This window comes from Scomber japonicus, chromosome 20 (genome assembly GCF_027409825.1).
Source record: "Scomber japonicus isolate fScoJap1 chromosome 20, fScoJap1.pri, whole genome shotgun sequence".
NCBI classification, from domain to species: Eukaryota; Metazoa; Chordata; class Actinopteri; order Scombriformes; family Scombridae; genus Scomber; species Scomber japonicus.
This window is the reverse complement of record NC_070597.1, coordinates 21,503,846-21,639,747: the sequence shown is the minus strand read 5'-3', so window position 1 is coordinate 21,639,747 and position 135,902 is coordinate 21,503,846. Positions and strand designations below refer to the sequence as shown.

At 38.8% G+C, this 135,902-nt stretch overlaps 2 protein-coding genes across 2 annotated transcripts; both read right to left on the bottom strand.

The window, feature by feature from the left end:
* Nucleotides 1–31,979: 31,979 nt before the first annotated feature.
* Nucleotides 31,980–33,105, bottom strand: LOC128381556 (dexamethasone-induced Ras-related protein 1-like). Its single transcript, XM_053341589.1, has 2 exons — nt 32,754–33,105; nt 31,980–32,509 (listed from the first exon to the last, which is right to left on the bottom strand). The coding sequence occupies exons 1-2, from the start codon at nt 33,022–33,024 to the stop codon at nt 31,980–31,982; spliced, it is 801 nt and encodes a 266-aa protein (XP_053197564.1). The 5' UTR covers nt 33,025–33,105.
* A 10,733-nt stretch (nt 33,106–43,838) lies between these two features.
* pemt (phosphatidylethanolamine N-methyltransferase) lies at nt 43,839–117,530 on the bottom strand. Its single transcript, XM_053341773.1, has 7 exons — nt 117,391–117,530; nt 114,346–114,453; nt 89,704–89,819; nt 76,868–77,013; nt 69,796–69,907; nt 50,029–50,103; nt 43,839–45,238 (listed from the first exon to the last, which is right to left on the bottom strand). The coding sequence occupies exons 1-7, from the start codon at nt 117,499–117,501 to the stop codon at nt 45,184–45,186; spliced, it is 723 nt and encodes a 240-aa protein (XP_053197748.1). The 5' UTR covers nt 117,502–117,530; the 3' UTR covers nt 43,839–45,183.
* Between the last annotated feature and the right edge of the window lie 18,372 nt (nt 117,531–135,902).

Sequence of the window (135,902 nt, the reverse complement as noted above, 5' to 3'; positions counted from 1 at the left end):
TCCCACAGGGTTCTGCTCTAGGTTCTTTTGTTCTCTTTATATACACTGCCTCTTGGACAGATTATTGGCTATTGTAACGGCATCTGTTAACACTTTTATGCAGATGACATTCAGTTATATTGTTCTTTTAGAGATTAGATTAGAGTAACCAATTGGATTCCATTAACATTTGGATGGCTGTCAACTGCCTTCAGATAAATGCAAATAACACAACTCTTGTAATTGCTCTTGAAAACTTTATTCCAAACATCAAGCAGTATATGGGATAATTTAGTGTTTGTGTTACCAGACCCTGTCACAGGATCAGACAGGTGTCACTGCAATACCTCATTTAGTTTGGCTCTTACATTTAAAAAAACTAGCTAGTAAGGGAAATTAGAACACATTTACACAAAGTTAGAAAAGTTTGTGAATCCAGCAAAGAGGACAGTTAAAATATTCAGAACGGAGAACTAACTTGTGTAGTCATGATCACCGCATGTCTAATGCATTGTACTATGGCAAATTAATGTGATGAAGTTGTGAACTTTTTCCTAAGGTTCAGGCTTGAAATCCATTCGTCTACACCTTTGGTCATGGTTTTACCCATCATGTCAGCTGAATGTAGCGGTGTTGTGTTGGAGCTGCAGCACATCTCAGTCTGACCTTTAGCAGCAGCATTTCCAATATTGTTTAGAGTTGTTTTGCAGACTTTTTTGTGCATTCAAAGCATATTGAATACCTCTCTGCAGCTCAACGAGGTAAAAGATGTATTTTTTGGCAATTTTAATGTAAACTGTAAACAGTATGGTGTCTCTTGTATTCCCTGTATTTCTTCTGATGACTGGGCCCATCAGCACATCATCATATCCATTTCTACACAGATAGTGGAGTCAGACCACAAAACAACTGCATCCAGTTGACATTAAAATGCCCTCCATACTGTACATAAGAAAGTCCACAGCTAGTAAGTTTTTCCCACAAAAAGGTCAATTACAAATAATACATTTTTTCTCACTGAAAAATACACAACTTTTAAAATTAAGGCAATTTACTCAAAAGTTAAACTACCAGACACAAGATATATTCTACTTCATTGTTACAGTATGCTTACATTTAACTGACAAGGACCCCTAGTGGCCATTTAAGTTATGATTTTTGTTAATAGCCAAAGGGGTAGTGGCACAATATTGTTATTAGAATTGCAAAGTATGTGGCTCATCACAGGAGACCACTTTTGCATTCACTGTCCTACCAACTGTCAAATTCAATTTCTTTTCACCATGAACAAAATCTTTCCATAAGTTTGTCCAAGTAGTTTTAATTCCTTAAACCTATTCAAAACCCATTTAATCTTTTTTCTAAGTGCTATGACTAACAACTTATGTTGTTGTTTAGGCATTAAGAGTTGCTGAAATTAATTGTATGGCACCTCCAGAAGTAGCATCAGTAAATTCCAATCCAGCATGCTGCCAACCCTCCCACACATCTGCTGTCTTTAGATGAGAAGAGAACACAAAAAAGAAAGCGCATGTAAATTATCATCAAACTGTGTAACATCCTACTGTTTTAATATTCCTTTATTCCATACCTTTGGCTGTATAGCTACTCTTTACTGACTGAGTGCATTTGTTAATTCTGTTTACGCCCCCACAGTCCTCTTAGGTCAGGCTGATTGTACAAGGTTGTCTAGAAACAGGTGAGAGAGTCCATTAACCTATCCGCAAGGTTCGTGGGCTAAAACCAATCACACACTCTCTAACACTCTCACATCTATCTCTCAGATGTCGACCCACACTCATGTGCTGAGGTTGGACATTTACTCCCACCTAATGACTGTCGAGACATGTGCACACACGCTTGAGTTCCTTTGGCTTGATTCATTCCTGTAATTGCTAATGTTGGTACGTACATCTACCGCAATTAGCGTTTCATATTCTATCGTAGGCTGTCTGTGATGAGGCTTGCAGTAAAGTAATCTTCCATAACTGGCTGTTAAGGGGTTGGTGTACCCAAATTACAGAAATCATGTTCTCATGTACAGCTAGCCATATAGATAATTTAGGTTTAATTTTCCTAGAGTTATAGATATATATGGAATCAGTGAACCAGTGATCCTGATCTTTCAACATCTGCTGAACCATGCTGCAGATGTTATGTCACTTGGTGGTGGTGGCATAATCATCTATGGTGCAGTGTGCTGTGGCAGCCAATACTAACCATGCCTTTGCATCAGATCTTGTGCCATGGTCGCATAAACTGGAGCCCGGTGATCAGATCCTTTGTTGTCAAATGCTAAATCAGCAGATGCATTACAATCATAATGTTTATCTCTCCAGCTAGGAGATGATGTATGAGAATCACCATAATGTCACTGTCATGTGCGATACTGTTGCCTCATGACACAGTCATTGCTGACGCAAGGTCCCACCCCAGACAAAATAAAGTCAACAGGAGCCTGAGTCACGTGGATGGCTGTGATGAGAAAGCTATAGTGTTAAGTGTGAAATTTCAGTCACTTCAGCACTATGCTAACAAAGGCAATTTACTCAAGAGTTAGGATGTTCTTTTAATATTGAGGGATATAACCTTATCTACTATGAGAATTGTTGCCATGGCTTCCTGTGTGGTAGGTGTGTGTGAGGGAAATAACAAAAAGAAAAGTTCCTGATACACTTTCAGCATACATCATTCTGCACAGTGAAGCTTGAACATCCAACTGTAGGAATAAGGAGAAAAACATATTTTTGGGTGGATTTTTGAGGGGGGCTGAAGTAAAATACACATAGTACTCTGTATTGTCTGTATTGTGAATATTGCGAGCCAAAAAGATTGTTTATATTCACAATGTTGCTTGTTGTTTTGATGAATATTTTGAGCCAAAACGACACCATTTACTGGAGTTTGTGTATGCTAACGCCAGCTATGGGTTACTACACCATGTTCAAGTGGAAGATTTCTATTGGTTGAAGACCATTAGAAAAGGGCCAGATGTTTCATGAGACGATGGATTGATACCGAAACCAATACCGCATCAGAGTTTGTTTAAAAGTCTAATATCCATGACAATAAAAGCATTTTAAATGTTTTAAAAGAGATTGCTTTGCCATCTTTTTCTTGTACTTATACACTTCATACTCTATCGTGGTTCAAACCTCATAATTCGTACATCTTGCTATATCTATATCTATATTTTGCTTTCATTGTTCTGTTTAAAAACAGATAACGTTACTTCTAAAGCATGTATAATTTTGATAGCAGCAAATGTAGCAATGAAAACATTATCAATAATCTCATTGTCAGCTATCAGGTTTGGTTTTGTCTTCTTGAGCTGCAGTTTTTGCACATTTATCAACTATCACGCAAGAACAAAAGATACTGAGTTAGCTAACAGTCATTTAGTCATTAGAAATAGATAAGATTCAACCCTGTAAAAAGACCATTTACTGGAATTCTGCTGTCAGGAAAGAACACTCATCTGTCATTTAAAACGAGATTCATCTGTAAAGTATTAAGCCTGCTGTCTATAATTGCAGTGACTGTCAAATCCCTGACTTTTGTGGCTTTACCACAAAAGTCAGGGTGGTACCAGTCTTAAGCACAGTGTACAAAGAGTAAAATTGAACAGAATAGAGCAAAGATGTGAGGATCTGCAGAAAAAGGGTTATATTTCTTTGAAATGTCTTTGTGTAACTGGAATTTCATTTCATCTGAACGATTAGGGCTTTCATTCCCATGTCTAGTCTTTATTCTCTCTTTTTCTCAATAAAGAGTGGAATATCTGGTAAAAAAGTAGATAATTTTGTCTGCACACAAAATTGCAAACACCCTCAACATGTGGTGTATGACAAGAGCCAAACATAAATGAGAGAAATCGATGTCACACACATTATAATGGCATCACACACCAATCATACACAGTTTAAGTGGGTGAAAGGCCCATTATTTTCCTTTTTTCACTCCTTTTACTGATACTGTAACTGGGGATGTAGGTTCAATATTAACAATCTGGTTAAAAAAGACCTGGAGTTGATTGACACACTAGAGTATTAATGTCATAGACGTGGAGAAAGAAAGTGCCTCCAAAATCTATTGACCCCTCTAACTATGTTAAGACCGAACATGCAGGTACCATGTTGGCAGTCTTGCTGGTGCAGAGGCCTTTCATGGATCTGCTTCATAAACATGCAAAGAAGAGAGGGAGAGGGAGAGAGACTGGAGGGAAATAACAGAGAGGACCGGAGTCCCTGGTGAGTTCTAAATTCAGTTAGAAGCAGCTGAACTGAACACAATGCTGCCTGTAATTATAATTTAATTTAATTAAGCGATCTCCTCAGCAGAGCACACACAAACACACAAATCTCAGCAAAATGCACATAATAGAATAACAAAATTAATTAGCATATTAAAAAGGACAAAGTATGAATTGCACAATAGCTACCGTAAGTGCTACAATTAAAGTGCATATTATATATTAATAGAGTGGTGGGCACATCAGTCAGCAGTGGAAAGTATAGGGATGGAAGATTCTCAGAGGGGAGGCAAGACAATGAAACAAAGTTTTTGGCACAGGTGTAAATGAGGTGTAAAAAATGAGCAAGCTATTGTCAAATGAGGCGGTTGGATGAGGCATGTTGGGGGTGCACTAGGCATGAAGGGGGGACACTAGGTTTTTCCTAGTCATCGTATTTTGGGTAGAAAATCAACATAATTAACAATTAAGTTTGCTGGGAAGCCACAGTGTTGAGATGCAGGCAAATAAAGCTTATAGCTTTGGAATGAAGAGATACTAGGCCTATGAGAGGTATAGGAGAAAAAAGGGTTTAACTGACCCTTTAAATGGACCAGAAAGAAAAAGGTGGAGGTTTATCTGAGCAGCTCAGAAGTTTACATTTACTGCTGTCCCAGAACACAATCAAAACTCTGATATTCCATTTTGTACATATGATAGACTTATCTTGGACCTTTATCTACTTTAAATAAAAATGTCCTGATGGCTCTGATGGAGCTATGGTGGAGGATTCATCAGGAAAGGCTACTTTATTACCAACAATTCCACTGTATAAACCTGCAATATGTCCATAACAGCTGATCTGTCAAATATGTTGCAGACAATAACATTAATTACCATAAGATCCTCAATGAAGTTACTGCCGCTGCTCAAGCTTAAAGACACCCCTATTATTTCTGCTGCTGTGAGATGCTGCAGGTATTGAATAAAGACAAAACAAATAATCTGGTGCACAGCCGGAACATCATTACTGTACAGACAACCTTTTCCTGCAGCATTACAGATACATTAAGTGATATTATTGGTAAGATTCATGCATTAGTCTAAGACATGATGTACAGACCTGACTGAGTCACATTAATAGCTACAGTATATTTTGATGGGAATAGGTTATGCAATAGATGTGCATTACTAAAGAAACGTAAAAGAATCAAAGTACATTCAAGCTCAACAGAACTATGTGAACACCTCTGCTAGCTGAGGAATTTGTGCTGTCTGCAGTATTTATTATGTAAACTGCTCTGCTTGCTGTAAAAGTAACTTTACCGTCTATACACATACATAAATACATCTATGCTGTATATTATGTGCAGTACTTGTTATTTGCAACACCATATGCTTTCCCCCTTCCTCTAACACTACATGTGAAGTTCTACTCTGTTACACTAAAATATCAGACCTGAAATAAGTTCAAAACATTGGGAGCTCAGGACTGTAGGCCATCAGGACCTACAGTGAACACTGGACACATTTCTCAGCATGTGTTTATCTCATTGCTCAATTGCCTCCTCCTTCTCTCCATTTCTTCTTTCTTTCTTTCTCTTTTGTTTGACACGTCTTCTTGTCTAACCTCCACATGACATGGACACACACACACACATGGATTGCTGAGAAAAAGTCAGAAAGTCCTTGATCTATTCAGATGCTTCCAGCAGAAGCTGCTCTCTTCTACTCAGACCATACTGTCTTTAAGCAGCGTCACTGCTGTTCTGACCCAAGTGTTCTCTCCATTTGCTCTTGGCCCAGAATATATCGAATCAGTTTTCTCGTGGGTGGAGCTATCACCCTGCAAGCTAGTCCTTTGTTACCAAGCTTTGCATTAAGACCTGTCTTAATTGCTTTTGTTGCCACAGCTACAAAATTGACAGAGAATTGCCAGCCAATCATGATGCAGAATATGTGAACACATCTCAAGTTTTACTGCATGATCGGTTTATTGACCTTTTTTGTCTCCAGCATTTTGTAGTAAAACTTAAGCTAAGCTAAAGCTTTGGCACTGTGCTTACAGCTGTTGTGTTCACTGTTGCTGGTTGACATTAAAAAAAACGAGATGTGAAATTAGCTTTTTTCAGTTTTTGGGAGATCTGATATTCTGTCTATTACAAATATTGTGGGAGACCAATTTCCCTGTATCATATATTCGAAGGGGAAGTGAACTATGTCCCCTATTTGGCACTTTATTTGTTACTCCGCAGCAAAGCCAGAAACATTTTGTGAAGGTGGATGGTACCACAAAGACAGCAGTGTTCTGATGTGCAGAGAAGAACTATCTAGACAGCTGCTGCTTAAGTTGTCTCCTCTAAATACTGACTTGAAATGGAGAAAAAGTTACATAATTCAGTAGGGGTTTTACTTTTGTATTTACCTTAGACCTACTTGCAGGAATGTGTTGTCTCTTTGACAGTAATGAGTCTCTTTTGTTGATCATTTTATTGTGATTATGTGTTGGAGAACAAGAAATCACGGAGGGGTTGAAATATTTGAATAGAAACTGAGGATCAACCGCAAACACGTCACTATCTTCATGTGCTTCCTGCTACTCTGAAGCCTCTTCCTTTAAATGTTTAACATTTAAACAAAGTCAGATGTTTTGTATTAATGTCTCACTGGCATGCTGCCTGCAGTCTGCTTTACCAGTCAGTCTTAAAGTGAGACTGTAACTTTTAAAAGAATAAATAACAGAATTAGTGAATTCCTGAACAGTAAAACACACCATTGTTCAATTCAGTACACTCAGGTGTATTCTACAACCTTACATAGTCTGGTATGACCAGTAATGCATCGAGGCTAATATTAACAATAACAAACTTGTATGGTAGTGATGGTAACGGCAGTTCTTTTTACTATACTGAATCTTTAGAATCCGTTCAAATGCGTTCAATCCGTAAAATGATTCGTTCAAAAGATTCGTTCACCGAATCGTTCAGTGCTCTCCAACTCCCTGAATTGATAAACAGCCACATAATCCGTCATTCAGTTCATGATTCAGCCCTGAGGTTCACGTTCACTTACTGAGGGACGGTGCGTTCAAGGACTATATTATACAATCATTCGCGGGAGATGCAACGCTGCTTATACATGCACTAAAAATATTACACAGTGAAAGTGTCCTCTGTGCACAGTAAAATAACATAACATGATGCTACACTGATGTTAGCAACACAGCGCTAATGTTAGCAGTACATGTACTGAACGTGAATCAACTCCTCAGCCTTCAGTGCCCTGAGTCAGTGAGTGACTGACACAGCGCCGCTTTCAGCAGTTCGCGAACGTGATTCGTTCGCGAACGATTCATTGAACGACATGCTGAGGACGTGAATCTCGTTCACGTACTGTGCTGAAAGTGGCGCTGTGTCAGTCACTCACTGACTCAGGGCACTGAGTGACTCTCACTCACTCTTCTGTCTCCTCTCCTCTCATTACTTTATGTGTGCCTAAGTCCATTACGATAATGGGGATGGGGGCGTGTGTGTGTGTGTTTGTTTTCGTTAGCCGTTAGCTTGGAGAAACTGATGCTATTGGCATGAAAGCGTATCCCCGCGAAGGGGAAACAGAATCACTCAGAGTCAGTCAAAGTGTTGTCGTTCACTGAGTGATTTGTTCGCAGTGAACGAGTGAGTGAGTCGCGGCAGTTCCACTCCCGACCGGCAGCCATGCTCGCGGCTGAGCTCAACTGAACTGAACTGAGAAAGGAACGAATCAGTTCATGAAGTGATTCAGTTCACTTCGTTCACTCAAAAGATTCGTTCGTTCGAACAACACATTCGCGAACGACACGTTCGCGAACGACACAACACTATTGTATGGGTTTTACATTGTAAACGCCTGTTTACACTTAATAATCTTGGGTTGTCATGAGAGAAATTTGGTAAAGCCAAATGTCGTCTATCCAAAACAGTGTCCTAGATCTCACTGTGAAATACGTCCACCAACGACCAATGTGGAACCTTGGCAACCAAAGATAGTCTGAAGCAAAATTTTGACAGTGTCAGAAATTTAAGGCCAAATTCTCACAATTTGACTGCTGCTACAACCCATGTCTACAAATAATCAATCAGAATACAACATGAAATGACACAGAATACCTGAAATTCAGATTGTAGAGTCTGATCAAGTGGTTTCTACCATGGCTTTAGGTTGAAGCCAATGTGGATGTACCTTAAAGTGCAATGACAAACTTGTCTCAACTAAGCTTAGCTAGTTAGCAAGCTATCATTTGCAAGCTAGAGGTAACATTTGTGTTGTCTTTCACAGTACCAAATCAGTTTAGACTGATAAATTAAACCACAAAACCTACTGATGGCTTATATGTGACAACAGTATAGTGGTGCTTAGCGCAAAAAACACATGTATAATAGATTTTGTATATTGCCGCGATGTTCACTGTAGTTACGGCCACCATTTCCTGTTTGAAAAGTGTTCCCTCCCCTTCCGTTAGGTAGCTACGATGGCTACCGTTGAGTGCAAGAAGTGTCCTCAACTATTGACTCAACTATTTGAGCGTTTTGAGTGCACCATCCAGGTTCTAATAGTGCTGCATTTTTCCAACCTTCTCAGCGTGAAGACACTTATGCACTCAAAATATTAAGTGTAAATACAGAAGTACACGATAGTAATAGTCTTACATGTGACAGAAAGAGAGAATGAAAGAATGGAAATGATAGTGTCACATATGTGTGTACTGTATTTGTGTACTTTCCTCTGTTCTCACACATTTCTCAGCATGTGTTTTTATCTCATTGCTCAACTGCCTCCTCCTTCTCTCCATTTCTTCTTTCTTCCTTTCTCTTTTGTTTGACACGTCTTCTTGTCTAACCTCCACATGACATGGACACACACACACACATGGATTGCTGAGAAAAAAGTCAGAAAGTCCTTGATCTATTCAGATGCTTCCAGCAGAAGCTGCTCTCTTCTACTCAGACCATACTGTCTTTAAGCAGCGTCACTGCTGTTCTGACCCAAGTGTTCTCTCCATTTGCTCTTGGCCCAGAATATATCAAATCAGTTTTCTCGTGGGTGGAGCTATCACCCTGCAAGCCAGTCCTTTGTTACCAAGCTTTGCATTAAGACCTGTCTTAATTGCTTTTGTTGCCACAGCTGCAAAATTGACAGAGAATTGCCAGCCAATCATGATGCAGAATATGTGAACGCATCTCAAGTTTTACTGCATGATCGCTTTATTGACCTTTTTTGTCTCCAGCATTTTGTAGTAAAATCAATAATATTACTATATACACATGGTTACCTGGGTAACCTGTGCATTATGTATAGCAGGATGTGCACAGAGTCAGTAGTGTGAGTAAAAACTGTGAGGGTGAGAGGGGGCTCATTACATCACTTTGTTTGAGTTTACACAGTGCCTGTGAAAACAAATACTGCGTGTGTAATATTACTGATTATTGTCATATGGTATATAGCTCATGTGTGTGTCACTGTGTGTGTGTGTGTGTGTGTGTGTGTGTTTGTGAGTTATGCAGTTGTGGGAAGTTGAGCAGTTGAACACTGTGGGAAGGTCACAGAAGACAGAGAGGATGTTAGGAGAGAGCATTCTGTGCCTGGATGAGCCAGGTTACGCAGATAAAGACTGTGACCTTTAATCAACAATATCACGCACGCACACACACACACACACACACACACACACACACACACACACACACACACACACACACACACACACACACACACACACACATACATAAGATTACTTACTACTCTGGACGGCATTACTTTGGCCTCCAGCACCTCTGTAAGGAATCTAGGAGTTCTGTTTGATCAGGATTTGTCCTTTAATTCCCACATAAAACAAATTTCAAGGACTGCCTTTTTTTCATCTGTGTAATATTGTAAAAATTAGACATATCCTGTCTCAAAATAATGCTGAAAAATGAGTCCACGCATTTGATACTTCTAGGCTGGATTATTGTAGGCTAATTCATTATTATCAGGCTATTCTAACAAGTCTCTAACGACTCTCCAGCTGGAAAGAGAGATCATATCACTCCCATTTTAATGTCACTGCATTGGCTGGAATTTAAAATCCTTCTCCTCACCTTCAAAGCTCTTAATGGTCAGGCTCCATCATATCTTAAAAAGCTCACAGTACCTTATGAACATACTTGAACACTCCGCTTCCAGCATGGAGGCCTACTTGTGGTTCCTAGTAGTGATCCCTTCAGCTATCAGGCTCCTCTCCTGTGGAACCATCTCTACTTATAAGAGTAAGCTTAAAACTTTCCTTTTTGATAAAGCTTACTGTATAGCTAGGGCCGGCCAGGCTTGTGACTTCCATGATGCACAAAGCTCCTCTCTCCTCCTCCTCCCTCTCTCTCTCTCTATCCATCCATCTATATCCATTAACATTCATGTACCACTAATGCATTCATTAACTTCTTCCCCAGAGTTTTCTGTGCTTTCTTGTCTCACAGGTAATCCGGGGCTGTAGACGCCGGGATGATAGATTTTTTTATCCAAATGTTTTTTTTTTCAAATGTTACTTCTCATGCTTAATTTTCAAATCATTTCATTTTTTCCACTCATTTTCATTCATACAAAATCATCACTCATATAGTACTTATATATACATACACATAAACATACATATACATACATATATACAAAGACACAGCAAGCCCCAGTTAGAGTATGGTCCACTTACAATGAACTAGTATATATATATATATATATATATATATATATATATATACATATAAAATATATATGTATATATTATACATATGAAAAGTCTGTACAGAAACACCCCAGTGTGAACCATCAGGATGATTCAAACCATTTTGTTGCACTCTCATGCTGTAGGTATGATGCCATGAATGACTCGTGTGATGCACATAAACATATACTGTACAGCATTATTCCCATGCCTGCTTAGTCACTGATGAGGAGAATCTGCCGGTTGATGCTGGCTGTGTTACACACACTTTTCTCTTCTCTCTGACGATTTTATCTTTCAGCTTTTATTTGCTCTTGTGCCATGCTGCGTTATCTGCACATGCTGCAGCACATGCTGCAGCACACTACCTAATATCTATGAGTGTGTGACAAAATCAGGACACAAAGGGGCTTTTTCAATTTGTCACTATGACACTGATAATATATTTTTACAGTCAAATGACTGTCATGACTGCCCTTTCATACAACACAACCATCTTTGTTTATAATAAGAAAAAGAAGTGTTCAACAAAGTTATTCACTGTGAAACAGAAAAAATCTTTTGTCCTGAACATAGCTGAAAAGTAGTTAGGCGTGATATTGGCGTTTGTCACAGAAGGAGGTGATGACACGAGATTTGGACAACGCATTTTGTGGAACTGCACCTCAAAGAGAATCATGTGATTTTCTCCCATAAACACACAGTGGTGACCAATGCTGACGTTACATTAAAAAGATTAAAAAACATCACTTTCCGCACGTGTCTTCCCTGTGCAGCAGCTAGACGTGAGTGGAATGATACTCACACACCACAGTAACAGTTAGCTGCTTCCGTATTAACCCATTAACCACTGAACCTGCAGTGTAGTGTGAAAACCTTATCTCTATGTAAACCTTATCTCATTGTCATGTGTTAAAGCCATGAACATGGTGTGAAACATATCACTTCACACCTTGATCATATATAGGAATATGTAAGGCATGTTTGTTGAAGAGAGAGGGAGATTTGGAGAAATGTTCTTTAAGAGGAGGCAGTCAGGATTTCTAAATTGGCCAAGTTCAACCTGAAAGACTTAAATGAGGAATTAGACCACTTTTATATAGTCTACTGCAGGAGACTGTGGGCCCCCCTTAGGCAAAGCTTAACTTGCTTAGTTTGATTCAATTCCTGGATGCCTATGAGATCATGATTATGTTATTTCATTACACACTTAATGGTTGAGCCAAGATAACCTGATATTGCTGTTTTGACCACTTCAGACTGCACCAAATACATAACAAAAATATGTTCCTAGGCATTTATTAATTTCTGGGAAAATGGGAAAAACTGTAAAATTCCCCAAATCCACTTTATCTCTGAACAATCTTTTTAACCAGATCACACACATTTATGCTATTGATAGTAATGTAATAACTAATGCAATATTCATTACTGAGCCTCTCTTGAAACTGTTTGGACCCCCTCTGAGGAGGCCCACCTCCGACTCTGATCGGAGAACCTCTAGTCTAATAAATAGATAGATAGATAGATAGATAGATAGATAGATAGATAGATAGATAGATAGATAGATAGGTAGGTAGATAGATAGATAGATAGATAGATAGATAGATAGATAGATAGATAGATAGATAGATAGATAGATAGATAGATAGATAGATAGATAGATATACTTTATTGATCCCAAGCTGGGAAATTACAGTGCAGCAGCAGCATTACACACAGTGATGATAACAACATATAGTATAAGAATATAATGAACAAACTATAGATACTAAAATAGCAAATGAAATAAAATAAATAAAATGTAATGTACAAAAGTATATACAACTAATTGGCAGTATTGATTTTAGTGCAAAGTAAAAAATGTGTGATGTGTGTAACTGTGTGTAGAAAATAAAGTGCATAGTGACTGTAAGTTATGACCAGAGTTGTTTAGCTGTTATTATACAGTGTGATGGCATGTGGCAGGAAAGAGTTCTTATATCTGTCCCTTCGGCAGCAGAGCTGTAGCAGCCTGTGTGAGAAGGTGCTCCACTCTCCGTCCACTGTGTGATGGAGAGGATGCTGGTCATTGTCCATGATGGATAACAGTTTGTTCAATGTCCTCCTCTCCACCACGGTCTCAAAAGACTCCTGCCTGAGACCCAGTACAGAGCCAGCCTTCTTGATGATCTTATCAAGTCTGTTAGTGTCGCTGGCTCTGATGCTGCTGCCCCAACACACTACAGCAAAGAAAATGGTGCTGGCAACAACAGATTGGTAGAAGATCTCCAACATCTTGCTGCACACATTGAAGGATCTCAGCTTCCTAAGGAAGTAGAGTCGGCTCATCCCCTTCTTGTACACAGCCTCGGTGTTAGATGGATTTCTATTAATCTACTTAAATAGAAAATAATCCATTTTTAATAACAATTGGTCATTTCAGTAATAGATGGGTGTATGAAAAAGGATATTCCACCTTTTTTGTCATGAAGGATTAACATGAAAGAGTTGTCTAAGAATAAGATAAAAGATTAATATTATATTCTTTTTTCATGGTCATTGATATTTCTCTCATGATCAGTTGAGTCTAATGATATTTTGTTTATGGTCATTTTAAAGAAGGGATGAGTATGATATTTTGTATATTTGGTATTAAAAAGTGATTTGTTGCTCACATGATGAATCAGTGAATTGTATTTAAGGGCTCTGGAAGTAGGTCTCAAAAACCCCATTATCAACTGGCCTTTAAAATGAGATAAAATTCATAATAATTGAGACACATCATGCTGTAAACCTGTGGTATTTCTCTCTGTGTTTCCACAGAACACAAACGGCATCACTTGGACTGTAATCCACACACATAATGCAGTATATGACTCATCTGCAGATATGGAGGCACTTGTTTTAACCAGCATTAGACAGTGTATAAAGTGTATAAAACATCTCATTGTTGTGCAGTATGAAAGTTGTTTTGTGATAGCTACACGTGTTATTTAAAGTATATCTAGAGGAATAAGGGTCTAAAGGGTGACGTCGGTTTGTTTTGCTAATAACATCGACATCATGGTGGAAGTCATCACATGCAGGTTTAACTTGCATGCTGACTGAGTGAAGCCCAATGGAAACATGCACTGAAGTAACCTGGAAACTGTCTGCCCTCTCTAGAAACCCGATTTCTTAAATGTCACCTAAACAAATGAATGAGGTCTTCTCCATTGCGGATCGTATCCAAAACAAACTTGATAATAAACTGGCAAAGGAAGACAAAAACTGAAACAAAAATAAGTACGTGTAATTACAGTACTTTCCAGCTGAAGAGGAAGTTATTTTAAACATCAAACACATTTCCAAAGTAAGGAAAATGTGCTCACTACAGGGTCTGTCTTTTCTCTGTGCTGTCATCCCAAATGCATCAACATTACAGCTAAAAATGGACACTGGTGCCTGCATACAAAGTGGGGAGCAGACAGGACCTCAGCGCTATGTGCTCATCATCTAAATTACATTGATTTGTGTAATTCAAACCACGAGCACTAAATCATGGTTGAGCATCTAAGTTCTTCGAAAGAAGTATGTAGGTACAGTATATCATTTCTACGAATTCTGAAGTTATCTTTGTGATGACCATCAAACTAGAGCAAATCAGGCGAGACAGGACCAGAAGGGTTCAGTACACATCAGCAGTTCAGAGCAACCTAAGCCCCTTGACTGCAATCCTCCGTTGATCAGACCTAAAGCTCGAACCCATGTTTTATTAGAGCAAACAGGCAGACTTGACTCAGCTTTGTTTATATTTGCAGACATTTCTTACTCATGAAAATTCTCTGGAAATTATTTGGAGGTCAAATATTATCACAATAAATCCTGACGTCACTGTCTAAGATGTGTTTGATAACATCATCCACCACATGGCCACTTGTTTGAGATGTTTATGACAAGCCCTTAGTTGATGAGCGCTTCCGTGGACCTAAGTCATCTAAGACCAAACATAAACACACCCAAAACAGGCTCTCATGAAAGCAGCAGCCACTCTGACAGCTCATTAAACATGGTTGTATAAAGCAATTGATGCACTGCTGTTTTAAAGCTGCATTAGCCACAATCACTAATGTATTTGAGAAGATTAATGCCAAATTGAGGCATCGGAGGAGCTTAAAAAGTTAGTCTCTAACTATGCAGATAGTTTGACACTATTTGACAAGCTTTTGAGATATCAGCCTCTGAGATTCGACAGATCCAAAAGGCACTAGATTCATTTTTTCGTAGGGTTCCCGAAATATGACTCTATATAAAAAGCCTTCCACATCACAGCATTCATCTTATCAGCAAGTAGATGACCAGACTACCATCAACAAATAAATGATCAATGAAAATAATGAATCAGCACAAAAAAACACACAGACATGCTCAAATGGTTGAGGCCATTTAATAATAATAATCATTTGGAGATGGAGTTTAACGTCATCCGCTAGATGGCTCATGGCTCTAGATTTAAACCAGGGACCCTTAATAAACAATAATTACAGCAATAAGCACAATAATTGCCAGGGGCTAGAGTTAGAGATTTCTTTGCATAGACGAACATTGGTTGAGTGACATCAGTATCAGTGCTGCATTAATGACTGGTGATAAACAGAGGACAATCTCTTCACTAAATATTTGTGATAAATAATATAAAACAAACAAGCATCAGTTACTGGATGTGGGAAGAATTCTATTGAAATGTATTTTTAGCCTGACGTTTCTGACGATATTTTTCCATCTATACAACAGATGCTGGGGGCTGTGTGTGGGGAGAAATATGCAGAACACACTCATGTTTTCTGGAAATGTAAACATGAGGAAATACTGGGATGATGTATGGGCAGCAGGAGTTGAAAGCGATATTAGATTATGAATTACCAAAGACATCAACCTGATGAGGGAAGGTATATTTGGTTCTATTAGCTGTGAATTCCAAGAAGTGAATCATAAAGAGGGCTATTCTGCTCTGAGACACTAATGAGGAGATTTATGACATGGAAAGACTTCATCTGACTTTCCTGACAAATGGGACAGAGCACTTACAAAGACACTGCCAAACCCTCTGTATGACTGATACATGTTAAATTGCATTATGTAATCTACCCAACTTTACTTGTTCGGGTTAAAACAATAAAACTTGAGTCCAAAAGGTATCAGCTCTACAAAGGCTGGGTTATTAATGGACGGTTATTGTGTGCTTCTTTATTGTGAACCACTAATCAGCTTGGAAGAAAGGTTGAGCTCACAGTTACAGTAACATTGTATTGCCAGAACTTAAAGGCACTCTGTGGAGTTTTTGACCACTAGTAGTGCTATAGAGCAATGTTTTATGATTTGGTCTTTGTTTTGTATTAATTGTTCACACACAAAGACCCACATGCATCCTACACTTTTCCTAACGTGCCAATTGTTACATGCTATGTTGTTGATTGAGAGTTGGAAGTGGTATTATGTAATGAAGCACAGCGAAGCTCATAGGTAGTAAACAAGTAGCTAGCAAACACAATTGTACATAAAATAAAAGTGTTTTTTTTAAGGAAGAAAATGTGACCTTGTAGCCTTGTGATACTTTTTTGGTGTTACAAACTCTTGAGTGCACATTATTTTTGGACAAATACTTAGCTGAAAGAAAAAAAATAGTTCCAATGTCCAATGTTTTATTTGAAAACTGTATTTTTATATGTCACTCATCAGTACTGAATGTATACTTTTATACAACCCCATCCGTTATTTCAAAAGACGGAAGTAAGAAAGAGTTTATGTGGAGTAAATCACACAGTTCGCCATGGGAGAGAGTGATTTACTCAGTGTTTGACAAGGTGGACATGCTGTATGTCTCTGGAAATAGTTTTTTTATTAAAAGCAAGTTTTTATTGGAGTTTGAAGAAACAGTTAAAAGCTGGTATTCTTCATCAGATCAGCGCTGATTCATAAATTATCAGGAGGAAAACCAGATGTGTGATCTTTATTTGGAGGAAGTGAAAAGTGAGTCCCATTTTCTTTTCTACTGTGCAGATTCTGATGAAGAGAGGTAGTTTTTCATGAAATGGCTTGACAAAACCCTGAAATATTCCGTACATAGTATATTCATCTTATTGTTAATTTGTTTAAGTTTTCTAATTTTGAATCAAAAACCTGGAAAAGAAGAGAGGATGGATTGTTTAGCTGGAGTTTATTGTAGTTTATTATATGAACTCATGGTGTCTTGTAAGTCAGCTCCAACAGACTTTTAGTGTTCTAAACTTTGTCTTTCCAGCATGAAAAGCAATAAAACAGCACGTTGAAATCAAACATTGATTTCCTCTACACAGAGGCATTGTTTCCTGCAGTTTTATTTTGCAGAAACCAGCGTTCTCATGATTCTTTAATTCGGAAGGTCACCGCACAGAAGAGCTCCTCATCTCTCGTGACGCAAAATGCTCCTGCTCCTTGCAGAGAGATTAGGCCCTTACTATTGATAATTGTTTGTTCTGCACTCGAGAGAGAGGAGAGTGAGGGAGGGGAGTATGTTGACAAGACTGATGTGTGTCAGCGGCACATGCAAGGACCCACAGACAGATTTGATTATATAACAGACGAGTGCTGTGATTTAACGATTGACATAAATACATAATGTGAGACGTTGGACCATTTTGCCATTATCACACATCTGGTGTGTTTCTTTTCACTCACACACTTAACTGTTATTGTGCCAATCCTCGTGTTAAGACAAAGAAATCGAAGATGTTGATGTATTTGTATAAAGTTTGTCTTCTTGGGTGGTTCTTAGGTGAATTACTCTATAAGATTACAGATATGTGTATGACGCCAGTATTTCTACCACCAACCATTAATATCAAGTGTAGGGGATTGTTTCACTAGTATTTGGTGTCTTGCATCAGCTAAAAGATCATATGACGGGCAACAGTTGAACAGGGTTTACAGAAAACAGGTTTGTGATGTGATTGAAAGGGTCAAATCTCAGGCCTGTCTGGGGAAATGTTGCTGTGATAAGTGGGCAGCTGTTAAGAAGTACGTAAGTGCACTTGTAAAAGCAGTGTTATTCAAGACACCGTCATCTGTTTGGATTTGATCTCCATTTATTCTTACAGGGAACTCCATGTAAATAAAACAGTACACTACCTCCTCAGCCACAGGAGAACAGCATAAAAAACAGAAATTAAAAATTCAGTATGGAACATGAACAATAAAACATGCCTCACAGTAACAAATAAAGCAGGACCTCCATGTAATCTAATAATAACCCTTTTACACCAGCACCTGTGGCCATGCTGAGTCAAACCATGTTGCGTTGATTTTAATTTTCATTACCGTTTTTTTTAATGTTCCGAATAGCACCGAGTCATGCCCACCCAAAATGGATAATCTCTAAAGACGGGTCAAAGCATCCCTGACCTGCCTCCAAGCAGGTTGTGGTGACATCAGATGGGATTCTTCATAATTCAGTAATGATTCAGCAAGATTGTAACAACAGCCTGAAAATCTATAATGACAAGTAGCTGACTACCAACAGCTGTTGCACAGTGCAATAAAAATATGTATTAAAGAGGATGCTGCTTTTAAACGTCATGGACTTGAGATGAGTAAGTCATCAGTTAAAAATACCTATAAATGAGTAGCACTGTTGTAATGGAGATGCAAACCCCTGCTGTGATGTTCCGAGTCAATCCAAGCCAACACGTGCGGAAAAGTTTGCTTTAGGTAATTTATTGCTCCATTATTAAGATTTGCAGATATTAGCATTGACTTCTACCATTTTGGCGTTGAGAGCTGGGATTTCTAGTTTCTTCACATGCTGTTCTCCCCAACTCCAGAACTTCCACTGAGTTGGACTATTGTTGCAATATTTCTATAAGTTTAATTTTACTTGATTAGGATGCCTGCCTTGCTAGCACAATATAGCTGAAGTAGCTAATGTTAGTCCAAATGTGCACCACTCAGTGTTCTCAGTAAGCTAGCGTTAGCTTTGGTCTTAGGTAGTGGGGTGTGTTTACAGAGCATGAAAATCAACTCTGCACTTCTTATTTGGAAGGAAGGTGGCGCCGCTCATAAGTAGCAACTCTGGTCTCAAATTGGTTCCTATGTAAACTAATAGATAATGTTACACAACCACGTCTTTGAGTTCTCTGCACCCTTAAGCTAGCAGCATGATGTAACAGAGAGAAGTGGTCTGGCATTGTTATAAAAATGATAGTTGAAGATAAAACAAAGTTACAGTACAAAGCTTTCTAGTGTCTGGCAGCAGCAGAAGTATATCAGTGAGTATATATATCACATAAGATGCTGTTATCTAATTCAAGGACAGTGGCTTTTTAAACTTAATGACAGTCAACAAATGTTGCTGACTGGCAGCAGTCAAGGGGCGGAAGGCAGAAGGAAAACAAAGGTGTGACAGATGGAGGGAGGAGGAGGAAGAGAAACATAACACTCAAATGAAGCTGGTGTCGGCTTGACCTACAGTGAACTGTTACAGCTGCTCACAAGACCCTCCCAGCATCTTGTATTTTTTATTATTATTTTTCACTCTTTTCATAGTCAATATCCACTTCGCTGTATAGATGTAAACATTGGCACATGGGTTGGAGGATATCCTGTCACGCCACGTTAAACCATACACACCTTCAACTATTTACTCAGGGAGGATTACGAAACTATGAGTTACTAATTAACCGTAGATGACACTGGGTCAATAAAGAATAACAAAGACGAAAAAAAATACAGAGAAATTCCAAATATGTGTACATAAGCACTTTATTTAGCTTGAATCCCTGCCAGTGTTTTCTTTAGTTTAAACACCCATCCAAATCTGTGTTTAACATTAGGGAGAAATGTTACTGCTGTTTAAAGATCCCCTAAGACATAGCCTATAAAAATAAATAAAATTAAAATTACTCATCTACTCCTTTGCCAAAATCAAGAAGCCAAGACAATTCAAATATGGTTTACTGCTGCTGAGCCCAAAATATCTCCTAGATAGCAAATAAAAGTGGGCCACTTCAGGCAACGATGTGGCCCTGTTGGTTTCTTCTGCCCCGGACAAAATGGATGTGAGCCTGAAATGGTCCACACATGAAATAGCAAATCAGATGTGGGCCTTTTTTGGTGCTGTGGTGGCATGTGTATTCAGGTTCATCTGTTTTATCATGCTTGACATAAGGCATTACATTATATTGCTTGTTGACCAAATCTGGGAAACAGGAGTGCCAAAAGTGCTGGGTGTGGGTTGGATCTGGGCCACAGCAAATTTGCTATCCATGCTACTTCATTGATTCTCTGTGTGTGTGTGCACTGTAAGTTTCAGGTTTCCAAATCAAACTTATTTTTGTCTTTAAGTTGCAAATTGTACATTGCTGTTAAATTTCTACACTACACTTTTTTACTTTGTACAATATGTATGTATTTTTCTGATTGTTGCTGCTAATACTGCGAACACTAATGATCCAGGTATTCTGCGTATTAGCAGAAATTGACAATATGTGCATTTCTTTCCATTAAAATACTTGGTTACTGACATCTACAACCTTATCTTAAACTTTTATACTCATGAATCATTTAAAAACTATGTACATCAGCTTCCCATTGTGATTAGACACCTATATTTTAAAAGCCCATTAACACCATTTTCTGCTAGTAAGTGGTATACCACTTTTAAAATTGCATAAATGTGCTTTAGTAGGCAAACAACTCCTGAAATCCTGCTTTGACCCAGATAATAAGAACCTATTAGATGCTAAACACAGTGACCTCAGAGGTGTGCAACAGGTGACCTAAGCTCCTATTTTAGGTTGAATGTGATGTTTTTGATCACTCTAGCAGAGAGGTGCTAACTACACTGTTCTATATTACTCCAACATATTAAACGTATGCCATGTTTGTGGGAGGTGTTGGTCACTTATACCTAACGTTATAATCCTGGAAGTTCATTGTGTTTATGTGTTTGCATCTCTGGTGTAAAATAGAGCATGATTATGTGTTCTGTTCTTCTGGAGAAGCAGAGAGAGAACATATAAGTGATGATGGACTCCAAAATCATCAACCTTGTGAAGACTTTAACACTAATTAACCTTACTAAACAATATATAATACTGTACATTTGAATGAAATATTGTGCTGCTATGAACTTCTACTAGCTGTACACAAGCAATACATTTCTTGAAACAATCTGCTGACTAGTTTTCCCCATGTATCCATTCTCCTGCTACATGAAGTCCTGTTTTCTGTCATGAAGTGGCAACTTTCAGCTCTTCTGTTGAAATCAAGCCAGGTGTTGTGCATCTTCAAATTATTAATTTGTCTTTAAGTTCAGCACTGGCACCTTCAACTGCAAGTTAGCAGTTCTCTTGGCCTGGCTTGGTTGTAGGGGCGTGGCACTGGTAATCCATGCTAGATGCCAGATGTACTGTACACTTTTTTGAGGATATAGATGGGTTTTGGGGGTTTCACTTTGAAGTCAATTTATTGAAACCACTACAAACCACTACTGAAGCATATTAAACCCAAAATGATAATATAGTATAGATGTCCTTGCCATATAAGATGACCATGAGGCCAGTTTCCAACCTGAAACAGCAGTAAAATTCTGCCATTTTTCCCAAAATTCCCATTAGAAATCCGACAACAATCTTGCGTGATATAGCACAGTTTTCAGGGCTTATTTAACAAAACACAGCATGGTGAAGAATTGCGTACACTCCCTTTTTTTGGCTGGAATTAAAAGCAGGCCATGTTGATGTCTGTGAGAGTGTAATTTTTCTGTCAAGCAAGCACTATACTTATTTTATTTTCTATTCACACGAGCTGTTTTCACTTCATTAACATCATTTTATCAAAGCAGCACCCGATGAGATGGAGAACACTATATGTCTCACTGTGGAATTAAGCTCTAAAATCAACCAAAATATTTCCAAAAGCAGCCAGCATTGGCAGAGCTTAAGAGTGACTAACCACAGCCACATGTTGGACAGTTGGCACATGCACAACAAACAAGGCAATTAAGTCTCCCAAATCCTTGAGTCATCGCCCACCCGTGATCCATCAAGTCCATCACCAGACCTGGCTGTAAGATGCCTGTTGTATTGTTTCTGTTTGAGTGATGTGCGTCAGTGGATTAGCCTCACACCCAAACTCACATTAGAAGGGTCCTTGATCAAAGCGCTCGGATGTCATCGGTAATTGAATCTTCACTCCTGTGTCTTGTCCTTTCCAATCTAAAGCCTTTGGAGGAGCACATTAGCCTCACACACAAGACACTAATCATCTGCTTCTCATAATAAAAGAGCCTTTTTTTGCATCACTGCTGCTCTGCTTGCTGTTGATCCAAGAACAAACTGTGATGACAGCCCTGCAGGAGCAGCGTGGACTTTCTGCAGGGTTGAATAGATGAGAAACACAAAGATGCATCTGCTTGAAATAACTGCCAGAGTCAAAGAGAAATCTTACAACACCCATAAACAGAATAAGTCATTATTAGCTCGGTACAGAGCCTGGCAGGTGTCAGGACCAGGGTTGTTACTCAAGTAACTATCCAAGGCTAGTTACTTAAAGCAGTTTTTTTCCCCGGCAGCCTATGAATCCATAAAAGTTTGCAGGCTAGATGAAAAGCACACTTGGCTCAAACTGATGACAATATTTCAGTCTGTTATTTAATAAGTTACAACCAAAGTATAATCTGCAACAGGGCTCAAGGCAAGATGAAAAAATAGAAGCCAATAAGTAACAGTGTATCTCTGTACATAAATGTGCATGTTTGTGAGTCATAATAGCCCTACAACATGACCTAACAATAATAATAGAAACAATCTGTTAACACAAAATATTGCTTAAAATCGTTAGACCTATATTAGGCTATTTCATAGTGCAAGGAACTACAGTTTAAACTTTGGCAAACAGCAGCCAGAAGTGCATTTGTCTTAAGTGTCTCAGCAGACCACTGAATGCTGAATCCAATTACGTAGATTAGATTGTTCCACTTCAGTAAGTAGGTGATGGCAAAAATCAGGTTGTAACAAGTCATTTTTGGGGGTAACTGTAATATTATTACTGAAATTTTGTTAGTAACCTGTTACACTACCTGTTACTATAAATAAAATAATAATGTGTTGATAATAAATACTTTACTGTGAATTCCTTTGCAGAAATGAATCATTTAACATAAAAAATTCAGTAATTCAAGCACAAAATGAGCTACCCCCCCCCCCCCCCCCCCCAGAAAATTACAGAATGTCAGCACATCATATCTCACAGTTGGTAGTTTGTAGTAAACATATCACTAACACATCATAATCTGCAAGAAAACATGTTGTTTTTGATCTCATAGTTGAAACAGTTCTAGTATCTTGACTTCCCTGAAAAATTAGTGAGTGCAGCATATCTTCAATGTGTCCAGTCTTCTAAGGCTTAATTTAATTAATTACTCCAATGCATCTTGTTTGTCCCTTGCCTACAGGCTTTAAGACTACAAACTCTAATTCCATCAATTTCTGTCCTGTAGAGAAACTCCAGTGAGTGTTTCCACTGCGTATCTGAATGTCATTTCATTAGATCTGATAAGTGTTGTTGAGCCCATATGAGGATGTTATATAACCAGACACCAAACACAACATCCTTAACTGGTGCTACATGATGTAAAGTATTGTCAAATAAAAGCAGCAGTATGGGTGGCATCAGACTATTAAATTCAGATGACAGACCGTGTCACGAGTCTGGACTCTGACAGATAAACAAACAGTCGTATATAACGGACAAACTGCTGCAGGACGGAACCAAAATTAGATTTGTGAGCATCTCTCACGAGTGTGTTTGGGTGTTTGTGTGCATGTGTTGATGTGTGAGTGTTTTTGTGCCACTGCAAGTCTTCCTGTTTTAAGGTTTTGTGAGGGAGACAGAAATAAAAAGGGAAAACTGTGTCATGTGTCATGTGTGTTAAGGCTCCATAATGTGCTTCTGTTCATGTTTTTGTTTACTAGTCCACCAAACATTTATTGTTATATGCTATATATGGATTGCTTTATTGTCTCAGAAATGCAAATTGTCCAATACCTTGACCAATATGTGATTCCTTGTGAAACAATAGGGGCAAAAATATTACTACAAATCTAAAAAACACACTTGTGTTACTGTTTTACTGTAATTAACATCCTGCGGCTCAGTTACATCCTAACTAGTCGGCTTGATCATGTGCTGCTGTGTCCGAAGGAGGATGTGGGTGGCAGCTACTGGAAGAATAACCAACTAATGAATCAATCAGTAACAAGGTTTGCAATGCACAACACGGCACACACGTATTGACTATAAAGTCACATGCATTGATGTGTAGGCCTGCACCTGGTTAGGATGTGACTGGATACACACATAAATACATAATATGGATGCATGTATTCAGATCATGTGTTTGTACATGACACAACAGGAATGGCAGGATATTGCCCCTGTCTGAAGTTTAACTAGGGTGTGAAGTTAAAATAGCTGATGAAATCACTTCCTTGGGAGGTGCAAGGTTTGAATTGAGCACCAGAGAAATTTTACATGTAAAGTCATAAAACTGTTGATATTGAGCATTTAACCCCAAATCATCAAAAAATGCTGATAACTCAACAGAATTTGACAAAAAAAGGAAAAAGAAATCCAAGCTTAGGAGTTTGTCTGAAACACAAAACCATGATTCCAAGATAGGATGGGCCCAACTTTAACTACTCTTCTGAGGTTTAAAGACAGTCTGACCTAGCATCCATTCTTTTTGGAAAGTAATTTTATGCAGATGGTCTTTTAGCTGGTGCTCTTAGACCCATTTCAGACAAGAAATATAGAACATGCTTTATTTATCTGTTAAAGTTATGTTGTTTTTGTCATCCCGACCCACAGTAGCTGGCAGTTCGATAAATGTTCCATTACAGCTTTGTTCAGACATGATAAGACCTTTACAGTGATATTTGGCAACTGTTGTACCCGAGAACCTGAGCAGTGAGTTAGAAAGTATTCAATGCAGAGAAGATGAGTGTTTTCTGTTCTCTCCCATTCTGCATCAGCAATGGATTGAAGCCTTAATTAATAACTGTCATGGACACAAGACACCTCATCTTTTCGCACTGAGCTTAATCACCTAATACATTTTCTCACCACTTTCATCATTTATTCATGGATTCTGCTGCCGACTGCATAAATGCCTGACAAGTGAGAATCACAATTTGTTAATTTGAGACATTTTGTACATGCATGTGTAAGACTGTCTATGTTTTATGTCTCCCTTTGTTTCATCACAATACTTTTCAATAACAAAAAGCTTTAGAAAGTATGTTGTCTGGATTACATTAAGTGTATGACAAATATTAAAATGTCTAATGAATCACCTTTTTCACTTGCATTCAAACCTATGCAGTTTGCTTTTTTGGATTATGCAGATTAAGTTAAAAACAGCTACACAATCACACTATATTATGGTGAGGTACATAAAAAGGAGAACATAACAGCCATAATGATTTCAATGGATGTTTTTGAATGTGACAAAATGTTTGAATGATGATTTTTATCCATTTCTTTGAGAAATACAGGCCAAATTTGACCTGGAATACTAAATCATTCAATTTCAGACTCAACAATTGTGTTTTTCTGCTCTCATATGTTTAAAAAAAAGGGTTAAATTGGACCTAAGCAGAATGTAAGAGTTAATAAGGAAAATGATTATCCTGTAATTTCTAATTTGTGTATTTACATCATTCTACTGTTGTTTACATCCATCTTATGGCTTTACTTGTACTATGTTGATAGTGATACAGAAATGTTACTATGTCCAAGGTAGAGAGATGGTTGTCATGTCTTTTTGCGTCAAAGTGAGACCAACACAAAATCTGATATATGTATTGAGGTGCAGGTCTAAAAAGGGATTTAGAGAAATCGCCCCTTAAGAATCAATAAAGATTCATTGCACCTAATGTTGTAACTAGCCTCATGCTCAGTAGAAGTATTCAAAAAGTTAAAATAGCTGAAAGACAAAGCAAAACAACATCTTTAAACAATCTAACCCTTTTTGTAAGAGTACGTTGCATTTGTTATGTCACTGTGTAATCGAGGCCAGTACTATCGGGTTGATCTCTGCATGTCTGAGCCATGTCTGAGTCTGCTGTGGTGCTCTGCTGAACCATAAATATATTACGGATTAAGACTTATCCTGCCAGAGACCAGGCTACTCATCATCCCTGTATCAGTAAATCATTTTGTGCAAGAGGTGACAGTTTGATCTATTCGCCCATGTTGTGTAATCGGCATCCACAGGCCAGTCCTGTCAAACTGTCAAAAAGGTCTGAAACTAAATCTGTAGTTATCAGAATGACAAAATAATTCAATTTTTCATTTCTTAGAAAACCTCCGTCGTCATCTTCTCATGGCCAGTTGTTATGCAACATGGCTCATGACAACGAAGGCTCAGAGGTCATTGAATGTTCTGGGGTAGACTTTATGTTATTATGGCCCCACAACAAATTAGGTTTATAGGCTGTAGTTTTCCATTTATCAGCCTGTTATTAGAAGATTTAATTTTAACGAGGAGGTTGCCAATGAGTACAAGGGTTGTTCCCTTGGTTTCCATTTCAGAGAAAGTGCTAGATAGTGGTGTGGCTTGTGACAACAGTAGTGTTTAAGTAATGATATCACAGCAATCCTAGAATGACTGCACCCAAGAGCAGTGCTAGAAAAAAAGTTAAATCAGACCCTTGTTGATATGCTAAAATTAAGATTTTCTTATATAATTAAGCATCTTGGAAAGTAATCATCATTTTCTGTTTCTTTTATGTGGTTAAACCTTTGTGCAGAGCAAGGAACCATTTCCAGGGATAACCCACAAAACTCAATATTGTTTGATGTGGCTCTTTTAACTGCTTGATGAATGTCTCTAATTTATGTGGCTAATTGGCCAAAATGTGATGCCAGGACCAGTTAGTTGCAGCTGTTCCTGGAGTTTAGCAGCAAGAAGAGTTTCAAGGATAAAGAGTATGATAAGAGTGAAACCAACACAGAGTTTATTCTACAGTTCCAACTTTCTAGCATCTTTCAGCTCATTGTCTTGGTTGTATGAACTGTAGGTTTTGATTCACACTTCTTTCATCAACCTTGCAGTGATGAATATCAGTGTTCCTCAGCCTTGAAAAACAGCCAAATCCTCAAAACAATACTACAATTGATTGAAATCCAGGATCCCCGATTTTATTCTGGTAAATTGAGCTACAAAGTGGTGACATAAAGAGTAACTCATTCATTTCGTAGACTTGTCCTATTTGAGCATGTATAAAACAGCTAGTTAGTTATCTCCACATGTCAGCACAATTTTGGAGGTTTCTGGGACACAGAATAGACTTTTACTTCATAAGGGTCTCAGTTTGGGACCAACAAATAATGCAGCTATCAGAGTGATTGACAACACACAATACAATCAAACATATCTATAGCAGGATAAGGCATTAAATCAGACAAATAACAACAGGATCAAATCAAAACACTGGAAAAATGAAGAAATAGAAATGACAACAGATGGGAGTGTCGTGATGAAAAAGCGGAGGAACAGTTTGTCCCACAGATGCAGGACATCAACCAGATTGTTCGTTGGAAAGAGAGCACACTTCCAGTAAGGTAAAGCCACCACTGAACATGGCAGATTGCTGAATGTTCTCAGATATTACTCCCCTCAGATCACCAGGCTGTAATGTGGTATCTCTTCCTTGCTTCCTGCTCTCCCAGAATAACTGTGACGACACTATTGCCTGCATTAGAACACCTCACCTCCCTGGCAACCTTGCTGTAAAGCACTTAAGGTCAGTTACGAAATTGTGTTGCACAGAAAAAAATCCTATGGACTGTCACTGCGTCATTAGTCACCGATAGCAATTACAGCTACATTCTCTTGCTGTGGGTGTCTGTAATGACGGATGTAAAGCTTTTGATCAGATGAAAGGTAGATTGAAATACTTCATGATAGGTCTTGCTTCTATGGTGACATTACATTTCTAGGAATTGGAGGTTGCTGCAGTTCATCAGTGGAAATCAAAGTGTCTTGTATTCACAGAAATGCCATTTGATTCTCTGGTCAACAAAATCATTTAGCTCAGGCCTTGTTAGTTTAAGGTTAGGGCAAGTCTGCATGAAATGTTTATATAATGTACCCGAAAGTGATCTAGGAAAACTTGTGTGTGTCTGTGTGTGTGTGTGTGTGGTCTGTCACAGGATATTTTCAGGGACATATTTCAGACTTAAGGCCAATTCACTGAGGACAAAAGCCATGTCCCCAATTGGTAAAATATTGAAATTTGAGTCAGTAGTTAAGATTAGGATGAGGTTAAGTAGTTCAAGATACAAAAGAACAATTCTAAAATCCCAAAAAGCTTTAACTCTTCTTTGTCTTAAAATACATGATTCCCATCTTTCCACCTTATCCTCGACATTGCTGGAAAGTTACTATGTACATCTATTCAAACATTGCACTTGAAGGACCAGTGTGTAAAGTTTAGTAGCATCTAGCAGTGAGGTTGGAGATTGCAATCTGCCTGGATGTCTGACTTCCATGTGATTGAAACAGTGGATTTAACCAACTTTTAACTCACAGTATGCTCATGTCCCAGGGTTGTGTGTTGTTGCAGAAGTAGAACACAAGCCTTTACTTTGGATCTCCTGGAATGTGTACATTTGCTGAGTTTGTCAGCTCATCTTTCATTTTGCACCGAACACATTCGATTGAAATATTTCAGATAACAGTATTTGACGAGGCATTTCAAAGAAGGATTCCTGCACTAACCCATACGCACACGCTCATTGTTCTGCTGCTGCACTGTTTGTCCATCTGCACACTCTGTACTTATTTACACTGCAACACTGTCCATACTTTCCCTGCATCCATTCTGGTAGAAACAATGCTTTTGCCATATGGGATGCTGATGGTGATATAAAAAAAATTGAAGCTCTGAGTGGTTAACAGTGATTTGCTGTGTGCCAACCTTGTACCCTGTAATCTCGTTAAAATATTTTTGAGTTTGAGTGTTCCCTGCTGTCCTTCAGATTCGTTTAGTTTATTCAATTTGTTCATATCAGGGATCATGTACAAAATACATGAATCTCAAGAAAAGAGAATAGATACTTTGTACTAGATTTAGCTACTGGCTAATTTCCTTTCTATTTGTCTGTGGGTTCCTGGGTAGAACAGAACCAAAAAATCCACAGGGCCAAACCTATCATCTCCAACTACAAATGGAGCCACAGGCTATTGAAATATATACTAATACACACACGCACACACACACACACACACACACACACACACACACACACACACACGTTTGTCGTTATATCCTAGGCACTCATTGATATAATGCATTCCCTAGCCCTTCACCCATCACAATTAAATGCCTAAACTCAACCCTAAACTGAACCTAAACCTTATTCTAACCTAAATTTCAAAACCAAGACTTCACCCTCAATTTATCCGTTGAAGTTTTTGAGGACCGGCAGAAATGTCCTCACAATTCAAAAATGTCCTCACAATGCAGAAATGTCCTCACGATGCAGAAATGTCCCCACAATACTGTTTATAACACAAATTGGTTCTCTCAAAGATATTAAGACATGCGCACACACACACACACACACACATCACTTCTGGGGACATTACATGGATTTACATTAATTTGCTTGAGACTAACCCTAACCATTACCACTACTTCTGTAACCCTAACCACTGACCCAAAATTTAGCTTTTCTGAAATTTAAGATAAATCTTTTGTCCCCCATTGGACAAGCCATCCCCAATTAACTGGTGTTGCGTCTCAAGCTTGTCCCCAAAATTAACTTATGACAGACTTCACACACATACACTCAATATGAATAAATACGAAGCAGAATGTCAAATTAATGCTGACAAGTTACTGGTTACTTTAAATCTATTTTTTTTTAACTTCACAGGAAAATATGGAAATGTTTGCAGGTTTTCAGAGTGACAGGTAGCTTATTCCATTCCTTAATGGCCTTAAAAGAAGACTGTTCAAAGGCAGAATCTCATTTTGGGAGGCTACATTCTCTTGAAGCAGACATTGAGGGTTTACTCATTTACTCAGACAAAACTTCTCAATAGTGGAGGAGCAGCAGCAGGGATCAAAACACAAGTTTCATCAGGAAGAAAGCAAATGTTGCTCCTCGGCTAATGGAGACAACAATGCATATTAATGAACAGCGTAATCAGGTATTTTTATAATGAATGCAGCAAGGAGGAGAGCACATAGTGTTACTGATTAGCAGGGGGCAGTGTTACAGCACACTGTTGTGTGTCCCTGACTTGTCACACACACACACACACACACACACACACACACACACACACACACACACACACACACACATATACACGCTCAGAGAGAGAGAGAGAGAGAGAGAGAGAGAGAGAGGATGATGCAGGTTGTTCTTTTTCTCTCTCTCTCTATCTGTGTGTGTGTGTGTGTGTGTGTGTGTGTGTGTGTGTGTGTGTGTGTGTGTGTGTGCATGTGTGTGTGAACTGACAGGGTAGAGTATACAGGCGTATTGCTGATAGTGAGGAGCTGGCACGTCAGAGTACTGGACACTGTGTTTCTGGTTTATCTCAGGGGAAGATGTTGAACTTATAAAAGCAGATGCAAATAAAGTAGAATTAAAGGATGAGGATAAGAACAAACTGTTTGCTGTGTTTGTTGTTGTACAACCTGTTGTTAAAATGCACAAATGGACACAAGGATGGAAAAGGGCAGATTTGGTTTAAAAGAAGCAAATTCAAACATCCACTGGGAGATGCAACAGACCATATGTTTTTTAAATATATATATATTTAACTGCAGCTGTTAAATGTGTCTATATAACATATGAATATTCACACATTCACAATGTAGTTTTTGCTCAAGTGCAAATGTTACTCCATGCATGTGCATTCATTAAGGTGAAGGATTTGGGTTATTTTGCCCCTGGAGTCATTGTGATGCTAGCAGTTCTTGATTTTTAAGCTTTAGTGATACAGATATGATGGTTTCATATCTGATAAAACACTGGATTGATTTCCATTCCTGTTTAAATAACAATAAAGCTCTGTTTTCTCTGAACTCAATCCAAGTTGGGTGTCTTCTGCCTTTTTTATTTTTTTATTTGAACATTATTGCTGTTTGGATCCAGATGCCACAGACACATCTGCACTACACTGAGAATGTAAATTATGCAGGCTGAGAGTTTGATGAGATTATTGTTATTTACTGTTGCATTAGTCTTACATCAGTGGGACATGTTTCTGGGGTTTAGATACTGAAAATCCTAATATTTATGGAGGAAATTTGAGAGTTGAATATTTTCTAATTAGTTATCTGCAGTGTTAAGTGCAGAGCTGGGCACCAGTGTGTCAGCAGTGTTTTCAGGTGGGGCTTAAATTGACCAAGTTGTATGAAAAGAACAGAGAGGAAATGAGGAACAATGCAAAATAGATTTTTGTTCATGTTTTTTATTATATTTTAAGATTTTGTTTGCAAAAATGGACATTGACAATAAATATACATTTACAATAAAAATAGTTAAGATTGCAAAGGAACATTAAAGTGTACGTAGCCATTATAAAATCTATGACAAGATGTAAACAACATTATTATTCCCGAATAATGCAGCTCCTGAGTTTAAGAGTCTTTTTCTCTCCTCTCTGGAATCTGTAAAAGGCATGACGTCAACAAAAAAACACTTTTACGCACTGATGCGCGAGTCTCACAAGGTATGAAGCCGCGTCACACACTGAGCTCTGATTGACAGAACAAGCAAACATTCTCAAATGTCTCGTGGGCAATGTTTTTTTTTTTGGCGGTTTAAAATGGACTCGCGTGTCCAGTCAGTGTCCTTGGAAACAGTGTTGCGTCGGAGCGCGCAGCGGCGGCCCCGCGTGTCTACACCACCGGTTTCAGTCTGAGCGCGGCCGGCCACGCAGGTCGCCTCTCAAGCTGACGCACCAGGCTCCTTCTTTCAAAGATTCATCTTCACTTTGTACCCTTCACACTCTGCTTAACTGATCACGCATCTCTCTTTGTCTTTACCCTGGCCTCCTCCTACAGCCTTCTCTTTAATGTACATGAGATCGCTGTGCACGCTGGGTCTCCGGGCGCACGGAGTGACCATGCCGTATGCCTCCCCAATGTCCTTCAGCTTCTTGTTTTTCATAGACTTTCTGTGGAGCATGTCGCAGTACTGCACGGACACTTTCCGATGAAGGTCGGGGCTCATTTCGTGAGGTAGTTTGGCCAAGGTAAACAAAGTCTGAAACATCTTATCCACGTTCTCGTTGCGCTTGGCGGAGATTTCGAAGTACGCGCACTTCTCGTCTCCGTCCACCAGCTTCTCGATCTCCTCCTGCTGCACCTCCCGGTAAAACTCTCGGTCACCCTTGTTCCCGCAGATGACTAGAGGCACATCGATGTTCTCTTTGATTTTGTTCTTTAGGCACGACTTGGTCTCGTAAATCTGGTGCTTGAGCCGCTGCACCTCCTGGAAGGAGTCTCTGTTGTCTAGACTGAAGACGAGGATGAACACGTCACCTGGAGGGGGGAAAAAAATAATGCACGGGTTAATTTGGTTTGCTTTTGAGTCATGCAAAATGTTAAACATGCACTCTTAATTATTTCTAACCCTACAGTAGCTTACAAGAGACATTCGTGCACCCTGCAGCCATCTCCTAAATACGCACGGTGCGCACAGTGAGCTGCAGCATTTGTGCACGATCACCTCTGCTTTCTGCCTTCTATCCTGCATTAACTGACAGATTCAGACGTGGATACATACCTGTCAGTATAGATAGTCTCCTCATGGCGGGGAATGGGTGGTTCCCTGATGTATCCAGTATATCTAGCTGGTATACGTCTCCCTTGATGCTGTATAGTTTCCTGTGAAAGTCCTCGATCGTCGGCGTGTACTGCTCGTCGAATCTCCCGTTCAGGAATCGGGACACTATCGCCGTTTTCCCAACTTTGGTGGATCCCAAAATCACCATCCTGTAGCAGTTCTTTGCTGGAATATCAAAGTCGCTCTCGGAGGGAGTCATTTTCTTTATCATGGTTAAAACCCGGTGCGCACACTGCTTCTCTTTCAATATGTGCGAGTGCGTAAAAAGGCGGATGAGTCTTGAGTAGATGAGGGTTCTCTTGATGCTCTGCTGTGCTTCTGTCTGAATTCAGGAGTGGAGTGGAGTATTTAAGCGCGAGGCAGACCCCTCCTCCCCTCAGCGTCACAGCTCAGTGAGTAGGTACGCGGTACTCCATTGAGCGCTGGGAAAAGCGGACCAAACTCCCACTGGTGCGTCAATCTGTCATTTCTTATGAAGACACAACTGGAACACTCGGGAAGCGATTATCAGCAGACCCACAAAAACATTACAATATTAGTTTAGTTACTGTCATAAGACAACTGTTCTTGTTGTTCTTGCTCTGTGGATAACAACAGAACAACTTCCACACCAAGTTAATAATTGACGCTTCTTCCGGCATTTAACCCGGTTTGGTACACTGTGTGTAAAATCAGGGTAAACCTTTGACTTTTCCATAAAATATCAACCCCACAGCGGATATGAGTTCCACTAGACTGGACAAGTATGGAGAAAGACAAAATCTGAGTTGCAAAACTGGATTTATACTCCATCTAATCTATACTGCATCTGACATATTAAAGAGGCCTTTTAAAGTTGGGTCATTTTTAATTTGCAATCACCAGCAACAGTTTTTAGTGGACTCTCCTGCTGTATGACTTCTTTCCATTATATATTGTGCAAAGCACTGCTGTATACAAAATCACACAAATTTATGTATTCATTCATATCCTCATTGACTGCTGCAGCCGCGTCTTCATGTCAATAGGCAGATAGAAAAGAGCCTGCAGACTGCTGCAGCGATGTCTGGCTCTGAGCAGCGTGATGCTGTAGTTACCAAAATGACCAAAAGGGGGCACTCGGGGTACAAAGTTTTACAGTTGAATGAAATGACTTGGTGGAAAAGCTTCATTGTGGAGCTGTGTGTGTGTGTGTGTGTGTGTGTGTGTGTGTGTGTGTGTGTGTGTGTGTGTGTGTGTGTGTGTGTGTGTTTATGTCAGCATATAATAATAATAATAATAATAATAATAATAATAATATGTTTATTTATGTAGCACTTCTCGAAAGAAGACGTCATAAAGCACATCACATACAAACAAACATAAGGAATAAGGGAAATAAGAAGAAGAGTAACAGACTTTAAATGAAGAAACTGAAATAACACTAATTAGATAAAAAATAAAATGGCTTTTTTTTAAAGGTGTCCACATTGTCTTAAATCTAACTGGAGAGTTTCAACGTTTCATAGCCTCAACCTCAAAATCCATTCTCCTTTTGTCTTGAGCCTGAAGTGAGAGACGACTAACAAACCCTGATTCAAGGACCTCAGATTCCTGCTGTTATATGTCTGAACTTTAATGTGTGCCGGTGTCTGAACCTGCAGGGCTCTCAATGTGATTACAAGACTCTTCAACTAAAGTCTGAATTTGATGGAAAGCCAGTGTGAAGACATCAGGATTGGTTACATGACACCTTTTGGGGGACTTGGTATAGAGCTTGGCAGCAGCATTTTGGACTATATAAGCAGTCTTTTGTCTTAAAGAGCTGATTGCAAAAAGACATGACGTTATCATTCATCTAGAATGAATAAAGCTTGAAAAATATTCACTGGATTTTTACAGACTCAATGGAGTGTGTGTGAAGTGGAGGTGAGCAGGTATTTACTGGCTCAGACTGAAGGCGCAGGAGCTCTGTAAACTTCGGAGCTCCTTCATGTGGTTCATTCAGTCAGCTGTGAAGAATGACATAGTTCGTGGCAACCTGCCAATGAAAATATGAGAATTCTGATGCAGTCTGATTAAAAGTAACAGTGTAACATGAAAGTCTAGTTGGATAGACAAGATTGTATTCTGCTATTTGGTGACGTGTTTAATGGTATGAACACCAGCTCCAAATTAAGGAAAAGATCGTCATCACACTCACTCATCTAGTGGAGTGATACAGAGAGAAACGGTACTGTCACAGTCTTGAAACTTTGAACTAAAAAGTTGAGGATTCCTTCTGCAGTTAGAGACACATCAAGGTACTGATTATTGAAAGCAGTCAGACTCTGATCTCAAATAATCTGAGCTGTAATTCCCCTGAATAAACCATGAGCATTAGACCTTATTTAAATCTTACATACAGACTCATAATTAGTCTCTATACCAATTCACATTCATGAATTCCTCTTCAGTTATTAATAAATGTTAGACTGTTTGATTAATCATTCAAAAGACATTCAAAATCACTATTTTATAGTCCAGTAGAACATTTTAAAGAATATGGCGACTGCAACAACATGTTTGAACGCTGATTTTAGATGATTAAAAACAAACAAACACATGTCAAATTTGCATATTTATTTATATTTGCATATATAAAATGTGTATCAGCTGCACAAAAAGAGGAAAAAAAGTGTAAATGGTGTTTTTCCATCTCTCACATGTAGAAACATGGGTCAAATTTTATCCTGAACAGTATGTAAGGGTTAAATTAACAGTTCTTAGAACACAGCATATAATTGAGAGGATGGGTGGTGATGGGAATGTTTGGATGAGTGTATATCCAGACAGCAGCGTTAGTAATAGTAAGAAGTGCTGGGTTACAATGGCAGGACTGTAAACGTGCATGAATCTGACTGGACATTGCCAGTCAGCTAATAGCAGAATGAGCCACTGATGATGAAGTGTGAAGGTAGCAGCTGATACCGATCAACTACTGTAAAGTCTGACACTGTGGGTGTCAGACAGTCTGAAAACCTCTAACCTAAAAGTATGTATCATCCCTTTAATGTATTAATACAATCTCCAATAAATGACTGCAGTTTGATTCATGTGATGTCATGACATATTCTAAGACTTAAGTACATTTACCCAAGTTCTGAATTTTGGTCACATTTTACATACTTGTACTTGAGTATTTCCATTTTAATCTACTTCTGCTTGTACTCCACTATATTTAATTAACAGCTACATATAGATACATAGCTGTAAAGAAAGATAAGATCAATGAAAGAGTACAGTCTAACCTGCTCTGAGATAACTTATGTTGCAATGTGGTGCCATATGAATAAAACTGGGGGGGGGGGGGGGGGGGGTTAGGGTTGGGGGGGGGGGGGGCGGTAAAGTAAACAGTACTTTATTTGCCACACATACAGTTGTACAGTGAGATTCAGTCTCTCCATTGAACCCATCCTAAGTATTAGCAGCAGTGAACAGGTTTACCTTGACCACGGGCACCAACAGGAGAAAGAACCTATCATACATGCCTTTAACAATGGGAGGAAGCTGGTGCACCCAGAGGAAACCCATGCAAGCATGTGGAGAACATGCAAACTCAACACAGACAAAAAAAGATAGCTGTCACTTTTCAGATTTGACTTTAAACTGCAATCATTAACCCTTACATTACGCTTTCAGTGAATAATATTAAATGTAAATAAACTGTATTTTGGACTTTTTGAGTCAAAAACTAAAAATAACCTGTAAAATAGGTCAAATTAGATCCTGAACTCTCTGTAAGGGTTAATAATTATCCAGTAACATAATAATATAACATTGACAGCAGCAATTCTGTACTTTTTACGTTTGATACTCAAAGTCTGTTCTTTTGTCTGTACTCCCGTCCACCTCCAGTCAAAAACATGTTTTTCTCGTCGTTCTTTCAGTCGAGTGTTTGAGTTTCACTGTACAGAATGATGGATGTGCAGAGTTTGGCACCAGCAAGCTGTTTTCACATTCATCTGCTGAAGGAAGAACGTTTCTCAAGCCTCGACCTTACAGGATACAGCTACACATAAATTATAATCATTAACCTGGAATTACAAAAACACCTTTATTTTCATGGCCTTCAGCGTTCTTGCAAAGATTCCTGAACTGCAGAAAAACAGTCCAAAAGTAACATGCTACATGAATCAGTGTGTGTTGTGACTGACTTGTTCAGCTTTACCTGTTAAATTCTCTTCACTCCTTTTCCCACCAAAGAAAAAAACAACTCTACTGCAAGTGTGACTGGCCCCTGAGCCTTTAGACTCTGGGATAATCAGTAAGCGCATTGTCCGATCCAGCAGAGGATCAGGTTAACAAACTACAGAGTGTGCGTCATAGTCGGCGTGGAGGACTAAGCTCAAAGCCTCTGTTAACTTTCCTTCTTTTTTTCCTCCTTTCATTTCCTGCGGCTTCCTCCTTAGATGAACAAGATCTGTGTTGGTTGCTGCAGAAAAATAGCCATACTGACCTTCTTGTATTCTATGACCTTACCAACTATGTGAATATTTATGAGTCATGACCCTCCTTCTTTCAAGAATGGGTATGTGTGTGTTTGTGTCTGGAGGCAGCTGAAGAGCAAGAATAATGTGTTATTGTGCTAATATATACCTCCACCACTGCATTACCTAGTATGACCTCCAACAGAGAGAAAACTGCATGAGCTGTACATGAAATAATGATAACACAGAATATTCATTACAGGATTTCAAAATTAATAGATGCAATATTGAGAGAGGCAGAAAAAAGACAAAATCACTGATGTCTACACTGGAAATCCATTCAGCTGTCACTCTATGGTTCCATCACAGCCACACCAGAAGCAAAAAACACACAAAAGCAGAGTCACCAGTGTGGTTTTGTTTACAGTGCTACGTGAGCAGAGGCAGGAGAGTACTAAGGAAGAGGTGGCGTGCGTGTGAAAAAACAGTAGTGGTGTTTGGCTGGCTGATGGATAACAACAGTGCGAGGAAGGGCTGAAGCACATGGAGTGCAGCGGTGGAAAAGGAAACAGAGAATGGAAAAACAAATCGTGCCGTCAGTGAGCAAATACTGACTTCTAGCAGGCAGATCATAAAAAACAAACAACAAATACAGATCAGGGATTTCATCTTAAAAAATCTGGCATGAAATGTTGCCAATATGCCTTTTATCCAAATGCACATGCACTGCTGATTTAAATGTAGCGAAGGGCAGGTTTGTCACAGTCACAGCTGGACACACAGCATCAAAGCACAGGTCTGATGTGTACAGTATGGAACAGTCGCTGTGTGAGAAGAACCAATCACTCATCCTGGTCTTAAACTGTTTAAGCTCCTTCTATCAGGCAGATGCTTCAGATCAATCTATACACGCAAATACACACTAAAAATAGCTTTAGGCTAAAAAATAGATTTCCTCAGCCTGAGATGCAATACATTCTTCACTATATGCGCAATAACAATAATGCTGAATCAGCAATAATAAGCAATGCTGCTGACTTGAAACACTTAACACTGGGCCTGATATCACTGATTATATTATGAATTGTTTTGTATGATTATTCTGATGTTTAGCTCTATTGCTGTATTTATATTGTCTTTATTTATTTACATTGGATTTTAAATGCACCTCTGTTGTTGTCACAAATTCATTCCGTTGTGTTGTACAATGACAAAAGTGCTTGAACTTGAATTTATTAATTTAATAGTTCTATACTTTTATATGTATACCCAACCAGAGTTCAAATTAGCTTCAAGTAATTATGTCTGTCATTGTTACTATTCTACTTCTAATCTCTCTCTCTCTGTGTGTGTGTGTGTGTGTGTGTGTGTGTGTGTGTGTGTGTGTGTGTGTTGTGACAGAGGGTGGGGAGTATTTTCAGATGTGCAGCTGTGTTAACCTGTTCAAATGTTTTTGTTGCGTGAGTGCTTACCTTGCATTTTTCTAATGTGAAATACTTTTGATGGTTATGTAACCATACAGTAAAGAATACAAAAATATTATTCCTTTTTTTTAGTTCTGCTTGTGTTTTATTGGTCCTGCAGTCCTATGGGGAAAAAGCCTTTAATATTCTAATAACATTCCAAAATGTGTAATATTTTTTGTGTCTGCATCTGTTTTTGAACACATTGAACTCAATTGTGGTTTTATAACTTTGTTTATAAGTTAATTTTCTATATATTTCTGAATATATATCATCTGAATAGTCTGGTCTGAATCTTCACTTCACTTAACCTCTTCTATTTGTGTGTGTATTTGTGTGTGTGTGTATTTGTGTGTGTGTGTGTGTGTGTGTGTGTGTGTGTGTGTGTTTGCATAACTGTGCATGCATCTTGAGGCTAGTAAGGCCTCTAAAAATAATCGGCCCCTGGAGCCCGTCATCCACCGACATCAATGACTGAGCCACAGAATGTGCTTTGTGCTTAATGCTAACATGTTGATGTTTACCATCTTAGTTTACTGTGTCAGCGTGATAACCAACTATTAGACAAATGGCCATTTAACCTGATCATCAGTGATAAAAAAACATCCTAAGGGGATCGTGAATGTCTGAACTACATTGTAATGGAAATCCATCTAATAGCTGATGAGATAATGATTTAAAAAAATAAAACATTTTCATGGCAGTCTGTTCAGTAGTTTTTAACCCTTAAACAGGTAAAAGTGGAAAATGTAACAAGTTATCTCATTTGCACCTAAAGTAAAGCATTTCCACAAATATTTTAATATATTTTGGATTTTATGTGTTGTATCTCCACCAGGATATATTACACAGGATATATTTTGGTGCACCAAAAACATCATAGCTCAAGGAACAGCTTTAGGTCACTAATGCAGATATCTCAGACAGCAGGATGGGTTAAATTTGATATTGGTTGTTTGCTTGTATGTAAAATGCTATGAATATATTTCCTCTACATGCAAATAGCTGAAGAGCTTTTCTCAGTGGTAATTAACTTAAAGAGATTAAAACACAGTTTAGAGAGAAATTTAAATGCAGGTGAGTCTGTGCTGCTAATGATTGTTGCACTTATAAACAGCTGCAAACAAAAAGGGAAAGTTAATTACTATAAACAATAGAGGTGCTGCATCGTTTCAGCGAGCACTCATAGTAATGTGAGATTTCTCATTTTCTCTCCTCCTGTATGCTGCAGCTGGTGCTTTCATTGAATCTATGCAGCACAAACTCCACATAAGAGCAGGGTGGCATGACATCAGACACGTTTTTTCTTCTTTCTTTTCCCACAAGGACAGATGGAAGCCCAGCATCCTTGAGTCGTTTTGCTGTTGAGATAGATACTGGTTCTCTATGATTGTAGGGAAAGTGGGCCAGAGCGTGAGCATGGCAGTTATTTCACTGTGACTTGACCTACTTTTGAGTATGAAACAAACTATGACAATGCAGTTTGTGCCTCAGTTTGACAAGTATGTATTATAAAATACATTTCTCTCATACATCTTGTGCTGAACTTTTGAAGGATTTATGTACTGACAATTAAACTGTCTTCTTCTCAGCAAATTATTTGAAGGGTCGTCTGAGCAAAAATGATTTTGTCATGTTTAAAGTAGTTATAATTATATTCTTTTTTTTTGTATAACATCAGAGGCGTCACTCATTGTGATGAACCCACAGAGTATTATCACCTCTCCCTACAGCTCTCATCAGCTTTACAGAGCTTTGTATCAAGTTTCAGCTCATTGTTTGGTTGTCCACCTGCAATGTTAGTGCTTTGTTTCACTCTCACCGGTCTCATTGCGTCATTTTTGGACACAGCAGGCAGCTGTCTTCAGAAGAAAAACACCTGCTCAGCACCAAATGTCAAAAACAGACACCATTGGTGACTAGCTGGTGAATATAGTGGAGCATTTAGCAGCTAAACAGCCAGATGTTCACTTTTTTCAGCAAGTGGTGGAGATCAAAAACAGAGCTCAAAGAAAGTAAATATTGGACTTTATTTATAGACTCTGAACCTAATTTATAGGTAATTACTATGTATGACAGACAAAGAAAATACAATCAAGACCTTCGTGAATAACATTCAAGATTTTTTACACTTTTAAATACCATCTAAACCCTTTGGTTGAGACTCTGATTAGGTGCTGCCAAGAGGCAATTAGCTAAGCTTAACTTAGCATAAATACCATCAGCAATGGGAAACAGCTAGCCTGACTCTGTTCATAGTAGACAACCCACCATCTAGCACAGTAGACACCAACCCTGCTCCTGGGGAGCTACAGCCCTGCATGCTATAGGTATCTCCCCACTCTAACACAACTTAACAAGGGTCAGTTGCTTGATAACAAGCTAATAATTAGAATCAGGTATGTTGTGGTGTGGTGACCACCGCTCTAGTACCTCTAATCCAATCACACCATGTATCTTTTTGGTTTCATTTGTACAGATGAGAGTTTATGATTCAAAACAACTACATGTACAAGGAGTTTTTAACTGGTTAGGAAACTTGTTAGTTGTCATGATGCCTCAAGATTGATCTCAAAATTGGCTATTTCTATATAGTTATACCAAATCCCTGCACACAGGTCAGATCACAGATGAGATGAAACTATATATGGCACAAAGACTGGAAGAGTCTATCTGTAGCCTTGTAGAATGAGGGAGTGCAGAGATGTTACTATGAGAAGAGGTGGGCGAGGGGAGGACATTTCTCTTTATTTGATCATGTGAAGAGTAAAGTTAGCATCAACTCATTTTGAAAAGGAGAAAGCATGAGAGAGAGAGAGAGAGAGAGAGAGAGAGAGAGAGAGAGAGAGAGAGAGAGAGAGAGAGAGAGAGAGGACAAAGCAATAGGTCAAAGAAATAAAACAATATTTTCCTGACTGTTTCATGGTAGTCCTGTTCTGAACCACAAATAAACACACCTGTACCTCTGGATCGTCAATTTGGTGGTAAATGCAGCCTTACATGTAACCTTGGTATATATGTTACCATTGTTATATTACAATGGTTAATCTTACATAGCAACAAGTAGATAAAATACCTCATCGCTATGCATCCTGCAAACAGCTGTGTTTAAAAATCGAAAAAGAAAAATGGAATTCAAAATAAGTTATGTCATTCTTTCAATTACTCCCAAGACAAATTCCAGATCTTTTGGAAGATCATGGGAATTTCAGTTTTCATTCCTGGAAAACTACTGCAGGGCTTTGTGAACAGGGCACAAAATACAAGCTCCTTGTAGCAACTTCAACAGGGAAGTGTGAAAACAACTTTTTGGATGGGAGCAGTGACTTCTAAGTCTTATTGGCCCAGCAAGCTCGCCAAGAAACAAGTAAAAACCCTGACCAAATGTGGGTGTCAAGAAATATTATACATCACTCCCTCTAAAACCACAAGTTGACATCATCAACTCATCTCCTGGGTCTGACTCCATGGGCAACAAACAAACAGAACAGTGGTACCAATCTTCTCATCTATTTGGCATTTGCCAGAATGCCAAAATCAACAAAGAGAAGCCTATAATGACCTCATCTTGTACCGATGACAAAACTTTACTTCAGATGAAATGGTAAGTAGGTAAAAGGTATTTTTACTATGTAGGTTAATACAGAGGCATGCAGGTTTTGAGTGGAGAGGGTGGTGACATAAGATCCTCAGTTGCTCACATAACTGTAGTAGACCCCAGTAATACCACAGAGCTGTGTGTGTCTGAAATCAATCAGGTAGCCAAAGTGTGTCTCAGGCCGGCTGTGTTGCTCTCGTTTCTGACGCAAATGGTTGCTTGCTGCAGGAAAAAGAAAAAAGGAGTGATAGAGACCACTTGCTGGAATTGCTGCTCTTCTTGCTCACTCAGGCTTCATTTTTCATAATCACTGCAGAGAAAGTCAAGGCTGCTGCTTTCCACAGATGAGACTGAACAAAGGCATTTAAAACCTTTGCAAAAAAAGTGATTCAATGTCTTTAAAACGTTAGAATAATATAGTGTTGGACATTAGTCTAAGATTTACATCCCAGACACTATCTAAGTGTGAAACTCATGATGAAATAATTGCAAAACAAGCAAGAAAATCACTGTAATGCAGAGGAGAAATATTTTTCATTTGCATAATTGCTAAATTTCCTGGATGGTACTTTTCACTTTGGTGAGAATGCTTTTGAGCTGATTGTGTTGGCAGTGACACCGCTGTCTGCCTGTAATTCAGAGAGGAACAAAGCACAAATTGCTTGATAAGGCTGTAATTTTCCTCAATTTATCAAGTCTGTCCTCTCTAAGTTATAGTCACATTTCTTTAAATAAAGCCCAGAAAAAGGATGTGATGTCTGTATGAGAGTGACACTCCATTTAATGAACTGGTAGTGAGACTCTGGAATGGACAAGGTGCAGACACTCCACTAGAATAATGACTTCCATTTTCGCACACAATTTACTGCTAGAGAGTTCATTTGTTCACCATGGAAATAATTGACAAAATTACGATTGGAAGCTCCAGAGCAGCTTCTAAATGCACTTCATGGTAAGGTTGTTTCCATTAGCTGACTGATAAATATTCGTTTATTGCAGTTATATCAATAACTATAAGCAGTAAACAAACAATACAATGTAGCTGATGGGAATGTCATTAGTTTTGCAGGTACTTGATCATACACTAAAGTCAAAATTAAGCTTGATGGTGGCTCCATATGAAAAAGTAAGACACCACCAAAGATGTAACAATTGCTAGGGGATTGAATGTCCTTACTAAATTTGGTGACAATCAGTTTGATAGTTGTCAACCTCATGGTGGTGTTCAAGAAAAAGAAATGCCATCACCATGAATATCTACAAAATTGCATGCCAATCCATCTCATAGTTGAAGAGATAGTGGAGTTGGGATCAATGTGGTGGACTGACCAGCTGACCAGTCAACCAACTATGCCATTGCATCACAACTTCATAAAGAAAGGTTGAACTTCCACTATTTTCCTGACTCATACTAATGCTAGAATAATCATGCAATAATCATCCTGCACCCACATCTGCTTTTAACAGGTGCTGCCTTAAGTGCTGCTATTAGTAGTCTTGATTTCATAAGACAAAGAAAGACCAGTCCTTTAAACTGACTCACTCTTTTATTACATCCAAAACGACAAACAGTACATCACCAGGCAGTGCGTATTGTTCACTGTGGAATGGTTTGCATAGGTACATTATAATGATTACTGGAACACAGTGTACAGTATGTCAGATATTGTAACATTAAAACAGTTCAAACTGATTTTAATTCTTTAGAAATACCAATGGCAGTGTTGAAATCTGTATCTTGAATTTGTGTTGGTTTTGTATAATAAAAAAACAGATTTAGGTCATGACCCTCAACTTATTTTTTAAATGTGCTTTGAAGTACACTTCCAGAAAGATTAAGAAACAATTAAGATCCCAATTCCTTGAGATTTTTTTTTTAACAAAACTTGAACTGACAACTGGTGGCATTGAAAAACTATAAACATCTTGAAATGGAGCTATTTGAACCATCAGTAATAACAAAACCTGGATCAGAATGCTGTAGTATTCATGTTGACAAAGTGATAGAAAGGTACACAAGAACACAAGGAAATTTAAATTGCAATATTAGTAATATCACAGATAATTAACATAACAGGATAGGTCGATCTTAATACAATACTGACGTCCCCATTGAAATGGCTTTTGGTCGCTGTAATTGTTCCTCCTGTCTACACTGGCCACAAGGAGATCCCTTCATACAGCAATTGGGGAGTTCCACAAAGCTAGATGAATCAAATGAGTGTCCTACAAAGTCAGTCTTTCTAGTATAAAAACTGGGAATTTTGGTACCAAGAGCCAATTACCAAGTACCAAAGTACCAACACTGTAAACATTGATGTATCTGGAAAGACTGCTCTTTAGGGGACATGTTTGTGTATTTCTCTCTTTAAAATAGTAATTTTACATTTTTGTTTGCGTATGGACTTAACAAATGACATGTAACATGTTAAATAGTGAGGTATGAGGTGTTGGTAGGTGTATTTTTTAATTAGACAGAGCCAGGTTAGCTCTTTTCCCTGCTTCTAGCATATATGCTAAGCTAAACTAGCTGCCTCCTGGCTCCAGCTTCACACTCAACACTGTTTGCATCTAACTATATGCAAAACATTGAAAAAACATATCAGACTATTCCTTTAAGTGAACATCCTTACAGAATATATGTTGCCATGTGGTCTGGCAATAGAAACAATTGCTTCATTTAGCTCACACAGATGAAGTCACATAAAAACAATAGCTTAACATGAAGATGCATTATGAACGGTGCGGTCACATCCACACTGGGGGTGGATTAATAATCAAGGCTTTTGGGAAGTCACTGTGTTGTTCAGTCTGTCTGTCCTCATGACAGGATGGGAATCCTCAGCCAAACCAGCAGAAGAAGGCGTCTGGGTGGGAGGCGGTTATTCATGTTTGCGGCGCTGACTCCTCTCCTGATAGATCTGTTCAGTGAATGGTCTGTAAATACAGCAGAACAAACATATAATGGGACAATAAATCAGAGATTGGAACACGTACCACTCGGTGCCAGGACCCTGCATTTGTGTGAGTTGAACCGTGAGGTAGCTTGAGTGTGTGTGTATGATAGGAGGATGCTGTGTGTCTCCACATGTTCACTCCGTTGTTGACCATTTACCCTCATATTAACAGCTGTACCATAAAACTGCAGCTCTGTTCCTGGTGTGTAATTGAGGAATTCATTAAATAACTAAGAGATACAGTAAGAGACATTTGACAGAATCACTAAAACAAACCAGGAATTAGAGTTATCAGGGAGGCCTCACATATTGTGTAAATCATTTCAGATGCTCAAGCCTCTTTTAAAAGTCATTGTCACATAGATAGTCAATCAACCTCCAGTACTTTCACTGCATCCCATACTGGGAGGAGTCTGCTGGTAGAGACGCTTTATTGTGCATTATCAGTCATTTAAACTGCTGGTTGTTGCTTATTTTGTGAACCCACACAGCAGAAAGTAGCACAGCAAGATTAATCTGCTTATATTCATGAAATATGTGGTGCTAGAGGCTTGGTTTTGTAGTACTAACATGCGCTAACATGCTGAGCAGCTGGGACATGCCAGCACTGGTCATTCACAATAGCTCTCTCAGCTTGCTAATTGTGCTTCGTCAGTCTGAAACGTGACAGGCAAGTTCACAACGTTTATTCTAACTCATGCTGCATTCACATAGATTGAGGCAGATGGCCGACAGACAACACCTTCTGGACTGCACGGGAAAAACAAACAGTCAGACGGAATGACATGACGGCAAGAATGACGGCATGACCGTATGATCAAATGCAACTTTCTGTTAATATTATGGTGGTGCCAAACGCAGAGACCAAGGTAAAACAAGGGATTTAAGATCTTTGCTTAGAAACAAGGAACATATACAAGTTGGAACACCAGAATCATTAATGATGAACTGAGGAACAACTAAGAGCAACAGACAGATATTTATACAAAACTAAGAGCTAATCATAAAACAGGTTACAGGTGGGTTGAGGTGACCAGAATAAGGAGTGAACATGTTGACTGGTTATCAAGGTGATCAGGAGAATGTGGGAGGCGATACACAGGCCAAGGTTGACCAGGCTAATACGAGACAGGTGGGGAAACCAGGCTGGCCACTGCTACAGAAACACATGAAGAACCTACAGTATAAGCTATCAACTGACAAGAATAAAACCAATGCAAAGCAGACATGACTTAAGAAAACCCAGGACTCACTGAAAAAAAACAACACCAAGCTGAAGCATCACACAAAAAAACACAAAATAGCAAATGCAGTTATCACAATTTGTAACAAAGCACATTCAAAACACACAGACAAACCAATATAGACGTTCTAGAAAAGTGCAGAATGGCAGCTAAGGAAAATAGAGCAAGACTACCACCGAAACATAACAAATATTCTATTGGAAACTTAAAATTAATATTAAACTCCCTCCAAAATGTAAGGTCATTCATTCACTTGCAACATGGATAAAGAAAGGATAATTGCAAGCTCTGATTGTATGAATCCAGGTGTTGCTGCACCAAAATAATTAGTTTCTCTTTATCCAGACCGCCCATGTTTTCTCCTTTTTTGTGAGGGAGCTATCTAACATCTGTTTGTGAATTCTATTGTGCTGTCTACCGTTGTTTTTGTTTTGCCGGCCTCACCTAATTTTACCGTCCCATACTTATCTACTAAAATTATATCTGCTTTGCCATCTACCTGCCTGAATCCATGCAGCAACAGGTTAAACAAAACTGGATGGTGACATACAACTACTAAGCTACCATTGATTCCTCATTTGGACTCTTTGTCAACCAGTCACTTCAAGGTTCAGCACTGTCTGGATGATTAAGCATTATCAACCATCCAAATTTTAATGTCTAAATACTGGGTCATAAAATATGGTCAGGACATCCATGAGGAAAAGTCAGATACTGATGTTTTTACATCTCTGTGACCTCAATACAGAAATGAAAGAGACTGTCTTCTGCATTGGACATTGTTATCTAGATAATTGTTTAAATCATACTGGAATAACCAGACTTTTCTGTGCTCTATATCACATCCCAAATATGATTAAAGCCATGATATCCTCATATAAAGGCACATTAGTGTTATACAATGTGAATGTATATGTAAATTTGGATAGACGCCAGTAGATTACTAGAGACAGGCCCATTTGCAGCCACTATGTTTCATCTGGGGATTTAATATTATTGGAACAGGGGGGGAAAAATCATTATTTGGTTCCAGCTTTCACTGTCACATCTTTGTATCACAGGGGGCTTATGCGCCAAAACAGTTGAGAGGAACCGCCTGAACACCGATTTCTATTCACAACGTGGTTCCTGCATCTATCCCATTGGTGCCTTTATCCATTCTAATCACCATGTGAAGTAATACCAAACTGGGCGCCTTGCTATCCCTGCACAGTTTAACTAAATTAGATCATTCCCAATCTATGCCAGGGTCAGAAGATAAATATAGCATATGAATCTTTTCCCAGTCACAGTGTGTAGTAAAATCTGGCACCTGCCTTTCCTTCAATTCACAGGTTCCGGTAAAATGACACAATCGTTGGTTTGGCACTGCCGGAAATTACCGCGGCAACATGTACACCTGCGTTCTCATTCCCAGTGTGGGTTAATGTGTGACATTTTCAGGTAAGCATGCTTCCGACTCTGTCAGGGCTAACCTTTTCAAGTCTAACATGACTTTTCTTTTCACTCGTTGGGTGAATTGAAGAGATTCTGAAAGACTCAGCAAAACAAACGTGGCAGAATCACTTCCTGAAAATACTGGGTGAGTTATGTAGAAGCAGGGACATACAGTATGGTAAGAAAGGCAGGAAATGGACAGACTGGCTTTTTCAGGTATAATTTGATACTTGGATTAGTTAACAATCACTTTTCATTTAACTGTGTGTACAGTGACTGTGTAAATAAATGTAGGTCGGTCAGTAGGTCAGTTACGACTTCACCAAATTTCCATTTTACATTATTTGTCCTGCTGCTGCAAAGTGTGGTGTGCTCACGTACAACTGTGTGTGTGTGTGTGTGTGCACATTTTAATCATAGGCCGTTATGCGACAGCTTCCCCTCACATGTAATGCAAACGCCAGCTGCACAGTTAATACACGTGCATATAAACAAACGCCTAAGCATTGGCTCTGAAGAACACACACACACACACACACAAACACACACACACATACACACACACACACAAACACACACACACACACACACACACACACACACACACACACACACACACACACACACACACACACACACACACACACAATCAGGCTTGATGACCAAGTGCACATAGCAGCTGCCTCCGTGCTAAGCTCTGGCTAATTTGCGACTGTGTTATGGAGTCGCAGCATGTTTGTGTATTTCTGTGTGTATGTGAGTGTGTGTGTATTTCTGCATACGTGTGTCTGTGCGGACAAATGTTCAGAAGTAGGTCACTCATGACTGTTTTTAGGTATTATTTAGTAATCATCATAGATGAGCAGCAGGAGGAAGAGGATGGTGGCAGTGGACATGAAAGTTAAAGAGTAAAGCAATTGAAGGTCCACATAAGAGCAAGTCTTGGGGAGGAGGTCTTGAAGGGGAACGTTAAAGTAAGCACTATACGAATGTAAAAAAGGTCATATAAACCTTTTGTGGCTCCAGAGGAAGCTTTGTGAAGTGTACAGTAAATTGCTTCAACTGATGTCACTCAAAAATGAAAAGTATCTGTGGGTGTGGAGTGAGATCACCAGAACTCTGCTTGAGGCTAGTGACTTGAGGTTATATTACCCAGATAGCATGCGAATGTGGGCCACTTGAGGCAATGATCCGGCACTGTAGGCATTCTTCTGGCCCGGACAAAACAGACGTGAACCTAAACTGGCCCATGTAGTAAATGCTACATTTGGGCCAAATATCACAAAACGAATATGGCCCATCTTTGGCCGAAATATGGCAAGTATGGCAATGACTAATCCGGATGTGAGCCTAAAGAGGCCCACATATAAGGAAACATACTTGGCCCATCTTTGTTGAAACATATTTGGGCCAGTCTTGGCCGAACTGGTTTATTTGGTGTGTTTTTGGTTGACATCTGGCATTGTGATGGCTTGGTTATGGCCCACTTTTGGCAAACATGAGCGGACCGCCCAAGTGCCATCATTCCATGCTGTATGTGGGCCGGATGAACATGTCAGGTGTGGGCCAGATATGGGCCAAAAGAATTTTGCTATCTGGGTAGCCATGACTAACACAACACACTGAAATCTCCAACGAAATGGTAATGTGAGTGTTTGAATATGTGGAATAATAATATCTCTGGTTCTGCTGTGTCATTTTTTTATCACTTGATCTTTAAATAGGACACTACCCATACTCAATTAGAATATAATTTGGACCTGACCAAATTTAGATTGACTGTTTGCTACTTGGAGCTTAATTTAGCTATGAATACCTCTAATCTTTTTAATCTGGAGTTTCACAGGGAAAGATTTTGGGTCCTCTGCTGTTTTCATATGTGAACGATTTACAGCCTACTTGTGCTGAAAATTGTGGCTAAAATCATAGTTGAAATTGACAGTTAAAGACAATGTTGCATTCACACTATACCTTGTATGCATTCCTGAACTTCTCTAAATGCGACTTGAATAACAAGATTTCACTACATCCTCAGTGTGTATATTTTATTGAGAAATGTGTGTGGGGCCTTAGAAAGAGAAGGACTTACCCCTCGAAATGTATCGCCACCTTGTAAGCCACAGCTACTAAAGCAGTCAGGACAAGACCGACAGGACTGGCACCCCTGGAGACAGAGAGGGAGGGAAAAAATAGAGCGAGACACATGGGTTATTTTCTATAGTATATTGTGTAAACAAGACAACATGTACTGGATATGTGAATCACTTCTTTGAAGTACCAATTTTAGAAACAGGGCAAAGGTTTCTGGCACATCTGCACTTATTTCCGAGGTGCATGGAGAAAGATAACAGTCTGAAGAAAGTCTAAGCTCCAGCAACACTTGTAGTATAGGAGAACTTTATTAACAGCTTATGGCCTTCATCAGTGTCATCATAAATGCATTACAAGCAGTAAATAAATAGGGTAAAAAGTCAAAAAGGTAAAAAAAATATACAAAAAATAACCTATAATATGCAACCAAATATGCATCAGCCAATGGGTAATCCACCAAGGTGGGTTGGGTACATACATAGTCAATCATTGTACCAGACAGGCAGGGATGCAACAGGAGTATCCAATAAGTAACATGGGTGATATCATATTTGGTCCATGAACTTGAAAAATACAGCAAACAATCTAAACTGGGTTGCTGAAGCCTTTTTGACTTTTTATAATGTTTTTCAAATACCCTATAACAATGCTCCTTGTAATGTGTGTTATGATGAACTGGATGAAGGCCACAAGCTGAAGTACCAATTTTAGGCCAGTCAAAACCAGTGGAATTTGGAATAGAATGTGCCTATTTAAAAAAATGTCATGCACACTATCAAAATGTACAAAAAAATGAAATGGGAACTTGATGTGGCACCATTTGGTTTGAAGCAAATAATTAGCCTCCTGAATACTAGAAAAGAATGAAGAGCAGTGATACTGGATTTTCTTTTACACATCTGTCATGGATTTTCTTTTACAAAAAAGTCATAATAAAAGCCAAATATATTCAAAGACAAATAGTTTTAAAAAGACCACTATTTAAACAAAGGCAATCAATTGTTTATCCTTTAGTTCATCTGTGTGTAGACACAAATGAATCACACATGACACACTGACCTACATATTCCTGATCAGAAAGCGGCACAGTGACGCAGACTTATTTCATCTCGTAAAGGAAAACACATGCACAGAGGCACACACAGATGCACATATATATGATTTATGTAATGCAAGTGGATACAATTAAGTAAAAAACCTGCAAGTGCTGGACAAAAAGCCCTCTCACGTGTAGCAGCATAACATAAAGCTCGTTTCCCAATTAATTTTCTTGTCACAGCCACAACAATCAAAGCAGCAGCATAATGTGAGGCAGCTAAACAAGACTTGCTGAATGATGCTTATAAAACGGCCCACATTGACCTAGTTAACCATTCAGTAATAGAGGCACCAAGAAACTGAGAAGAAAGGAAAATGTAAATGCAGGATTAGAAGGTCTGCTTGAAGAAGATGAAAATGCAAAGTTGTTCCGACTGAATTTCTTTAATGACAACAATGTTAAAAAAGCAACATGCAGTTTGAACTTTTCACAAGTGTAGTTAAATTTATGAAAAAATTTAATTGAATGCGATTTTAAAAGTTGTTTTAACAAAATGTTGGATGTATTGCCATGAAATATTGTACAGACAGCCATGGCGGACTTTGCAGCAGCATGTCACTTAACTGGTGAAATATCTCAGTATCTACTCGATGGATTGGTAAAGACTTTGGGATGAATCCTAATGACTGTCCAAGTAGCTCCCTGAGCTACTACCTTACCGTGGTGGAGGGGTTTGAGTGTCCCAATGACCCCAGGAGCTCAGTTGTCGGGGGCTTTATGCCCCTGGTAGGGTCTCCCATGGCAAACAGGTCCGGGGGGAGGGGCCAGACAAAAGGTAGCTCAGAAAACCCCGATGATGAATGCGACTATTGGTTTTTCGTGTCCCTCGCCCGGACGCGGGTCACCGGGGCCCCCCCCTGGAGCCAGGCCTGGGGGCGGGGCTCGGAGGCGAGCGCTTGGTGGCCGGGCCTTCCCCCATGGGGCCCGGCCGGGCATAGCCCGAAGAAGGGACATGGGACCCCTCTCCCACAGACCCACCACCAGTGAGAGGGGCCAAAGGGGTCGGGTGCGCTGTGAGCTGGGCAGCGGCCGAAGGCGGGGACCTTGGCGGTCCGATCCTCGGCTGCAGAAGCTAGCTCTAGGGACGTGGAATGTCACCTCTCTGGTGGGGAAGGAGCCTGAGCTGGTGCGTGAGGTTGAGAAGTTCCGGCTAGATATAGTCGGCCTCACCTCGACGCACAGCAAGGGCTCTGGAACCAGTCTCCTCGAGAGGGGTTGGACTCTCGTCCACTCTGGAGTTGCCACTGGTGTCAGGCGCCGGGCAGGGGTGGCAATACTTATTGCTCCCCGGCTTGGTGCCTGTATGTTGGAGTTTACCCCGGTAGACGAGAGGGTGGCCTCCCTCCGCCTTCGGGTGGGGGGACGGATCCTGACTGTTGTTTGTGCCTACGGTCCAAACAGCAGTTCAGAGTATCCAGCCTTTTTGGACTCCTTGGAGGGGGTGCTGGAAAACACTCCCCCTGGGGATTCCCTCGTTCTGCTGGGGGACTTCAACGCCCATGTTGGTAGCGACAGTGAGACCTGGAAGGGTGTGATTGGGAGGAACGGCCCCCCTGATCTGAACCCGAGCGGTGTTCTGTTGTTGGACTTCTGTGCTCGTCACGGACTGTCCATAACGAACACCATGTTCAAGCATAAGGGTGTCCATATGTGCACTTGGCACCAGGACACCCTAGGCCGCAGTTCGATGATTGACTTTGTAGTCGTGTCGTCGGACTTGCGGCCGCATGTCTTGGACACTCGGGCAAAGAGAGGGGCGGAGCTGTCAACTGATCACCACCTGGTGGTGAGTTGGCTCCGATGGTGGGGGAGGATGCCGGGCAGACCTGGCAGGCCCAAACGCATTGTGAGGGTCTGCTGGGAACGTCTGGCAGAGTCTCCTGTCAGAGAGAGTTTCAACTCCCACCTCCGGGAGAGCTTCGACCATGTGCCGGGGGAGGCGGGGGACATTGAGTCCGAGTGGGCCATGTTCCGTGCCTCCATTGTTAAGGCGGCCGACCGGAGCTGTGGCCGCAAGGTGGTCGGTGCCTGTCGGGGCGGCAATCCCCGAACCCGCTGGTGGACACCGGCGGTGAGGGATGCCGTCAAGCTGAAGAAGGAGTCCTATAGGGCCTTTTTGGCCTGTAGGACTCCGGAGGCAGCAGACGGGTACCGGCAGGCCAAGCGGAATGCAGCTAGGGCGGTCGCTGAGGCAAAAACCCGGACATGGGAGGAGTTCGGTGAGGCCATGGAAAAAGACTTCCAGACGGCTTCGAAGAGATTCTGGACCACCATCCGGCGTCTCAGGAGGGGGAAGCAGTGCACCGTAAACACTGTGTACGGTGGGGACGGTGCGCTGCTGACCTCGACTCGGGACGTTGTGGATCGGTGGAAGGAATACTTCGAAGACCTCCTCAATCCCACCAACACGCCTTCTGGTAAGGAAGCAGGGCCTTGGGGCTCGGGTGTGGGCTCTCCTATCTCTGGGGCTGAGGTCGCCGAGGTGGTTAAAAAGCTCCTCGGTGGCAGGGCCCCGGGGGTGGAGGAGATCCGCCCCGAGTTCCTCAAGGCCCTGGATGCTGTGGGGCTGTCATGGTTGACACGACTCTGCAGCATCGAGTTGGACTTCGCCAGGGCTGCCCTTTGTCACCGATCCTGTTCATAATATTTATGGACAGGATTTCTAGGCGCAGCCAGGGTGTAGAGGGGGTCCGGTTTGGTGACCTCAGGATTGGGTCACTGCTTTTTGCAGATGATGTGGTCCTGTTGGCTTCATCAGACCGTGACCTCCAACTCTCACTGGATCGGTTCGCAGCCGAGTGTGAAGCGGCCGGGATGAGAATCAGCACCTCCAAATCCGAGTCCATGGTCCTCAACCGGAAAAGGGTGGAGTGCACTCTTCGGGTCGGGGATGAGATTCTGCCTCAAGTGGAGGAGTTCAAGTACCTCGGGGTCTTGTTCACGAGTGAGGGAAGGATGGAACGGGAGATCGACAGGCGGATCGGTGCGGCGTCTGCAGTAATGCGGACTCTGCACAGATCCGTCGTGGTGAAGAGAGAGCTGAGCCGAAAGGCGAAGCTCTCAATTTACCAGTCGATCTTCGTTCCTACCCTCACCTATGGTCATGAGCTTTGGGTAGTGACCGAAAGAACAAGATCGCGGGTACAAGCGGCCGAAATGAGCTTCCTCCGTAGGGTGGCTGGGCTCTCCCTTAGAGATAGGGTGAGAAGCTCAGTTATCCGGAGGGAGCTCGGAGTAGACCCGCTGCTCCTCCACGTCGAGAGGAGCCAGATGAGGTGGTTCGGGCATCTAATTAGGATGCCTCCCGGACGCCTCCCTGGTGAGGTGTTCAGGGCACGTCCCACCGGTAGAAGACCTCGGGGAAGACCCAGGACACGCTGGAGAGACTATGTCTCTCGGCTGGCCTGGGAACGCCTCGGGGTCCCCCGGGAAGAGCTGGACGAAGTGGCTGGGGAGAGGGAAGTCTGGGCTTCCCTGCTTAGGCTGCTGCCCCCGCGACCCGACCGGATAAGCGGAAGAAGATGGATGGATGGATGGACTGTCCAAAAATATATATATTTTTGTGCCAGTGACCTCCTGTGGACTTCACATACTTGTGACCATTTTATAAATTTCATAACCTGTGAAACTTCCCATTTATTGTGAGGAGAATTGTGCAAAGTGAATTGACTCATTATTTGACGAGTATTATTTGATTGTGGAATAATGTAATAACTGCAGCATGATATTTATTTACATGATATTATTTACCATATATTTATTTATACCTTCAAGTCATGAAGTAACATACCATATAATAAATAAATAAATTGAATTGAATTACACCCACATATCAAGCTTGCCAGTATCTATGTATTAAATAATGGGAAAAACATTTGGAGCAAAGAGTCTCTTGGCGGTCTCTGGATGGTAGCTCGTGGGTGGCTTTCTCTCAGAAAACTGTCCACTGGCCAGACGATTGTGGTGTGACGCGCTGTACTTAGACAGGGTGTCCAACCTTCATTGGAGCTTAGCCCACAGGGATGTGAGTCAATTACCGCTGAAGGATGGTGGCTTTACTTTCCAAACACATTTGCTGATCTACAACTACATTTTTTATCAGTACAAAGTAAATGGAAGCATGGTATACATATGAAATGATGTTTTGACCTATCACCAGGCCCTGCAGTTGGGTATCAGGTGACATCATTCTCTACTGCTAAATTAACTTATCTTTAAGCTACCTTTAAATCGTACTCCTACCCAAGCAAAGAGAAGATACTTGGCTGCTTAATCCAGCCTTATATCTACATTGTTTCTGCTTAGGCTAAACTGTAATGGCTGGCCAAACTGGCTTGATAGGCAACTTCATCTGATTGACATGGCCTGCTAAATTGTCCAACTACTATCTCTGTATAACTGGTTCCACTAGTCTTACCATTTGCAACAAATTAGCAAGACTACTGGTATGAGAAACATCTGAAATTGTCTTTGTTGGACATCATGTCCATGACCAACCCATTTCAAAAATACACGTCTTCGACCTTTAGCATTGTTCTCTTGGCTTCCAGTAAGTGTTAACACAAGGATATTCTACATTACATAATGTACTTGCCTGATCAATAGCATCGTATGCCTTTTCTCCTCCATGAAGTGTTGTACCAAGGAAAATCCTAGTGGATAACATATTGCATGTAAGTGGGAAATATGCTAAAACAACTACAAGGACTGCAGGCACGATTATGTTGGATATCCACAATGTTATGTCTTGCATATAGTATTTTTAATCACAGCTCCTGTCACAGGAAAGATCACTCTCTGACTATTTTCCAATATTACGCATTAGTTTCACTGCAAGTCTGTGCCTCTTTATGTTAAACCTTTAGTAATCAGGCACACACTGATTTAATTTATGTGCAACCTTAAGTAATCAGCCCATGTATCATCATCATCATAATATTGTGTGCACGTCCCGGTTTCACTTCACAGGGTACATTTGTATTTTGTTGGATTTACATATTATTTGCATGTTTGGCTATAAATGGCAAGATAAATAAATAGGACCTCAGGACAGGTGTTAATTGTTTCTGGTAATCTTCTACTTCTCTTTATTTGTAGATCAATATATATGACTCATAATCTATTGAATATAGACTCAGACCCAGCAGATGCAAGAGGGCCTCAAAGAGACATCCTATGTATTCTCCATTTAATTTTCAGAAGAAAATGAACTTGTTTGTGTTTTACATTGTTTTTTATTTCTTCACTTCACTGCTTTATTGGGTCTTTTACCTGTTATATTTCTCTATATTATTTTGTTTTTATTGTTTTTATTGTTTATTTGTTTTATTGTTTCTGCTTATTTTACTGTAAAGCACTTTGGTAGGCCATTGGCTGTTTTAAATGTGCTATATGACATTGACATTGACATTGGTTCACAGAAGAGGCCAAAGCTCTCTGCACCTGAGGGAACTATTGGTTGAAGAGGACATGGCAGTTGAACTAAGAACAGAGACCAGTGTCAACAGTATTACAGAGAAGATTCAGGCAGGGATAAAGCATAACAGAGGTCTACCATCTACGTTGTCCTCAGTAAGTCCAGTAATGTGGTGGTGGGGTATGAAGGACACTCTGTGCAAGCAACATCCACACCCTCAGAACGTACATGTTCTACTGCTGTGGACACTATTAGCCTGGAGCAAGCTTGTCTATCACCTGAAAAAGCAGACATTTTTCTAAAGAATAATTATAGAGTTATATAATGGTATACTACAGTGAGCCTCATATACTCACTTGAAACTGTTAATTTTGCACTGAAAACTGTTTGCACTGGTTCATTGTGTTGGTTACATTTGTTCTTTTGTACTTTTTAAAAAACTTTTACTTTTCAAATTTCCCATTCATGTATGAAAAAGTTTTTCAAAGTGTAACGCCCATTAGTTACACACACACACACAGTGTAATCCCAATTCTTTTTACAGCTTTACAATGTGTAGAGCTATACAGCCTAGTAGATTTCAGATGTAATTGTTTAGTTACATTGCTTAGCATTCATCTCACACGGACGCTAACAGCGCCTCTTAGTTTCCTTATTTTTTCCTTGTTCTTGGTCCTTTTTCATGCACCGATGCAGACCAGAGCACTACAAGAGAGACGAGCGAGTGAAAACTGCCTTTAAAGTTGTTAAAATTATAATTTTGTTCGAGTTATCAGTTTGGAGGATTTTCATACAAGGAAAAGGGATTTTTCGTGCCAAACCTGACCGTGTGAATATTGATTTTTGTCAAGTGAAAACTCAGTGAGTAAATGCTATGAACGATAAGCGTAGCATGCCAGCGATGCCGCCCACAGCTAATTATTTGCTTATTTTATTGAATATGTCTCCACTGTGTATAGTTATGTTTCTGTGATAGTGTTTAAAAACCAACCGAAGACAGATAAACATGTGTGTTGCGGTTGAAAATGTATTTTATTTTGTATTTCTGTGGGGGAAAATTATATTTGTGTTGATTGTGCTAGCATATGCTATATAGCTAAGGAAGCTGGTTTAAACTAGTTTGAGCTAGTTGTTAGAACACACACAGCTGTGTGCAATTGAGTTTACAGAAGATAATTCATTTCATATTCTTGAGTAAAAACATGATTGAAAGTCATTCATTTCATAATTTGTGTACATTAAACTGTGATGAGTTAAAACCATTAAAATTCATATACATAATTGTGTCGGCTGTTAAAAAGTTATTGTGCAGCTGTATATGATACTTGTCATTGAATAATTAATGTTCATTGATTTAAGATAAAAAAAAGAGAGTTAATACTGTACAGTTAAGATAAATAGATAAAAAGATAAATACATGAAGAAGAGATTAACGAGATGAATAAGATTTCATTTAAATGAGATGTTACTACTACTGCTTTAGGCAGGTTGGTTGGTGTTTTTTTGTATGAGTGGATTCTGATGGTGAGCCAGAGCCTAGACCAGTGGATCGTGGAGCGGGACGCAGGCCTACACGTGTGGAGGGTGTGACGTCAGCAGGAGCTTCACTATGCATTGAAAAGAACATCTCTTCATACAGATAAGAGATAAAACATAAAATCACACTACCCGGGTAGATGAACTATTACACAAACACACTGAAGTAGGACAAACTGTGAATAGTGACTTAATCCAGACTTGACTTCCCTTTTGGACTTTTTTTTGGGACTCTTTTGAATTTTCTTTCCTGTTTTATTTATTATTTTGGGCCCATATTTCATAATTCATATTTGAACTATTTTGTTTGCACTTAAAGGTGGCACTGTTGCCAAATAAAGCTATTATTGTCATTACTCTTTCAAACTGTTGTCCTTCCATCAATCCTCCTTGAGCGTATCTATTTCTTCTGATTGGCCTAAATTGAGAGTACAGGACAGTATCTTTATTATATGTACATTAGACAGTGTTACAAAAGTTATGTGTAATGTAGATTTTCTAGAATATATATGTATTTTTATCGTCAGGAATCAATATTGAAGGCAAGGTATTGGTATTGGTATGGGTATCAACATTTTTTTGAACAATACCCAGCCCTACAACAGAGGGGAGAGAAAATATGTTTTTGTACCCATTGTAATTTCAGTGTAATTGGGGTGAACTGAACCTTTAATAGGTTGGGAGGTGCAGTGCAGTTTGAGTTTTTTGTTAACAACTGTAATAATTATTAGTACAGTATAAAATCCTGCTAACTTCCTTGAAGAACCACAAAGCATGTCAAGACACGTGAAGCCATGAAAGGTACTACCTATCTTTGACCTTCGTGAAGATGAAAAGAAAATGTGACTGCAGCACAGGAACACACCGGGAGCTTTTTGTTCAGAGACTGAATATCGGAGGTCAGTCTGCACTTCCTGTTAAAATTTGTTAAATTCAACTCTTGAAAGAAGTCCTTGCTCTTTGATTCTGACACCAAATCTGACATTTACAATTTATTTTCAAGATACCTGAAACATCTTCAGGGGTTTTGTATTGTATTGGGCCAGGTGTCCATATAGTATATTGAGTTCCCTTTATGCTGTATATTAATGGCAGAAGATAGGAACAAAATTGTTGAGTCTTCGGGTAGCGCTCTTGTGACTGTAGATTTCTGTGCCAGTTCAGTAATAACTGTGATTAACTTGGATTCGATGCTTTTGTCTACTTCTACTTTGACCCATAAAACCGGCCTCTGTGAATCCCGACGATAGGGACACCAATATGACACCATGATGAGTCAGGCCTTACATAGTAATCTCCATTTACCACTGACCCACATTACAAACTGTCATAATTACAAATGACAAACCCAACAGTGATCACAGACTGTTGACTGACATGCTTTTACCAAACTGGAACACAATCCCTATTTATCAGAGTGACACAGCACTCCTCTGATCTAGAATTAAATGCCAAATTTATCTTTGGATTGAATTTATCCTAGCCTTTGTCAGCTACTAATTTACGACACAAATGTTTATTATAGTAGTTAGCCATTTGATGTCCTCTTCATGCTGGAAATACTTTTTGAACTTCACATTTACATGACTTTTTATATGATTATATGACTATTGTATGATCCACAGAGAGAACACCTGTCAGTTTGGTGTGAGCAACTGAATAAATGAATCCTGATATTAGAATATTATTTTTCCGTTCCGTGCATCTGTTGAGCACACATGTCTATAAATCTCAGTCTGCTATCTAAATCTGCGTGGTAATCTGCATCTATGCACATGAATGTGTACTGTTTGTGTGTTTCCATATGCACTAGATGTATGAATCAGGCTGCAGATGCTCATATGCTGGTAGATTGAAAAACTATATAAGAAGAACAATAAGCAAATGTGGATAAAAAAAAAAAGACAAGGTCAGTAGTATGTTCTGATGACAGCCCAAGAACAGGGTTTTGTATTCACACGTAGTTACAGAAAATGTAAAATGAACAGGATGTGACTGATAGATGATGATGTGACCGGTAGACTTGTTGAAAATTGACCACATTTGCATGTACAGAGGATGTCCACTAGAAGTGAAACCTTGGTTATACAGTCTGCTGAAAAATGTAGGTCATATGCTCATTTCTGTGGTGTGACCAGTGATTTGGTAGAGTAAGTTGTTGGATAGTGTTCAAAGCAGAAGTGCTTGCCTGCTGATTCAGGGCATAAAGGTCCCTGCACACACATTTCCTAAAACATCTTTTTCTCAGGTAATGCTCACGGCAGGAAAGCAGCAAAAGACTGACAATTGAAAGGTTTGTCAGCTTAATTTAAGAATTTTCTAATCCTGCGACTGTCTGACACATTTCACTCACAAAAGACCAGGTACATTTACAAGTGTGAGTACACACTGACAAATTCGTTTACACATTCACAAATCTGTGTACACATTTACATATTGAGAAACAACTTCATAGTACTTGCAGCTGTTAGCAATGGACTATAATCCCCAGTGTTATGCATTATGCATTTTTCTGATTATTTCTTATTGACAGCTGGTTATCTAGAAAATCCAATAACTTATGAATTTTTAGTGGGCAGGACTAATAACGATTCTCCATACTGTAGACACCTAGCTACTTTATATACATGAAAACTAGTGACGAAAAACAAGCCTGGGTGAGATTGACGTGTTGTTACCGAAGCTTCTGTGTCAACTGAAAATAACATTAGACGAATATATGACTCACTACTTTAACTGGACATTCAATGTGCTGTTTCAGAGGTAAGAAAATCTCATTCAAAGTCTAGGAAATAGCCTTACATATTTAAAAGACATAAACATTCTAGTATATTCAATATTTACGTTTTCTGTGGTCTTTAATAAGCACTATTTCCTGTAGGCACAACGTCATTGTCATTACCTTCACTGGCTCAGCAGGGGTTTATGGCACAACTTCACCTTCTTCCAAGATGCATGGAGAAGGGAAAATAGTCTAAAGAGGTCAAACCTCATCTAACTTCATCAAAGTCATCATGACACACTTTTTTGTAATGTTTCTATTGATGACTCTGTTGAAGGCCAGATGCTGAAATGTGTTGGTCTACCTATAAAGTTGTTCTACAGTTTATAAGTATTGCTATAGTTTAGTCTCCCTGTTGATCAATGACCAAGCTGTAGAGAGGGTTCAGCAGTACAAATACCTTGGTACAGTGATTGACGACAGGCTGTCCTTTGAACATCAGGTTGATGCCGTGTGCAAAAAAGCCAACCAGCGCATGTACTTTTTTTCGCAAGCTCAGGAACTTGAACATTGATACTAGGTTCATGAGAATGTTTTATTCCTGTTTTACAGAATCTGTTCTTACATTTACTTTAATCTGCTGGTTCGAGTCAAATAACTTGAAAAACCGCAACAGACTTCAGGGCATTGTCAATGTGTGTAGAAAAATCACTGGTACTCCACTGACAGACATCTCCCTTTTGCACAAAACTAAGTCCCTGAAGAAAGCAAATCAAATCTTACCCCTGGCATCACAAATCAAACTGCTCCTATCCAGAAGCAGATGTAGGATGGGCAGATTCAAAAAGTCCTGGGTTCCAGCGGCCATTGGTCTTTTAAATAACGAATGATTCTTAGCCATTTTAAGCCACTTTAAGGTGGATTGCACGCACCGTGGTCACTTTACCTTTTTCTGTTTTTACTACTTATTGTTATTCTCTATTGTACTTTTGTGGATTGCTTATTTCGTCTAGCATCACTAGGTCAGTGAAGGTGAGGCGAGTGGCCAGAGTGTTGATGGTTGCAGTGCCTTTCATGCTGTAATTTATTTATGGATTGCACAAAAACAAAAGTTCAAGAGATAACATAAAGTGAAAACTCTTAATTCCCTCATGGTCCCAAGAAGTTGGTGGACTAATGTTGGTAGATCATCATTGGTGATGTGAAAGAAACAAATTACCATGGCATAAGCACATGTGCTACTGTGCTGGTAGGAGTCTTTCTGTATTTCTTGTGTGCTAATATATCATTGTTGAACTTCCTTGAGCTTGTGAAGGTTTCAACTTGATTCAAATCAGTGCTGTAGTTAATTGATTAATTTATTTTAGAATGTGGATAATAACACCTAGTTCAATTTTTCCTAAACTGCCTTATGGACCTTATAGAGGCTAGTTGAACAGAGGCTAGTCTGAAATGATATCAATGACTTGACTTTGAGTGAATTGTTAAGGTGACATAGTCATTCTACTGCGATCAGATTGTGAGTTTACTGTCATAGTAGTATGATTCAAAAACAACCTCTTTGTGTGGAGAAACTCAAGTGGCTCTATGCCATTCGGCATATCAAACAGAAGCAGATAACACTGACCCATTTTAGTGTCATGCCGGAAAATTTGATCATCACATTTTACTCCTACGAGGCACATGACACTGGCTTTGCCCGTTAAGTGGATGCGTGCCTTGCTTGTGTAGACTACATTATAGCGAAAACATATTTACCCCCATTATTATCCTGAGTTCTCCCACTGAAAGTAGGTTAATAACATATATTCAAACTCATACTCTGCTTAGATCTTGCTTATAAGCACACACATACCTCTTAACTGACAAGCATCAGACAGGTTGCCTGTGCTTTAAGTGCCGAGCAAGCTGTGATTCACTGTTATCTTGAGTTAACAGCGCTCAGATGATACCTGACCTGCTGTCGTTTTAAGAAAAATAGAGAAGCAAATCAAACCCCGGCCCCTAAGATCGAAGAAAAACTTTCTCTTACACAAAGGCATACAAAAGGACATCTTTTCTTTCTTCCAGGGCTTATCATTTCATCAAATCATCCTATCTTACCTCCAGTCCTCAAGAGAGCCTCGCTGCTCTCTCAGTTGCCCTTCAGATTACTCAAAGCACAAACAGATAAGCTGTATTAAAAGAGACAGCATGATGTCTTCATTATTTGTAGTTTCAGTGGTGAGAGAAACACCAGCATGATGGAACCGTGTTGCCTTTGCCTAGTGGGAGTGTTGATCAAGAAAATACATTGGTTCAAGTATGATATTTGACGTATTTTACTATTTCCATTTTCTGCATTTCAAAAGGGAAATATTGAACCTTTCACTCCGTACATTGAGCTGACAGCTAGTTACTAGTCTTTACTTGGATTAGCAGTTTTGTATTTTTATAGATCAAGCTATCCAACAGTGAATGAAGTAAGCTGAGGAGCTGTTTGTCTGGGACTAATGTTCTTGTAATGTATCTAATCAAGAAAGTTGTGAGACAAAACACCCACAAAAGCATTAGCAAGGCAACCGTGAACAAGTAGTGGACTCAAATATGTCATCAGTGGAGTCTCACTCAGTGGAGTGATTGGTTCTCTTGCTCCATCTAAAAGTGTCTTTCATCAGATGCTTAAATTTGACTGTTTTGTGGTGGGAAATTGGCACAGATTTCCCTGAATATCAATCCTAGCCCCCATTCACACGTAACCACATGCAGGAAACTACTTTAAAAATGTTTTTAGAATCTTTTCATAGTTTTCATGAATTGAACATTGTTTAATTGTGTTTTTTGACAGCTACTTGGATAGGCCTACTCTATTTTGGATGTATCAAACACAGAATGGAAATACTTGGCGCTCAGGCAGAGCTACAGCTATGAAGCAAAAAGACCTATTCACAGGCATCAAACAGCGACTATGGTGACACCAACAGCCATCTAGCTCGAGGAAGAATCACCTGCTGAAGGAGTTTATGACTTTACACCGGTGGTTGCAGCACCACAGGGTTTGCAAGTGTTGTAGATCAATATGACTCAGAACACGGTTAACAGCAGGAGTTGAGATTTCAAGATCCCATAACAAGCAGTTGTGTGAAAATGGATGGAAACCCTACCAAGACTGAGTAGATCTGAATACATCTTCCACCAGTAGATTTAAATGGCAGGTAATGGTGCAGAAGAGAATATGAATATCATGTGTCAAAGCTCAACTATAACTATTGTTACTGTTGTGCAATTTACTCAAATAATAGATAATAGTACACAATCTCCATGGTCTAAAGTACCATATACGAGGAGATGACGACTATCGCAGTAGACTTCCGATTTTCTTATGAAAACACGACATATAGATATGTAACAAAAAAGAAATCAGGGCAGCTCAGCTACACTGCGATCAACACGTGCAATCATCTTCCCTGACTGAGAATACATGTATGGTGAAATGAGGTAGATGGATTGCAGGTTAAAGGGACAAGTGGCGGTTACAAGACAGCTTACGTTGTCTTAAGTGGTGCTTAAGACAGAGATATATGTGTGTGGGAAGGAGCCTTAATGTCATTATAAATGTTTCTTGTGTAGAAAAAAACAGCAGGAAACATTTTATTTCAAATTACAAAAAATAATAATAAAAAACCTACAAAACTACCTAAAATGACACACAAAACTAAGTATTTTTTCTATCACTTAAAGAACTGTTAGTTTATTAACATTTCTTTTTTTACAAATGACCAACTATATGAACATAAATATAATGACCCTAACCCTAACCAACTAAACCAACTTCTTATAATTTGCACCAAATTATACTATACTGTCTGTAAAATGTCCTAAAAATGAACGATTGAATACTTGCAAATTACAACTGTAATATAAAGTGTTACTGTTTAAATTAATTGGAAGAACCCACTGCAGATGAACAGTTAATCCACTTCAGTTGTTGTAACAATACAATTCAGAGGTTGTGGATTAATGAGGTTTTAAAGATGCTACTTTGTGCCAGTACATAAGACTTCCTGCAGGTGTTTCTTCCCAGATGAAAGAACTGGTATTTACCCCATTTCTTTATTGGTGGATGATAATATAACACTGGATCTTTACATGCATCATGAGATGTTGTTTTTAAATGAGAAGTTCGTGCAAGCGAAAGTTTAAATAGAACACATCAATGTGCACAGAAAAGTAAAAGTAAACTATGTACACATGCATACACAGTAACACAATCTAACGCAATAAAAAACAACAAGAAAGAAAAGAAGATCAAATGTGCAGGAAAAAATGTTCGGGATAGAACTTGACTGGAGGGGTGTTATATTCTTGTATCTGACATGCACAGCACAAATATGTGCAGCACAGCTCTGAAGACAGAAATACAAATAAATTAATTCCCAAATTCCCCACAAGCAAAACCACTGGTGTTACATAATTGTATCATCTTTCTTTGTTGTTGCAGTAAAACAAACTAAAAACAAAAACTCTAAATCATCCCACAAGATCTCTGCTGTAATCATGACATAGCAAATGTAGCCATGAATACATGCTTTATCCATGAAGCTGTCTTAAGATGTTTTTTTTATTGTTTTATGATTGAACTTTGCCGTTGTTTTTTGGTGCTCCATCATATACACACCATAGTTTAAGCCCCAGCTGAACAGAAACAGGGTAGATGAAGAAGAGGGAAGGGTGGGGGTAGACTGCCCGGAGCAGACTGTGACCTTTTGAAAGTCAGAGCGCCGTTGTTCTCTCGCTCAAAGATACAGCTCCATCCCACAAGCACAACACATGATAATGGTTCATGATGTAACTGAAAGGCAGCATTCACCACACTGTTAATCACTCTGGTTATGTTACGGTAATGGGACAAATGAACTGTAGTGAGAACTGGTGGTGGGGTTTTCTCAAAGTATGAGAAGAAGATTTAAATTTAAACATGGATCCTTACAATTCTCATTCCCAGACTGGACATCATTCATGGCAAGCATTTTCCAACAAAAGCCATTCAGTGTATCTGAATTCAGTTGATTTTTTATATGACGATGAGTCCTCTTTGGGTGCATAGCCACTTAAGGCAACTTTGAAGAAGAATATGTCGTAAATATAACCGTGTCTGTGAGGATTCTCGATCATCCAGGTCATGATTAACCAAGGAGGGTTGAACCAAGGGAAGCTGGACTTGGTTGTAGGTACCTGCAGAGGTTTCTTCTCTCATCTAAGCTGCTGCTTCAGTTCTAATTGACTGGTGGGGAGTACAAGGGGTGTTTAATCTCTGTGGGGTAGTTATTAAGGTCATTGATACCACTTGGTGTGTTAGTGCTCCTGGCTGTTATGAAGACAATTGTTAGAGTCATTGGAGTCTCCTGAGGCCAAGCGTAAATGACAGTTGGTGGATGTCGCATGAGCCCAAATACGTGAATGGTTGCTACAGTATGTCTCCTGGGAGGGGATAAGAAGATAAGTTGTGTTGTAGACCTTGTCCACTGTTGAGAGATGGCTTTTCTATTTTACACTCCTTCTCTCTGTCCTCATCCTGTTAGATCTTAGTGCTGCCTTTGACACTATTGATCATCAAATCCTGTTTCAGAGACTTGAACATTTAATTGGTATTAAAGGAACAGCATTGAAATGGTTTAAATCATATTTATCTGATAGATTTCAGTTTGTAAATGTTAATGATAAATCCTCCATGCAAACACAAGTTAGACATGGTGTTCCTCAAGGTTCAGTGCTTGGACCAATACTATTCTGCTTATATATGCTTCCTTTACGAAACATTATTCGGAAACACTCAATACATTTTCATTGTTATGCAGATGATACTCAATTATATCTATCAATAAAGCCAAATGAAACTAACCAATTATCTAAACTACAAACATGCATTAAGGACATAAAGGCCTGGATGTCTAGTTGTATCTGTGTCTGACAGGTAATCTGGGCCTGTAGACGTCCGGATGACAGATTCCAGTCCCGGACCTTCTAGCTTCATTGTTGATTTTCATTGTGCTTCTCTTCCTATCCTCCCTTTCTCTCATCTCAACCCCAACCGGTCGGGGCAGATGGCCGCCCACTCTGAGTCTGGTTCTGCCTGAGGTTTCTTAATGTTAAAAGGGAGTTTTTTCTTGCCACTGTTGCCAATTGCTTGCTCATGTGGGAATGTTGGGTCTCTTTTCGGTTTAGAACCTGTTCTATGTGTAAAGTGCCTTGAGATAACTTTGTTGTGATTTGGCACTATACACATAAAGATTGATTGATTGATTGATTGATTTAAACTGTTTGTCCTAACTTTCTACAATATGTACATTGTTGTACTTGAAAGACTGTGTCCAGCCATGCCTTTGCTTAGTGGTGGTTTAGTTTCCCCGATATACAAGAATGTTCATTCCTCACTGCATTGGATTGCACACGCATTGATTTTCTTGTGTTTGGGTGTGCAGTCTTTTGGGTGGAACAGTTTCTGTCTTAGCATGTTGCTGGGTTTAAAAAACATTGGGATGGTGGTGTTTGTTGAAAATCCTCCTGAGTTTCAAATATAAGGTTGTAAAGGAACATCATGCAGCAACAATTTAATGGTCATCTCATTTATTTAGCTGCATGAATTCAGTTGGCGTTCATGTATCAGCCTGAGTGCATTTGCTCATGTGTGTCAGCTAATCTCTATCCCAGGTCACAGAGAAAAGGACAGTAAGTGGTCTAATTTGTGGGAACAGCGAGGGGCTTCAGGGAGTAGAAGGGGTGGTATGTGCATGTGTGTGTGTGTGTGTGGAGAGCTTTCTTCCTCTACATGGTTATGTGTAGTTGCAGTCCAGAGGTGTGTGTTCTTTGTCTGTACAAGGAAGATACAAGGAAGTACTCCTAGTCATGGTGAAGAATGTCCTTGATGGGTTTGTAGCTTTTACATTTCTGTGTGAAGTGCATATTAAGAAAGATGACAGCAATCACTAAGATGAGTGTTGGCATAGCAACCAATAAAACAGGAATAAAATTATCAATGACAAGAATGCGACTCTAATAAAAAAGAAAGATAATTTCAAAATGTTTGACATATTTAATGGTGATGTTCTTCAATTTGAAATAAATTTGGTGTTTATGTACGGGGTATACATTTCCAATTAAACAATAAAATGGCTCAACAGGGCAATGTTTTAATGTGCAATTCCGTCAACAGTGTGTACCTCATGTTCTACTGTACCAGCATGCACATATAAATGTACCTGCAATACACAAGCATGAGTGTCACATGACACTCATTTCTGCTGACAACAGAGGGTGGTACTTAAAATGGACAAGGGTTGGCTTTAGGGCCTTTTAAAAGGTCTTTTTAAGTTCAGGATTGAATTTCAAAGCTGAACTTTTACAGGAATAGGTAGACATTTTTATTCACTCTGCAAAATGTTAGATGAGAACATCCAAAAACAGTCTGTAAATACAAAGCCGGTGCTAGCAATCTCTTAGTTTAGCATAGAGGCAGAAAACAGACGGTCTGGCAAAAAAAGTTCCACATACCAGCACCTCTAAAGCTCACTAATTAATATATCCTATCATTTGTACACAAACAGAAGTGTAAATGCGACCAGTTTTGTGCTGCAACTTTTTCTTGGCTGGGAGCACTGACCAAAAAACCACACCATGTTGATTTACACTTTGGTATTGATACAGATTAAAGAGAGAAGATACAACATAAGATAGTGAGCTTTAGAGATCTTATGGGGCAAACTGTGTTACCTGGACAGAGCCAGGCTAACTTTTTCCCACCATATTAAGTCTTTTTGCTCAGCTAAGCTATGCTAATTGGCTGCTGCCATTAACTTAACTTAACTTATCTATATTTAGAAACCAGATATGAGTTGTGTTATCAATAGTATCATCTTACTCTGCATGAAAGGGAATTAATGAATCTCCCAAGATGTCAAACTATACCTTTTAGCCAACAATAAATCTTTAAAACAAGTCCTCTGTAATATCTAATCAATCTGAACATACTAATGAACCACAACAGGCAAGTAAGTAGATCTTGAGTTTAGATTGTTTTGTCAGATTAAAAAAAAAACAAAACCTTGCAAATGTTTCATACGACAGGAAATACATTCAACATGTTTGAAGGATTGACAGAACGCATTCATCTAAAAAACACCCAAAATACTTGGGATATAATTGGGATGTCTGTAATCATTAGTCAGTGTATAAATGTCTTTGTTCTTGTACAAGTTGACTGATTTGAACACTATTATTAGAGCCATCTTATTCGAGCAGACAGTCTGTTAAGGGTTAAACCATAGAACTATTTTCAGACCTTCTATTTGCTATTCTCTAGATCCTTTGAACAACAACGCAGGGACAAAAGGATGACAACTGGACAGCAGAGCAGGTTCAGAAAAGGTTGCCACTGCTTCTCAAGTGAGGAAATAAAAGGATAGAGAGAGAGAGGGAGGTGACAGCAACTGGAGGGAACCAGTTAAGCTACAGAGACAAGAGGCTGTAATGAAATGAGAGCAGAGAGAAAATGGGTCAAAATTAGTCACAACAAAAAGGATTGTGGAGACAGGAAAAAATTAGGAATGGAGTCCACGTAACTGTGTGTGAGAAGAGTGGGGGGCTAATATTTTTTTGTCAGTGGCAGGTTCATCAACCCTGGAGCCCTCACCTAGCAACTACATGCGCCAGGCTCCGAGTGATGTGGTCACGGTTGTCATAGAGATGAGGCACAAGTTTTTACCTCCCAACCTTTTCACGAAGGAGGTGATTTGCAACTTGGAGAATATAACGTTTTCCATTTAGACGTCGCAGCTTATTATCTCAGCCACTTCTGTGTGCCCCACACTTTACTTAGAGCGTCATTTAATGTACATCAGCACTTTGTCGGAAAGGCTGACGCTCCTTTTTCTTTGTTTTCTTTTTGTTTGTTATTTATAAAAGGTAATTTCAGATCTCTACAGAGACAGTCACTTCAAATTATCTCCCCACTTACATGAGTGCCAGGCCGAGGTAGTTGGCAGTGCTGCCCCAGTACATGGGGTTCTCAGTGATGTTGAATGGAAAGCCTGTCACCTTCTCATCCATCAGAATGCCAAAGTAGTCACCTGAAAATCAAACACACACACACACATACACATACACACACATACAGCAGGTTATTACTGTGACAGGTTGCGATGTGAGGATTTTGGCTCGATTCAACACAAACACTGCATTTCATACAAAAATCTGCCATTTTTTTGTTACTGTTTTCTCTGTTCGGTGTTCAGAGGCTGGATCCTATCCTAGCGTACACTTGGCGAGCAGCAGGGAACATCTCTGGATATTCAATGGTTCCAAAAGCGAGTCCTGCCACCTGTCTATCAAAAGTGGATTGGGATTCAGCGCCAGAATTTGTGGGCTGCCTCAAACTGTCGCCATGGTTCCTCTACATCTCTGTGTCAACGACATCGATGCCTAGTTTTAAACTCTGATTGCACATCTCGAATCACAAGCGTTTTGGTCAGCTTGACTCACTGAGATCATCTTCTGACATGCTTCTGACAGAAACAACAGAGGACACTGAGTTCAAACTGGATGTACTGCCAAAGGGGACATGACTTTGGCACCACATGGCCATGTTAATGCTACACTGTCTGGCAGATCCACCATCACCTGGCTGCTACTGATGTCAACAACATGACCACATTGAGATGACCTCATGAGAAAACAGAGGTGAAAGTTTGATCCTGTATTTTTTCCTCACTTTCTGGGTTAAGAAATACATACTTTAATGCTATTGTTCCTACTTTTCATAACAGGAATGAAACTGTTTGGTAAAACTGGACACAGTATTGTCTCAAGCCTCCAGGTGGGCGTTTCCCTTGGCATGTGGCTGACTGATATTTGAGTGCCGGCGTTGCTTGGAGACAAGCTGTCAACTTCAGTGGCGTGTTACTGATTCAAACTCAGTTGCTTTCAAGCATTAGTGAAAACAGCCGCCACATTGAGCTTTCTGAATGTGTCATGCTGTCAAATTTGTAATTGGAAGCTAGGTAGCCTAGCTTGCAGACACATTAGCACACATGATCCAGCACTTTCAGACTGAAGTACCTCAGCAATTATTGGATGGATTACCATGAAACATCGATAGCAGAATGGCTTTGGCATGAGACACAAACAAATGTCATGTCAAATCTTTGATGAAAAACATAGCTGTAAAGTTTATACAGACATCCACCACACATAGAACATACTTTACTCTCACATTTAAACACTGCCAATGGTTCATACACATGGGTTGGGTACAGAAGACATGGTTTGCATAGTTTTAGTTGGCACTGGAAGACACAAACCACACCATGGTCACTTTTGGGGATTACATAGACTTACATTCATTTCTGGAGACTGACCCTAACCCTAACCATCATCACTAGTTACCTAACCCTAACCTTAACCACTGACCCAAAAATCACCCTTTTCCCAATTGGGGACAGGATTTTTGTCTGCAATTGAACAAGCTGTCCCCAGTTAACTGGTACTAAGTCATTGTCCCCAACAGTAGCCTTTGACAGAGTACGCAAGCACAAGCACATGCACACACACACACACACACACACACACACACACACACGCACGCACAGAGTCCTCAAAATCATAAAAGCTTTCATGTAAGCTAAGTTAAATTTACTTTCCTTGACAATTTTGTTTTTATTATGTAAAATGAAACCTAATTTCTTCATTTTGTTTATTACAGCTTTGGTTTACAAAGAATGAATGGAATGAATTTCAATTGGATTTTTTTGATCCTGCAGGATTGTGGTAAAAAAAAAAGTCAAAAAGTGTGTATGTGTGTGCGTGCGTGTGTGTGTGTGCGTGCGTGTGCGTGAGCATGTGTGTGTGTGCTTACTTGTGCAGTGGGGGTCTTAAGCCAATACAACATTGGGGGCTGTTGAACTAGGGCACAGCTCACTGTAACCTGAGCACTTTGCCATGTAATACATTTCCCTGGTATTGTGCGCACACAAAAACACACAAACGCACATAATCTGACCCATTTTGGGACTTAAGTACAACAGGACATGAACATTTATATACTTCTCTTATGCCTCACTCCCTGGTCCACCAACGCACATACACACAGACACACACAATCACACACACACAGAGGCTTCCAGCAGGTAAAACTGACCTGTTAAATTACACATGAGATGTTGCTGGCCCTGTTTTCTGTCAAAGAGAGGCTGTTAATGCCCAAGTTATATAACAATTTTCATGATGATCATTTAAACGCTGCAGGTAAGGTGGCATGACAAAAAGAAAAGATTATATAAACAAATGTGTTTGAATAGAAAAGCAGAACTAACTGGCCCTCTGAACAATTCGCTCACCTCATTTCTGACCTCCAAAGTGAGAGGTTCATTCATATTTGAAAGCAAAAGCATAACAAATTTCTTGCGTCACTGTTGTTTCATTGTGGTTATGAAAATGGACAACGCTGAGGAGTAGTGACAGCATAGTCTGGGGGTTAGAAAAGTGGGTCTGTGATCAGCAGGTTGTGATTGGAGTTTGGATCCTGGGCCAGCTGGCTGACACCTGTGCAAATTTGATTGTGTTTGCATCTTTGTTTCTGCCCCAATGCCATCCGTTTGAATCATCAGGTCACAGTGACTCAAGGGGGCTTAATATAGAGCAAAGGAGACACATTAGATCACAACACACACACCCACTGGCCATATTCTCCAGCATGTGTGTGCCCACGTAAGGAGGAATTAGAAAGGAAGTAAAGTGCAGGTAGATCAGGGTGCGGCATAACAATCACCCCCATATGAACACACACAGGAGAGTAATTTAAAATGAATTCAATAGTGATATAAGTATATCAGTACAATAAATTCTAGATAATTATATTTGAGCCACAGGATGTCTGAGGAACATGTTTATTGATCTCATTCCACATGCCACAGCATGACAATTCATTTAATTCTTTTAGAGCTCATTTATTTAACAGCTGTTTCCTCTCATGTAACATTGATGGTAGGGATGGATGTTGATGGGATTTTATCAATACAAATACTCTTATTGCTACTCCTTATTTGTCCGGTTCTTTATTGAAACTCTTATCGATTAAAAAAACAATTGGAACAGGATTAGACATGATTTGTATTTTAAATATAACAATATTGTTTAATGAGCAGTAACAGTAGTTTTACCTCAGAAAGTCACTTTATAAACAATCATTTCTTGTGTCACACATACTGGCAGTGGATGGCTACTAGGTCAATGTTATATTTCACTTAGATTTCAGTTGTTTCACTGTCTCCATTGTAGCCTCTCTGCTCTAGATATTTCTAATTGAGGGGAATTTAAAGTGAAGATGCTATTTAGATATTTATTTATTTGTTGTCTAATTCGACAATTTAGGAGACCTCAGCATTAAATATGAATAAGTGGCTGTACAGCTACACCACTGATGTTAGCTTCAAGATGAGCTGGGGAAATAGTCCTAAACAATTACAGATAAAAATCATGGTAGCTATTCGGCCCACATGTCACAGATCCATCTACGTGATAAGTGATCAAATTCTATGTGCTGATGAAAGCCATGCCATATTGTTGAAAGCTCTGGAAATAAGCTTGTAAGTGGACCTTGACGTGGGATTATCGTAGTTTGTCAAAACAAACAAAAAGTAGTTTGTTGTCAGCCTGCGCCACCTACAGGAAAGGTAATTAATACCTACAAAGACATGTTACCGATGCAGTGGTTTTTTTTTATTGCTGCTTTAAGCTTTAAATTTGACACCTTTCATCTAAAATAAAATCATTTTAAGACATGAGTATCTATCAAAAATAAATATCATTTAGTTTGTGAGCTGGATTTGGAATATCTTGTGAATTCTTTCTTAAACATCTAATATTTAACATTACGCCATCAGATGACATTTTTCTGGAGACTTTATCTGGGCTAATTATTCGCTATACAAAAACCCAAACGGGTAATTATTTTAATTATACTCGAGTTCAGAACTCAGTCAAGCTACATTACATGGCATGTGAGTAGCATCCCAACTGACCTGGATACATGTCTGAGTTTGCAAACAGGCATGATGTGGTTACAGTCTAGCCATCCTAATAGAACGATAGAGAAGCTGAGAGTGTACATCCTAATGAGCCACCGGATGCTTATAATATTTACTCTGTGCTGCAAAGTCATGTTTCCCTCTTGGGATATCAAACATTTGTATAATCTTTTTGCAATTTGAGAAGTGTACTGGAGAAGAACTCATCTTCAGTTGTTCTCAACAGTGTCTGGTTGCTTTGACACTCTGCTGTACAAAGAAGAACTTGAAGTTTCTGCTTTATTGGTTTTCACCTTGCTGTTAGTCGCAGAGGGACTGATGTAAGCAGAAGCTCACTGCTTTGCTCCATGAACTCCTATCACCTCCTGCTGCTACTGATGCCTCCCCTCTGTCCGCACAGTTGGAGGATTAGTGGAGACTGAGGCCATATGAGTATGGTGGACAGTGATGGTGCAGGAGCTGAGACACAAAGTCTGGATCTTGGATATGACTCACTGAAATGACTAACTTCAAAACTTAACACCAGCGCTTGCCAAAGACAGCAGTGTCGTACTCATGTTCATGTGAACCGTTGCCTGTACTCGGCGGAACGACAAAGGAAAACAAACATGTTTGTCTCAGAAGCAGATGCAAAGTTATTCACGTCTACCATGTGCGAGGATGAGAACGTGTTTGACGGCGTGCATAGAGATGAGCAGGGCTGAATAAAGTGGAGCTCACGTGTTCCTCCTTGTGTGGAAGTGCACTTAAATATGTGCATGGGTGTGCATATCATTTCTCCTCTTTCCCCCAAGTCACACTTGATACCAGACAAAGTAAGTCCTGTAAGGGCAAAGTACTGCTTAAACAGCTTAGATGATAATGTGTCTGGAGATATTATAAGAAATCCCATGAATAAAAGAAAACCAATCATGTACTCATACTACTAAATCATTTGTGTATCCACAGCCTGACATAGCTTATTTCTCTGCTTCTAGTAGTATTAGTTTTTGTGCCACTAGCTGATATGTTTCTTCATTATGATGAACAAGGACACTGTAGAATTTTGAATCAATATCACATACACTATACTATTTCTTACTAATAGCTATCAAATCTGTGGATCAATATTATCTCACTATTTACTCCCATTTGAGTGAAAGACAGTGTGGAATAAAGAGACAAATCTTACAGTGCTGTTTGAAGCTACAGGAAGATTTTCCTGATGATTTTAATTGAAGTACAATTCAAAGAATATCTTAATGTGTAGAGGTGTTGTGAAAGGCCTCAGGGATCCAGGATCATTCAGCAGCCAACCAGTACAAACTTATTCCTTTCTCAACTTTTTTTCTGGCCCACTACTCCTCTGGCACCAAGGCTCTAAGCTAACATTAGCTGCTTAAAGACATAACAGGTCAATTCACTGGTTGCACTCGCTTGACTTTATAAAAATAGTCCATTTTTTAGAGAGCTTGTCGGAATGATCATTTTTATGGCACATACAAGGAACTGACTTTTGCTGGGTTGCACCACCTAATTGCATGATAATAACAAATAAATAAATGTTCAGTATAATAAAAATAGAAAGAATAACCTTCACATGCTGAAAGACCCAGTGAGAGACGGTTGAAAACTTGGAATTAAAAAGGTCCCACATATACAGTAAGTCCAACAGAAATGTTTCTACAGTCAGTGGGTTGAGTATGATTTGAATACATTTATCCCACACCCTGTCACTATTTTTAACTTTTCAATTTACTTCACAAGGTTCCCACCCTCTTAAATTCCACTTACTATTTACTGTATGCTGTTTTTCTTTTCTTTAAAAAAAAAATGCATTATGTAAAGGACCTTGAATTGCCTCATGTATGAATATACAAATAAACTTTCCATGATAAAGTTCATTATTACAGGCAAGAGCGTAGGTTTGGTTATTAAGTGGAGGTGCATATTGAAGTTTTGAAGTTCTTCTGACATTCTTCAACCGAAAAATAAGTGAAGGCTGTCTTGCAGATCTAAAAAAAACTAATATGATGAAACTTATCATCATGTCATCATTAACAACTGCAGTAACAACAACAAAGAAATACTCACTGCTAAACCAGTTCATAACCATGTTCAGCTTCCATGATAGAAACTTTATAATAGCTGATCGATCAGGAAAGACTGATGTTAAATTCAATAATAATAATGATAATAAATAAATAAAAATGTGTAAAGACTACGTAATGTTTTTAATTCATAAAACGTGCAGAGGATGGGGCAGTGCTTTTTTGAGTCATGAGTTTTACCTATGGTCTCTCTCTCAGGTTGCATATGTCCTCAACAACCTCATTAATGCAGGGGAGTCTGAGAGGTGTAACCATGGGCATAAAAGCACACTCTGCACCCAACACTACCACTTATAAAGCTCAAAAATTTATTGCTTTGAGCATATTGCAAAAAGTGAAGGTGACCCAGATGACTGTATCAACATTTTTATCTTCTCTCATCTAGATTTTGGCAGCTGGATCTTCTTACGACTCTCTTCATAGCATAAAATAGTGTGCTTGTTTAGAATCGTCACTCATAAGTATCAACTCAAGAAGAATATGTTTTCAGAGTCACAAAAAAAGTACTCCAGTGATGTATTATTGCACATTTATGTAGTTAGGGGACTTATGGAAGAGAGTTTAAAAAAGGAAACTCGAGGTCAGCTCCAGTGGTGTACTGGTTACGATACATGCCACATAACTGAAAATCCAACAGTGCACCTTTGTTGCATGTCACTCCCACATCTCTCTTTCTTTTCATCTGGCTCAAACTGAAAAAAAAACAGTGGATCCTACAATCCCCAAAATGCAACTCAAGGACATTAAATGTCACGCTCCTAATTTGTCATGCAGGTTTTCGGATTAAAAAATTGTCATCTTGAAGACCGAGCCCAAATTACTCTGGTGATGTCATTGTATAACTGACTAAACTGACCGTGACATATAAAATCAGAGGACTGCCCCTTTCAAATGTATTACTGTGTTTGACACTTACCTAGAAAGGTTCCAGTGAATCCCAGAGCCAGGAAGCTGCTGACCACCAGCACAGTGCCCACTACCAGGAAAACTACACCAATATAGGAGATGTCTGTCCTGTCCATCAATTCCCACCTGTCCTGGGCCTTCATCGCCATGGTTATGCTGTAGGGAAAAGAAATCAAAATGGCCTTTATTTAATAAACGCTAAAAGGCCTTGAGCATGGCTGGGTCAGTAGCGCTAATTAGATTGACCTAATTTCGACCTTCATGTCAGTGGTCACAGCAAGGACTGCGAGCTAAATAAGTGTAAGAAACACAACGCAATAAGACCTGGAGGTAAAAAGGAAATGAGACGACAGCAGCGGGTTAGTGACAAGGACTGAGAGAATATGGATGGTCATGATCAGAGGAAAAACTGGTGATGGACATTGATTTCCAATAAAGAAAAGGTTGCACTGACCTACTTTCATCAGACTAATTCTCCGTGATGCTGACATACTTTTGAAAAGAGTAATGGTCATGCTGTTGTTTTGCAGTACATGAAGTACTGATTCATTAAATCTCTTGTTGTTGAAATCAGACATATTCTCCAAAAACTCTGTGATTGGAACATTTGGAACACTATTGTAAACCACTCTTGGTTAAAAACAGCCATGTCACAAACTAACTAACCATGAAATGAGCCTTTTTGTGAAGAATGGTCACTCAGAACAGAAAACAGGCCTTTAGCTTGTTTGTGCATTGTATTTAGAAATTTAAAATGTTCCTACCTAAAAGGACGTACAGTATCCTGTTATCTTTCTTAGTGTTCCACATTACATTATTCTCTTTCCATCTTTGGTTCTGTGGTGTGGAAAAATGTATGTGTCATTTTTGGCATTTTCATTATCATAGTATTGGCTTTACAAGAACTAGTGGGTGTATAGGTGAAGAGGCCTTCTTCTACCAAAGAGGCATCCCTTTTTCAATAATAATACCCTCCTAATTGCTGTATTGCCCTGATTCTTGTGTTCATTGATATCCAAGTTGGGGGAAAAAACTGAGCCAATCAAAGCTTTGTAGGTGAAATTAAAGCAGTGCAAAAGTGCAAAAATGTGAAAGTAATGACAGACAATTTGCCACGGAAATGGCAAAAGTCATGGAAGACATCAATGCTGGTTTAGGTTTTATCAAGTTGACTTATAGAAATAAGCTCTTCCATATTAAACATATTACTACTAAGTTGAGTCTGCATGTTTTTATGATAATATACTATGTCTCTCTATGTTTCAATACAAAGTCAATGCAAAGATGTGAGTAGACAAAATTTGTCCCTTGCAGCATGAATTGTTGCAAATACCCATCTGCGTGAATTTCTAGTTGATCAACAATGTCGTGCTTATTTTGGAGTTTCAGAAAGAAAGAGTTTCTGGTGAGTTCTGAATTTAATCAAGGGCTCACAGGCAAGGTTGGTCGTCCATTGCTAGCTAACTTATGGCTGATATACACTTAGTATTTTGGCTTTTTGAGGCGAATAAAGAGTCTACAACCATGCTGGTGGCTCTAAGGCTGTACTAAATGTAGATAAAAGCTAATATTAGCATGCTCAAATGCCACAATCTATGCTAACCATCTTAGTTTACCATGCTGTATGCAAACATTTGCTAATTAGCACTAAACAAAAAGTTCAGTTGAAGGTGATGGGAATGTCATCAGTTTTGCAGGTATTTGAACAAAATCTGATCACATGGTTGAGGGAATATAAAAGTTATAATAATTCTGTGAGAAACATGAATGTTGTTACCAAATTGCAATCTATCTAGGGTTGTTGGGATATTTCACTGAAAGACATAAATTCAGTGGGATCACCAAAGAAAGTGGGGTTGATTAACGCTATTCTGTCTATATGTGTACAAAATGATATACACACTTACACAGATTATTTGAAATTCATTAAATAGGTCTTGAGATATTCAGTCTGGACTAAATTGGTGGACCACTGACCAACAGATCCTAGAATTCGGGTTGGGCAGAAACTTCATTCACTACTGATTGGTTTCTGCAAAATAATTATCTCAACCGAGACAGAAACCCCTAACATGAGCATGATGTCAGACTGAGAACAGAAATGAAAGACAGTGGGAAATTGAAGTCCAATTATCAGACTTGCTCTATCCTCAGGCTGGTAGTCTTGCAAGTTATGACGTTTTAGAGATTTAACATTAAATCTTAATGAAAAATCTTAAAAAGGACCAATTATGGGCCACCACAGTGTGCAGATTCAAGTTTGAAGTTTTATTTGGCTCAAAATGTCATCACTATGGGATTAGAAGACTCCTGAGGTATCAGTGTGACATCACTGCATGGAAAAAACACCCTCTCCATGATGTTACTTTAGAGACGCATTTTCATTTTGTTTTAGGCACACCAGGGAAATGCCTCACTCATCAGGTACATTTTTGTTTTGCTGTGGACTTCAGAGCCAAATTACATGTCTTCATTACATTTTTAACTGCAAAACCTGTAACTGGGGGCTAGGTTGAAGTAAAAAACAGGAAGTAAGTCTCAGTCTTCCAAACTATGCCTTGTAGCCCCCAAAAGCAACAAACATTTCAGACACAATCAAGCTTTCCATTTTCTAAGTCTATTGAACTGTCTCTTCTATCCCACAATCTCTTCTAATGCATCAACAGTGTGTGTGTGTGTGTGTGTGACTATAGAGAGAAACTTGAATGCAGTCTGCGCTGGCAGATGATGTGAGGTCATACTGTATGTCATATTCATTTTGTAAATGTTTGGTATAAACGATGGTACCTGGATTTTGTATGAAGATGTTATAATTTACTTTAAACACTTACTGCTTGAGTTCATTCAGCCAGAACAAAACGTAAAATAAAACTACTTAAATTATGGCGGCACCAATTAACTGCTTCGGCCTTGTTCTGAAAGTGGAAACCAATTGCAAGACATCATGCTTTTAAAGCTTACCTTAATACCCCGTGCTCAGGAAAACCTCAACCCATTTTCTTGATTGATGACAAGTCCATGATTCTGCAATTGACTGTTCCTAAGCAACCCCACCTAAATATGAACTCTGACAATCTTAGAGACTTTGTCCACTAATGCCTTACAAAGTACAAAGACACTTTGAAGTAGGACGGCAAATCTAACTAAATGCAAATATATATATATATATATGCTATTTAAATTAGAGAAAACAAGCAAATCCTCATACAAACAGCATAGCAGCATGTCTACAGATAGAAGTTGGACAGTACTGTGTGTACAACTGATTTAATGAAACTGCCAATAAACAGAATATTAACACAACTTTCACACTGTTGATGCACAGGGCTAACATCTTGGACTCTGAGGTTGGGGCTGGTGGGGTTCGTCCGACTTTTTAGTTAGAAATTCCAACTTCAGGGGGTGAAATTTATGACTGGGAACCCGGAAATTCCGACTTCTGAGTACAACTGGAACGCACCAATAATGTCCCCAGTTTGAATGTGACAGGACTTGTGTTGACTCTCTGTCCCTTCTTACATACTAAGCAAAGATGGTGAACCAAGTAAACATTACCTGCTAATTATCAGCATTTTAGCATTTGGGCATCTTAGTATACTAGCATTGGCATTTAGCAAAAAGCATGACTGTGCCTAATTACAGTCTCACAGAGCTGCTAGTATTGATGTAAAGGAAGTACTGCTGGTATACAAATTACTTCAATTAGACCATACAAAGCACTACTTTGAAGAATGAATAGATGAATAGATTTCAGTGTGTGGTCAGTGTTTAATCCCATATGTTGTATTTTATACCAATGCTAATGCTGTAATCTATGTGTCAGTGTCACTACTGTGCTGGCCACAGTAGTGAGAGGGAAACATGTGGTGAGAAGAGAGTATGTAGTCCTTGTTGCTGGGAGACAAGTATAATCACATTTGCTTTATCAAAGTTTATCAAGTTCCCTCTCTTTTATTTTTAATTATTTTCACATGAAAAAATGTCCCCTGAACTACTGGTTGTGAGACTGCAGACTATATATCAGTAGTTTGGTGAGAGGGGCAACATGTTTTGTTTCTAGTTTAAAATGTAGATGAAATGAAAAAGGTTTGGCCCTTTCGTTCACATCCCTGGTCATATTCTTATATCAAATTCCTGCAACACAAAATAAAACGTGCATATGTAGGCTTGAACCAACCAATTTAAACCAATGATACCTTGACAATTAATCTTCCACTTGTAGAGGAACAGAGCTGAGATTCATTACAACACGCCCAATTTTCAACGTTCAAATCAAATTCCTCTCAATGTTATGTCCTGCATGTCTATTCTGTTTCACTCAGAAATTCATCATGATACAGATGTTACATATTGTTGAAATGCTGCTTCATCTGGACTTTAAGGTTGACTCTTTTTGACCTAAAGATACAATGCTGCAAAGCCATTAAAAAACTACCAGTACTTACATGAGGCAAGACTGGTTGAATTCATATTTTTGCAATGCATTTTATCATTAAAACTCATCCAGTACCAGCTTGTATCATAAAGCCAACAGAGCTGTTTGCCCAACACAGTGTTCTGTTTATAGACAGTTCCACTGCTGACACAGGTGTACCACGCCACCAAGTACAGACAGGCTTCTCCTTCCATGGAAATTCAGATTTCTTTCCAGAAGCACTGCTGCTTACAACACTGCCATAACACCAACGCATCGGCAAAACTCCAGCTTCTTCCACTTTGACCAAATATGGATTACTGGCAGTAAATAACATGATGGCAGTGAGAGGTAATCTCCCATCCTTCCTTCCAAACATCCTTTCAGAAGCTAAATTGATTATTTTTATGCTTCTTACATTGACAAAAAATGCAGTTATTGCTCAAAAATATTCCATTAATATGTATGTAGAATATCATGATAGAAAATATCTTAAAATGCAATAAACTGTGTTTGACTATGGTTCGAGGGAATAAAGCTTCATACAAGTAAGTCACTGTGTAAAAGTACTCCACAATTAACTTGATGTAACTTGAGGCTTAAACCCTTCAATATACATGATTACCTATGTAAAAACCCTGAGTGAAACCCAAATTCAATCCAAAAAACATAGTGTCCCACTAATTCTACCTCTAATTTAGACTCCATAGACTGAGGTTGCACAGTCAGAGACAGAAAGTAGAGCGAGCTTTGTAGAGCGATATTGTTTTTGCAGATCATGTTGTTTTGATAGATGTTTCTTTTACATAACAGCCTTTTTGGGCATTGTTTGAGATAAAGAAGTCTTCAAAATGCTTACTGTTCCCTTTGTACAGTGCAGCTTTATGTTGTATAATACTGGTTATTCACCATTTCTGTTTGGCCCCTTTTATGCCCATTTTGCATTTCATGGTTTTGTAAATTATGTCAAGGCAACCATGTCCCGCAGCCTCTAAATGTTACTGGACCAAAGAGTTTAAAAGTGCAGCATTTATAGTGTTGAAAGGGTTCCTTACATCGCACATTATAATGGAACACACACACAGGTGCTGGAAGATGCAGTTTTCTTCTCTTTGTATGTGTCACTGTGTGTGCATTAACACACCTGTGGGTTGTCGCCTGAATGCAAAATAATTCCAGTAGATGAAAATGGGTCCCGAATCAGAACTAGGTTTCACATGCTGTGAGTCTTATGGTGTTCTCCCTTTGTCAAATGAAGCAGGAAGTGTAATATGATGCGGCTTGCTGCTGGGTTGTCTGTTAAGTAAGGTGGCCTGACAAGACGCACTGCTGGGATTTGGATTGGAAAAAAGATGGGAAAGGAGGTCTAGGGGACAAAGGTGTGGGCAGGGGGTTAGTGGGTGCTAGGGACTGGCCGCTGTATTGTATTGTATGTATTGTAACAGCTGAGTTTCTACTGATGGAGCACGCTCTGCATTGTCTAGAAATACAGGAAAACTTGCTTTTGATATATGAAGGTCAGTGAGGGAAGGTTCAGTGTTGGAGTCAGTTCCTCTCACAATGAGCCTTTTCACAGCAGAGCTTAGAAAAGGAGGAAGCAACATCTCAATCTAAAGATCAGGAACTGTAGCTACAATCTCAGTCGTACTGAAAGTATAAAACTCTCTCATTATATCAGTAAGTATATTAAAACGCTGCAACATCTGGCACACAGCTGCCTCATCACATTGCTTTATGGGACATGTATTAGCGTTATTTACTTCATATCTTGAGTAAGTCTTAATTTTCCTGTTCTTGTTCCTCTGTCTTAAAACTTACCTACTAAAACACTAAATGGCACTACTTCTTGATTATAAGACTTAAGCTTTCCATTCATATGCTCTTTCCCTCTTTCAACAATCAAAGAAAATGTGGAAAAGTTTAAAACATACATTATATACATTAACCTCTGCTGCAATGAGATGTAGGCAGACTTCACTGACTTCTGGCAGGATTGCAAGCAAAACATTTCAAGGTGTTTTGGTTTGGAAATGCTCAAGTGCTCAAGGGAAGCGCCCACACTCACACACATGTCTACATACCTTTAATTGTGACATTTCAACCCAGTATACAATAAATGCGGTTTATCTCTTGACCTACATTCCACTCTGACGCAGTCGCTGGAACCACAGTGCACATGTACATTTCTTTTGAAAACAGTCTGACACATAAAGACGAATGAAAAATATCTTTTCTAGAACTGAGTAATTGTAAATGTAAAGTGTATTGTCAAATAACCTTACAAGATTTCTATTGTATATCTCCACCCAGTTACATATTCCAATCACGTGGATCAAAAGAGACCTTCCAAAGAGATCTGACTGAGCATCAAACCCCAATCCTTCAGAAACTTCTGTTTGTGCTCCCCCTTTAAAAAGTGATGATTCTCTATGCAGGCAGCTTTAATCATGACCAACCCTTGCAGGTAGAGGCAGATGCAGAAAATAGCAACATTTAGCAGCTAAGTAATTTCATTTCAGTGGAAGTAAATCTGCAGGAATCTTTTGAACTCTGGTGAACTCCAGAAATTTGCACTGATGACCAAAAATGAAGATCTTGCATTGTGCTAGTTATATTTGCACATCCCATTTTTACTTAGCGGTGCTCATGCTTCAGAAGAGGTTTTGCATAATTACAGTTGAAGTATCAGACAGGAGGTGAGGGTATAAATATATGTGAAGTTATTGTACCAGGCATTAAAAAAAACATTCATAACATGCATAACATTATTTACTGAGTTCTTTAAATGATGCTCTACTCCATCGTAGACTACAAGAATGGAAGCGAGGAGGAATATTTGATAGTCTCCTGTCAAACACTTATTAACATATATTAACATTCCTAAATGTGGGTTTTGGTATCGTCTTTTTTTAGCTTTTATTATTTCCTGAGCATAAAAACAAATGAGCAAATCCCCCCCTCCCCATCTAATTAAGATTCTTGCTAATAGAAAGAGTGCCTATTAAACACAGTGAATTGTTAAAACAATGGACTTGTCAACGCCACATGGAACATTAGAGGTTTATTATTAAGCATAATCAGTGTAGAGCACCACTGCCTTGTGCTTAGCAGATAAATCTACCAGCTTAAAATAAAAAGACTGCAACTCATCAGTACGCAAGTGAATCAGACGATGTATAAGGTGATTTCACACTATTCCACTGGTTTATAGGTTACATTTTGTGTAACAGTGCAATGTGCCCACAAAGGCAGGGGAAAAGAGGACTGCTAGGGAGCAAACGTGCATATAAACAATGCAGATTTCAAATGTACAAAATATTGGTTTGCAAATGTTTATGAGGAGGAATGCCAACACTCACACTCACAGTTAGCACACAATGTTTATTTATTGCATAGAACATTTCTGTACTATACAAACAATGTATAGTGTTGTAAGGGTTCCTAATATTGCACATTATAATGGAACACACACAGTTGCTGGAAGATGCAGTTTTTCTCTCTTTGTATGTGTCATCGTGTCTCATACAGTGTGTAATATTCAAACTAGCATTTAAAAACCAAATCACACAATAGGACATGAAGACACTACCAAATGGGCCAAGCCACTCTCTGCTTACAGTACATACACAAATATAAATAGTACATTTTAGAATCCACTTGATTCTTACAGATTTTTTAACATGTGTATTTATGTACTAAGATTCTCTTCAGTGGTATACAGTATATGAAGAGAACAGGCCAACATTTTAGCAGGCATACCACACAATAACACAAATCTCAGAGAGACAAAGGCCATAATTATGCAATGAGCTGACCGTAAAACAGTCACATCTTCAGTGTTCTTCTGAGAAACATCCAGAATAAACTTACTTGTGGTATAATAATGTATAAAAATGTCCCTGGAGGCCTATCAAAACTTAAGGTCATTATACATGTTGCATTAAAAATGAAGTCAAGACAATGTAATAAATGATGTTATAAAATTGTTATTGAAACCTTCAATGCCTGAAGAGCTTTTCTTAACAAACAAGTAATTATCGAGAAAGTGAATTTTGAAAGCTATAAATCCCATTACCCCCATGGGTATATAGTTATTTTGTGCTGTGAAGCAGTAGAGTTCTTATCAATTGCTCCTTTTTACAATGATAAACCATACCATCTTTAGAAAGGCTGCAAAGCTTTCAGAAATAAATGGACTATGCCTGAACCATATATTGACGACTGCAACTTTTCCCTATTGCTTTAAGTGCAAGGTATTAGGATGTAGATGTCAGCAGTATGACACACCACATCTGTATTTTTCTTTCCATCACTTTATGCAAAGGCCTTTTTCAAGGCAGCTTATCAAACTGCCATTAGGCAGAGAGCGGACTGAACAGTAGGGAGATCATTCATGTCTCATGCTACTCAGCATCTACTCTGCTAAGTTGGCACTGAGCAAAGCAAACACGCAATCAGTCTTACCAATTTGTTACAATGTCCCTATTCAGTTACCTTTCTAATCACCAACTGAAATGACATGGCTCATCCCGATTTGCATCAACATTTCATCAACAACAGATCATTATTACACAGCACGAGACAGAACAGCATTTCACTCTACTGCTGTGTTGGTGGTATTATTCATCTGACCATATAGCACTGCTGACTATCCATTTGAAAATAATTGCAGTCATTAAAGCTGCAGGTTACATGCCCTAGATGAACCAATTTTCAATCATACATAATACGTGGATGATAGTGGATTTTAATGTGTGTGAGCTGCCATTTTTTAACACTTAAAAGAAAATGACGAATGAATATGATAAATAACTCATTGTGGAAAGGCTGCTTGGAAAGGAGTCTGTCAAAACAGCAGCAACAGCAGTACTAGCTTGCTTTGTAAAACTACATTTTGGGGAATTTCTGATCAGTAATAGTTTTACCTTTCAGAGTATATCTCCATAGAAGTTTTGTCATCATCATAGAGTTATAAAACCACTTGCCGCAACCACTCAAATGGCAAGAAAAGACATTTTGAACCCTTTTCCTTCCACTTCCACCTTTTCCCATTTTTTGTCAATCAATAGTATAGCGTGAGCTCTGTCATCTTTTGAGTTTACAGTACAGTACATTTGGGAAAGATATGAACAGTTTTTCATGGTACGTGGTAGTCATAAGGATACATCAGTGCATTCTCAATGAGCGACTGTACCGCTTACTTTTATGTCAGCACAAATGCATGAAGCAGGTTTGAGTAATGCCTAAGGAGTATTCCTGGATGTCTGTCTAGACAGCAGCACTGAATGTCTGTCAGCACAAATGTATGAAGCAGGTATGAGGTATGTCTAAGGAATATTCCTGGATGTCTGTCTAGACAGCAGCACTGAATGTAAAAGGCTTGAGTTTGATAAATATATCACTGCCACAATAAAGAAGAAGTAAGACTAAAAGTCTGTTGAGCAGGTTTAATGCTCATCATGCACCATGTTAGTTTAGTGTTTAGCTGAGGCTGATGGGAATGTTATTTGTTTTGCTGATATTTGGACATAAATGCAGAGAAACAAACTGAAATTTTGACTTGATAGAAAAATAGGGGATCACCAAAGTGGTTACAATTGTGTCTGAGGGGAACGTGAGTTTCTGAACCAAATTTCATACTAATCCATCAAATAGTTGTTGGGATATTTAATTAAAGACCACAATTGTCATCGTGGCACAAGAGAAAACATCACGGAATCAACAAAGGTTACCGAAAACCAAAGTTTGTGGCCATTTGGTAGATTGTGAGATATTTCACAGAATATGTGAAAACATTGACCTACTGAATCAAAATATAGATAATCAAAGATAATCAAAAGCATGAAAATTCATAATCTATGGACTATGAACATCTATACAAATGTTTAATCCATCTAATTGTTGAATCTGGAACAAAGTGGTGTTCCACTGACTGCTCGACAGACAAAAATTAACAATCCCGCTAGCATGGCTAAATATAAAAACACTTTGATTTAAAATGTTATTTAGGCATTTTAGAATTGCACCTGTGTAATGAAGGGGGGACTTGTTAGACACAAATTTAAACAATATGAATAAAACCAGCAATGCAGCAAAAGCAGAGATATCTTTGGTGAATATTTTTCCGTAGTGATGGTCACACATCACTGATGGTCACAAGTGCCTCTTTATTTCTGTTGACAATTACATGTTCCACCATACAAAGCAAAGTGATCATCCAAGCAATTATTTTAATGTCTTTGTCTTGACAGTGTAGCACAGTAGTGTGAGAAATTATTTCAAATATCATTCATGTTATTTCTTTTATGTAAGTGATTTACATTTAAGGCAGTAAAGGACTTGATCACTGTAGCTACTGTTTACCTTATTCACATCTTTCGGTGCTAGCACATCTGAGTGACTGAATTGTTATATACTACAGGAGTTATTTTTAGTTATGTTGAACTGAGTCTTAATAAAACACTATCTTTAGCAGCTCAAGAGAAAACTGGCAAGACAATTTTACAGTTTGTTCCACAACCATTGTTGCCCAGCAACAGACATCCTTTGTAGGGAAAAACTAATCTTGCACCAGCATACTGTACATGTATGGCATTGTTGAAGGTGCTTTGTCACAATTTTGATCCATTGTGGGAGGTGTGGAGGAGTGTATTCCCACTGGATACATTGTGGTGGCAGGTGTGGGGTGGCCTGTGGGCGCAGATGAGAATGGGAGGAAGGACAGAGAGGTGAAAGATAGAAGAGAAAGTGGAACTAAAGGGGCAACAGAGAATGTAAGAGTGAGATGGAAAGAGAAAGGTCTGCATGGTTGAAACTAAAATAATATTCATGTGACGGTTTATGAAAGTTGCTGACCTTGGTGTAGTATTTCGGGGAAAAGAAACTCGGTAGTTCTGAAAGGAAGTTATATAAAGCCACAGATCTACTCCAGAGTAGACACATACACTTATAGCTGCAGATGCTGTGGACAAGTTTTAGTTCTGTTTGTACTTCTTTCTTGAATCTGCTTGGGAGTCGTGTTCCACACAAGCACAGTAGATCAACAAGATGGAGCTATGCCGATGTCCGCACAGAACATATGCATACACCCTCTGACAATGAAGTTTACGACACTAGTGGACCCTTGCGCACCTTTATATATTTTTTCCTATATTTTCGGCTTAAGACAGGTCAATGTCTGACTGGTGGCAGTTACTCAATAAAAAAGGCATTTGCCCTTTTAAGGTTAGAAAATACAAATGAGACAAACAACAATGGGTGGTGCATCCTGACCACTAGAATGCACATGCACAAGTTGAAAAACTGTATGCTTATGTCAAGAAGTGTGACCACACTTCATAAACATATGAAGAAAATAGGAAAAAAGACACTGGATGAAAATGAAGAACTGAGTTTTTGGTGAGTTTAGATATCAGTAACAATCAGAGTTGTCTAATAAAAATACACAGGCACTGGCAATGTATGTATTGCTAGCTAGCTACAGGTAATGTCTGTGCAGTAGAGCAAATAGCCACTGACTGCAGAAGACAGAGGTTGTATTTTTGTGAATGCCCTGAGAGCAAAAACATTTTATGAATTCATTTTGAACTCACCTTGAGGAGATTTTTGAGCTAAATTATGCTAACATGCTCACATCAATGCTAACAACTAGGGATGGGCAATATATACTATATCGATATTGTGATATGAGACTAGGTATTGACATTGGATATTGTTATATACTGTAGTGAGATGGCATAAGTGCTGAGTAGCTGCATTTATGTGATCTTCTGAACTTACCAGGCTATTCTAACTGTTGAATTTATTTGCCTTTACCCACTTAGTCATTATATCCATATGAATTCTTAACAAAAATCTCATTGTGTAAATAGCCACCCCTACAATATTGTCACAATATCGTTATTGAGACATTTGGTGAAAGATATTGTGATATTTGATTTTGCCCATTTCGTCTAGCCCTACTAACAACACAGTTGCAATGTTTACTATGTTTACCATTTTAGCATAATATGCTAACATTTGCTAGCTAGCACTCAACACAAAGTACAGCTGAGGCTAATAGGGATGTCATTGGTTTCACAGGTATGTTGAAGTAAACTAAAGTATTGAAGTACAGATTTCCTGATGATGACACTAGATGAAACGTTTTACAATCACTAAAGTTAATACAATTAACTTCATGGGGATCATTGATATCTTCACCAAATTTCATATCAATCCATCCAATAGTTGTTGAGATATTTCACTAAAAAAAAACTAAACTGTAATGGTGGCCAAAGTGGTGGACCAACCAACATTTCCATTCCCAAAACTACACCACTAGCACCAAAACACACTAAAAGATAGTATAGTTAAATCAGACCACATGTTGTTGCTTATAATAAAAATTGATCCATGCCTCTAAGTAGAATGAAGAGGAAACTGAGTCTGACCTGTGGCTGCGACAGATGTTGAGCAGAATGATGACAAAGCCCAGGAAGTAACAGGCAAGGTAAGGGCTACCGAAGATCCTGGAGAGTCCCCGTGTACGATGCTCCCATCTCGCCACCTGAAGAATGACAAAGCACAGGACATGAGACGATGGCGTCACCCCACTTGGTCCCATCCTCTCAAGTTGTTACAGAGGTTGCAGTGGGGTAATCATTGTAATACATAAAGGGTGAACAGTCCGGAAAACATTCACAGCAGACAAAAGGTTTATCAAATACGAACAGTGGTGACAGGTATGGAAAGATTCAGTTTATAGATGGATTGAAAAACTTGTAATGGGATTTCACAATAGAATTCACAATGTCTAAAGAACCAGTGTACTATTTTTCCACCGTTTACCCTCACCTCCAAATGATAATAGTTGTTTTGGTGATTTGACTAAAATTGCTCTATCTAATATTTTGAAACCTTAGCACAAAAGGTTGTGGATTTCTCATTTATATCACAATGGCGTAAGAGCAGGTGACTCAGGGATTCATTTCTGTATGTATCTTAGTATTTGAAAAGGTCAGGAACAATGTATCTCCAACTTTTCATAGAATCTCAACAGTCATAGCTTTATAATGATCAAAGCACTAAAACCTGTAATCGTATCCATTGTCCCTCACTTCAGCTTTTAGAGGGAATTTAGTATTCAGTTGTAGTGATTGGTGTATGCACTTCTTCACTGATTAGCAACAGGAAGACGAAAAGAAATGGGGCAAGGTGGTTCCTCGATGACTTATCTCCCTCTGGCTATTCTAGTGGATGCAAATACAGACTGGCTGGAGGGAATGGCTCAGTGACAAGTTGACTAACACCATATCTGAAAATTGAATTGAGTGGTTGTTCTTTTCTGAACACACGACACTTGGTTACAATGTGTCCATGTGACTTTAAGCTTACTGATGTTTAACATGTTTATTCTGAGCATAATGCATTCTCTTCCACAATTTGTGAGATTTTTTTTGGTCTGAATTCCTTTCCAAATCAAATCTTAAGGTGCAACATTATAATTCATGTTACACATGACACAACAGTATTTTAACCATGAACACTATGAATTATATAATAAAGAATAATAGGTCAGGCCAGTTCAAAGTAAAGTTGAGGTGTCCATGAAAGTTCTTGACCTAAAAAACATACAAGTGACAGAAAAGCAGGTCTTAACATATATTTTAGCAAAACCATTTTTATTTTTTTATTTTTTTTAATGACAATAGTCCATATGAGTAGGTCCAAATTAAAGTGAAGTTGGTTTGAAGTGGAAAAAAGAGAGAAATATATTGGCAAATATCTGAAAAAGTCTTAAGACAGTCTTTAACATGGGCTCATCAGTTTCCTGTATATTGTCATGTCAAGCTTTATCCTGCAATGTACAATTTCTAAAAAGATCTAGGGATATTTATCCTTGATGGACATCATATTGAGATGATGTGAGGTTTGTAGCCAACTGTGTCAATCTGGACAAAGAAAACAACACATAGTTACTTTTTACTTTTAAATTATAGTGGGAGGAAAAAGCCATATCCAAATAATGCATTCTTCTTTACCTCCCTTATTTCCAATTAGGAGCCATGAAGTCAGTAGGTACATAAAAGCTTTCTTAGCAGCAATTTGTTTTTACTGTTTCCAGACCTTCAAGTTGCACTATGAATATCCCAGAGGAATAAACAGAAAACATCATTATGTAAGTGGTCACAGTTACATTTCCCAAGACTTCAAACTCTGAAATAGAAACTATTCAACTCCTATCAGTTATGCAACACAAAAAGTGACCTGTTTGTCCACATGGTGAACCGTCTTTCAGTGGCATTACTGGCTAAAAGAGTTGTTGATAGACTGACTGATGCACTCTGAATTACTGCGGCTGTGGGCTGAGGAAGTGCGTAGATGACTGTAAAACATAGCAAGAAAGGAAAAAATGTTGCCTAGCAACACCTTTTCTATGTCCAGGAGAGGAAACATATAAAAAGGGAAGGGAAATGAATGAAAGTGAGAGGAAATAAACTTTATGCGTTGAGAATAGAAAGAAACTCAGTTTTGTTTTTTTTAAATGGAGGGCTTTATCGACTCCAGGATAACACTTGCTCAGATGACATTCTTAGATGCCAAAAGGTGAACATGCACAGCCGTATTTCAAGGAATATTCACAGAAATCTTTGACTATTAGACGGTTTAGTTTCTTGTTTTAAGTGCAGTCAGAGGGAGATTATGAGAGTGAGGAATGTGCCTTTTGTTCCAGTTTTCAGTCAGATTTCAAGCAAGGACCTTTGACTAGAGAAATACAAGGCTGGCTGTGGCTGTTTAACGGTTTTGATCATGTTTAAGATGATAGTTTGGTTATTGCATTGTGTGGTTTGTGGTATTTCTTATGGGCAATGGTTTTACCTCCCTTTGGATCTTTAAAATAATTCAGCTAAAGCACTCTGTCTTTTTACACAAGCTGCCAGCAGCCTCTTCCTCGATGTCTCTTTTTTTTCTCTACATTTTCCTAACATTTTAAGCTCTTCTGTGAGTCAGACTTATGGTTACGTTGAAATGTTAATTGCATTACAGTTTGCTTTGTAGGCCACTGGGACACAGAGAGCTGGAGAGAGACAGAACAATAACAGTAATGGCAGGGAATAATGGTAGGAGTTAATCTTGCGGGTAAATTATGTATGAATGCAGTGTTGATAAAAAACACAATACATTTTAATTTTCATGTGTAGCCTTTTAAATGGGGGTCATAATATAACAGAACACATAACACCTCTCTTATTAAGTCAAAGAACAGTGTTTGTTCATTTTCCTACAACTGCTTTCTGAAAGACATTCTTAATGTTGCACTGCGTTGCATTTCTTGAAGCTAGTGTGTGTGATGACTATTTGTCACCTAAAACAGTCACTGAGGGGCTGCAGATGTTACATAGGGTTAGCCTTTAGCCTAGATTGGATGCTCGCTTGCCACATTTCTGCTTCGCTAGGGACCACTTTCAGCATCTCCCTGGGTGATCGATCATGTGGGAAGATGCCAAGGTCTTGTGGCTTGGTGCCAAAAGCAAGATGAGGCAACACTGATTCTTCAACTTTTCTACATCTGATTGTGGTTGCATGGTTATCATCACATCCCTAGCATGCTTCCATTAAATGTCCAGATACAGACAGTCATATTTCAGATTTATTGTACAAGTTGGTTAAAACTCACTGATGCCTTTGAGATAGGCCATGAAGTTTAGAAGTTGCTGGGGATGAGAGTGTGGCTGCAGACAGGGACTGAGGAGCAGACTGTGACACTAATGATATTAGAAGTCCAATGTTTCTTGTATCATGGCTAAATTCTAGTAGGTTCATTGCTAGGTAGTTGGCATCTCAGCAGAAGTTGATCTACTGAAATTGAATCCACTGTTTTTTTCTGTGGTTGCAAATGTGTTGGTGTGTAGTAGGGAAGGGCTTGGTGGGCATCAGATGACATCAAACTCCTACCTTTGAAAAACTTCAGTTTTTGATGTTTAGGATGTACATAATAAGGCGATGGCAAAAAGGATGGAAGGGTGATATGATTGTTTGCTTTAAACTGTTTAAAGCTTAAAATGTGTCCATAAGTATGTACCTCTTTCTGGCAGGGTTCCAAGTAGTGAATTGCCGAATAACCAAAATAATAGAAACTAAAGTTGATGGAAAATCAATTCCAGTGGAAAGATGTGTCAGCCAGGTAATACAAGTAATGTCAAACAAGAGAAACGTCATGTAACCATTTAAGCACCCTCAAAAAACTGCTGCAAAAAAAATAGTGTGTGCTCACTACTCACTTAGGGGATAGAGAGGAAATTGCTTGCAATACAAAATGTATTAGTTCAAGAGACTTATTGTGACCAATGAATACAGCACTGTCCTTGGTTTACAACAAATAGTTGGCTCAGGTGTGGGTCTATGTCAAGGTGAACTCTGAATTGGAGTATTGTGTAATTGCATTTGTGTTTTCCCCAAGGTCCATGTGAGTAGCATTAAAGTAAACCCTAATGAGGACGACACAAGACACTGGATGCCTGATTACAGCATAACCCACCAATAAAGGTGCTGATTATTCAAAGTGAGTTTTTCACTTAATGGGTAATCAAGAAGGTGAATGTGATGCATTTACTGCTTGGATACTAGAGCAAAGATGATATAGCAACAGGTGGCATAGAAAAGCACAGACACATATATGCATACACACATGCTAAGCATTTATGGGAACATCTGATTGATTCTGTGCATGCAGCCATGCCTGATTTAAAAAGCAACTAACCCCAATCTTTGACACTGTAGACGGTGCTGTTAACTTAAAAAGGAAAAACTGTTCTGGAGTTAAACCCATGCAAAGCACCCTCCACCATCCATATTAGCAGGCCATTTATGCCAGTACGCTCTATTCTGAAGCAGCGATGGGACTGCAAGCTCCCCCACAATCATTTATAAACCTCCACTGGGTGATGGAGAACACTAAAAATACTCAGGTGTTCTGCAGACAGACTACTGATGCCGTTATCAAATCATCAATCAAGCCATGGTAATAACAGAAGGCAGAGGAGAGTACAAAGAGTGGCGCCAGCTTGGCAGAACTAGCAGCTCTCTAAGACAAATTCAATCAAGGCTTAGGTAACAGGCTCCTCCTGCGTCCCCATCAGCCCACTTAAATCTGATATGCAGGCACTTGAATAGGTTTGAAGTCAGGACATTAAGAAGACATCTGAGAGGGAAGGACTTCTGACGTCTGATGTTTCTTAGTGGAAAAACACCTAAGCAGCAAGCACATAAATATATCTAATGGCACCCTCCAACTTATCCTCACCTCATCACACGATAAGAATCAATAGTACAACCTTTGTAATATTATAGTGTGAAGACTGTACTTAGGAGTACCTTGGAGATGAGGGCAACTCAAAGCCTCCAGGGATAGATATTCTATCAGCCTGAACAAGCCAGAACAACAGGTGGTGGTTGTATTAATGTACAGCTTTGTTTAATAAAGGACAACTTGCACACAGGCACAAATGCACACACATACACACACACACACACACACACACACACACACACACACACACACACACACACACACACACACACACACACACACACACACACACACACACACACACACACACACACACACACACACACACACACACACACACACACAGCCAAGGATTCATGCATAAATGCGTGGATGTGTGCTGCCCGGGAGTAACGAGGAGGAACAGAACAAGAACATAGACAGATCACATGCACACTCAAGATACCCTGATTAAATCTTTCTCAATTCAGACAACACTGAACACTGATTGAATATTTAGACATTGGGGATTTTTGTGGACATTTTGTCAACTGCAGTTGTACTGGGAGCACATGCTCTTTCAACCAAACAAACTAAGCTTAGCCAAATAATTTAAAATCTGTGGGCAGGTGAGTGATTTTCAAGGCCTGCCAACATTCTGGCTCTGGGGATCGCTCTGGTCCATTGTGGAATATTTTAACAGCTGTTGGATGAATTGCCATGAAATGTTTGTAGATCACCTGACTTTTTTCTCTAGCACTGAGGTTGACATTTGTGTCTCACATTTGTGTTTTGGCTGGATTATCATGGAAGTTTGATACAGATATTACTGGTCCCCAGAGGATGAATCTTTTGGTGACTGACTTATCATCTAGCACCTCCAGGAGGTACGTTTTCACATTTCCAGCAAAATATCTCAAAATATACTTGAGAGATTGGAACAATATTTGGTAAAGGCATCAATGGTGTCAAGACAAAATATCCTAGAGACTTTGGTGATCCTCTGACTTTTCCTTTAGCACCATTATGAGGTTCTCATTAGTGGTTTTGAGTCAAGTCTCCTCACTAATAATGGATTTCTATGAAGTTTGATACAGATATGCATGTTTCTGTCAGGATGAAGTGTAATCATTTCAGTGAATCTTTCACTTTTCATTTACTGGCATAATTGGGTCAATATTTTAAGTTCTCCAACACTTTGGGTTTAAGGTTTGGTTTATTACCAAATACCTGCAAAACTAAAAACATTCCCATCAGTCTCAGCTGTTCTTTGTGTTTAGTACTAATTAGGAATGTTTGCACATAAACTAATAAAGTGATCATGGTAAAATGACCTACTGAACATCAGCATGTTACTGTAGCATTGTTACTGTGAGCAAATTACCAGTCACATTCGGCTTACAGCACTCCTGTGCTAAAGTACCCATGGAGCCACTACTATGGCTGTGGACTTAGTGCTCAAAGGAAGGCAACACTGGCTTGTCCAATTGTCCACCCATCACTTTGAGCACTTGAGAAGTGCTGGTAGCCATGAACTTTGGTATGAAAACTAGTTGTTCCCAGAGGATGATTGCTCTAGAGTCAGTGAACTCCTGACCATTTGTCTAGTTCCACATTCAAAATATGACTTTCAATACAATACTGGTCCATGAAAAGGTAAAATGACTGGCCTCATTTGAAGGGAATCTGCAGTGGATACTTTGTGATGTCTTGACCGTTCTTCTAATGTCAAAATGTTTACTTGTACAAAATAGATATTATCATTTAATCAGCACACTAACAAAAAATCATTGTTACTCCTTAGAAGATGAACCCTTTTCATTTGGGGCACTTTCAGATTTTCATAAGCATTTCTCAGAAAAGATTTAACTTTGCACAAAAGGTTTCTCATTATCTAACAGCTACACTGCCATGCAATGTTCAAGTCATTCACTTGACATGCAGTGTGCCCTTTGACCCCATGCCCTTTCCTCTATCACCACTCTCAGGTCAACTTTTCAGCCACTTACTGTACCTTTGCCTTGCAAAACGGCACATTAACAAAAGCATTAACTATCTTTGAATGATCAAAGGAAAGAATGAATCTGAAGGTTGATTTGATTTTACTGGAGAGGGAAAACACGGTGAGTATGTCATTATGGTCTCCAATAGCAGCAGGTGGTCGAGTGGTTAAGAGCGCATGCCATATATGCAGCGGACCCTGGTTCGAGTCCCGGGTGGCGGACCTTTCTGCATGTCACACCACCCTCTCGCTCCCATAATTTCCTGTCTCTCTACTGTCAAATAAAGGCATCTATGCCAGAAAAAATCTTGTCAAAAAAACCCATCCCTTTCATGTTGATTTAAAGCCTAATGAGATTATGACCTCTGGCTGCACCCACTCCACCTCCAGGCACAGGCAAGAGGTCAAACTGATTATATCACTCTGATTATGTCACGCACAATGATTGAGCTAAAATGCTTACAAGCTGCAAAATTGATTCTTGCAGATGCCATGATAATTGACCTAAATGCTCTCTCTGTATCATTTCTACTGTAGACTTTAAAATGAATCACACAAAATAGAAATATATAAAAGGAAGTCAGTGTTGGTTATTTCAAAGCAGCAAATTCACTGTATATCAACCATAGAAGTAAACATCACAAACTGTGGCTTGGACACAGTTATGTGACTATCAGATGCAGCAACATCCCAGTCACATTGAGACTTTAGCCTCTTGACACTGATCATCTGCCCTTATGTATGACCTGAGCTTTTAGATTTCTGTATTTAAAAGTTCAGGACATACAAACTACAGCCCGACCAATACTTGAGATTTTTGGGGCTAATGCAGATTTTTTTTGCAGTGATCCCTCAAATGTGGTTATCAAACAATTGTAACAAAGATATGTATTGGAGGCATTATATTTGACAGTTCAACAATACAATTTATTGTATAAAATGACATCAGTGCACTGAAACAGTAAATTTCACTGAGAATTTAATGATTATAAATAACTATGAAGAAACACATAGAATCAAAATCATATGTACGTAAAATTGAAAAAAGGATCATATATGCATAAAATGTGGCATATAATTTGGATAATTAAAAAAAGTGGATATAGGACATCATATATCTGTGATAAGCCAATATCAGCCAGTAATATCGGCTGACTGATATGTCAGTCAGACTCTAGGACAACATGTTAGCTGATCTGTGGCACAATCTTTTCAATATTCTGAGGAGTATGAAACTCTTCAACCTGGAGGGACAGAGACTCAGTGCTCACTGCTTAACTAACATGATATTGAGTGATTCACCTTTAAAATCCTGCCAGGACCAGGAGGGCTTATGACCTTTGGGCTGCTGGAGGATTTTTAATTGGAGACATCTCTGATGATTGATGATATTCCTTTTTTATCAGGACAACAGAGGATGTGTTGAGTTTTGGCAACAAACAATATAATCAGCAAATGACCATTAGCAATGATTACGATACTTTTGTTTCAACAAAAAAAAGTAAACTCTAAAATATAAAATATAATCTAAATATAAATACATGATATAATAAAATTACATAATTACAAACCAGAGACATAAATGTGCATCTCTAAGATAACCCTCTTTCAAAAGAAGGCCTTGTTCTTTCTGCAGCTGACGTAATTACTTGAGGCTATTTGATAATTTACAGTAAATCTATTCATTTATTTATTGAAGGCCAATAATCAACCATGGACACTTTTTGTTTTTCTGTTTCCTTTGTATTCTTGTTACTTAATGTTATGTTGAAAAATAATGTAATTATTCAAAGCATGTTCTTTCAGTATGAGCTTTTCTTTTAAAAACTGCTGAAAGCTTGTTACGTGGGGAATATGAAGAAAAATGTGACACCGTAATGGTCCTCTGACACGGAAAGGTTCTGAAAAAACAATGATTTTAACCAGAAATGGATTTCTAAGTGATACCCAATCTGAGGAAAACAACAGCAGTCTCCACATGGTTTCCAAAGCAGCCCACTGGTGTGACTCACTCACACAGACACACACACACACACACACACACACACACACACACACAGCACACACACAAACAAACTGTAGCCTACGCCGCGTGGGTCCGTCTGAGGTCAGATCACCCTTGCAATCAGAGTAATTGAGTTCATTGAATAAAAACATTAAAGCAACAAATTGAATCTTAGTTCTTTACTGAAGTCATGAATATCTATCTGAATATCTATTACCTGACTGAACCAAATACATCTGTACAATAAAGGATTCAATAAATGACTCAGATAAACAGATTCTGTTATCTTCAGTATCACAGTCATTTGAGGTTAACCTGCATCAACTGATTAATCACCCCTAAGCAGAAGGCCTCAAAAATAAACAGCAATAAATATTGATATATTTAGAAAAAAATGTTGATTCTCAGTTGGATTGGGACTTACGAGAACCGCCTCTACAAACTATTTCATCAAGACACAAAGAATCATGTAGACCATCAGAGGCCACAAAGGCTTCGTTCATTTAAAGCAGATTTCACATCGTCAGTGGTTTTATTTTCATATTTGTGGCTTCTCATTTCTGTGGTCAAGACAACGAGAGCGCGCTGAGTCACAGCATGCAAGAGATGGCTGCTTTACGTTAACAGTGGTTGAAACACAGTTTCACCATTAAGTAAAACTATGGTTTATTACAACTTGCTTTGAAAGTCATTGCTGGTTCATGTCTCTTTTGACTCTTATAAAGAGGAAGATGCTGAGAAATGATCCTTAAGAAGAAGATGTCACTCTGTTGCACTGCACTGAGTATCTGGAAAAAACTGAATACTGTATTACATAGGATTTTGCAGGCATTTAAAAAAAAAGTTGTTAGACTGGTACACTCATCCAAACCAGAAACCAGAAACCAGAAACCAAAAAGAATCTTGGTACGACTTTACAATAAGCCTACCCTTATAAAGGCTAAGTGAATGGTTTATAATTGACTTGTTAATTAGGTTGTGAACCCTTTCTAAATCATTAATAAGCTGTTATAACTCATTGGCAAAAACAGAGTAACAGTGACCAGTTGCTTAACAAATAACCCTAACCCATCCCATATGTCTTGTCCATCAGGCAGCATCCTTTCCATTGTTTGTTGAGTGGATTCTCTTTATGTTTCTTAGCATCCAATTATGAGCATTTTATATATGAGTTACAAACAATTTTAATACTAAAAGGGAGCCTTATTGTACAGTGTTTAAAAGACATGACCACTTCCTAATGAATTATTTACATTTGTTGTTTGAGTTTTTTCAACATGTGAATAAAAAGGTGATTCTGTTATATGTCTGTTGCATTTCATGTCAAAACTGAATAAACGGTCAAGTGTATTATACTTTAAATAAGCCTCTGTATTGGGAATCATACATGTTAATTATTCATCAATAGATGGTGATGTGTTTCACACTTTATAAGGCTCCCTTTTAGCAGTTATATCTATAACTCATAAATTAATGCTCATAATGAGATGGCAAGACACATGAAGATAGATGGGGGAAGAATTTGCTGACAAATTGACAAAATCTTGAAAGCCTATTTAACCGAGATGGATAAAAATGCAGTAGTATACCCTACCTTCATGTTACCAAATAGTGACCTTGCATTGATGTATAGGAAATTAGGTTATAACTAATTTACAGCTGTTAATTAATGGTTTATGATGTGTTTACAATCTAATTAATAACTCACTTACAACCATTTATAAATCCTTTATAAAGGGTAGTCTTATTGTAAAGTGGTAGCAGCCCATTTCTTCCTTTCTTAAGTTCAGCAAATTCTCATTATCATGATTTCTGCTGTCTTCTGACCTCTGCTGTCTGACAGACACTTTCAGCTGCATGAAATAACCGGTCGATTTTGGCAGTAGACGTGGACAGCATGAGCTGATGAGTAGTCTGTTCTCATAGATGTAGGTCACTGGGCAGCGCAGACCTGATGACTGAGAAACTCCATATGCATGGATGAGATCGGATGATGTTTAATATGCTGTGCTCTCTCTGCCTCATCGCCACATATGAGCAGGTTGATAATGCATGCACCGGGTGGCATCTATTTGTCCAACTGAGGTTGACCTCAGCTTCTGAGGGCAGAGTCGGTGGAGAGATTTTGTTTGTGCAGCTACTGATGAAAACGTAGGGGGGAAAAAAAGAAAACAAGATCAGATGACTGCAAATGCCCTCGGGGGGAAAAGCGAGCAATTATCTGCCAAATTAAGCAAAACCAAGCCGAAAGGAAAAATCATACTAACTACTAAATAATTATATTAGTTGGAAAAGATTGGGGTGATGATAGTGCTACTAATTGAAATATATCCTAATAAAACACACATGTGTCCTACTTTATGCAATTATGGTCAGTTCTGTTTTAACAGCTTTTTAAAGCTTAAAAGCTGGGGCTCTACTGGAATATCTTTGCATGATTTATAGTTATAAATGCTCCTCATTTATCTTATTCTGACCCTTTCTGCAGTCCCTCAGTTCAGCCTCTGTCTCAAACAGGCTGTTTTAGCTGCTGTCTCATTAATGAGCCCACTCTGTTCTGATTGGCTAACCCGACTCTCCTCTCCTGCATATTGATAGTGGCTCCTTGACACTCCCGGAATCTGGAGCGAGCAACAGCGCTCACTAGAGAGTGACTGCGCGCATGTACAAAAAACAATGGGTTTTCTATTGCTTTTGTGCACAATATCAATGATATAATGTCACTGTGTGGATCATTAACCTTGTTGCAGTGTGCTCCCTGGTTATAGTTATACCTTTTTTTGTGTAGCATACATGTGGATGATATTTTGTTAAAGCTATCAGACATTTAGTTGTTTTGTTTAAATTGTTATTTATAATTCAATATTACTTTAACAACTCAGGGACGTCCAAGCAGCAACATGTTGTTTGAGCACTTTTTTGCATTGTCAATTTGAAAAAATGTTTTTGTTTTTGAATTAAGGGGTGGAAATTTAAAAAAATATTTTTTATCCAATTCATTGATTAATCAAAAAAATAATTGACTGATTAATCGTTTATCAAAAATAATCGTTAGTTGCAGCCCTATTATTTTTCAAGTTTTTCTTCCGGACCCCCCTAGTGTTGCTAGGTCATTGACACACAGCACCGCTGCTACAAACATTTCTAGGGGAAACACTGCAAAAAGCATTATATACTGTACCCCCTTTAATGACACTGTGTGACACAATCCACAAATTCATAAACTGATGATTTTATCGTTGAAGTTTTGTGAGGGGATGCAATAGGCAAGGTTAAAACATTTTTTAATGTTATTTTCTGACACAACCATTGTTGATATAACTACTAGGCTAATGTTTCATACCATGAAGCAAAGAAGCACACTGCATTAAAACACAATATGCCAACACCCCAAAATAGGGCTAGGTATCAGTACTCGATACCTTTAAGGCAGTGGTCACCAACCCTGCTCCTGGAGAGCTATTGCCCTGCATGTTTTAGGTAGCTCCCCACTATAACACACCTGATTCTAATAATTAACTTGTTTTCAAGCATTTGACGAGCTTCAGCTGCTTTACAACAAGTTAATTATTAGAATCAGATGTGTTGGAGACCACTGCTTTAAGGTATTGACCAAAATAAATTGATAGCAAGTAGTATGGAAACATTTCCCATCAAACCTGCAATCGATCCTTTTTGCATCTAGAGCTAGAAAATATTGTATGGACTTGCTCACAGCCAATCAATGCAAGCGTACTTCAATTAATAAATATTAATAATTTGACTTTCAAAATGCATTTGTGTAAAAGTCTAATCATTTAGATGTGGAAGAGTGGTTCTATTCACATGATGGTATTGAGTGAAGTACTAAATTGGTATGGGTATCACTTTAAGGGTACTTAGATTGGATACTCTGCCCTACCCCAAAAAGACCTACAGCTGAGTGAAAACTCTGACATTTTACAGAAATTAATATGATTGCAGATGTGTGCTAAGTGCTAAGGTTCACTCATAAGTTTTTGCCTATAGTAAAAAGTATTGTTATGATGAGTATGAACTATAAAAATAACCCTTGACAGGATTCGTCACTTCTGAGGTCCAAAATTACAACTGTTTCTTGAGAAAGATAGAAGTATATATCACACACACACACACACACACACACACACACACACACACACAGAGCAGCTGTAGCATCCCATTAAAACTCTCGAGTTGTTAATGCACAGTCCTCCACTGACGCACTCTAGCTAATAATCATCCTAAATATAACCGCCATCAAGTTTGTGCTCTAAGACAAAGACTTAATGCTCCCATGCGTGCAACACTTGTGCGTCAGTCTATAAAAATAATCTGAATCAATGTTGATTGTTGAATCTCATTCTGCATCTGACAGCATGTTAACTGAGGGGTTTCATTACCAAAGAATCAGTATAAATCTTCATTCTGTAAATTGGTTAGAATATTGAGTCTCCTCTCGAGAACAAGATGACTCATACACTTATGACAGTAAATTATTGGATGATTTTCTGTAATTTTACACCTGGATTCTAAGACTTGGTGTCAGTTCTTCAATTCTAGGCACAAAAATAAAACAACTTGTGTGGCATCGGCTTCACTTGCCAGCAAATAACAGCTTTCCAAACAAGAGTAGTGTTGTGGAGATAACAAAGCAATGACAAACCTGACACATCCCTCCGTTCACTCCTACTCTTACATGCTCTTTGTAAGTTTTTGCCCTTTTCTTTGCACTCTATATTCATTTTTCTCATTCAACTATTCACCAAGCTTTTCCCCATCCTCCTCTTTGTTGAGTCTTGATGTGTTGTATATCTGCTGCCTTGCCCCAGTAGCTCTATTCATCTTCCTTTCACTTTAAACAAGCTGTATGAGGTTTCTCTTCATCAGCAGCACAGTTTGTATGTATTCCTACTTCTTTTCTCAAAATGTACACTTTGTAAATGAACTGCGATACACTCGAGGTCACACTGACATCACGTTGCACTTCTCCTTTTGTTGCCTTTTATGTTAGTTTTTTTTCTTTTTTCACTTTCCTTTCCAAATTTCTCCTGAAACTCATGATGAAATTAAACACCTGTCGTTTTGCACTTCTTCTCCCCCTCAGTCCCTCCTACTGTCAGGTCTAAGTGCTGATGACTCATTCAGACATTATTGTTCAGTTCGAGGCCAAATCAGGACCTCTCGGGCACCAGATAAGACCCCTGACAGAAGGAACGCACAATGGTAGCCTTACATCGCTGAAGCTATGTCTGCAGACTTTTGTGTGAGCCAAAGCCAGCGTTTAATCTGCTGACTGACCACATAGAGCTTCATGGGTTGATTTGATTTCTCTTAATGCAAACTTGTGGCTTTAGACTCAGCTGTTATTAGGAGTTGAAAGCGGAGTGATCGATTAAAGTTCTGGATGCGCAGTCTTTGTAAAAACAAGAAGCTCTTGATGCAGTGTAAAGCAATCAAGCAGTCGGCCTTAAACTCCTCTTTTCAATCCACAATAATTTATTCAAACTGGACAACCATTTGGAATGTAACAAGTATATGTCTCGTGCAGCATTCTTCCAGCTTTCATGTGACAGTTAAGTTTCCACATCCTGTTATCTATGAGCCTGATGTCCACGTGATGCTGGCTAACATGTCAGCCCAAGCAGGAGAGATAAAACAAGAGAGAACACACTGACCACTTTCCTCCCAGCTCCCCAATGTCAGCGTGACATCTATCTACTGCAGCCTCAGACTCCATATAATCCCATCTACGTGGGACCAGATTTGACTTCGAAATAGTTTAAAATATCTGCCGGGGCAACCTGTTTGCTGTGAAATGAAAGGAGATAATGAAATGGAGACCTGAATGAGGCATCATCCTCACATACTAAACAACAGTGGAAATGTCATCTTTGCAAAGCCGTACATGATGTACAGTTCATCTTCACAACCTCACCTATTACTCACAGGAATACTGTACATGTATGTTGCCCAGGCAACTATTCACATGGGTCTATGTTTAAAGACGCATTTCTTTTTAATGTAAAAATATCTGTTGGACTAACCTTTCCCTTCTGTCTGAGTGCTTTTAATGTACTCTCAATGACAAAGAGATGATCTAATCAGAGTGCAATACTGTAAGTACAGAAGAGCAAAATTACAGTCTTACATAATACATAATACAAGGTTTCCAGTTGAAAATAAGGGTTGCAATATTGATTGACTGATTGATTGACAAAAGGTTAAAGGTACACTATTTGGGTTTTGTTGTTGTTGTTGTTGTAAACAAAGTCATGTGGTATACAAAGTTCCTTATCAAAACACATTGTGTATACTGTATGCTTGAGGCAAAAATATATGTGAGTACATTTATTTCCTCATAGAAATAAACAAAACATTTGCAGAGCCTTTTTTTTTTTTTAGAAAATGCAACACTTGAATTATGGTGTGTTCTTAACTGCATTTTTGCTGCACATTGCTTCTTCTTTCTTGGCGAGCTATTGCCAAATGGTCTAAAACTCCATTGGGTATTTTTAAAGTACAGAAGCAGCCAGGAAGAAATCCAGAAAACATGCTAATAAAATGGTTTACTGGCTCTAATATGGAGCAAAGTTTATGAGATGAAAGTTTACTTTTGGGTTGCTGGCCACCACACATAAAAGTCAGGTTGGAATTATTGATTAACAGCGTGTTAATGAAAATGTTACAGTACTTCCCTTTGTACAAAACAGTTATTCATGAGCTGTTTTAAAAATCATTAAATCTTTTTTTGGCATCATATCAGAACATGTGTAAACTTACATTCTTTTTCATTTTTTTCAGTTTGCATACCACAAAAATAAGCCCACAATATAAAAAACATAAGTTGTATAGTATTTTTACTTTTATGTCTAAATTTTATGGTAATTAACTTCTGAGTTTTCTTCAAAGTTTTTCATATTTTTTTATTTCAGTTACCTTTTTTAAATTCTAAATGTTGTTATGATGACCTTGGAAGGAACAAAATTAGTCCACTTTAGAACAATGTCCAATCAGCTGTCTTACTTGAGAAATGCTTCATTTTCGGACTTCATTTTCGAGCCCACTTGAAAATGAAGCATGGGTGTTATTTTACAAAACAAACACAAAAAAAAAATCTCTACGACTGCAACTGAAGTTCAGAGAGGTTAGGAAGTGGAGATTCACAGTGCAGGATTATGTAACCAGCTGATAAACCATGCTGATAATGACAAGCAATCATTGAGATAAAGACTGAAAATTAAAAAATTAAAATGTGCTCTCTGATAAATGTATCACAAGGTTGTCATGCACAACTCAGAACTGAGTGTGACTCTGTAACTGCTTTATACTGATTTATAAACTGAAGCTTTTTTTTGTTTTTTTATGAGTCAGCCTCCTCATCAGGAAAACCACAAACAGCAGATTGTCATCAATTGTCAATCAATGTCATCATTTGTGAATTTTTTTTATAGTGGTGCCAATAAAATTCCGCTTTTGACACCTCACTTTGACGAATACAAACATATTTGTCTTCAAAATGCGTTTTCTGTCTTACAAACTAAGCCAAAAAACCTCTAAGATGCATCAGGATTTAATGTATTATCCCAAAACATGGAGCAGTACAAGAGCCAAACTAAAATACAGTCTGAAATGAAGAAAATTATGATCACAGAACAAATAAAGAAGATTGGCATGGTCGCAGTGGCATGAAAACTAAATTTCCAGCTGTATCAATTAATTTACATTTAATTACTGCAATCAGAATTTGCAACTGTGTGCTTTGACCATTGGCAGGTCAAACAATCAGTGACAACATCTGATTGTTTGATACTTAGTTTGACTTAAAAGGGTGAAAACGTTTCTTTGATAGAATCATGTTTAACCACACAGATTAGCTGACGTTTATCAGCAATTACAACCTAGAGGGGGCGCTGTTTCACTCGTTTGAAAAAAAAAAAAACCTCAGTGAAAAATGGGTAACATACTCCTGCAACATATTAAAAAGTGTCTACTGTGGGAAAAGGAAAGCTAATACGTCTTTATAATTAAAATGACAGCTATTTTGAATAGTGACAGAGTCATGGTTTGCTTTGGTTTCTGAGAGAAAACAGCACTTGATTTTAGAGGGCCACAATGTCTCAACTATGTTGACAGTCCAAATTGAAGAAAACTGTGTCCGTAGATTTGTTTGCTCGGAGGGTTATCGTGACCATGATTGGGACTGCAATCAGCTTGCCAGCTACAGCTACACCAACCAGCACAGTGAGCAGTGTGTACGTCACCAAGCATCTTATGCTGCAATTCGCAAGGGTTAGGGTTAGGGTTAGGGCCACATTGAGTCACATTTCACCAACACATATTGTGCCTCTTATGATTTGAAAATTGCAGTCGCCCATCTTGCTATTTCAATAAAATATCAATTAATTGCTCAGTCATAGCTTGCAACTGTTGAAAAGGTGAGTGAACGTTTTGAAATAACCACAAGGACTTATAACTCCACTTTGTGATGGATTGAGAAGGAAAAGGAGAGAAACTCGAGGAACATGACAAGAAGAACAGGAGTTCCTAGTAAGTTGGGAGACAGACACTAAGCCATCACAGAAAGAAAAGGGGACACAGAGTTGGTGCAAACTTTGCCAGATACCCACGGCTGATGTCAGTACAGCATTTACTACTTCAAAATTATTACAGACTGCAGAACCACTTGAGCTGTCAACTGCTGATGAACGTAAGGGAAAAGAATAGCTTTCCTGTGCAGCTCTAGCCTTAATCATATTTAGGTTGGTAAAGAGTAGCTTTTGACAAATATAGATTTGATTTCATCTAGGCAAAAAGTTTTTAAAAAGTAGCAATAAAGACTAACAAAATTGTCATGGTATGACTTACAGACTTGAGAGGCAAAAGCAGAGTAAAAGACCAATTACAAAGAACAGCAAGGGGGAGAGAGGCAAAGTATGATGGTCACGTAGGAAAGAAAAGACCTGAGAGATCATTGGAAACTGTAAGAATATGATGGTGAGAGTATCGAGATAGGCTAAAAAAAGAAAACAGCGGGGGCCAGGAGAGAAACACGGTGCAGGAGTGAAATGAGACAAACAGGAATGATGACTGAAGACACCAAATTCGCCATGAGCAGATATTATTTTATGTTCAACCAGGGTAATGTGTTCAAGCAGAAGAGCAGGTGCTGCACGTGAATCCAATTCTGTCTCTATCCAGCACACGTGGCAAGGCATGACCGGTAGTGAGAAATCTTTTTGGCACACAGGAAGTGCAGCTTATTAGGAATTAGGCAAAAGAGATGAGAGAGTCAGAGCACCCAGGGCGAGTTAAAAGTCTGAGCTGCTGCTTGCATCAGCAAAGTCATCAGGATTCATTCTCCTGTCACCATGGTTCATTTGTGGTTGAGATGTTTCTTTAATCAGCAAAAGTATCATCATCGGTATAGTGACAAAAATAATACATCATGACATCATATTTTGAGACACAAAAACACGTGTCTCTTGGCCACCAACAGCCAAACAATGGGTACAGCAACTGACATGTGCTGTGACAACAAACAGTGAGTCAGTATATGACAGCTCAGTCAGACTGACTTCAAAACTCACATTAATTCCTTTCTACTCAAGCCGTCATGCAACTGTGCATCACTTCCACTTTTCATTTCTTTTGTCTGTCATGCAGAAAAATTCCAGGTGTGATTTTATGACGTTTGCTCTTAGCTTGTCCTGTCTTAATCCTAGCCTGTTTTAATGAGACAGGGAGAGCAGCTGGATAATTCAGGGGTCATTTCGGTGTCACCTCTTCTGCTGTGATCAAAGGGAACAGACCTTGTGAAGAAATATTTACACACACCACTGAAGTAATAACCAATTAACATTTTTTGGCTCTGATCCAAATTCAATAGTACAGTGGGTGGTAAAAGTGGGCATCTGCCAATACAAAGTTCAAACCGAAACTACAATTAAGATAGAATGTGTAATTCAATAAGAAACAATTATGCAGAAATGTAAATATAGCAGCTGATATAATCTACCGCAGGGGACGTTTTCTCATTTTAACTGAAGATAATAACAGTCAGTGCTTGTTAAAAATGAGCTTACCTGTTACTCTTTGCTAATGAGAAACTCATGAAGGATATACGATTTGAAACCTAACCAGATCTTAACCACAGCATTGTCAATCCATAAAATATCAAAATCATTCTTTTTTTAACAGTGATTGGTAACAGTTTGGAAAAGCAAAATATTATAGTTTCGGAGTTACTATGGCCGGATGAATTTTGAATCTATACTGTTGCTTAATTATACCAATGTGTTGTACAGTCAGTCTGCCCACGTGACAAAGTGCATCTGTACTTTCCAGAAGCTTTCTATAACTCAACTTCAGTGAGTCACTATGTAGGCCACCTACACACACAAAGACACACTTGTACCACTCACTGTGAAGGTGTTGCTGGGGTCAGGTAAACCTGCAGAGATTCTAACATAGCCAAAAGTACCAAACCAAAGATTGGCAGAACTATACTGTAGGCTGATTGTTCTTGGTGCCTGACAGCAGGATTGGCCCCAATCTACAATAAGGTCAATGTGTCACAGCCTTACTGTGACACACTTACCTCCTGGCCCCACTGATCCAGCAAATCTCCCCCATTTTCTTATTCTGATCTATTTTCTGAGGCTGTAGCAGTCACTGCACTTTAATGATCAAATGAAAATCACTACAGCATCAGAGAATATCACTTAACTGATCTCTGTCCTGAACCCAAATGAATAAAGTCTATTTATGTCAATATTGCTTGTGATACTTTTGCCGACAGGCTTGAATAGATTCACAAAGCTTGAAGAATTTTCAAAAGCATAACTTTAATCAGCAGGCCTTATGTCGGCGTCAGTGTGTGTGTGTAATCACTGTTGTGTGAACAGATAAAAGGTTAAGCAGTGACGGTTTGGGGCTGGTACGTCCTGATCTATGCTCTCACACACACACGCACACGCACACACACACACACACCGAACTACACACTCAAGGAACAGGCCTTGCTGTGTCTCTGTCCCAGTAGGAAGACTGTGTTCAGTACACGCATAGGATACCTCAGTTATAAAGAAGGTGAGGAATCCCTTGCTTTGTTACATAACAGTATATATATTACATGTGTGCTGAAAGTGCTCAGGTAGGATAGTGAGCAACCAGGGAAAATGCTTCTCAAGCCACAGAGTGTTCTACCACTGGAAATACAAATCGGTAAAGGTGAAAAATTGTTATTTAGGGGGGACTCACAAGTTAAGGTGGCTGTGGCTCAGGAGAGCAAGTTGTCCAGTAATTGGAAAATTGGTGGTTCGATTCCTGGCTCCTCCAGTCGACATGTCAATGTGTCCTTGGGCAAGACACTTGCCAAACTGCTCCCAATGATTGTACCAACGGTACATGAATGTGTGAATGAATGGGTGAATGAATGGGTGAATGTGACTTATTGTGTAAAAAGGCTTTGAGTGGTCAAAAGACCAGAAAAACACTATATAAGTACAGTCCATTTACCATTTACCATTTACAAGTGACAGATTAAAAGGTAGAAAGGTCACAGTTCATGCAGCAGAGGCGGAGATATCCTGACTTTTAGTATGGGTCAAGCTTTGGGAAAAATGACACCACAGGGAGGTAATTCCATGTGACACCATGAAAAAGACACAACTAGATCTATTGAAGAGATGATTGAAGAGCCCAAATGCTGACATGTGATCTGTGATCTTGGACCGAATCAAACCAGTCGAGGCAAAGACATCCAGAAGAGTCTCATTATACTGGCATGTGTGATTTTTTTATCATAGACTCTCACATGACAGAGGAATGTGGTGTTTGGGTATGTTACACGTGAAACGTTCCAGTCAGGGTTTTCAATTATGGTTTTGTTCTTGAGAGATCAACGCCCACCACTTCAGTCCCACTCTGCCCACTGAGACTCTGATGAATGTACTAAAACTGCACACATTTTGTACCACAAGTTAATTATCTGGTCACACTACTGGGTCATCTCATACTGCAAAGCGTCTTCAGTTCAGACTCTGCTGGTCACAGCGTCCGCAGCAGCAATCATCTCCTGTTACAAGTACGCAACTAACAGGGCAGCGTGCACCTCACACTGCTACCTGCAAATACTAAAGGGAAAAAAGCCTCCTCCTCCCCAACGATTCTTGGAAAATATGAGAGGAAAGGAGGGGAAGTGTAGTGGGAGAACGTGACTGAAGATTAAGCAGAGCCAGATATGTGGAAATACAACACACTGCTACAGTCAAATAGCTGCACGGACTGCCTTTATCTATCATTTAATGTGTGCAGATATGGACTTTCAAATAAAGTGCTTATGAGAAACAGGAAGAATGTAGTGCTTAAATACTCATGTTTGCAGAAGGACATACAGTACTTTCATTACTACTATAAATGTATAAAAAAGAAGGACTGAAAGTTATCTTGATTAATTAATGACCTGACAATTATTACTCCACTTAATGAAATAATCATTTAAGTCATAAAATATCATAAAACATTAAAAAAGCTGATCACGATATATCAAATTGAAATCTTAAATCTGCACTAAGAGAAAATTTGACATTGACAATGTTTAAAATGTCTATGTGTAATTTGAAAGGTGTGGCTAACAGAGAATTATCAACTAGCGCTGTCGTTTAACTCTATTCTATTCTATTCTCTAGTATTTTAGGGTTTTTTTCACTCCACCTTTGAGTGAAGCCATTCAGAACTATTATGTACACATTTGATTTCCAACCACACAACCTAACAACCAACTGAGATTGACGATAAATCAAACTTGGACCAACATTTAGAATGTGTGTAAAGCTTGTTACGTTGCCCCCAAGTGGTCAAAAAATGAAATATGAGTTTCAAATCCTATGTTTCAAGATAAGATAAGAAGCTAGAATAAATGGTATTTTTTGTGTTTTTGTGTGGTTTTAGTGAATGCAGATAAAGTACTGGTTTCTATGCTTGTTGTTGCCATGACAATATTGAAACCAGTCTAAAGCAAAGTGACCCTTCCTTTCAAGTTGAAACATTTGAGACTTTTTGTGCTCGACAACCTTAACACTAACATGCTAAACCTTCAGCACTATCAAGAGCAAGGTCCAGAACAGCACATGCAGCCCATGAAACAAGGCAACAGCGTGATCTGCTACAAATGATATGCCGCCACATTTCACCAAAATGTAATGACACGAAATGAACAATGTAACCACTGAAGGGGGTATATTTAAAAATCCCATCAGCAGTTGTTTGACTCTTCACGTGTGATAGACTTGCGATCAGAAATATCCTAAATGAATGGGGTACAAGGCTTTCTTTATTTTTAGCTTTCAGCTTATTTTTAGTGTTTTTTTCACCCTTTAAAAGATAGTAGTCCAATGAAATCCATTGAAACACCATCCTCAAGACTGCCGTCTTAAAGGAATACAACATTGATGCTCAAACAGACAAGATAAAAATACCTTATTTTACCCATCTCTCTCTTAGTAAGTTCCATCAGTCCTAATGCTGTTTGCCTGAATAACCACCATTACAGCCACTTACAGCTTATCTTCCAGCACAATGCACAAAAAGGGTAATTTGGCATCATTTGGCCAAGATCACCTAAGCAACATTTACTTTAAAGTAAGTAATTGGCTGCCTCTCTTTAAGGAAGTGGCTACTGTATAATGCACGTGTCCAGCTGGGTTTGTGTGGGAGTGATGGCTATGATGGCCTGAATCAATGGTCAAATGAATCACCATTAAAAAGGTTGGTTAAAAGGCAATTCAAAAATGACACACAGACACCTGGCATAGTAGTGAACTTATTTTCAAAAGCAGCAAGGAGGACAAATTATGCCAATTTTCAAACAGTAATTCCATAATTGTATTAAATCTGGACATCAAGAGATGGTCATAAAACATAATTCACATTATAACTGGGTCAAATGTGACTAATAGAATACCTGTTAATTACAGCAGCAGTGAATGTTGTCCCGCAAAGCTATAATTAAGAAGAAATTTAAAAAATATATACAATCGGTTTTCTATCGCTCATTTGCACTTCATGTCTTCTTTTTATAATGTCACGTGTGGATCATTAACCTTGTTGCAGCTTCTACCTGTTGAGAAGATCTCAGTCAGAAGTATGAGATGAGGAGAGGAGCAGGTTAACCTCAGGTCTCTACATTGAGCCTGAAGTAGGAGGAGCAGCTTTGGAAGCCTAATGATGCCAAAAGTAAAATGAGTCACACTTCCAAATTATAACACAATTTATATGTTGTTCTACTTGTGTATTTATGTGATACAGGATTTGTGCAATTTACTTTTATTTCTGTGCTTTTTATTATCAATATGTTATAGTTTGTGATAATTGGAAATTCAAATAAAAGAAAAGTCACATTTCCTTATTGAAGTTTTCTGAAAAATATAATTAAAATCTTGTCTCAATCTCGTGAACCCAATATTGTGTCTCGTCTCATGAGCTGAATGTATCATCACACCCTAAACCTCTTAACATATAGTCATCATAATTATGTTTTCATTTGATTTTTATTCTTCATTTCTTCCATGCATGACCGTTTTAACATTCTGAGTATGTAAGTGCCCCATAAAGAAAGAGGGTGATGAACGCAGGTAAAGGGGATATTTTTTTTAATATGACCATTTTACCTTAATTGCAGTAGTATATTTAACTCCACGCATTATCAGACTGAAGTGCTGGAATGATTCACTCACTAATGTCCATCACCGAGGAAGATTTTACTTGAAATGTTTGACTTTGCACTGCACAGCGCCGTGCTAATGGAAAATTAAACATCTTCTTTCCATGTCTACATGAAAAAGACTCAACAACTAAAATCAACACACCTTAATGTCAACAATAATTACGGCGTCATATTGAGGGGCAATATCAATGTGTACTCTAATAGATATTAGATACAGGCTGTGTTTACTCCCCAATGATAATGCTAAATAATTCTGATAAAACATCTGTGATTACACTAAAAATGAATGCAGCCATCTTGTCTGTGAAACACAACACACGCAACACAGAAGGGCAGTTTTATCAGGTTCAGGGACACAGTTAAGATAGTTTACTTTGACTTGATAAAGATGGATCAACAGTCAATGACAGCCTATCTTTGGACTGATACACGAGTTTCAAAAACAGCTGGAAACACTTTAAGTTCATTGCCTTAGCCGCTATATTCTGTGAAATTGGTTAACACATGGTCTGGAAGTCTTATATACAAGACAACATTGTCTATTGCGGTTTTAAAAGTTCATGCCTTGTGTATGCTATGCATAAGATTAGCACAGTGAAGTCATCATGAAGTCATCAGCTGCTGGTAAAAGTCACTACTGGTGTGGGAAAAAAAAGACATGACCCTTCACCGACTTCCCAAACATGACTAAACTGTGCTCACCTGGCTGAAAGAAAAGTACAACTGTCTGGGATTTATACATTACTTTTTGATGATTCAGTGTAATTACTTTTTTATGATTGATGCCTTTCATTACTCACACCTACAAACAGTGGGTGGTTTGCTATTGTCTCGACAAGCTCACAGAAATCTGACAATGCATTCAAACTTTGCATTCAAACTTTAAACCATTATGCATTACGCAAACTTGTTTGTTCCCACACAAAACAAAATCAGCAGTTCTGCTTCTGAATAAAAGCAAACAGCTGTCAAAGGACTCACATCTATGCCTAAAGCAAGAGAGCTTGTCAAGACAGGTCCAGCTGTATGAAAATAAAGGTGCGAGATACCAAATGACGACAGTAGCACGTACCACATTCCAGAAGAGAGGGTTGAAAATGATGGCAATGGCAGCGACGCAGAAGCTGAAGTCATGACATTTGATGTGTCGCAGGAGTTCTTCTATCAGGGTCAAGTCCATCTGAAAGTAACAAGAGGCAACTTTGTGAAAGTTGCAAAAAGAAAAAAATATATAATTTAATTAGAAGAGGACAGATAGTTCCAATACCTCCAATACCGTCTTCCATAGCTAGTTACAAAGACTCTAGTTATAAAAAAGTGTTAAATATCCTCAGGTATTGACCCCCATCAGTTGGTCTGAAGATTCCCTTTATAAAATGTGGGTCTTGTTTCTTAAAAGAAGTTTCACTAAATTATTATGTTATTTCCCATGTAGCTTGCAGACACTTTTTAATCAGTGTTTTTTGTTATTTTTTGACCTATATAAAGACGTGTATTGTTTGTTGGTTTTGGTCTATTTGCAGGTGTTCCTGGAGACCAAATTGCTGCAGACCAATTACTGAGAAAAGTAGGTGTTTTTTTTATCTCCAGTAAATTATAGAACACACACAATATTTTCTTTGTGAATAAAGAGAAAAAACGGATGACAGGTAACACCACATCTTTTCAAAGTGAAGCATGGTACAATGCGGACAAATAATCTTAATGACTGATGTGAGAGGGAGCAACAGAGACTGTTTCTCTCTAACACACTGGGCTGCTCTGTGTGGTTCGCCAGCTTATGCCCATTGACGCCAGAGATGAAGAGCAACAAAGTATGTCTTTTAAGCAAATGCAATCAGTTTGCTTTGGGTATCTGTTAACAAACGTAGGCTTAGTTAGACTTTGCACATGTTTAACAGCAGGAGCGAAAACAGGATGATCAAAATGCTGAAACAACTTGCACTAACAGGTGGACAAATGATTTGCTTCAAATAGAAAGACCACACATAATAAGTCATGCTGTTTATTCTGGCATAATGTTGGTGACATTCTCATGTAAACAAACACAGTCATCATCAACGAGGTCAGCAAAAATGATCAAGGTCTTGTACAATGAGTTGATAATATAATTATGTTGAAAGGCCTAATCTTGCTCTGGATTAAGGTACGGATTGACAAAAATCAATTTGGTAGCGATTATCAAACTAAAAAACATGTGAACTATATTAATGCAACAACTAATGATTATTTTCATTATCCATCAATCAATCAACGAATCCTGTTAAAAACTATATGATCTCATGCTGACATCTTCAAATGTCAAATCAATAGTCCAAAATCCAAAGGTATTCAGTCTACCATCATGTACGACACAGAAGAGCAGCAACCAGTGAAAGTTTGGCCTTTTTACTTAACAAAACATTATCAAAATCGTTTCGGATCAATTTTCTGTCAATTGTCAATCGTCAGTCGTCAATCATTGGTATAGGTCTTACCTATACACAGATTAACTGTAAGGTGTAAGTGGCTTTCAGTGACCAGATATGGACAGGGATTCAATTCACCGCACTAGTGAAGAAGGCTTTATGGCTCCACTATACAGAATGATGGGACTGTATGGTGTAATGTCACCAACTTGTACAAAAACTCCATCATCACTTTCAAGATATATGTAAATGTGACATTCAGTGCCACACATCTGACTAGTATCACAACACATATTTAACCACTATATCAACAGCATGTCTACACAACATTTTCTCTGGTACAAATAGCTGAATATGTGTTTCAATTACAGGTCCCATCTGAACTGCTTCTGGGGTTCAGTAAAGGGTTGCTTTTCTTTATCAGTATACAGTGTTACAGGCTGAAACAGAGGACAAGTCTGGGCTACGTTGTTGAATTAATGAATAGTCTGACCTTGAGTAAGCTATGTATCTTGCAAGTAATTGAAGAAGGCAATGTAAGTTTATTTGATCCATGTTCACTGCTGCTGCAGGCTGTGAGAGGTCAAAAACAAACAAACAAAATTATAGATTTTAGAGTTTTACATCCTTCCTTTTTCTTCCCTCAATGCACTTAAGTACATGACTTTAAGAGACATATCTCCAGAGATATGAAAACACACATGGAGATGAATTTGGGTAAAACTGGCTGCTATCAACATACCCACACAGTTTGACATAAAATAAAATATAACAGGCCAAACGTGGAAAATTGACCATATGAATTACAGTATATTAAAGGTGTAGAGTGTAGAATTTAGTAGAATCTAGTGCAACTGACTTGGCATGAATGGAATATAATATTCATGCATAAGGTTTAATTAGTGTATAATCACCTGAGAATAGGAATCTCTGTGTTTTCATTACATTAGAATGAGCCCTTTATATCTACATAGGGAGAGGGTCCTCTTCCATGGAACTCACCATGTTGCACTACTATGTTTCCACAGTAGCCCAGAACAGACAAATCAAACTCCAGCTCTAGAGAGGGCCTTTTGCACTTTTCGAGTTTAGTGACCACATGCATAGAAGTGGGAGAGTATCGAGTTTGTTGCAATCTGCAACCTGATAGTTAAATGCCACTAAATCCTACACATGGGTCATTTAAGTGGGTTAAACTACCTAAAACATGTTTTCAAAAAATAAGATATGGATTATATTAAATAAGAAAAGTCCTTGGCTTGAAAATAGTGAGCACACATGGTGCAATTTTTCAACTTTTCTAACTTTAAATATGTTTGCTAACAACAAATCTGTATGTGCAGGTCACAAAGCCTTCACCACAATAAGAGTTATACAATTACTATTTGTGTAAAAATAAAAATAAAAATAAATAAATAAATGAAATACATTTGTTGCTCAAACCAAAGAGCTGCTCTACATTGCATTATGTTGACGTTGTATTGTGTTGCTGGTGTAAATATGACCTTGCTCTCAATCTGCAGAAAATCATGCTTTTATTTGGAAAAGGCGACTCTGCCGGCTGTCTTCCGGCTGTCAGCTTCACAGCTGCTGAAGAGTAAGCGGTGTAGTCGGTCATACCTTGTAGTCACTTCTGAGCGTTTGTACTCGATACGTGTGAAAGTAAAGAGATGTAGAACAACTTTGCTTCGAACTGTTTTTGGTTTTACCTTCGAATAATCGACGTTGTTGAGCCCTCCGCAGCAGTCCAGCAGCTCAGGACGGTGATTTCCACCAGGATTGTTGTCTTCCCGCTTCGCAGCAGCGTCGCTGTGGCTCATTCACACTGGCTGCGTGAACACTGGCTGACCACCAGCACTCGTGTGTGTGGAAGATAACAAATATTGCACAATATCGAGTGCAAGGGTCTTATTTTTCAGTGAAAAGGGGTGCTGTTGCTCTGGAGAACTATACATGTCCAAATAACCTCTAACCCTGCTCAATGCTTTCTGGGAAATGTAGTTCATATATATATTGGATAGAGCTAAAGTGGTGTCTCACACAGACATAGAACCTCTTCTCAATCAGAAATGAACTAAAATATTTAACTTTTGGGACCTGCTGCGCTGTCAAACAAGATAATCTAGACTAGGATTTATTTTCCATTTTATTTGAAGGAGGGGAAATTAATTGTCTGCCACTAGAGTGACATCTACTGGCTACAAATATTACTGCTTCTCACGGTTGGGGTTATGGAGAGAAGAAAACTCCCATTGCCTTTTCAACTACATCAATTTCAGGGCTGATATGAAACTTCAGGGCATTAAATAAACACATATGATAGAACATTAAAACTACACACCTAATATGTCATATAATGTAAATAAATGTAAACTGTTATCACTCTCAAACTGGTTCTTTTATTACAGTAAGAGATTAGGTTAGATTTTAACTACATATATGTGATTGTGCTGGTCTGATGCTTGGAACATATTTTAATATCACAAGTAAACCTTTATTTTTCATTAGGCCATGATAAAGCTACTGTCATTACTCTATAATAGTCTACTCATATATTTCAATCTCATATAAGAAAACATCCTTCAATAAATAAAGTTGAACTATGAAATTTTAAAACTTTTGTCATTTCTTCCATCTCTTCTCTCCTCTTTCACTGTCCTCCCTTCTCTTTTTTCCCACTTAATTTATTTTATGTTCCTGTCTTCTGTTGCTACTATCCCTTTACCTCTTCTCCACTTCTACTCCATCTCTATTTTGCGGTTTTCATCTGTAATGGGAATTATTATTCATCTTCTCTCATCGGTGTTCGGGACTCAGCGCTGCAGGTTAAGTCTGTATACAGCTGGAGTCTGGGACACCAAAAAACTTTCCTCTCAATTGTATCTCTCCATTCCTTTTCTTCTTTTTCTTTGTTCTACTCTTCTCTCTTGCATTTGCTACCATTTTTTTAACCAGGAAATGGTGCGGCAGAATTCATTGACATGTCTTGGAGATTATGTGGTACATTAGAACACATTGGGCTCTTTACTACTATAGCTGGTGAGCTGGCCACTAAATATAACCAACTGGAAACATGCTACCACTGTATTTTTTCATTTACTGCCTGGCTCAATCAGTGATTGGCTCTCCCTCAAATGTCAAATGTCTGCACTGTGAAGACTTGCTTTTGGTCGACAGCATGAATCCTCACGTGTCAAAGTAAACTTAAGTTGAACTCAGCAGGAGAAATTAGTGAGGATTTGCTTTGCTTCACTTCTGAGTATAACAGTTCAATTGGAATGAATTGATTTCACTGATTAAATGCCAGTGTGACCAAACCTTTATTCTCTCATCTCCTCAAATCTTTTTTTCCCTCTATCATCACATATGTTAATCTTTTCTGCTGCTACTATTATCTCCCCATCTCTTTAATGTTTTTTTTTTCTTTCCAACCACTTTCTCTCCATTTGCCCTCACAGTCCTTCTCTTCTCATCATCCTCTTCCTCCACCCCCAGCTGTTTGTTTGGAGTCGAGCGTTAAAGTAGAAGACACCCCATGTGGAGGAAGAAATGGAGAGAGCGTGTAAAACCTCACCGCTCCCTGATCGAGCATACTGTCCGTTCATCAGCCTGCAAGGTGTCGGAGCCATTAACTTGATCATGTAAAATAAAACGAGCATGACATCCAGCTAGCAGGTGAAGATTACGGCTGTAATTGAGACTCTCTCCATCGGCTGTGCGGTGTCTCTACCTCTCTTTTTCTTCGGGGGGGCCACTGCCTCGCCGTCCCTCTTGTTGACTCTGATATGACTACAATCAACATTAGTTTTTTCTCTGTTTATGTTTAAGTGCTTTTCCATATGGGCAACTTAACAGTGAATGTTGAAGAGGCAGGCTGATCTCACATAATCCCAGTTTCTGCGATTATTCAAACTGGCACCTTCATTGTCACAATCGCTGTTCTAACTACAGCAATTTACAAGTAAACAGGAAGGAAAAATAACTTTTAAAGCACAACAGGAAAATAAATTGAGTTTCATAACCCCATTTCTTTGCATAATCCCATTCATTCTCAGAAAACTGCCTGACTGAGTCACTCAAAGTCCTAAAATTGCTTGGCAGAGAGCATAATGGACCATGTTGTCACGCTGCAGACAATAAAGTACATGCTGCTTTTTCAACCATTGTTATGTTGGAGCTCTTTGCATAGACAGGCTGTTCTTCAAGGCCCATTTCCCTCTTATATTCATCTTTAAATATGTCTTTTAACAGACCTGGTCAAAAAACCTTGAAAAAGAAAAAACAAAGTAAAAGTATTGTGAGTGATAGAAACAGTTATGGAATAGTAGTTATGGAGCTGATGTGCTCATACTATTTTGTCCCTGCAATGAAATGAGCAGCAGCATTTTGGACCAGCTGTAGACGTTGAAGGGAGCTCTAGCTGACTCCTTAATAAAGTGCAGTTGTCGCAGTAGTCAAGCTGAAAGTAGATAAAAGCACGTATAACTTTTTGAAGATCAGCAAAGGGAAAAAAGACCTAATTTTAGAAATGATATTCAACCGGAAAAAATATGACATGACAACATTATTGAGCTGCTTATCAAAGTGGAGGCTGGCATCAAATATTACCCCTAGATTCCTTGCAGCCTGTGTAACATTGATGATATAATTACTATAATTACTGATATAAAAATAACACAGGGGAGCTCGGGGGAAAAAACAGTATTGAAAGCTCATATATCTTTATAGCGGCTAAAATCAATACTTTTATTGACAATGGATCACATGACTGTTTGTGAAAGAGGGGGCATGTAAACTTTCAGCTCATTTGGGTTTTGTTATTGAGACAGTCTGGCTGCAGGGCTCCATTGTGGGGTCACTTCTGGTGAGTTCTCTCAAGTCAGTGGAGCAGGAAAATAGTGTGTGCAAGTGTGTTTAATTCCTTAAATTAAGTATTAATTTTGTCTATTTTGTCTACATAGCATATAACGATGCCAACACGTACCAATTCAATAATTCTACTACTGACAGCATCTTATTTACACATGCACTATTGATTTCTTCTGTCAAAATAAGCCATAAACTCTGTCCACAGCAGAGTGACATCAATCCATAGAAAAACAAAGCTTGGTAATTAAACAATTGAAGCTGAAGCCTCACACACACGCACGCACACATACACATCATATGACTACAATCAGCTTTAATGTTAAACCATGTGGACATTTGATATGACACAAGAAGCTGGTGTGTGACAACTGACCAAAACAAGGTGCTTATCACAAACTTGGCTTCACTGCACTGGCTTCCAGTTTCTTTTCGGTTCCAGTTTAAAGTACTAATCACTTACAAGACTGAACAATCTAGCACCAGTGTATATAATTGAACTCCTCACACCAATGGTCAACAACCCTGTGGTGGTCACCTCATTCTAATGATTAGCTTGTTATCAAGCAGCTGAAGCTTATCAAGGGCTTGGTAATGAGTTGATGATTAGAATCAGGTGTGTTAGTGTCGGGCGATACCTACAACATGCAGGGCAGCAGCACTCCAGGAGCAGGGTTGGTTACCACTGCTTGAAATCTTGTCTGGAATCTAACTTGCATGTAGTGGCATTTTCTCAGAGCTGATATAAGACACTTTAGTGATAATCAGCTGTCTCTAATATTCTTTTCATTGAGAGTTCTATCACTGTGTGTGTGTGTGTGTGTGTGTGTGTGTGTGTGTGTGTGTGTGTGTGTGTGTGTGTGTGTGTGTGTGTGTGTGTGTGTGTGTGTGTGTGTGTGTGTGTGTGTGTGTGTGTGTGTGTGTGTGTGTGTGTGTGTGTGTGTGTGTGTGTGTGTGTGTGTGTGTGTGTGTGTGTGTGTGTGTGTGTGTGTGTGTGTGTGTGTGTGTGTGTGTGTTGCTTTCATTGTTTATCGCCTGCTATTGTTTTTAATGTTGCTTATGTCTTTACCGTTGGAAAGAACTTTGTGCTATTGGCTTGAAAAATGCTTATACTGTAAACCTGAAGAACTTTAGAAGAGATGTAAGCCAATAAATATTTTAACTATGCAAACAATGTGGGCACACATGGAGAGCAGAAATAGTTAAAACCATATCTTCCTCAGAGCTTTGCATACAGCTGTGCAGCCTTTGCTAGTTCCTCTTTCCCCATATTTGCATTGCTCTACTATAATTAGTTAGTTAGTTAGTTTTTTTACACTCTTGTTTTATGTCAGCATATTTCTGTACATGCACTGTGTAACTATCTTAAGAAAGGTGCTATACAAATGTAATAAATGGAAATTTGTATTATCATTATTATTATCTTCAGTGTATCCAGCAACTACACCTCAGCTGAAAATGCATGCCGGTCATCCTGCTGCCCTTTTGCAGTCATGTACAATCCTGAGCTCCACTCTGTCCAATGGAAAAGAGAGAAAGAGCACCTGGAGGAATACGCAACCGGCTTAGCTCGGTCTATTTTCATGCTCTTACCTCTTACGAGAACAGAATTTTAAATGAGAGAAGGATTTGTAGAGAGGCGGGTTCATCCTGAATCTCATCCCTCGTTGCTGTTTGCTTTTATTAGGGATGACGTCAAAACGCCATCACGCACGGTGTTTCGCTCTCTCTTACACACACACTCACACACACACACACACACACACACACACAACACAGACGCATGGGTGGCATGCTCAATGTGTTAATGATCCAAATGTTCTGACATGATAGAAATCCTGAGAGAAATTACATTTTTATACTAATTTGAAGCAACAAATACAGTTTGAGAGAAGCAAATATTTTAATCAATATAACAAAATGTGCATATACTGTAGAACAAATCTGCAGAATGTTCCGTTAGACTCTATCTCATGTGTTTTCATACAATATCCACTTGTGCAATATAATATCCATTTGTAGCATTCAAAGTACATTTTTTTATGATTATGTTTAGGCACTGACAGATCTTGTTTTCTTTCTGTAACCTATCAATTACATATGGTTTCTGTTCAGTTTGCAGGATACACAAACACACCCATTTCCACCTAAAGTCAAACATTCACACGGCTCCCTGTGTGTTTACCTTTCCGTGGATTAGCCAGGAAGACCAATGTGTGCTGTGGACGTACACGCGCGTCAAGGACCATCATAGAGAATAATTACACACACACTATTGAAATATTATTGAAATAAGACAAGGAGTGCTAAACACACACAAGCAAAATGAAAGACAGACACACAGAAGAAGAAAGGTGATCTCTCATGCACACCTTTCTCTGCACTGAAACATTCATGAAGTTGCTGTGCGACCAGGAAAGCTGTCAGCTTGTAAGCTGTGGTTTAAATCAATGCACACAAGCAAAAGAATGCTTTCGTTTCATCTTAGCCCGTGTCTTCTTGTGCTCTCACTCTGTTGTACACTTACATCAAGGTTTCCCAAAATAAATCCACACAGGAGCTTTATGTTAATCTTCTGTTTAGAGTGAACATATTTTATTCACACATTTTATAAATCTCTAATTTACTAATTAAAAACCAGTTAAGATCTCTCTTTATCCCCTCAAGACATAAAGGCTTGAATCCACTTCAAATGTGAGTCTTGGCTTATCCATCTTTACAGGTGTTAGGTGGTATACTGCACATATGAAAAAAGGTTGTATATAGAATTTGTGGAATCTGATAAATTGCCTCAAGTGATGTCACATGAATCCGTGTCGATCCAGGCTGAAGGATATAAGTTTGAAAATTAAATCAATAACTAAATGAATAAATCTGAGTATGGAGTTACAGTAGGAATAAGTGAGCTCTACACTATGTCAGGTGGCATAAAACTCTTAAATCTCCTAGGTTTTGACAAGAATTCCTCATATTACTTTATTTCTTCCCTCTTCTGTCCTCCTCTACCTTCTCTTTCCTCTTCCTCTCCTGTTTACCTGCCTCTTCCACTTTCTTTACTCGTTCTTCTATTTTGCTGTTTTCATCTTCCTTATATCCATTTTATAATCTCTGCTTATATCCTGTCCTGTCCATTGTGAGCCTGACAAAGTGCAATGTAAATCTTTTAATGTCCAGTTACACCAACATTCAAACTGTGGAAAATCAGTTTCAAGTCAGTCAAAATCAGTTCATTTCAGTTGAATTACTGCAATCAGTAGATCCACCCATGGATAACACAGATCTTTCAAATCATCTCAACTTTGATTAACTCAGAGAGGAATATTTACGCCCTTGACCAATATTTTGGCAACACTGACTATCAGTAAAGGCAGAGAGTCGTAAGTGAACAAAGCTACCATTAGCTGAGCTGCATCATTTAATTAGATAAAGCCTCACTCTGTTAGAGTATGAATTGCTCCACAACAGAAGCAGTTTACATACAGATGAGACAAAAGTCAATACTACAAACATAGTACCTAAATAAACGTGTTTACTTTATATTGTAACCTAGCTACCTAAGCAAGTAAGCTAGGTTTCCAACTGGGATCAGATATTGTCCAGGTAGTTCACGGTCTAGTTTCTGGCAACATCTATTATGTAAAGATAAGTGGAAGAACTTATATTAAGAAGATCAAAATGTTACTTCCAAGGCTGTGGCTTGGGGTACTGGCCATTGGTTTGAAGGCCTATTATTCCAAAACTCCAATAATATAAAATGTGTCATTGGACCGAAAGCCCATTAGTCCAATAGCATGTTATCCTGACAAAAATGCCCATTGCTCTGAAAATGCACATTATGGAATTGTTGGAGTTCAGTAACTACATGGTACTGAATCAGATTGGGGTTGTTAAGGAGCAGTGGACCCTCAGAGCAGTAGGTTTTCATTTTTGACATAATGGGCTGTCAGACTAATGGGTTTTTGGTCCAATGGGACATTTTTTGAACAATTGGGGTTTGCAATAATGGACCGCCTGACCAATGGCATGGCACAGCAGCCTGTTAGCAAAAATGTGTTTCAGGATCTCGCAACTGACAAATATGGCAGTAAATGATGAAATCCAAGTTTCAAAATAAAGTACAGAACAGACCCTGGATTGTTGCATAACTATAAAAAAATATTCTAGTTGATAAATTTCAGTGGTCTGTACATTATACAGAACCAATGTCAAATTGGTTATATTTAAAGGTCTATTGCATACTACTTTTTAGTAGAGTTACTAGATGAGAATAGTGGGTTTTGAAACCAGATGTATACTGACAAAAAGAAAATGTATTGAATAAAATGACAATGAAAATGTATTGATCACAAAATCAGAAGCTGACTAGAGAGAATGCGTGCTTTAAAGAAACTGTAAAATAATGATGCAAGCGATACGAAGGACATAGTTAGGGAACTATATAAAGCTGAGTTTAGCTAACTGAAACAAAGAAGACAGAGATGTGTTGTGTTGACATGACTGCTATGAGCTATGGAAGGAAACGGGATGCACCGTGTCCTCATTTCTCCTCTTTTACCTGCTTTATACAAGGTTGCGTTTTTGTTACCACAGCACCCATCCCTGGGTCCCACAACAAATGCAATGATCACATTTTTCACACATTACACACAAACACACAAAACCAGAACGCCACATACACACACACACACAAACACTGTTGAGCACAGGTAAACACTGCCTATCAAAACAGCGGCCCAGTGACATCATTTCCTCCAATTTTCCTCTCCTGTTTACAGTCAGGCGCTTCCAAAAATGACAAGACCCAGGCAGAGATGAAAAGAATAACCAGTGGAAAACTCTCCGTTTGATTTCCAGCAAATCCTCAGCTTCCAGTAAAAGCACTAAATCATTTTGAGAACAAGATAACAAATAAGCCAGATGTTACTCAAAAATATACAAACTCTCATGAACCCACATGAGAGAGCGTAGTCAGTTATAAACACTTACAATGATACAATGCACATGCAGATGCACTTTCACACACTGCTGAGCTCTTTGCAATCAATATGATTTGATATTTACATGCTGTGCTGGTTATGCAATGTTGCTAGAGAACATTGATAACATTTCAAATGCAATTTAACATGTTGAACCTTTACTTAATTAAATTACGTAACACCCTCATTATACTACTGGTAAACGTCATGCTCAGGGTACAATTGATTCATTATATAGTACTGTAAGCTTTGACCAGCTATCATGAAGATGCTTATTATCAGTCTTTAAAGCTTCTCTAATCAATATGAATCCCTTTTACTGACAAATCAACAGAATTATCAGCTGACACTGCAGTTTTCCTCACATTTCCTACCCAGGTGTTTTTATAGGATCTTTTAGCTCGTTTTGGCTTTACCACCTAAAGCAGAGGTCTTCAACAAGGGGTCCGCGGAGGTACTGCAGGGTGGTCGCGAAAGACGTCTTTCAGTCAGCAATGCACACATTCAGCGACACACAGGAGCTCTTTGAAGCTGGGCACCGGTTCATTCACAACACCTGTCCCACCAACGAGGAGGACCCACCCCTATCATGTTGCTTTGCCAATCACGAGGGCATACCTTGCACATATTTAAAATAAAAACATGAATATATGAACCTGTGTGTCAGACATCCCAACTCTCCCAAAAGTTCCTGGGAGTCTCCCGTATATTGATAGGGGCTCCCTGACACCCGCAAATGAGATCCAATCTCCCGAAATCTGGAGCGAGCAAGAGCGTGAACTAGAGAGTGACTGCACTCGTGTGTGTGTTTGTGTGACTATAAATGAAAGGTGTGTGAGCGCAAAGCGTCCTTATAGCTATAAGGACGCCACTGATTAGACCAAGTGTAACAGTAACCCCATCCCCCACCCCTGGAACGGACCTCCCTGAAATGACTTTTTGCAGGTTGGAATGTCTGGTATTATTTGAATATCTTAGTATTGAATGCACAATAACAAGGTACATTTATACATGGCACTATAGGACTAGTTTAATATAAAACATAATTTTATGCAATGTATATATTGTAGGGGGTACCCGCTCCATTTCTCCATCAGTTTGGGGGTCTATGGCCTGGAAAACGTTGAAGACCCCTGACCTAAAGCTTTATGGCAGGGGTCACCAACCCTGCTCTTGGAGAGCTACTACCCCTGCATATTTTAGATATCTCCCCAGTCTAATGAGTTAATTATTAGAATCAGGTGTGTTAGAGTGGGGAGACACCTAAAACATGCAGGGCAGTGGTAGGTCTTCAGCCACAGAAGACAGCTGTTGCCAGTGAAAAACACTCACCAGAACAACAGCAGACAGACAAAGTTGGTAACTGTCTGGTGGAGCATTTCCCTCAATTGGAGCTGGTGGAGAACAAAACAGAGCTAAAAGTGAATAGTCCATGTTCATCCGGTGCTTAGAGGCATGACTCCAACTGAATGCTAATGCTTGATCTGTAAAATAGGCAACTGTTTGCTAACAACCTTATTTACAAAATGATGTCATATCATTATGTTTATAGCTTGTTCTGCTGCTCCCTAGTAAGAAAAACAACAAATCAATGAATTTTAACTGTAAAATTTTAACTGTATATGCTATTCAAAGCTAAAATATCTACAGTTAGACCAACTACAATGATGTTCAAAAAGTCGAAAAGTCCTAACTTACTTTCAACAAATATTTGATTTAGTTGTTCAGGCAGTTCAGTGTGTCACATTTGATTGTGTCCAGTGGTATTTTCAGTGGGATTTTCTTCTGCCATTTACTTTCTCTGAAATGACTGTGGTTTTATTGTATGACTTGAATGGATGATGATGTCTTCAAAGTGTTACCTCTACTACCTCCTTTTCTAGTAGGTCTTTTTTTAGTGCACTTGTTCAGGTTTCCGCAGAGACACTCTTTTATTGGAACAGTTGTAAAAATCACTAGAGGTCAAGTCAACATGAAAGTTGAGTTTTTATAAAAATGCTTCTGATTGACTGAGTTTTTTTAATCATTATTATATTTTGGGGTGGCTGTGGCTCAGGAAGTAGAGCATGTCATCCAATAATTGGAAGACTGGGTCACACATGTAGTGTAAAAGCGCTTTGAGTGGCCGGAAGACTAGAAAAGTGCTATATACAGTCCATTTACCATTTTGTCAGTTAGACTTCATTTGGGTGAACTGGACAGGAAAGGAAGAGAGCTGCATTTTAAAAAGACCTGTTACCAAAGAAAAGTGACATAGCAAACACGATACCCTGACCTAAACATTCATGGTAATGGATCTATATTAAAGCACTCTCTTGTCTCACTTAAGTTCAGTGTGTATGTGCGTGCATGCACATACACGAGTGTCCTCACCTGTACTCTGACTTGCCTGTCTCACTGCATCGTGCATTTCAGTGGGTCAGTAGGTTCATGAAACTTAAGAAACCCATTGTGTCAAAGCTGCTGTACTGTGCAGCCTGACAATAATAGCAGCAGACAGACATGTAATTTTCCAGTGCACATGTGGACAAAAGATGAACAAGGTGCACAGCAATCAGGCTATTGAATCTCAACGGCGTAAAAGCCTCTATAAAAGTATGTGTCTCAAGGCCACTCTATTTTCATGCCTATACTGCAGCTGCCAAGCTAGCTACCTGGAAACTATACATTTACCTGGAAACTATACATTTATTCAAGACATTTTAATTTAAAGGTTCCATATTAATAATAGATAAAGCATGTAATGTCACTCGCAGTGACTAACCTACAGTGATGTGGGGCGGCTGTGGCTCAGGAGGTAGAGCGGTCGTCCTCCAATTAGAAGATTGGTGGTTTGATTCCCAGCTACTCCAGTCTGTATGTTGATGTGTCCTTGATGTGACCCCAAATTGCTCCCGTTGCTTCGCCAACGGTGTGCAAATGAGAATGAATGGTTAAATTCCCTCATTGGTAGCCCCTGCCATCAGTGTGTGAACATGTTTGACTGGTGAATGAGTTGTGATGTAAAGCACTTTGAGTGGTCGTAAAGACTAGAAAGGCACTATATAAGTCCATTTACCATGTTCTAGCATCTTTCAGCTCATTGTTTTGGGTTTGACTGTTTTTCTTTTCTACTTACTTCCCACTGCTTTTGTCAACCTGGTTTCCAGCAGCAGGCAGCTGTGACTGAAATAACTGTCCAGCACTAATCAGACTGACAAAGTAACCAATTAGCTGGTGAACATAATGGAGCTTTTAGCAACTAAAGAGCCCAAATTCCTCTCAGGAGTTGATGGAAACACAGCTAAAAGGAAAATGAATATTGGACTTACATGCATCAAATGGATAGAAACACTGTGTCTGTTAGATGTGTAACATGTTAACATGTCAATGATGTGTTTACAGTGTGCTCTGGTTCCACCACCGGAACAATACATGAATGCTGCTTTAAAAACCAACCAAATCAATGTCAGAATAGCCTGACTTTTATTATTATGTATCATCTGTGAATTGAAATAAACTCATTTGCTGAAAAGTAATATTACATTTAATATTATTTTGTCTTTTATAGCACCTATTTTCTTTTCATAGGGTTCAGTCAAATACACAAAATAAAAGTGTGATGCCTGGTGAGATCTGACAGAAGATGGTGAGATTACTGTTGCCTCCAAAGCAGCTCTGCCTTAAAAAAAATCAATTTTCCAAATTGCACAGAGGGCAACCATGTGGCTAAAAATGAAGCCAGCCTTTCCATTCATTTAACAATTGAGCTACATTAGGCACCAGAAAGCTATTTTCCAACCACCTATCCATACATACATCCATTCTCCCTGCTCCCAATGATCCATCCATCCACTAATCCACTCATCTATCCATCCTTCCATCTGCTACAACCATGCAAGCAGTCTTATTTATAGTTTCTTTCCCCCTGTGTCATTATAAGCTTTGGCTCGTTGAGCTGCTCCCTGCCTGGCAGTTCATTGTACAGTGTCAGCCCGACGCAATAGATCTCAATAGTTAAGAATCAACACAACACAGGAAATTGATAAGCATGGCAAATTTATCAAAGGAAACAATGGAGATGGTGCTCTTGTTCATGTCATAGGCAGACCAGCCACTGCTGTCGTCAACTGAATTAGCTGATGATGTGTAATCCTAAAACACATCACAACTCTTTGGTACTGTACACCTCGTCCATTGTGTTTTTCCTAATCATTACTAATTTACGCGAAGGGCTAAAATAACTTACGTGAAGGACATACTGATCTTACAGTAATATTTGCCGACATTATATTTGCCAACAAGATGTACTGATAGCGTATATGTGTTCAGGAGTTCCTTGTAATCCAGGAGGAAGGACGTCACTGGGTTAAACAAATCAAGTTTATGATATGTAGTAAAAAGGATGTTGTTGTTTTGGTCCAGGTTGCAGGAAACTCCACATCCTGTTTGGCGAGCAAACAAACAGCTTCATTATATTGAAGTTGCTACCTGCTGCTGCAGCGACGTACTGTAGTGGTGGATAAAGGTATTCCTTCATTTACTTTGAAAAGTGGTTAATCAGTTTAAATCCAAGCATCTTCCCGTAAAACTGTAAAATCAGGTTTAATGCAAGCATCTTCCTGTAAAACTGGACAATAAGAGCAAATACACCCGGAAGACATAGCAACAGGGGCATGGCAACCGCATCAACAAGACAATAAAGACAACAAAGCAATTATTTGCATAAAAAAGGATATTAATGCAGCATTAAATGTATGATTACAACAACATACTGTAATAGACATACTGTTAGAAGGGCAATAATTACAGGAGTACAGGAAAGTCTAACTCTTCTACATCAGCCTAAACAGCTTATGTTCATTTACACTGGAAATAAAGGTTAAACATTTGAATAAATGTCTTTATTTGGATAAAGTCTATTCTTGATTTATGGCTGCTGTCACCATGCATTCAGCTAATGCTTTTACCCTTTCAGGTTGAAGTCTTCAGTCTTCACCATGTATTATAGTTGTACTGGATAAACAATGTAGGTTAGTTCAAGGATAAGGGAATAAGCTTATTTTGCTCATTTGGGTGATTTTATGCTTATTACTGTCACAATGATTGGTCGCTGATCTTTTCTCATGCTATTTTTGCAACCCCTCCATCTTACACGTGACCTTTTATATATGACAAATTAGCATCTGAAAATATATGTGTGATTTGTTATTTGGACATTTATATGTAATTCATTTGTATTACATTTTGCATTAGAAAACATCTATTAACATATATGGCAAGTCTCAAAATGTCGATGCTGAATGTATCAGTAAAATCTGTAAAATATCTAACAAAGTATTTCATTTATTGCAACACTATCCACTCACAGCAGCTAAAACATTATTAACCTTATGTACGGTATGTTCAGTCACTAACAACACTGCAGTCTTGGTTTCAAGGATATGGCTGAAAATGTTCTACATTTTTATTATTATTGTCAACAAATATCATATGAAAAGCCAAATCAAAGTATTGACCCAGTGACAAGTATTGCGTGTTTCCATAGCCTGATACATTGAATTTTTTTTGTGTCATGGACGGTCTTTGTTGTACTACTTTGAGAAATAAACAGTGTAGTATAAATTCAATAGGTTGTTACATCAAACTCATCAAACTAGCAAAGCTCTGTAAAAGTACAGGAAACGCCTGTACTAAAAAACTTTCTCTCCATAGTCTCTGTGATTGTCGTCTCTGTGGAGAAGGAACATGTCGTCCAATGCAACAGTGTGACTCAGTGTTTTAGTAGTTTTTGGACAACAACAGCTCTGTGCCAGAGGAATAAGATATATCGGGCTTTGGATGCACACATAATGAGTTGATTGTTGGTTTGGTTTTGCACATGAGATTTATTGACGATAAGAAAAATAAAGAATCGATAGTTATATTTACAGAATACGTCAACTGTGACAAAGCACCAGGCGTGACATGTTTACTGACATTTAAGTGAAACCACAATCTTCGCAATCTTCCAGCATAGACAATCCAATCATCATCTAGCAGTAAGTGACCTGGGTTTAAACTTCTTTTACAAGCTGTCTTTTATGTATTTATTTATTATACTTATACACAAATGATATCATTTGTGTATACAATGAATTCCTTCAATTAAAGACTTCCTAAAAAGGGACATCTCCGCTCTCTATAGGGCGCTTAGAGAAAGCAGATGGGAATAAACACTATACATAAAACCAAAATGGGAGGCAGAGTTAAAGAATCAAATTACAGAGGGAGAACGGCACCAAATGTATGAGAGGTTAGAGTTAGGGTTAGTGTTATGAGACACAATTTACATCCACAAACTCTCTACTATGGAGAAAAGTCTGCTAGAAGAATTAAACTCATCTCAAATAAAAAAGTAGGCAACCTCCTACATAGCACTGTTGGAGACTGTGTGGGAGCATGGAGGTTGGAATATGGATATTTTCTGGAAATGTGCAAAGATAAGTCCATATTGAGATAAGGTTAATGCAGTTTTTAAAATAATTTTGGGGATATAAAATACCTGCTTGGTGATGTATCTTAGGAACATTGCAGGTGTTGTGATGAGAGAAGATCTTTATTTCACGAAGGTTTTACCTACAGCAAGTAAAAAAGTTGTGACTAGAAATTGGCTTAATGCAAACACCCCAAAGCACGACCAGTGGCTGGAAATTGTACCTGATATCTTGTGTTTTTATATTTCTGTTTATATATCAATGCGAAAACTTCAGAAAAACTTCAGTGAAAAAAAAACTTCAGTGAAAAAAAAACTTCCTAAAAGTCCCCCCTTAAGCCCACAAATCTTCACCCCTGTATAACCTGGTACAAACATTCTTCTCTCTAGATGCAGTGACCTTGTTCATTGGGGCATACGGACCTTTTACTAATCATCATTATTCCCTCTCTGCAAGCTGCCCTCCTCCTTCTTCCCTCTTCCTCTCATTTCCTTAATAAACTCTTTCCTTCCCTCCATTCTCACTCCATCCCGCCTCCGACATTACAGCGTAAATGAGGCAAGCTGCAACTGGACTCTGTATGTAAACACAGACTCTCCTCACTATGGATCAATGCAGCTGAAGGCGGACGCGTGATAGTGGCAGCAGATTGATGGGAAATGACTAAAGTACGCACCTCTGCACACAGCCTGGCTGATGTGATGGGATCATTAACAGAGGCATGAAGAAGAAAAAATGCTTGCATACGTCATTCATATAGACTGGTATTGAAATGGACATCTCCATCAAATTTGAGTAGATATCCAAAGCTCTTAATATTTAATAAAGCTGAATTCTGGTATGAAAATTGACTATAAATAGATGGGTGTGCAGTGATTAATATGACAGTCTTTGTTAAAATGTGACACCAGCTTAAGGAAGTCTTGGCATTTAGCAGTCCTCATTAATACATTGGAGATGACACCCTGTCACAGTTACACACCATCGAATATGTTCAGCTATTAAGATTGAATGTGAGAGAAGAAGAGGCTCCTTCTTCCTCCTAATCTTTTTCCCACATGTCACCAAGAAACATGCGTCACCTCTCAGTGGGAGACTCTTCACTCCGCCCAGGGAAGGAGATTAACATGGTTTTCTAATATGATCATAGTAATTTTATGAGTCTGTCAACGAGAGGCTTCTGTAGCAGTGACGGAGGCTGGTCACAAAGTGGCCTTTAATTTTGGCTGAAAGTCTAAGGAAGAGAATGAGTCACTGCGGGCACAGAGCAGCAGCGTTTGATCAGTTGGCCCAGGTCGGCTTTTAGTGGCAGAGTGGGCACACCGGGACTCGTTCACAAACAGCATGTGCGCACAAACATCAAATGTGTGTGAACTGTGCTTACGAAGGTTTTGAGCACAAATCAGGGATTAATCAATATGTTCTTACCTGAATTTATTCTTACTTTGCAAACACATTCAGAAGAACTGCCTCAGACCATGCATATGCTCAAATCATAAGTCAACAACAATAATAATAATAATAATAATAATAATAATATTTGTATAGCACCTTTCATACAATAAATGCAGCTCAAAGTGCTTTACAACAAAATAAATTACATAGGCCCAAGTGCTTCACATAAAAGGAGCATAGAGCAATGTTTTTTAAAAAACCAAGAGGAAAGAAATAAAAACATTAACTGAATATAAGACGGAATATGGAAATAACAATAATTTTAAAATGGTAAAAATAGTAAATAGTAAAAGTAGCTAAAAAGTAGAATAAAAATAAATCACATAAAATACAACTATTAAAAGTGACTGAGAGAAAAACTAGTTAAAAGATAAAGTCAATATTACAACCACAATTATTTATAAAATGATTGGGCCTCAATATGCAACATTTAAAAGTGTGAAATAACAGAACTTAACCAATTATAAAATAACTAATACATTGTAAAAAAAATACATCATTCTAAATGTGATGCAATTATTAATATACTAAAACTGCCCTGTTCTCACTTTTAGATGGCAATAGTCTATATATAGAGTTCTAGATGGGAGTATGACAGCAATTCATTTCCCCCATCAGATATGGCTGTGATATCTGCAGCTAGTTAACCAGCAGCCTGTTCAGTGTCCTCACAGTCTGACAGGTCAGTAGTTGCACACAGAGTGGCACTCTGCTTTTGCTATATCACAGTCTGTTGTGGACAGAGATGAAACATGATGCAACTCTGGCACAGCAGTGGATATTAATTTAGATTAATTCCACAGATCTACATATTGAACAACTTTATATATTGATTTTTATATTGTTGCAGATGTACTGCATGGTAGTGGGGCAACAGGTATACAGGTTGTACATGATTTACAATTGGGCTCCAAACTCTGGCTCCGAATCTACTTTTTCTGGCTTTTACTTCTGTAACTATTGTTTGCATTTCAGTAGCAGGTAAGTTTTACTACACTTCCCTTTTTGCAATGAGTCACAGCTCTCTCCACTGCTGCAATGCGCCAACAGAACTTTCCTTATAGACAAGAGATGGCATGGTAATATATGCTATTTACCGAGAGCGGAAACACACCTGTCACTAAGATTGGTATGGTGGTAAGAACTGAATTGGGCGGTGTGCACGTGTCATGTAGTCATGTAGACTACTTTTGTGCACAAAGTTAGAACATTTCTACACACAAATTAGTGAATGAGACCCATTGTTTAATCCGGTTTTAATCCTCTCCCTTACTCAACACACAAACACAAATAAACCGATATATTTCCTTTCTCTATTATCACATTATTCCTCCAGTTCCTCACTCAGTGACTCAGACACTCACTCACTCAAATTGAATATCCACTTGCTGAATTCTTCATTCACTTAAGTGACTTGCGCACTCACTTGCTAACTTGTATTCACTCTGACTTTTGCACTTTCTCACTCACTCATTTAATGACTTACTCATGCATGACACTCATTCAATTAATTATTTGTTCATTCAGTGTCCTACACATTCACTCTCTGACTTTTTCACTCAGTTTTCATAGTGTTTTTCATTCACTCACACAGTATCTTAAGCATTCACCATCTACCTTATACACTTATGTATTCACTCTGTCTTTCTCACTCATTCAATTTCTTATATCTGCATTTATCCTGACTTTTTAACTCATTCAGTGACTTATTTGAACATTATTTCAACTCACTCATTCATATAACTAACTCATTTAATGATTTACTCATGCATTTGACTTTTTACTGCATTCATTCACTCATCCATTCAGCCAATGGCGTATTCATAGTATGACTTTGGCTTTCACTCACTCACCCAACACTGTAAGCATTTACTTTACTGTAACTTTCCACTAGATGACTTATTCATGCATTCATTTTAACCCACTCATGCTGACTTTTTCACTGTCTAATTTTGTAAACCACTATCCTACTTGGATGCTAACTTTTGCACTCTGTCATTCACTCACTCATTCATAGTCACCTCACTAAGACATCTCTCTCTTTCCTGCTAACTCCTTCCCTCCTTCCCTCCCTCTTCTATTTTTCTAGTACACATTACAAAATACCCACACATGGGTCAGAGAACTAACTGGGCCTAAAATTACACTCCACACACACACTCACAAACAAACCCACACATCTTCTATTCTGGTTCTTGTTCTATCTAGCCAAGAGACACAGCGAAACCCAAACACTTTGTCCCGATTATGCAAAGACATTATGCAAACTGTTTAAAATGCAACACCAGCGCTGATCCTCCATGTGAAATGAGTTTACAAACATATGACTGCAGAAAGCACAAACTGTATGGTACTGACCTACGTCAGTAGTGGTTTAGTTGTGTGTGTGTGTGTGTGTGTGTGTGGCAGACATCCCTGTTGACTAAACGGCCACATTTTTGTTGCAGGGCAAGGGAGTCATACGGAGCT

Bases quoted from the DNA above. Each gene is read 5' to 3' on its own strand.
- LOC128381556 (XM_053341589.1), bottom strand. From the start codon at position 33,024: ATGATAAAGAAAATGACTCCCTCCGAGAGCGACTTTGATATTCCAGCA. The intron at 32,510-32,753 runs GTATGTATCCAC...TCCCCCCTCCAG, and splicing joins GAGACTATCTATACTGACAG to GTGACGTGTTCATCCTCGTC.
- pemt (XM_053341773.1), bottom strand. From the start codon at position 117,501: ATGAGCCACAGCGACGCTGCTGCGAAGCGGGAAGACAACAATCCTGGT. The intron at 69,908-76,867 runs GTAAGTGTCAAA...TTTGATTTTCAG, and splicing joins ATTCACTGGAACCTTTCTAG to GTGACTACTTTGGCATTCTG. The intron at 50,104-69,795 runs GTAAGTGGGGAG...CTCTGTCTCCAG, and splicing joins TACCTCGGCCTGGCACTCAT to GGGTGCCAGTCCTGTCGGTC.